General features: G+C 41.2%; 1 protein-coding gene across 2 annotated transcripts; it reads right to left on the bottom strand.

Moving 5' to 3' along the window:
- Nucleotides 1-75,591: 75,591 nt before the first annotated feature.
- On the bottom strand, nucleotides 75,592-139,279 carry VAPA (VAMP associated protein A). 2 transcript variants are annotated; one of them, XM_037805515.1, is made up of 7 exons: nucleotides 138,971-139,279; nucleotides 103,820-103,972; nucleotides 100,980-101,083; nucleotides 100,454-100,534; nucleotides 84,313-84,451; nucleotides 80,112-80,308; nucleotides 75,592-76,381 (listed from the first exon to the last, which is right to left on the bottom strand). In XM_037805515.1, the coding sequence occupies exons 1-7, from the start codon at nucleotides 139,047-139,049 to the stop codon at nucleotides 76,223-76,225; spliced, it is 912 nt and encodes a 303-aa protein (XP_037661443.1). In that variant the 5' UTR covers nucleotides 139,050-139,279; the 3' UTR covers nucleotides 75,592-76,222. The 2 variants fall into 2 exon arrangements, with proteins under 2 accessions (XP_037661443.1, XP_037661442.1); XM_037805514.1 differs by lacking the exon at nucleotides 84,313-84,451 and having other exon boundaries at nucleotides 80,112-80,285; nucleotides 138,971-139,272.
- Between the last annotated feature and the right edge of the window lie 4,900 nt (nucleotides 139,280-144,179).

Genomic DNA, 144,179 nt, shown 5'->3' with positions numbered 1-144,179 from the left:
CTTAATCCACAGCCCTCCAGCCGCACCTCAAGTACAAGCAGCGCATCCGGAAACCGCACCTCAGCCACAAACAGCGCATCGCCAACACCACCACCCCAACCTTTCCTACCCCCCTCTCGTTACTCCTCTCCCCTCCTCGACCTTATCCAAGCGGCCTTCACCTCAGTGAATTCCTCCAACCCCAATCTTACCTCCTCTTGTTGGCTTTGCCTCTCCACTTCCTCCCCCCTGTATGAGCCAGTCGCCTCCAACCTCTCTTTTTCAGAAAACACAGAGGACAGCCCTTCGGAATGCAATTGGAATACCTCTGCCGTCCCCTTAACCTTTCATTCAGTCTCCTTTACAGGAAAGTGCATCCGCCCTCGCTCGAGTAACTCTCCCAGCCTCACAGCTTGTGCCAACTACTCCTCTCCCAGCAGCTCTGCCAAGTTTCTTATTCCCCACAACTCCTCCCAATGGCTCTGCTCCTCTACAGGACTTACCCCCTGCCTTAATGTACAAACCCTCAAGACAACTAATGAAACTTGCCTCCTAATTGTCCTCATCCCTAGGGTCTTATACCACAGCGAGGAAGACTTCTTCCTCCGCCTGGAAAGAACTGCAGATCCTGCCCTTCTACAAAAGCGAGAGCCCATCACCGCCCTCACAATTGCCTCCCTCCTAGGTCTTGCGGGCGCTGGCACCGGAATCGCTGCATTAGCCAGTCAAAGCTCCGCCCTAACTCACCTCCGGGCGGCTGTTGACGAGGACATTCGTCACCTACAAGACGCTATTTCCCATCTTAAAAATTCTGTCAATTCCCTCTCTGAGGTAGTGCTCCAAAACCGCCGAGGTCTCGACCTTCTCCTCCTCAAAGAAGGAGGCCTCTGCGCCGCCCTAGGAGAAGAGTGTTGTGTTTATGCCAATTCCACAGGTCTCGCCGAAGACAGCCTAAAAAAGGTCCGAGAGGGACTGGAACAACGTAGAAGAGACCGTGAAGCCACCAGTTATTGGTCCCACATCTTTGCCCCCCTCCTCCCTTACCTCCTCCCTCTCCTCGGCCCCTTACTAATGATCATTCTAGCTCTCACTTTAGGACCCTGTATTATCCGTAGAATTGTTCAACTTGTAAGGAAACAAACAGATGCTATTTTTTCCTCGTTCGTGCAAATCCAGTACCAGCGACTCGCCACCTCTGACGCTCCCTACTCCGAGATGACAACCAACCCTCCGCAACCTCACCGCCACCGGTCAACCCGCCGACCGCGAGGCCCTTCTCAATTGCCTGAACCTCATACCAACCTCGAGCTCCAGCTTCTCTGAACCTTCAACTTTAAACCTCCCACCTTCGCCCATCCCGCTAGCAGCAAGGCCCCTGTCGAGCGCCCGGGCGCCACACCAACGCTGAGCTCCAGCCTCGCTGAGCCACCGTCAACCCTTTTTCCCCTCCCCAACCTTCCCCTTCCCTCATCCCTTAGCGGACCTCTCCGGTAAGCTTCTTCCTTTAATTTGAAAAAAAGGGGGAAATGCGGGACACTGATTACGTGCTTTGACTTGGCGGGCCTGGGCTGGGGGACCTGATCAGCCCCTGGGGAGGGTGGTGGGCACGGGCGACAGCGCCCTCCACAGCCCCCCGGGCCTGGGAAAGTGAGGCCGGAGGCAGGCCCCATTTCCTCACCCAAAATACTACTGTTGGGAGAGGCTTGCCGGAGGGAACCGCCTTTTCCCCACCCCCTTATCTCGCCTGGACACTCCCCGTTGCCAGAGCAACTCCCCCACCGCCAGTGCGCATGCACAGTCACCGGAACTACTCCCGCCCCTTGTCTATCAACCTCCGCGCCCTCTCTGAACCAATCCAAACCTTTGACCTCTACAGTTACCCCGCCCCCTAAGCGCCCAATATAAGCTGGTGTTCTCCCCTAATAAAGCTCTCTTGGTTTCATCATCCCTCAAAGAACCGTGTCCCGTCTGCTCCTTCTCGCCGCCCTCCTTGCACGCCTCCGCCGGGGACTAGGGCCCAGTCCCCCGCCTCGCCCTCGCCTCCGGGAAAGAGCCCCCGCCGCCGGTACCCTCTGAGCAACGCCGAGAGCCGAGGGTTCAGCAACCGGCCGCCCCCCCCCCCTCAGACAGATAAACGACGACTGCACAGCATCACTCACCCACATACACACACACAGCACCACATGCTCCCCTCTTCACAGCACTTCACATCGTCTTGAGATGACTTACTCACTTGTCTTGACAGCTTCCTGAGGGCAAGGGTCATGTCTGCCTTATTCACCGCCATACCTCCTACATCTAGCTCCTTCCTGGTACATCCTGGGTGCTCATTAAATACTGCAGAATAAATGGTTGGTAGTCTGTATTCACATACCAAGCATTCTTTTCTGAAACATACAAATACTTTTCAAGTTAAACTTTTCAAGAAGCCAAGTATGGTCTTAATTCTTACTCTGACATTTATCTCTGTGCTTATGGAAAAAAAAAAAAAAACACTAATAACTACATCTGAGTATCACAAGAGCTCTGTGAATTATGCAGGACAAGCACTATTACCTCTACTTTATAAAGATGAGGAAACGGAATTGAGAGACAAAATGTGAGGAAGAAGGAACCATGTTTAATCCCCAGCTGCCATAGGGAGGCAGGTATAGCAGCTGATGGAGAACTAATGTTCTCACCTGCTGGCCCCATCGGAACTCTGGGAGAAAAGGTGGTATCCAGAAGATTAAGTAAGAGGAGTCCGGGGCTTGTCTCATTACTAGCTTTGATAGGGATGGTCTTCTATTTTACCTCGAGCCCTTTTACTAGGTATGCTCTGGGTTGCCAGGAAGCCAAACAAAATGGAGATCAGTTGAATTTAAAATATTTTGATGCCCTTATTTTTTCTAGTTCAATGAATCAAAAACATGTAGCTTTGGCTACAAACAGACAGTTTAGGATTAGAGGTTCTTTTCCCTGGGTAGCTGGATTTTTCTTTTAAATGACATTGGTCCCATTCATGGTTGAGTAAACAATGAATAATTGATTAGTAAATTAGTACTGAACTTGCTTCATTTCTAGGACCTGGGAGAAACCATAATTGCTTACCAACCACACCACATCACATCCTCCAAGCCTGGGGCACCACGGAGTGTTAACCAAGACAACCAGCTGTGGGGATGGCGCACTCCAGCTGCAAGAGCAAATCAATGGTGTTTGCATGAATCCACCAGGCAGCCCAGGGGCTCCCAGACCTGATAGACACTGGCTGGGGTAGCCTCTGACCCTACTCATGAGGCAAATCACTCCAAGTAGCACTTGTTTCAGGAGGTTAAACTGAAACACCATGTGTGTGATGAAGGAAACTTGTCCCAAGGCATCTGCTAAGTTCTACCACCATGAGAAACTTATCTTACTCTTCCAGGTTTCAACCTGCCAAACCCACTTGGCCAGAAGACCACACAGTTTACATTTCCTTATAGTTTAAGAAACTCAACGCAAAGGAAGTAAGTGAAACTATGATGATTGAGAGAAACACCACCCTACTAACTACCTGAGGATACCACCACCCCCGGGTCCCACTTGCTTGCTCCTACAGTCCTCTGCATAAACAACACAACACTGAGCATGTTGTTTTATAAACTACAAGTCACTATTTTGGCCTCCCCAACTAGACTCTAAATTTCTTAGTGCAGAGGATATGTCTTAGCTGTTTTCCTACCCCTAGCACCAGCCCCTAGTACAGAACCTTGTACATTATCTTGTGTTCAATGACCTGTGTCCATATCCTATGTACATATAAATGTCCTGCATTCAGTAAATATTTAATGAACTCAACTCAGGATGGCTATGCCCAGAGCTGAGAACATGGTTTAATGGGAAACCTAGAAAACCAAACCCTTTGAAAACACATCTTTATCCATTATTTAACTGTGGGGTTTCTATTCACATGTTTTGGGTTTTCCAAAGTCTTTCTTCTTCCTCTTCCTACTTATCACATCATTGTCCTGTACCCCCAGTGGTACGCAGTGGCTTTGGAGGTTGCTGGTTAGTGCACTGGTGCCCAGAACAGACCTACCCTTTCTGAGCTCAGTGGCAGGGAGAAGCCAGATAAAGGATCTCAAGTTCAGCAGCTGAGGTGGAACCTCCCTGTTTTATTTCCCTTCCCACGAGAAAACGGTTGATTTCACAGCGCAAGTGCATGCATCCACTGCTGATATTTATTCAGACTCAGATGTATTCGGCCCAGGAGCAAGCATCAGCCCTGGGGAGTGGGAGAACAGGGTATTTAGCTCCCGTTATCCACCTGATCCTGTCTTTCCCTGCTCACAAGTACTTTTTAGGCAAAACCGCAGCCAAAATAGAGCTGAGACGATTGGAGCTTCACTTTGCGTCTTTACCCATCAATTATTTGTTCTTTAACAAAAGTTTTTTTTAGTACCAGCCATGCTCAGTGCCACTGGGATACAAAGTAAGAAATAAAATGTGGATCCTCCCCAAGGTGCCTACAAGCCAAACCTGCATAAAGGAAATTGTTAAAAATCACAAGATTGATATAAGAGAATATTCTTAAATGAAGGGCGAGGAGAGACCTTTGAGAAAGATCTCTATAGAAAGGGTGGCAAAAGGAAGAGACTGAGAAGAAGCAGTGGGAATGACGGAAGGAAAACGAAAACACCATTGACAGAGCCAGCCGAGGTCTGGCTTCATTTATTCATTCAACAGCAGGGCAGGCATTGTACTAGACACTGGGAGCCAAAGTGGACAAAGAAGGGCCCTGCGTTCAGAGGAGGGGGCATCCACCAAAAGCCTGAGAGCAGGTGCCTGAAAACAGACCCCGGGCTGGTTGGGAAGCTCCACAGAAGAATAACTCAGTTTGTGGGAAAAGGGAGTTGACTAGCCCGGATCAGACATCTCATACTGGTTGGCAAAACCCTGCCAGTCATCGGGTTGTTTGTACTGGCCTACTTCGAGATTGCCCGCCGTAATTTTGATTACCTTAATCATTCAGTAAAGCAGTTAACCCTATCTTGGCCAAAGCCTAGGCTGTGTTTGATAAGCACCCAATTCAGAAATTTGTTACCCACGACTCTAAGGTATGGATCAAAACAAATAAAATTCTCAGCAGCCTCCAACCCCCTTCTATTACTCCCACCACTGCCAATCCCCACTCAAAAAAGTTCAGCCCTTCCATCCAAATAAAAAGCACATGCCTCGACTCACAACACACACTACCCATGCTAAGTATTTCGTCTGCTATTACCCGATCGTGGATCTTAAAGCCAATCCACGTCCTGAGAGCCAGTGGCTTGCCTCCAATTGCTGTACTCCTCTCACCTCTGAAATGCAGTCAGCTCCGTCCAGGAGTGGGTTTTCTGCCTCGGTGCCAGCAGTTCAATTAAAAGCCAAAGAGGGAATGAACCCAACGAAATGTACAAAGACAGAGCCAGAACAAGCACAAGCGTTCAAGGGAGAGAAAGTAGAACAAGCAATCTCTGTAAAACTTCACTGGATGATTTCGTACTTTTCATTCCTCAACCACGAATGCGATTTACAAAGTTGCCGCTAGTTCCTAAACCATGGTTAAATATGACTGTCTGTCTGATTGTATAAAAGTGTAGCTTATGAGGGGTGACAATGTGATTGAAAGCCATATGGACCGCACTCCGCTTTGTCCAGTGTATGGATGGATGAATAGAAAAATGGGGGCAAAAAGAAAAAAAAGGCACACAGTGTTCTTTTTTACTTTAATTGTTCTTTTTCATTTTAATTTTTATTCTTATTATTTTGTGTGTGTGGTAATGAAAATGTTCAAAAATTAATTTTGGTGATGAACGCACAACTATATAATGGTACTGTGAACAACTGAATGTACGCTTTGTATGTCTGCATGGCATGTGAATATATCTCAATAAAATTGAATTAAAAAAAAACATATGCCTATCTATCCTGCTTAACCCTCTTCAGTGGAAACAACTGGAACCTTCTTCCCTCCGGGTTTCAAATGTTTAAAATATGTCCCATGTTTCCATTCTCATACAGAAATTCTTGGTAGAGTTTTCTTCACTTTATCTCATGTTAAAATGTAAAGATTAAAAGAAAAGAAAAACTCATTGATGACTAAATAGTTCTAGCAACGCAAAGAGATGAGGATGAGTCTAGCGGGTGGGTTTAGACTCAAGGTTTGCTGGTACTATCCCAGGGTGAAATTATGTCTCACGCACAAAGTTGAACCCCAGCAGGTCACTGGCCCCCGGAAGTTTCTAGCAGAGCACACGGTGAATCATTTCCCAGCCATTCTGCAACCGACGACTCACTGGCCCGGATTCCTGGAGGCAAATGAACAAAGACCTGTTCTTTCGCATGTTTTCGTTGGACGTCCCAGTGTCTCAGAAAAAGGACAAGTATCTACTAGTAGATTAACACAGAGGAAAAGCCAGTATTGGGGAGGAGGGAAAAAAAAAAAAACCTAGAGAGGCTGCATAACTGAAGTTCGGGCTCACCAATCCCCAGCCACCAAGTGCCTCCTGCTGCTTTCCACAGAGAAGAGGGGGGACGGGGTGCACCCCGACACCTCCCCGCCCTCGGGAGTAGCACAGAGCCCGGGTGATTTGCTCCCTCGCTCTGCCCAGGAGAGCTGAACCACCCTCCAATCCTGCACAGTCAGGCTCCTTAATTTCCAGCGTTGCTCAACCCAGTCGAGCCTGTTTAGCTATTTCTTTACTGAAACCGCCTCTTTGAAGCAAGCCTCGTTTTGTGCTCAGTGACATGAAAGAGACACTGATGCCGATTATCAAAGGCGAGCCCTCCCTACCGCCAAGCAGCTCATGCCCAGGGGCTGTAACCGGATCGCAGCCTCTGACCGCTACTTCCTCCCACTGCAGAGGGCGCCGGGTGAGGACGCACATCTTTTCCCCCACCAATTTCATATCAGATATTCGCCTGAGTGGGGGGAAGGAATTACTGCATGAAGCCGCTAGGGCACACTCAGGCGAGCATACTCCACGGAGCTAAACCCCATGGGCACCGGGAAAGCTGACCTCCCGGGGCTCCCAGGCCCATCTGCGGAATCTTCCCAGCAGCGGCGCGCCCCCTTCTGCACCGCCCGACCTGCCCTGGGAGCCCACCCTCCGGCCATGGGGGACATTTCCTCAGAGCAAATATCCTGCGCTGCCTCTTCTGAGCCAGTTATTTCCCGTTCTAGAGATGCAAGGTATAAAATGCCAACAATAGGAAGGCTAAATAAAGTTCACGCATTTATAATGCCAGAGCATGTGACCATTAAAAATTACACATAGAAGAATATTTCATGATGGGCAAAAATATGCATCATATATCGCTAAAGGAAAAATTTGATTATAAAACAGCTTGGCCGAAGGACTTCAGTTTTGTAAAAATAAAGTTATTTTTAACTTTCTAAAAAATATTTTTTCAAACTTACAGGACAGTTACAAAATAATAGAAACCCATACAGGGAACTTCAATCTACCCTCCCCCCCTCCAGATCCACCAATTTTAACATTTTGCCACATTTGACATATCATTATATTTATCTATCTACCATCTGTCTTTCTATCTGTCTGTCAAACCATTGTATGAACACCTGAATTTAGGTTGTAAGCATCATACTTTCTGAACATTTAATAGCTCCATGTACATTTCCTAAGAACAAGAATATTCACTTATGTGCAGTTAGCAAGTTCAAGAAATTTAACATCAACATAAAGCTTACAGTCCATGTTCCAGTTTTTTCATATGCCCCAATATTTTCCTTTTGAGGCTTTTCTACTCCCTTGCTAGATCCCGTCCAGGATTATGTATTGCATTTGATTGAGACTCTTTCTTTAGTTGCTACTTCTTTTTTTTTTAATTTTGGGAACATAGATACAACATAAACTTTCCCATCTCAACCACTCCCAAGCACACCATTAAATGGGATTAATCACATTTATGATATTGTGGTAACCTCATCACCTTTCATTACTAAAGCTTTCCATCTCCCCAAACAGAAACCCTACACCCATTATGCACTAAGTCCCCATCCCACCTGCCACCACCCCTGTAAAATTGCTGTCTCTATGAGCTTTCACATTCTGCAATGTTTTCTTTGTTGTTATCACGAGGCTTAAATTTAACATCCTAAATCTATAAGAATCTCATTTGCTTTGATGCCAACTTAGCTTCAATAGTATACACAATCTATGTTTCTACACCCTTTTGTCCCCCCCCACTTTTATGCACTTCTTGTCACAAATTACATATTTATACATTATGAGTCTAAAACCACTAATATCATATTACATTTTATGCATTTGCCTTTTAGATCCTATAGGAAGTAAACACTGGAGTTTCAAATCAAAAAATGCAATAGGACTGGCATTTATAACCACCCATGTCAATACCCTCAACAGAGACCCTTATTTCTTCATGTGGCTTTGATCTATTTCTATTGTCCTTTCCTCGCCACCTAAAGAATTCTCTTCAGCATCTCTGATAGGGCTGATCTAGTGGTGATGAGCTCCTTCAGCTTTTGTTTATCTGCGAATGTTTTAATCTCCCCCTCATTTTTGAAAAACAGTTTTTTCAGATACAGAGTTCTTTTTGGCCCTTTTTTGCTTTCATCACTCTAAATATGTCATCCCACTGCTTTCATGTCTCCATGGGCTCCAATGAGAAATTGGTACTTAATCATTTGGGGGATCCCTTTTGCATGACATGTTGCTTCTCTCTTGCAGCTTTCAGAATTCTCTATCTTTGGCATTCAGTAGTTTGAGTATAAACTGCCATGGTGTGGGTCTACTTGGGTTTGTCCTGTTTGGGAGTTTGTTGAGCATCTTGGATGTGTTTATTCATGTCTTTCATTAAATTTGAGGAATTTCAACCATTATTTCTTTGAATATTCTTTCTGCCCCTTTCTCTCTTTCTTCTGTTTCTGGGATTCCCACAATGCATATATTGGTGCACTTGATGGTGTCCCACAGGTTCCTCAGGCTCTGTAGACTTTTCTCCATGCTTTCTTCTTTCTGTTCCTCAGACCAAATGATTACAATTTTCTTATCTTTGAGTTCACTGACTCTTTTCTTCTGCCAGCTTCAGTCTGCTGTTGAACCCTTCTAGGAAATTTTAATTTCTGTTACTGTGTGTTCTAGTTTGCTTAATGCTGCCAGAATGCAAAACACCAGAGATGAATTGGCTTCTATAAAAGGGGGTTTATTTGGTTACACAGTTACAGTCTTAAGGCCATAAAGTGTCCAAGGTAACACATCAGCAATCGGGTACCTTCACTGGAGGATGGCCAATGGTGTCCGGAAAACCTCTGTTAGCTGGGAAGGCACGTGGCTGGCGTCTGCTCCAAATTTCTGGTTTCAAAATGGCTTTCTCCCAAGATGTTCCTCTCTAGGGTGCAGTTTCTCAAAAATGTCACTCTTCATTGCACTTGGGATATTTGTCCTCTCTCAGCTTCTCCGGAGCAAGAGTCTGCTTTCAGCGGCCATCTTCAAACTGTCTCTCATCTGCAGCTCCTGTGCTTTCTTCAAAGTGTCCCTCTGGGCTGTAGCAGCTTGCTCCTTCTGTCTGATCTTATATAGTGCTCCAGTAAACTAATCAAGGCCCATGCTGAATGGGCGGGGCCACACCTCCATGGAAATTATCCAATCAGAGTCATCACCCACAGTTGGGTGGGGCGCATCTCCATGGAAACTCTCAAAGAATTGCAATCTAATTAACACTAATAGGTCTGCCCACACAAGATTACATCAAAGATAATGGCATTTGGGGGGACATAATACATTCAAACTGGCACACTGTGGTCTTCAGCTTGCTTTAGTTCCTTTTCATATTTTTCACCTCTCTTTTGACATTCTTTTTGTGTTCACCCATCATTTTCCTGATTTCCTTTAGCTCTTTGAGCATATTTAGAACTTTTTTTTAAATCTTTGTCTGGTATGTCCCAGGTCTGATTGTCCTCACTGATGGTTTCTAATGTTTTACTCTTCTCCTTTGCCTGAGCCATCGCTTCCTGTTTCTTTGGATATTTTGCAACTTTTTGTCAAAACTTGGACATTTTGATATTTTAATGTATTTTTGCTGGAAATTAGATTCTGAGTCACCTTTCTGTAAGCTTGTATCCAGCTAGTGTTATGACAGAGCTTTCCATGAAAGCCAGGAGCTAACCAAAAAAAGAAGAAGAAGCAGAGAAAACACCTTTCCCAGTCTTTGCATATTGACCTACGTGAGTTCTCTACTTCAGGGTTTATCCATATAGTGAAATTAGAAAATAGCTCCAGGCATCCTTGATCTTTTCTGTGCATGCCTCTTGTCTCAGGCATGTGTGTGTGTGGCCCTAGGAATTCCCCCATTTACATAGTTCTGAATGCCCCCTCTTCCCTGGGAAACCATCTCTTCCTTGTCCAGGACCCTATGTCCCACAGCAGCCAGCCCTGGCCCCAGGCAGCCACTTAACTGCTGTCCCACACAATTCCATAGGAGAACCCCGGGAGCTGCCTTCTACTTGCAGGGCAAGTTCTGAAATAGTGAGGCCCTCCTGCTACCACCAGACAGAGTGGGTCAGACACACATGCTCCCCATGTGTGCACAAGGGCTACTCTGCTCCCTCCGGAACCAGAACCAGGGGTCCATACTGGGAGTGTAAGCCACCTTCACCCCAAGCCTTCCAAAAGGGGTACAGGAAGATGCAGGAAGGGCCAGCCAGGGCACTGTGAGCTCCTACTGCTTTCCTCTCTAGGCTGCAGTTCCTCAAAAATGTCATTTTCAGTTGCTCGCAGAGGCGTTTGTCCTCTCTTAGCTTCTCCAGAGCAAAAGCCTGCTTTCAACGGCCGTCTTCAAACTGTCTCTCATCTGTAGCTACTCTCTCAGTTTCTGTGCATTCTTCAAAGTGTCCCTCTTGGCTGTAGCAAGCTTGCTCCTTCTGCCTGAGCTTATATAGTGCTCCAGTAATTTAATTCAGACCCACCCTGAATGGATGGGGCAACACCTCCATGGAAATTATCCAACCAAAGGTCTTGTCCACAGTTGATTGAATTACATCTCCATGGAAACACCCAAAGGATTCCAAAATCTAATCAACACTAATATGTCTGCCCACACAAGATTGCATCAAAGATAATGGCATTTGGGGGGGGACATAATACATCGAACTGATGTATACATTATCTCATTTTTCCACCAAAAGCACATTTCCTTAAGTTATAAAAGTTTAGGATTTGAGTGACTAATGCATAGTAAAGAAAAGAAACTGCCCTTTTAAAGAAACTGTCCATCTGTGTAGATAGGTCATAGCCATGTCCAATGGGATTGTTTTCAATTATTCTGTATGTTTTCTTTAAAACAAAAAATAAAGGGGCCCATAACAGGCAAACTTCTTTACACCAGCTAATTACACCTGCTTGCTCACTCACCTCTGGCAACAGCGGCAAGAGACAGAAATCTCAAATCGGTTGTGAAAGTAGGCTGCCGAAATTGCCCTTGTCTATTTCAGACTCATGCTCTATCGGCTTCTCTATGGGGATTGTGTGAACTGTGCACCTCTGAAGGGAAACGGACAATGATGATTCACTGCACAAACGTGAGTTGCTGGTTCTGATATTATCTGTGTGATGTATGGAACCAGCCCTGACGCTCCTCTCACAGCCTGAATCTGCCTTTTATGTGGCAGCTGAGCTTCAACTTGCAGTAGAGGGAATAAAAATGCCTCCAAGGTCTCCGTGAAGATAAGTGGGTTGTGGAATCATCTTTGAACTTGAGGATCATTCAAGAACTCCGTCTAATAAGAAGGACGCAGGCTGAGAGAAACTGGGAGGAGCTTTAGAGCAAAGATGGTTAATAAAGAGATAAGAGTATCTCAAGATTATCTGAGCCACTGAAGTCATCTTAGATGGGGAAAGGATGAAAAATAAACTACTTTTTGGAAGGTATGACAATCAGAAATCTACTGGGATTTCTTGCAGTCCAGAAACACAGACCTAAACTCTAATGTACAAATACACACAGATACACACACACAAGCATGCACACCGAATATACATATATATAAAAATATATGCATGCATGTATATGTATATATGGAGATGTATACATATATAAATATTTATACACACTACATATGTAATGAATATGTGATGAATGTATGATGTGTATATATAATGTGTGTGAATATATACACAGATGTTATGTATGTATGTATGTACCTATATGTGTATATATATCCCCTCTCACGATGTATGTATACATGCATATACATGTATGTGTAATATATATACACACATTCTGTGTGCATAGATGTACATATATAGAGATATATATACATCCCTTAGCATATCCACAGCCCTGGTTGCTCACACTGTTTTCCTAACTCAGCAACTGGTTGGAAAGGTTTTCTGTTGGTTTTGAGTGCCCCTGGGCTGCACGGCCTGAAATGTATCAGCAGGTGCTTGTCAATAAGGCCTGCCTGGCCGCTGGGGCCCTGGGCGGTCTAATTTTCCCATGTGGGCACTAATAGATTGACAGCAGTGGGAGTGAAGGCCGCAAAACCCCCCTTTCTCCCCCAAACTAAGCTAATATTTAGTCTCAGTGTCTGTTGAGCAACTGTGGACACAGAAGAATAGTCAAAGTCTAGAACTGCAGCCAAACAAAGGGAAGGGAACCAAGTCTGTTTCCCTTTTGCCTAAGCTTTAAACATGGCTCTTTGCCTTCCTCAGTCCTTCCCGACATGACCCCACACACAGGGCATCTGCCTTTGATGTCCTGGAGCTTGAATCTTTCCTGGGCCACGTTGTCTCCCCAAATAGGCCCACCGGTGCCACATCTGCTCCCAGCTTTCCTGGGGCCCAGGTAGCATGGTCAGGCGGTGCTACCCTGAGGGGTTCTGGCCCAAGCAAAGGCCCTTGTGCAGCCCAGGGCTCAGCACCCCGTTGTCCCTAAACTCCCAGCTTAGAGCACGAGTGTCTAGTTGGGGGGCTGGGTGAAGGACCCCCTCCTGACCACCAGGCCTACCTGCTCTCAGCCCCCATCTGCCCCCACCCAGAGGCCCCATGGGGGACGTCCACTGCCCTCTGCTGCCCCCTGGTGGCCGGGAGCACAGGCCCTGGGGGGGTCCGAGGGGCCTTCCAAGTGGGGAGGGGGGCGCTGAGCTGCTGCCCGGCCCACCTGAGCCAGCACTGGCCACTCTAACCAATTCCAAGTATTTGTGCTCCTTTTAGACATCAGCATCCTTGAATGTGAGGCTGTCACACGACTAGCCAGTCCAACTCAGCAAAAGGATCGCTTTCCTTTGATTTTTTTTTTTTTCCTCATTAAGTTCAGTGTAATGAAGAGGAAAAAACACAAAACTGCAAAGCAAGAGAACCAAGCTCTAGTCCCAGCCTCTCCCCATCTCTCTAATAACCCAGGCTAGCTAACTTAGCTCCTCAGTAAAATAGAGGTGATAAAACCTCTTTTAGCTGGTCACAGGTTGAATCTGAGAAATGAGCAGTGGTGTTTGGGGACACGCTGGGAAAAATTAAAGCCCTCCCCAAATAGGGTTACCAGATAATATACAAGATGCCCTTTAAATTGGGATTCAGATAAATGAGTAATTTTTTAGTATAAGTATGTCTTAAATGTTGCATGGGACATATTTACACTAAAAAAATTTGTCATTGATTATGTGAAATTCCAATTTAACTGACAGTCTGGTTTTGGGATGGGGGATGGTGGTGTTTGGTTTTTCTTTTGTGTTTTGGTTTTGGTTCTGGTTTAGTAAATCTGAAACCCTGTCCCCAAAGGTCAGACATCCCTCTCCTAGCAGGACAAGCACTCCAACACACTCCCAGGAGCACAATCACGTGCACCGACACATAACACACACTTTTTAAGTAGAAGGAATAAAAAGTGAATTCGGAACTCCCCATGGGAGGCTGCCTGCAGGTTCTTGGATTCCCACTGCCCTTTGGACAGCAGGTGGGGGCTGTGGTCCCCTGTCCCTCCTGCTGCTCCTGCAGGTCACATCAGGACAAGGGCTCAGCCAGCCTGGGGAATGGCCTCTTATCTGATCCCAGTTAATATTTTTCTCCAAGTCAGAGATGGAAAACACTTTTAAGGCCCCCACCTCTCCTGCACATCTGTTATTCATTTTCTTTGGTCCTGATTTTGTTTTAATCTTTTATAAGAGTTCAGTCTTGCATTTGACTCTGATTTCGGGTGTAAGCCCTAGGGCATTCTGGAGTTGGTATTCCTCTAGACAGCAAAGATAACACTCACATTTGCTCTCAAGGCCATTGGACATTCGCCGTCTCATTTCATCTTCATACACTGGGAGATGGCATGGCGCAGAGCAGCAGAGAGCTCACCCTTGCGATACGCAGAAAACAGTACTCACCTTGGGAGTTTTTTTAAATCCTGATGCCCAGGCCAGACCCCAGACCGATTGAATCAGAGTTTCTGGGGGTGGGCCCCTGACTCCAGCATTTGTAAAGCCCCCAGGTACGTCAATGTGCACATAGGACTGAGAATGCCAGTGCGGGGCAGCAGGTTTCAAACATGGACCGACCACATCAGCATCACTGGGGATCTTGTTTGAAATGCATATTCCCAGGCCCCACCTCCAGCCTGCTGAATCAGAAACTCTGGCACGTGATTCTGATGCACACTCAAGTTTGAGAATCACTGCTACAGGGGCAGAAACACAGGCTTTGGAAACCAATTCTAACTAACCCCAGTCCTATTACCCTTAACTCTCCAAAGTCAACTTTCTGATGTGTAAGATGGAGGTGATAATATCTATATCACACATAGAGTTGTGCTAGAGATGAAATGAATTGAGGGGTGTGCTAGTTTGGATGTATTATGTCTCCCAAAATGCCATGTTCTTTAATGCAGTCTTGTGAGGGCAGACGTATTAGTGTTGATTGGGTTGGAATCCTTTGATTGAGTGTTTCCATGGAGATTTGACTCAATCCATTGTGCAAGAAATGTTTAACTGTATTATTTCCATGGAGATATGGGCCCCGCCCATTCAGGGTAGGTCTTGATTTAATTACTGTAGTCCTATAAAAGAGCACACAAACAGAAGGACCTCAGAGCAGCTGCAGCTTAGAGACATTTTGGAGAACACCATTTTAAAACACAACCTGGGAGCAAGCAGATGCCAGCCACATGCCTTCCCAGCTAACAGAGTTTTTCCAGATGCCATCAGCGTTCTTCAGTGAAGGTACCCTACTGTTGATGCCTTTGTTTGGACACTTTTATGGCCTTAAGACTGTAACTTTGTACCCAAATAAACCCCCCTTATAAAAGCCAATCCATTTATGGTATTCTGCATAAGAGCAGCATTAGCAAACTGGAACAAGGTATGTAGCTCCAGTTCAGAGAGGAAATCAAACAGATTGGATGAACCGAAAGAAGTCTTGCCTCATATAAAGAATATGACCCATTCACATGTACAGCATCATTTGTAACATTTCTTAAAATGCTAACTTTAAAGTGCCTTGCTACGTAAAGTCAAACTCCATTCATTTCTCTCCTCCCACTTTAACACCGTGAAAGCTACTTAGAACAATATCTAAACTTAAGAACCTTGATAAATCATAGCACCTTGCCTACAAATTGTCATGACCTCACCTCTTTTCTAATGTAGGCAACTGCCCCCAAAGTGTTATGGCATCACTGGTGCCCCTAAGTCTGTCTCTGCCTGCTGCCTCCCCCCCCCCCCAAAATTGTACAGAACTGTGCAAACAGGGCAAAATAGACAGCACCCTGGATCTCCCCAGAATATTCTTTTCTTCTCCCTGACCCAAACCTAGAGCTCTCCCTTCTTTCCCCCAACTCCTACTCCTCATAACCTGTAGGGTTTGCACAGGTGTGTTCACACCTTAACATGGCAATCATCAATGTGTGCTTTTCCCAGCATTTTCAACCAGTGGAATGAAAAGCTGCATTCCCATTAAAATAACTTCAGATGTGTGTCAGAAGCACATGGGGGCTGTGTTTGGGGGCATAGAAATACCCTGCAGAGTTGCCACCAGCCTTGCCTGAGGTCCAGCCAGCAACCTGTGAAGGAAATCCTTGGGTATAACAGAACTCACTTTCCTTCCGTAATTCTCCTCCCACTGCCCCTCACCCAAATTAACCTCACGTCCCTCATGGAAGATTTGGGGTCCTGATCATAAAAGCTAAATAAGTCTCAGGGGCAAGCATGTCAAACTGGGGGGAAGAAGGGAAGAAGAAGTAGGCAGAGAAACAACTAAATAGGAAGCCAGGAAAGTCCCACTTGCAAGCCTAAGAGGAGTTGAATTCAAAGTTACAATCAATAGTGAGCCAGTGGAAAGTATTGGGTATCCCAGCATCTCACAGTCGAGACTCACAGTTTATTCTGGCTGTGTTCTATCTACACCATTTGAAGTTAAGGAACTAAGTTTGAAGAAGACCATAAAGGAGAAATTGCATTTGGAGGCAGGATGTGATTAGAAAATGGATAAGAAATTTAAATAAAAGAAGGAAAGAGATTCAGATAAAAATTAGCCAAGTGTCTGCACTGGTAATGAACAGATGCCAAGACAACTCTTCTGTCAGAGGAAAAGGGTGTGGGTGTATAGAGACGAATCCAAGGCTCCTTAGTGAGGAAGGCAGGACCCAACTAAGTTAAATACAAGGTTGATGGAGTTAGAGTTGGGATTAAATGGACTGTTTGCAAAGGAAATGTGCCTGTTCAAATTTCAGTATCCAAGGTGAGTAGAGAGCTGACACCTCCCAGGTAGAAAAGAAAAGAGAAGGGAGTAAACGATACTGGAGGTCATCAACTCAAAAACTTGAATCTATAATTAAGACATATTATAATGCATCACACAATGTCCTATCCAGATTGTCATTTAACACATTTTTTACAGTAATCATATATTTCAAAGAATGGAATAGAGTGGACCTAGAACCTGAAGAATGAAAAAAAAAAAAAAAAAAAGAACAGATCTAAAGAAGACATTGTTGCAAATGATGCTCTATGACAGTGGTCAAGAAGATAGGCTCAAAGCAATCCAAGGAATACATGATTATTGAGGCTAAATGTGCAAGATAATGAGAAAAGAAGTGTTTTAAGAAGTAATTCTGGGGAATATGGAATCTAGCTCTACAGTGAAACTGAATTAGCAAGGATTTGCTTGGATCAAGTATTCAGGCAGTTTTGCAAATCGCATGATCTCACCATACCATCTTCACCTGACTTAAGAGTATGGGGTGCTCTGTTAAATGTTGAATGGGGTGGAGGTGGGGTCATGCCAGAATATTACTCTCCAGGACAGTTCAGGATCTCTGAAGACAATAAGATAGCTCACTCACTGCTAAGGTGGGCCATTTAAGAGCCCACAGGGAAAGATAGGCATTTGAGGGGAGAAGAGAGAGCTGAGGGTCTATCCTAATGGTGGCAGGAACCTGAGGCCATTCTGATTTCCTATCCTAGAACCAGCCTGCATCCTAGGAAGTGAATATGAATATCAACAAGAGAAGGACTATTGCCAGCAGGAATTCTACCAGTATCCCAGACAGAATAGATTAGAAAGCCCAGCCAGGACCTTGTTCCAAACACATCCATCTGCTCTCTGACCCCTGTCCTCTCATGCCGAGCCAGAGACACTGCTCACTATTTCCACAGGTGTCTGGGCTCAGGACTGGGCCGAGACCTCCCTATCCTAGAAACTGACTGTGGCAAGGTCCCTATGGAGCAAAGCCGGAAGCCAACTGGACAGGCTCGCCTGTTACAGAAGGCAACTCAGCAGAGTGCCTGAGAGGACCGGGCTATAAACATAGGTCCCTGAGTTCAATCCCATTTCCACCACTTACTCATTGTGTGACCTTGAGCAAATTACTCAGCTTCTTTAAGCTTCTACTTCCTCATCTATAATATGAGATGACAACGATGATTATAAAACGTTCCTCTTAGGATTGCATCAAGGTGCTCTTTGGACAAGAGTAAGCAAAGATCTGTCCCACAACGGAGTGTCCAAACATTCAAAAGATGATGATGCAATAGGAGAGGTTAGAGGTCAAAAGTCAAGATGAATCAAATGTAGAGGTATCTAATTTAACAGTAAATGAAGAGACAGAGCTCCTAAAACTCAGAAATGTTTCTACTTCAGGTTAAACTGCTTATTTAGAATTAACAAAGCCCCTAAGGTTTGGAACACCACCAGGGGTATAGAATAGGACTCGAAAGGCTGCAAGAGCCCCGGCACTTTGCTTTGTTTTCATGATGCCACGCTCTGCTCCTTCTCTGGATTAATGAAGCCGCTATTTATTTCTTTTTAACTTGGATTAATTTTGTCATTTCCTTCCCTTAATTCAGCTAAGTACATATGGGTTAGGGCTGATCAGAGAAACATGGTTTTGCTTGAATTATGAACTAAATTATGTTTCCAACCATCAGAGCTTTGCCAGGAGTTGTAACTGGCCAAACTGCTCTTTTCTGGGCAGGAATTTTGCATACAAAGCAACACATGGATGTGTGGTTGTGGGAGAAGTAGAAGTCACCGTTTTCATTGAACAGCTGTCCCATTACACAACTATCTGTCACGATGGGTTGGTGATTGGGGGAGGAGAGAAGTCCAATGTCTAACTCTCCTGCCTACCCTGGCTGAGCTCAGAGGGCAGCACCAAACGAACATCTTGGATCAATATGACGATGGCCTCATCTACAAATCACCAATTTTTACAAATGAAACATTTGCAGAAATTACTTCATTCTCAGATGATGTTGGCTGAAGCAAGGACCTGCTTTAATGAGGAAAAGACAAAAATATCTTTTGTGTTGGGAAATCTTTCTCACACACACACACAAAGTGAAAAATTGCATATGCTTCAGGATATGAAAAGAATAACAAATGGCACTAGAGACAGGTCTTATCTGTTTCATCCACCTTCAGCTTTTCTTCCCAGCTTCTCAGACAAAAGGATCTCTGTGTCAGAAGAAAGAGAGCAAGAATGAGACATGATGATGAAATGACATATTTCAATCATATCTAAACTCTGTTGTTAGAGAGAGTAAATTATACATTCTTCCTTTATTGGTTCAGGAGCCAAACAAATGGTCATCTCAGTGGCTGCCTGAAATGAATGACCCAGATAGCAAAATCGTTGCATTTCTTCCTTCACTAGTGATCTTTTATAACTGGCTGAAAATGTATTAAGCATTGAGACAATGTCCTTTCACACAAGAAAATAAGCAATGGCCTTTTCATGAAATGTGAAGAAGTACATTCATATTTTGTACATGTATGCACTTACGTGTTTTATATATACCTCCGTAGATTGAACACACATTCAACTAACTGCTACTTATTATAGCCTGAGGAATTGCCTACAATTCAAAGAAAAAGAAGATCCTTTCTTTCTAATCTTTGCCTCTAGCCCATAGCAAGAACATTTCATTTAAATCAATCAGGAATGTTAAAATTATAAAACCAATATTGTGTTTACTCTTTGCTTGATGTCCTCATAAAGCTATCACTCTTTACATGACATTCTCAACAATTGTTTTTGAATAGACATTATATAATCTCTAGCCCACAAGGAAAAGTATCTACGTATTGATCATTAGCCATTGTGTACACACACACACACAGTGTTTCACACATATTTTACACACCTCTTATTTGCTAGTAATTTAAGAAAGCTAGCATTCGTAACTTACTCAGTTCCCATCACTTATTTGATGAGCAATTAAAGGCTTTAAGACAGGGGCCTATCTACTTCAGTCAATTAAGGGAAAGTCATTTTGAGAACAACATGCTATCAGATCTCTTTAGTGATTGATGCATCTTGGCCAGAATTTGCCTTCCTTTCTGTATACCGTGTTTGCAAGGAGCTTGTCCAGTTAAAAGAAGCTTGAACACACTCATGTTTACATCTCCTCTCCTCGCCATTGAAGATTTCTTCAAGGAGTCTTGCAGGGAACTGGTTCAGCTGGGCTAAGAGTAACTTAAATATCTATGGGGAAGGTCATGAACCTGCCCTGGGCTTGTCTTCCCCTCTTAGACCAGGGACCCCACATCCTTCCCATTGTTAGCTCTTCTCCCAGCAGCCCTCCTGCCTCACAGTGTCCCCTCTCCTCTCCACACTAGCCCTGCAGTCCCATCCCCCTTGGTAACCCTAATCCACTTCATGGATCCTCAAGGGAGGCAGCCGCTTTAGCAGAACTTCCCCACTCTTGTTCCTATTTGTCATGACATGACAGGCACATAAAATAGAAAAGGGACATTAAATGTCTGCAGAGTAGTCTTCCTTTTCCCTTCTCACTCTTTCCCTTCCTCCCTGCCCCTTCTCTATTACTTCCATGGCTGGCTAGACTATTTCCGTATTGGTCTAGGCTACTTTCAAACCATTTCTGGTATATTGCATTTTGTCAGCTTTAGCAAAGTAAAACATCATCTGAAAATTTTTACCCATGACATTATATTTCAAAAAGCATACTAACACTGTGGCAGATTGGGATATGTGCCCTAAAAAAAACCATGTTCTCAACCTTAATCCCATTCCTGTGGGTGTGAATGCTGTGTAAATAGAGCCTTTTGAAGATGTTATTTTTAGTTAAGGTGTGGCCAACCAAAAGAGGGCAGGTCTTAGTCCTGTGTCTGGAGACTTTATAAACAGAAAACCACATACTTTAATGTAATATCTGCCTCCTGATTGACCCCTGGCCAGAAGCTGGGGGAAGAGCCAGAAGCCGGGGGTCAACAGAACTCAGAAGAGAAAGGAGAGGAGACAACAGTGTGACAGGAAAGCCCAGGAACCCAAGGACTGCCAGCCGACCAAAACACTACCAGTCCCAGGAGGAAGCAGGCCTGCCAGACCCTGAAACCATGAGCCAAAAATTCCTTGTTAAGTCAACCAGGATGTGGTATGTGTCTTAGCAGCCTAGAAACTATGATTCTTACAAATTGAATCCAAGCTAGTATTGTAAATTTAATTTTTAAAAAGTAATTAATTATCTTCAAAAGTTTTAACAAAAATGTGAAAGGGGTGGGTTGAGATAGAAATCTGACTTCATTTGGGTCAATAACACTGTAACTCATGAAATGCACGAGTGTCCTGCAGGACCCTGGAAAAGGACGTAAGTGTGGAAATGATGGGGTTGTTGGGGAATATATTTAAGAGAAGATTTTCAAACCCTTCCAATTATAACCTGAGGGTGCCAACGTATCTGCCCAGGTTACTCACCAAAGACATCCCAATAAACACTCTATCTTTATCTACAACCTTATAAATACTAACACATAAATATGTATGTTGTCACTCTGAACATATGAGATAGGTGAAGTGGGTGTAATTAGTCCCATTTTAAATAGGGCCACACTGAAACATCTAGAGGCTAAATGACTTGCCCAGAACTAGACGTTTAGCAGGAAGCAACATGGGAGGCAAGATTGAACTAGGTCTCCTGCCTCAGTTGACTTCCATTGCGTATCTGCCTCTGAATCATTCATAACATTTGTAGGAAGCACCTGAGTGATCCAGTCAAAGAAGGAAGAGAAAGACAACTCAGTTATTTTAAAGAAGTGGGGCTGATGCAGATATGTACCATGTACATAGTTGGGAAGGAAGATACCAGATGGGTAAATAAGTAGGTAAGCAGGTAGGTAATTAGGTATGTAGGTAAGTAGATGGGTAAGTATGTAGGTAGGTAGGTAGGTAAGTAGGTAGCTAGGTAGGTATTTATGGAGGAAGGGAGGGATGTAAATAGATAAGTATATAGGGAGGGAGGGAGGGAGGGAGATGGGTAAGTAGGAAAGTATGTAGGTAGGTAAGTAGTTTGGTGGATAGGTAAGTAAGTAGATAGGTATGTAGGTAGGTTGGTAGGTGGGTAAGCAGGTAGATAGGTAGATAAGTAGGTATGTAGGTAGGTAGATAGGTAAGTAGGTAGGTAAATAGGTATGTAGGTAGGTAGATTGGTAAGTAGGTAGGTAAGCAGGTAGATAGGAAGTAGGTAGGTAGGTAAGTAGGTAGCTAGGTAGGTATTTATGGAGGAAGGGAGGGATGTAAATAGATAAGTATATAGGGAGGGAGGGAGGGAGGGAGATGGGTAAGTAGGAAAGTATGTAGGTAGGTAAGTAGTTTGGTGGATAGGTAAGTAAGTAGATAGGTATGTAGGTAGGTTGGTAGGTGGGTAAGCAGGTAGATAGGTAGATAAGTAGGTATGTAGGTAGGTAGATAGGTAAGTAGGTAGGTAAATAGGTATGTAGGTAGGTAGATTGGTAAGTAGGTAGGTAAGCAGGTAGATAGGAAGTAGGTAGGTAGGTAAGTAGGTATGTAAGTGTTCTAGTTTGCTAATGCTGCCAGAATGCAAAACACCAGAAATGGATTGGCTTTTATAAAAGGGGGTTTATTTGGTTACACAGTTACAGCCTTAAGGCCATAAAGTGTCCAAGGTAACCCATCAGCAATCGGGTACCTTCACTGGAGGATGGCCAATGGTGTCCGGAAAACCTCTGTTAGCTGGGAAGGCACGTGGCTGGCGTCTGCTCCAAAGTTCTGGTTTCAAAATGGCTTTCTCCCAGGACATTCCTCTCTAGGCTGCAGTTCCTCAAAAATATCACACTCAGTTGCTCTTGTGGCATTTGTCCTCTCTTAGCTTCTCCAGAGCAAAAGTCTGCTTTCAATGGCCCTCTTCAAACTGTCTCTCACCTGCAGCTACTCTCTCAGCTTCTGTGAATTCTTCAAAGTGTCCCTCTTGGCTGTAGCAAGCTTGCTCCTTCTGTCTGAGCTTGTATAGTGCGGAATGGGTAGGGCCACACTTTCATGGAAATTATCCGATTAGAGTCATCACCCACAGTTGGGTGGGGCACATGTCCATGGAAACACTCAAAGGATTCCAATCTACTCAGCACTAAAATGTCTGCCCCACAAGATTGCATCAAAGAACATGGGTTTTTCTGGGGGACATAACACATTCAAACAGGCACAGTAAGTAGTTAGACAGGTTAGTAGGTAGGGAAGTAGATAGATAAGTAGATGGGTAAGTAAATAGGTAGGTAGGTAAGTAGGTAGATAGGTAGAAAGTAAGTATAGAAAAAAAACATGCACATATAACCATAAACATTTGAGATCACTTAGAAAATTAACCACAATACAGAAAAATAAAAATAAAAACGGAATCAAAATCAATTGAAAGGAGCAAGCAAACAGATGCCCCCAGGCCCCAGGATCTGACAGATGTTACAATCAGGGGCAAAATTCGTTCCTGAGTTCCCTGTGAACCTGTGGGGCATACCTGTCACTGTCAGGTCAGTCAGTGGCAAGCTAATTTGGAGAAACAATCTCTTCCTGGCCCTGTGGGCCTCATAAAAAGGACTTTGGGTACTATGATGGATAAAATCCTCCACTGGGCTTTTGTAAAATAGCCAGGTTTGTTCTTCAAAAGTACATTTCTAGGGGTACCGCCCTCCATAAAAGCTGAGGACACGACAGCCAACCTTAATTCAGTGGCAGCTTTTCTGTGGGCATGTGGCTTTCTGATGCTCTAACTCAGAGCTCGGTGTATGTGGTCCAGTGCCCTGCTTGGTGCCTTTTAACCTTGAATGCCCAGTGCAAGGTGAAGCTCTCAGTTACAGACACCTGTCACCCTGCGAGCATCCCAGTTAGGAGCTGCAGACATCCCTGAATCAGACAACCAGGAGTTAGGAAACCAGGCAGAAAAGGAAACGTGAAAATAAAGGCAGCAAACAGCAGGGGCTATAAATGGAAGACTCTAGATAAGGTTTATGTTTTTAAATTCTATGTGAAATAATGCAAACATATCCCACATGCTTCTTCAAGGCTTTGGTTCTTAAATCCATTTGGAAGTGTCTACATTAACACTACACTTAACTTCTGTATGTTTGTTCAGTGGATTCATTTTCTAAAGTCTCTCACTTTTGACTCTTTGGCATTATTCTATTGTCTATTTGACATTATTCTCTTCAACCTGTTCCCTTCCTTCAGCTGCCACCTGCCAGCTCATTCTTATACTTCTTCATTTAGGAGAAATAAATTTCTCTTCCAATCTCAGCTTCAATCCAAACCAGCAAGTGTATTCTCTGAAAGAATAAGTGAGGAAATAAGATGTGAATTGACTTGTGCTTGAATAAATGTATGTTCAATTCAACAAATATTTATTGAGTTCTGTGTATGTTGGCAATTGTGCTGGATGCTGAGCTTTCAAAGATGAATAAGTCATGCCCCCTCCCCGTCCATGAGCTCATAACTTAACAGAGAAGAGTGCATTGTCGCATGTAATCCTTTGCAGGAAATCAAGCTCTTTAGCAAATACATTAGTGCATTCCATGCTATGAGTGCTGCAAGAGAGGAATGAGTGGGGTGCCCTGGTTGGAGAGGGTTCATCCTGATGTGGGGATGGATAAATTCTCAGAGGAACAGTTGATTGCCTATTCAATATCCATTCCATCACCCCAGTTCCTTGCTCACAAAAGCCTGATTTTCTTAGGGTATCCATCCGTAAGAGAAGGAATGCCCAGGGATAAATCCTGACCAGTCAAAGCCAACCCTGGTAATTCCATTCCTCTTCCAGGAGATTGGTTCAGGCATGGACAGGTGTTGAGATGGAGGCCAAGAACAGGTGAGAGGAAGTCTGCCAAGGGACTCATAGGAAAGCTGTCCTTGTTCTTAAAAAGAAAGACACATTCTCCCTCCGGATCTTGTTGTCTGGATGCGATCACTGGAACTGTTGACCCTGCTTGGATTGTGAGGGGTACTTGCCCAGGAGGCTCAGGCAGTTGGTTGCCCGATGTTTGTGTGTGCAGACGTGTAAGTGTTCCTTCCTGGGTCGTGCAGGCGGTTTCCTACAAAATGGTGAGTTTCTTCAAAATGTGGACTGGGTCTGACAAGACATTTTTTTCTCTCCCCTAGAGCTTAACAAGGTGACTGACACACAGAGGACACCACTTGAATGTCTTCAAATAAATCAATGCACAGAAATTCTGCTTCTAACACTTGTTTATCAAAACTGCATATTGGTGCATAATGAATAGTTTTACTAAAATTGTACAAACATAGTGTTTCCAGTATATGTAATGTTTTCTGTTTTGTTATTTTTTCAAAATACAACCCCAGATTAATCTAGACCTGCATTTTCCCATATGGTAGCTCCTTGACATGTGTGGCTATTTAAATTTAAATTAACTCAAATTAAATAGTATTAGAGATTCCATTCCTCAGTCACACCAGCCACATTTCAAATGTTCAGTAGCCACTTCTGGTATTGCACCACACGGATAGAGAACGTTTCCATCTTGGAAAGTTCCATTGGACAACACTGAATGACAGCATGCACCTCCCACCTTTGAATCCAGCCCAGATCTGGGCACACAGTGGGTGCTCCATAAATGTTTGTTGGGTGAATGAATGAATGAATGAATGAAAGAATTCCATCAATCATTGCAAATATTTCTGGAACAGCCAAGAAAAAATCTGATGAGCCCTATCCGATCAATGGAAGCAATAGAATCAACTGGATATTTTGGCATATGACAAAGCCAATGCCCCAGTGGTCTCTGAGGATGTGGAGCTATCTAGAAGGACCCACATGACTTCAAAAAGGACCCCCAGACTCCCTAAGACAAGTGCACACCCGGACACAGCGCCGAGCCCGAAGCAGAGCCAAGCAGCCTGGACTGAGCCGCTAGCACTTGACGGGCTCCACGGGACAGGACTGTGGCTCATAATATTCTTTTTTAATTCACTTCCATGGGCTGATCTTCCTAAAGGGAGCTGAGCCAATGTAGTTTTCAGAGCTCATGTCCGATCTCCCCGTTCTCTTAAATTTCATGAAGAAATCTCACTACAGCATAGAGATTTGAGATGATTCTCCAAGTCCCAGTTGATTTGGATGCCTTTTCTAGCCCTGGTGCAGGAGATCACATGTGGGCATCCAGACAGACAGACCTGGGCTCGAAAGCCAGCTTGACCCTTTGTAGCTTTGCAACCACAACCCTGCATGTTTTCATCTTTACAGTGGGGATTTAAAGAAAAAAAAAAAAAAAAAAAACTCCTACCTCCCTAACCTCCCTAGATTCTTTAAGAATTTGATAAATCAGTGTGGGTGATCGCACAGAGCTGATGCCCTACAGGCAGCAGTGGGATAAACAGCAAAATCAGCCCAGGGTGGCGCACACATGTGCCCAGCAAGTGGGGTGGCTTCCTCCCTTCCCCTGCCCTGGCTCGGGGTCTGTTGACTTGAACCAGGTCCTCTTGACAGGCCTTAGGTGGGGCCCTGACCTACCCCCTTGTTATTGTTGGCAGTAGTGGTGGTGGGGTTTTTCCTGAATGATAGATTATGGGCTTCAATGCAAAGGCCACCAATCTAGAAGAAAACACTGATTGATAAGAAATCAGCCCTAAACCCACTAGTCCGCCCAAAGACCAGGAGACAAGTGACATGTGTCTCCTCCCCGTGCCAAGTTCACGCCTCCCCCACCTTCCCTCAGGACAGGGGTGAAGGCCACTTAAAGGTGCCAGGTGACAAAGCAGGTCCCCCCCACATACACACCCACTGTGGGGCTGGGCCAGGAAGGTGGGTGCCTGGGGAGGGCTTGCCCCAACCCAGGATGGGGACGTGCCCCTGGGGCTGGGGGAGGATGGCGTGGCGTGGGCGGGTTTGGACAGCTCATGTCACCTGTTTGAGACATGGTGTGCAAGTGAGAGTGCAGAGCAGTGGGGAGAAAGAGGAGAGAAGCAAGGAATGTGCTAGAGAGAGAGCAGAGATCCAGCATGCCAGGCCACGTAAGAAGGTGGGCAACCCGGGCGGGATCTGCCAGGTGAGCGTTTTCCAAGAAGTAGGGAACTGCTTGCAAGAGGGAGCTGGGATGGTGGGCAGGAGGAGAGGGAATAGAAGCCTCTCAAGCCCCAGGTGCTAGCCAAGGGCAGAAATGGGATTTGTTCAAGACGCCTGTGGAGGGCAAGGCGGCCACAGGGGCGCAGGTGACCCAGGTGTGCAGCTTTCACCTGGAGCCGTGCACCCACTCCTGGGAAATGAGCCAAACATCCACACCCAGACCAAGAGAAAGAGAGGCGTAAGAGAAGCAGAGATGAGCCAGGACACAAGCAAGCGTGACTCAGTTTCCCAGCAGCATCAGGCAAAATTGATGACACAGCACATGGTAATTGACATCTGGGCACCTACAGCCTGAACCCTAAGACCTACCCCTGCCAAAGCGGGGGTGGTCGGGAAAGAACCGCCCACCCAGCCCCAGTTTTGCACTTGGGACCCCCACCCTGCCCCAGCTAGCCCAGAGCCTGACCTGGGTGGTGTTATAAAATGGGTTAGGGCACTGCCCTCTTCGTGGAATCTTTGGGGTCCCAGCTCTGCCCCTCTGGCCAGGCTCCCCACCCAGGGCCTCAGGTGCCTCCCCTGTGAGATGAGAATAAGAACATGCCCCCACCCGCCCTGGGATTTCTGGAAGGATTAAAGGAGGGCACCCTATTTGGAAGGGGCTGGGGGCAGTGCAAGCCCCCAGGAATGGCAGCAGTTGTTTGCTATCATTGCCAGTTCTCCCCATGGCCCTCCAGCCTCAGGGGACCCCGACTCTGGATTTGATCCTGTATGTAATGCAGAGGACATGAAGCTGCTCCCAGCCATGGGTCTTGGATGGTCCATGCAGCACTGGGTGACTCTGTAACTGGCATCTCGGACAGTGGTCCCTTGGGATCCCCCAGTAGCCCCATAGCCCAGTCACCCCACTCTGCCCAGCCGGCTTGTCTCCTTCCCCACTATACCTACAGACAAGAAGGCTATGGGGGCTGCATGCCCCCAATGACCTATCTCACTTCTCTTCTCTCTGAGATGCCTCCTTCTTCCCCCCAGGACCCCACCCCATAGGATTACTAAACCCCGCTCCCAAACTGGCCATGTGTGTTCATAAGGCTATGCATGTCAAATGCAGATGAATTTATTAGGGCAAATTTAGAACAGGGAGACTACTTAATTCCTTGTTTCTCTCCCATACCCGCTCAAGGGGCTTCCGATTTAAAATGAGGGTCCATGCTTATAAAAATGGCCATTAACACGGAGTTCCTTTTTATCTCCTAATAATACATTACAATGCCTCTGCCTCTCTCCGGGGTAATTTGGGAACCCGAGGAAATTGCATTCGCTCTCAAGAAATGCCACCCAAGCCCTGGGACCAGCGTTCACTCACCCAGGACCCTGTCACTTGTCACAAAACATAGCAATGCTACCCAGACATAACGACATCCCCATGCACCCTACTAGTGTGTTTGTATAGAGATACATTCTAGAAAATCGTATTTATATTGTTCCTTTGTTCTCAGTTGTGTCTTCACACTGGTCCTCCCTGTTTGAACCTCTGCACAATCCAAGCTTTTTATGAGTTTATAATCTTGGATGGCATCACCCTTTTGTGCTTTTGTCTTAATTGTCTTATGTGCTCATCTTTGGGTCTCTACCAGTCAACAAGTCAAAAATGCATCTTAAATATTTTGTTATCTTAAATAGATTAAATCCTCAGAAATGTCTTAAGTCGTCTTAAAGATATTTAAGATGAGTAAGCTTTTCAACATTTTTATCATCAGCCACACCCTCTCCCGATGTTAGTGCCACAGTCAATTGGAGTGCATTTGCATAATGTGGGGCAAGCTTTAAAGAAACAGAAATAATCATTCATTCGTGGAAAGTTCTTAATTTTTCCTTTACATACTTAACTTATCGACCAGTGCTTAACTTAATCGAGCCCGAGTGTTTTCCCAGGCTTTGAATAATCTCTCAGAACACAGCCAGTTTCAAGCGCTCCTGGGATGTGTCAGAGGTAAAGACAGCTGGGCTTTAAATTAGCCATAGGAAAACTTTATCATACTTGGAGCAAATGATGTTGACTGCTAAGTCTTGGAACACAGCATCCATTTTGTGGATCTCTTCCCAGAGGTCAGAGACGAAAACTGTACCATGCCACTGCCTTTTAAGATCTAGCCATGGTAGAAGTTCTTGGTTTCTTTTTCTGCAGACTTTCCCGTCCCACATGGGATGAGAAGAATTGCAAGCGTTCCTCAGCTCCCCTAGGCTGAGCAAAGATAGTGTCACATTTCAAAACCAGTGACTGTTGTCATTCTAACCAGGAAAGAGTAGATTACCTTAACTATTTGTGTATCCGTCCACAAGCATTTAGAGAGAAGTTACTGTGTACCAAACACTGTGCTAGATCCCAGTATATGTATTTAGTCAAATAAAATCTGTTCCTACTCTAGAAGAAGACTATGAACAAATGACTGCAGCACAACGCAGGTGGAAGGTAAACAGAGGCGAGAGTGACCAACGCCATCCGGTGAGTTGGTGACAGTTTCTAAGACCAGGCACCATTTGAGAAGGACTTAGAGAATAGTCAGCCCCCAACAGAAAAGAAAGGGCAGGTGGCATTCTGGACAGCAAATGTTCATCGCCAGTGTAGAGAATGTAGAGGCAGGACACAATCCAGTTCCATTTTGGATGTGAGTACAAGATGTCTGCAGGAAATGGTGGTGGAAACATCTAGCAAGAAGTTTGGAGCTCAGGAAAGAGGGGCAAGCAAGAAGCTTAGATTCAAGACCCCCCATGGTTCTGAAGCCACAGTATGACGGCTGTCAACCAGGGGGTATTTATGAAATAAGAGAAAAATACCAAAGAGAGGGAAACACCAATGTTTTTGGAGCAGACAGAAGAAATGGAGGTGACTCAAAGCAGTAATTGTAGAGTGTCTTGGTTTGCCAGGAATGCTATAATGTAACCATACTCTGGGTGGCTTAAACAACAGGAGTTTTTGTATCACAGTTTGGGAGGCTAGAAGTTCAAAATCAAGGTGTTGGTAGTTTCATGCTCCAAAGTGTGTGGGGTTCTGCTGGTGGCTTCAGCCATAACTTGGTGGCTGTCCCTTTCCCAGCCATCTCCTACTGACCGCGTCTGTGCCAGTTTGGATGTATTGTGGTCCCCCAGAAGCCGTTATCTTTGATGCAGTCTTGTAGAGGCAGGCATATTAGTGTTGATTAGGTTGGAACCTTTGGATTAGATAATTTCCATGGAGGTGTGACCCTGCCCATTCAGCGTGGGCCTTGATTAGTTTACTAGAGCCCTAAGTAAGAGCACAAACAGAAGGAACTCGGTGCTACAGCTTACAGAGACATTTTGGAGAATGCAACTTAGGAGCAAGCAGATGCCTAGAGAGGAACGTCCTGGGAGAAAGCTATTTTGAAACCAGAACTTTGGAGCAGACGCCAGCCACATGCCTTCCCAGCTAACAGAGGTTTTCCGGACGCCATTGGCCATCCTCCAGTGAAGGTACCCTATCATTAATTCCTTACCTTGGATGCTTTATGGCCTTAAGACTATAACTTTGTAACTAAATAAAACCCCTTTTAAAAGCCAATCCGTTTCTGGTATTTTGCATAATGGCAGCATTAGCAAACTGGAACAGTGTCTACATTTTCCTCTGCTTGGAAGGAGTCCAGTCATATTGCTTTAGGACCCACCTTGATTCAGCTTGGCCTTGCCTGAATTAATGAGATCTTTGAAGATCCTATTTACAAATAAGTTCACATCCACAGGACTAGGGATTCGGACTTGGCTATGTCTTAGTGGAAGCGTGATTCAATCCATAACACAGATGCAGGAGTAATTCTCTTTTCTGAAAAATGTTATAGGCAAATGTAGACACCTCCAGCCCTTCTAGAAACATTCAAGAAGTCTCACCAACAGAGCCAAGAACAAAAACTCCTTTCACTGCATTCCTTTGCCACCAAGAGCCTGAAGTTTTAGTACTTTTCAAGGTAGAAAGTACGAATATCCTTTATTTTATCCTTTGTTTTATGTTCATGCCAATCCTTCAACTTTTTTTCTTTTTATTGTAAGATTTTTATAAACAGACTGAAAATCACTTGTGGAATAAGAAAATTTATAAATAAATAAAAATTAAAATGCAAAATATTACTTGCTGTAATGTCTACATTATTTTATTTACTAAACAAAAACAACCTATTTTTTACAATGAAGTAGGTTTGCAACATTTTTGTATTTTAAGCATTTTTTTTCACCACCAACCACATCCTCTCCCAGCATCAATGACCCAGGGAAGGAAAAACATCCAAACGCAGCTGATGCTACTCTCAAGGTCACTGTTCTTCGCTCTGAGGTTACTGTCCTCTTTGTCCAAGCACCAGAGATGGTGATGATGGAGGAAATGTTCCAGGGGATGGGCTGACCCAGGCTAGAGTGGCACCAAGTTGGCCACTGCTCGCTCTTCATTCTGCTCCACCACCTGCAGGTGGTCTTGGTGACCTGTCATGGCAGAGAAGCAGCAAGACCCTGGAATCGCAGTGATGTGGGCAATGTGGCAGGGGAAGGAGAAAGGGCAGGACCCTCGGAGAAGGGGAAGTAGAGCCACAGGACGGCTCAGAGCCCAAGAATCATAGAACAAACAGGGAGTCCGGCCTCAGGACCCTTGCCCTCTGGTCATGTCTACCCATACAACCATAAGGCCCACATAACAACAGTTGGGCCCAGGCCACCTACTGCAGGAAACCCCATCTTTACCAAGCTCCCTCCCGAAGGGCTTCCAGGATCCCATGAACCCAGGCTTGTCCCTTGACCCTACAGGCAGCCAGATCACCTCCTGCCACATGGCAAGGGCTTGCCCAAGCAAGTGCATGCGCCCCAAGCATGGACCCAACAAGCAAGGGCCCTTGCCTCAGTTTCCCCAACACTTAGATCAGGCTGTAACTTCTACAAAATGTATCAAGGCCTTGGAGAATTACCCAACAGAAAATAAGAACTTGAAAGGCGAACACCAGCCTGATCTGCACACAGGCCCAGCCTCTCTCAAATCCTCACTTGCCAGTTATCACCTGATGTGTCCTGAAGCAGTTATCAACAGCTTCCCTTTTTGCTCTCTGAGAATCCCAGTTTAGGAAGCTGGAGTTTATGGTCTACCCACCTGTGCCAGTTTGAATCTATTATGTCCCCCAAAACATCATTATCTTTGATACAATCTTGTGTGGGCAGATGTATTAATGTTGATTAGACTGTAATTCTTTGAGGGTTTCCATGGAGATGTGACCCACCCAACTGTAGGTAATAACTATGATTAGATAATTTCCATGGAGGTGTGGCCCCGCCCATTCAGTGTGGGAATTGATTAGTTTACCAGAACATTATATAAGCTCAGACAGAAGGAGCAAGCTTGCTACAGCCAAGAGGGATACTTTGAAAATTGCACAGGAGCTGAGAGAGGAGCTGCAGATGAGAGACATTTTGGAGATGGCCTTTGAAAACAGACTTGTGCTCTGGAGAAGCTAAAAGAGGACAAACACCCCAAGAGCAACTAACAGTGACATGTTTGAGGAGCTGCAACCTAGAAACAAGCAGATGCCTATAGAGGAACGTCCTGGGAAAAAGCCATTTTGAAACCAGAACTCTGGAGCAGTTGCCAGCCACGTGCCTTCCCAGCTAACAGAGGTTTTCCGGATGCCATTGGCCATCCTCCAGTGAAGGTATCCAATTGTTGACACATTATCTTGGACACTTTATGGACTTAAGACTGTAACTTTGTAACCAAATAAAACCCCTTTATAAAAGCCAATCCATTTCTGGCGTTTTACGAAAAGGCAGCATTAGCAAACCGGAACACCACCCCTCACCTCAATTAGCAGGGCTTTGCCCATGATGCCTCTGGTGTCCCTACCTCCCTAAAGATCAGCAAGGGGAAAAGTATTTACCCCATTCCAAAGCAGCTTAACAGCACAATAATACACAAAATGCAATTCTGTCCCTCTCTCCTACCTGATTGGTAAATTCCAACAGTTCCTTTCTGAAAAACTGGGTTATAAATGCACATTTTTTTTCCTTCCCTTAGTAGGGCTCTGGAAACATCTGATCCTTTGCAAATCAGAATAGCCACTTGCCACCCCTGGGCAGAGTCCCAAGCCAGTAGCAAAGAGACCCAGTCTCACCAGCTCTGCTTAGACCTTGGGCAAGAGAGAAAGGAGCCACCCAGGACCTCCCCTCCAGAATCTAGGCCATTCAATGTCAGCTGGCAGAGGGCATTGCCCAGCTCCGTGAGCCTCATCATCACACTTTGAGGACCAACCCATGGGGCTGGGGCCCCACTGCCCAAGGCAGTGTGGGAGCCCAGGTGTCCAGGGGCAGGCCACAGGTGCCACTTGGTTCTGAGCCAGACCCGACACTGATTAACTTGGTCACAAACAAAACCCAAACAGAATACAAGGATGGAGGTTTTCACTGCTAAAGGCTGTGGGGAGCTTCCTGATGAACCCCAAAAGGCCCTTTAAAAAGGAGTCATTTTTCCCAAAGACGTAAATTGCAAAGAATAATCCAAATTTCCATGTAGAAAAACAAAAAAACTCTTGGCAGTTTAAACATACAGTCCCTCCTACACACCAGATTCTTGTTCCCATACACTGAGGTTCTGTTTCTGAGCCCCAGTCCCACCCTAGGCCTTCCGACGCTCCATTCTGTTGACTATGGTTCATTCATCAGCCAACCAGGACAAGGACATGCTCAGATGAGGAGCCAAGGCTGATGTTCAAGATGCTGATGAGATGATGCTTATCTCAAAAAACATGGCATGCACCTGGAATAATTTGGTGTGAACCGAATCTAGGGCCTTTAGAATCAGAAAAAGTGGACTGAGTTCTTGGGTTTTGTGACTGATTTATCACGTGACTGTAGGCCTCTGTCTCCTGGAGCATTTTAAAGGCAGGTCTGGAAGGCATTTGGTACTGAGTTGTGTTGTTTTCATGCAGGTTCCTTTGCCAAAGAAGATTCCATTTGCAGAGATGTGTCCTTATGTCCCCCTTTATACTACCCCACCCATGCACACCTCAGCAAAGCAGATCACTTGCCTTTGTAAATGTCCACTGTCGTGACCCTGAAGGGACCCACTGACCCCAAACAAAGCCATCTCTGGTCAGTGATTTGCAATTTGCACCATAAAAAACTAATGTCGGCAGAAGACACTGGCCTGAGGAGCTCAACAGACCAGGGGGGAGGGTCCGGGGACATAGTCAAAGCTATGCAATAAAGAAAAAGTGCCGGGGACAAATCTGGGAGGAAACGTGCAAATATTAGAGTGGTGGGATTATAGATAACAGTTTCAAAGTGGTCTTTGCAGTTCTCATGTTGCTTCCACAATAAAATCAGAAGTGAAGGAAAAAAAGAACTCTCCAGACTTCAGTTGGATGGCTTGAATTATAGCCCTGTTTTCACTGCTGTGATTTTGTGGATAAGTTCCTGACCTTCTTGGAGCCTGGGATTCCTTCTCTGCAAACTGGACCTGTGGCACACACTGTTGTTTTTGACCCACCATCCTCCATAACCCTTCTCTAGGAAGATAATCCCAAATTTGTTTTGGGGAATAAATTCTCTCAGCTTCTGGCCCCAAATTCACCCTCTGCACTGAGCAGTCTTGGAAGGACTCCGCCCCTAAAGAGGCCCTGCCTTACAGAGGAGGTGGGGAGCTGACTCAAGGAGGCCAGGGAGACCCCCTCCCAGATCTCGGAACCTGAAACACACAGCCCCAAGAGTGGAGAGTGTTTGGGATGGAATCATGTCCCCGCCAATAGACATGTTCAAATCTTAATCTGTGTTCCTGGGAGTGTGAACCCATTTGGTGTAAACGGGGCCTTCTGAAGATGTTATTATTAGTTAAGGTGTGGCCCAGTTGGATCAGGGTGGGTGTTAATCTGTATGACTCAAGGCCTTATAAAGAGAAGAAATTCAGACACAGAAGTCAGTGAAAGAAAGACACAGGAAGAAGCCAGAAGTCAGTTAAAACCTGAAGAGCAGACACAAGGAGAGGACACCGCTATGTGACAGGAAGCAAAGCTGTGAGCCAAGGAACCCCAAGGATTGCAGCAAGCCAGCACCAGAAAGCTACAGTCTTCTGGGAGAGCGTGTGGCCTCACCAACACCTTGATTTTGGATTTCTTGCTTTCCAAACCTTGAGCCAATAAACTCCTGTTGTTTAAACCAAACCATTGTGCAGTGTTTGTCATAGCAGCTCTGGCAAATTGAGGCAGACACTATGAGCTGGTTCACCTCAGCCTGGTTCCTTAGCTGTTCCTCCAGTTACATAAGCCCCTTTATATCCTCCCGATAAATTTGTTTTTTGCTTAAATTAGCCAAAATCAGTTTCTGTTGCTTGTAACCAAAGAACTCTGATTACCTTGCATTTAATAATTGCCCTGGCTACTTCACAGATTGTTCTCAGAATCACATAGACCATAGGTGTGAAAGCATTTTACTAACCCCAAAGCTCTATACACATTTTGGCATTTTTACTGCAGAGAGTCAAACCCTATATGACACAAATCTTGGATGCTGTGAAATTTCCATTGCGTTGGTCTAATGGAATTTTGAATAAGTTGTGCCAAGGAATCTCCTCCTCTAAAGGAGAACAAAGGCGTAATTTTCTGCCCTTGGCCAATCTGCACACTGTTCTCCACTTGGCGCCGGCCACACCTGCCAGAACCACAATCCGAGGGGAATCTCACTCTGAGCAGGGGAGGGCTGCAGGCAACACGAGCAAGATTTATGGTGAATGGATTAGTGCGGATAAATCCTCTCTGCCCTCGGAGATCAACTAAATAAACAGGGAGAAAACATAATCTCAGAGTAAGCTTTACAGCCTGAAGGACTAGCAATAGTGGAATGATGGGGTTGCTGTAATTGCCTTCGTCCAGGTGCTTTTTGAACTGCTCAGCAGTTTTGATGCTGATAATTGAGCCTGCTGTTCTCTTGGTTTTCCTTTGTGGCTCTTTCCAGCCATGGTATATGTGCCCAGAATGCGAGGTTTGTTCTTTCAAAAGACAGGGCTTATGGTTGGAGTTCGGGGTGGGCCGAGAGTCTGCTTAACCAGCTGACAGCCTCTGAAATATAATTTCAAAATTTAAGCACTTGTCCCAATGGTTTCTGCTGCACAGCATCAAGAGGACTTTTAAATCTTGAGCAAAATGTTGCCTTGATGTGGACAGAAATGATGATTTCAATGACCCACCCTTGCCCATTTATTAGAAGCCATCCTTGTGTAGGAGAGATTTGCAGAAAGGGCACTGTGTTCCTCTGTTTGATGCATAGCATGTGCAAGGCACTGGTTGGGATACAACAGATTTTTGTAGGGTGTTGACTTTTTGATCAGAGCCTAATGGATCATAGTGTTTAGAAATGTTGAGATTGAGGTGAGGAAGAGGAAGCTTTTCAACTGAGAGGAAACTTGGGTACAAGGGTGGGGCCATTGCAAACATAAGGTTCAGTTTAAGTGGGGGGACTTGGACAAAGTCACAGTTAAGGGATAAAAGCCTAGTTTTGAGACCCCATCTGTCTCATGCATCCACAAACCAGAGAGAGATCAACTGCTACTTCATTCTTGAGGGCCTGACGCGTGTAGAGCTGCAAAGTCTATGGAGGACTGGGGCCCATCAGAGATGAACTCTGGTATCCAGAAGAAGCAGGGCTCATGGGATTTGCAAGCCAGGCCCCCAGCCCATGCTCTTTTCTCTCCTGCACAGGCAGGACCTTTCCCAGCCCCAGCCTCTGGGTTATCTCTGGGAGTGCACAAGAGCAGTACCCCATTCTCCCCAGGCCAGACTTTCAGCCTCACCCACTGCACCCTACTTTCCTGCTCAAGCCCTCGCTATATACCCTCAAGGATGTGAGAGGGGGACCCACCCTGGCACTGCTGACATTTCCCCTACAGAATATCTATGTCTGCACCCAGGGCACGGTCTCCAGATACCCTCAAAGTCACCAACTCCTAGGGTGCCAGGGCAGGGCAGGGAACTCACAGAAATGAGGAGAGCCACCATCTCAAGACCCTGTGGCCCACATCTCACAAAATCTGTCATGGAAAGAGCTCCCACAGCTTCTGGTCCCAAATGCACCCTCCCTAAGGGACCCAGTCCAGTCCAGAGAGAAGATGGGAACAGATACCATCCCTTCCTTTATCCTCATCTCTCCTCCCCCCTCCCTAGACCCAGCTTCCCAAAACAAAATACAGAGTTGCCTCCTTCAGCCAAACACACAAGAACCGAGAACATACAGTGAGCAGTGCCCAGAGAGCTCAGTGCACCGTTAGTCTACAAATAGCCAATTTTTAAATTCCAGTTCAAGCAATCAAGCTATAAATATATATAAAAATATATATGTGCGTATAATAAAAGAAAATCATTTATATAAAAGGATAACTAATGGACAGCATCATGATAAATTTCAAAATTATAGTACATGTTAGGAATTGAATTGCATGCCCCAAAAAGACATCTCCAAATCCTAACCCCCAGTTCCACTGATGTTTGGAAATAGGATCTTTGAAGATGTTATTCATTGGGTTGAGGTCCAACTGGAGTATGCTGTGTCCTAATCCAATAGACATCATGACTACTGAAGAGGGAATTGGACCACACAGACGAGATGGATGGGAGCGCACGTCATGGCCGAGGAGTGAAGTCCAAGGATGGCCAGCAAACCACGAGAAGCTGGGAAGAGGCAAGCAAGGACACTCCCCCACGGATTTGGACTTCCAGCCTCCAGGACTGCAAGACAATGAATGTCTGTTTCTTTAAGTCACCCAATCTGTGGGACTTTATAATGGCAGCCCTAAGAAACCAAGACATTGCCCGCTCATGAGAAACCAATCATGGTAGAATGCCTTCAAGGAAAAGTAGATTTCAGGGCTTAAAGACAGAGGAGCAAAAGTCTCATTTATGCATGTTTGTGCAGCTCCCAATTCTTCCCCTATCACAGCACTTCTGGCACAAAATTGTTAATTGTTTATTCCTCTATATCCTCCATTAAACCTAAAGATCCATAGAGGAAGGTCCTGTGTAGTTTTTGCTCAATACTGTAACCTAGAGGTCTTTCAGAGTGCCTGGCCCATAGTGTAACAAAGTAAATAAAATTGTAATCACCCAAATTCCTTTTCATTGAAAGTGCCATGTAACGGAGAAATGTGAGTAGGTAAAAGGGGCAGACAAGGAAAGGAACAGATACGCACATTAGTTGGGTTAGAATGATGGAAAATGCCCAATGAGGCACCCTCATTTAGAAAAGAGTTATGACAGATTCAGTCTATAATCTCTTCAGCAAAAATGTAGCATAGAGGAAAGCCCAGGATTTCAAGTCTGAAGATCTGGGTTCAAGTCCGCCACCTACTTGTTCTAGTATAATGGGAAATTCACCTAATCTCTCTGGTGCTTTCACTGCTTCACCTGCAAATGGGCAAGGATAACAATATCAAGTTAGTTTTCTTGATGGTTAAGAGGATCACAAAAGATCAGAAGGTGAAACTTCTTTGTCAACTGACAGGCACCTTGTAAATGTTGATACTCATATTCAAGCCTTTGACCCACCTGTTGACATAGAAATGTCACAAACAGCATCCTCCTTGCCCATCTCCAAATGAAGAGACTGAGACATAGGGCATCCAACTAGATTAGCTACATGTGTTGGTGCCAGATAAAGGCTTGGTCATCTGCTGGGTCCCAGGCTGTGCTGTTACTCCTGCTGGGGCTCCACGTGGTATGGGGGGGGGGGGGTCTACCTAGGGTCTTCAAAGAATACCTGGACTTCCCAGCTCTGGTAGACACCTGCAGCTTCCTGATGGTTCTTGGAAGTTTGAGATACAAACAACACTTGTACACATGGGCAGAGGCTGCAAGGCTGTGCCTTATCTGCCCTACCATCTACACTTTCACCTTTGAGTGGTGCTTGCTGGATCTCAAGAGTCTCCAAAATATTCCCGATTTTGAGCTGAAACAGACCTTGAAGATCATCTAGTTCAACCCTGTCATTATAAAAATGAGAAAACTGGTGCTAAAGAGGTGGTACGACTTACTGAATCTTCACAATCTGTTGGCCTTGAGAACTTCAAAGTAGACATGGTACTTAGCAATAAAAAAATAAGGATGAGGCATGAAATTCTAATTTATGAATTCTTTTGAGGACACAGATGGGAGGAGAATGTAAGAGTACTATTTATCAAATGCTGCTGCCCATGGCAACACAATAGTATCTCGACTAATGAGGACTTCAGAGAAGTTGTCCATTTAATCCAGCACGTGGGTCATGTCATGTTCTGTCTTTAGTCTTCAGGCACAATTTTCCTTTGATTTTGCCACAAGGCCAGATGGCAGGACATGGCTGCGTAAAGATTAAAATACATGTCTTACTCATTGCCAAAGAAATTGCGAACACCTCAAAACCCTGTCAGTAGGCCCTTCTCTACTCCCCCTGCCCCCATAAGTTATTGCAAAGATCATTCTGGTATGTTTAAAACACACTATCCCCAAGTGACAACAAAGCCTGGGACATCTGTCTCAGGCATAACTTCTGACCTTGAGCTAATGAGGTGGAGTACAAGGTCCATCAGAGATTGAAATTCAGTATTGGTATATTCAGTCCCCCAGTGAGGCCTCTAAAAATAAAGCTCGGACTGCAGAACAAGGACTCAGGAGGGAGGGAAGTGGGTTCTTGCAACTCTGCTCGGCCTCTGTGTTGGGTGGAGTCCACGATCACCCATATGGAGCTGGACATCGCTAGCCCATGCATTAAACCAACTGTCCCTCGGAGCATTTCAGTAAGTTGTGAGGAAATGGAACAACAAAAGGCTCCATGTGCAAAAGCAGGGACTAATAATATGACATCTGGATGCCTGATTCTCTCTCATCTGTGCTTCTTCCTTTGTGTTATTAACAACATTTTTATCCACATCCTCATAATTACCATTTTTACCAGCATTATCAGCATTGGATTTTCTTCTACCCAAGAGAACAGAGAATACTACAAAAAAAGCCTGTTGAGAATTTAAAGACTTAAAGACAACTTAAATTGAATTAAAATCACTGCACAACCAATAGCCCCCTACAGGTGCCACGTGTCGTGCTAGGTATGGGGTACACAAAGGTGAATGTGAAAGCTCATAGTCTCGGGCATGTTCCTTGCCCTCTCAGTAACTTGGTTATCTTGGGAGTGGATTGTGGCCAATGGAAATTAATACCTGTGTTGCATAGTCTAAAAGGATGAGGTGGTGGATATAGAAAACTTGGGTTCTCAATAAACATTAGCTGCTACCGTGCATCCCTGCTCTTGAGAACATCACAAACCAGAGGTCCTCTTCCCTAGGTTCTTTTGCAGCCTCCTCCCCGTGGATACACAGGGAAAGGGGCCATTGTACACAAGGTACCCTGGGGCAGCAAAGCTTTGCAGATCTCCTGAAGGATAGTCAGCATCAGTACAGGACCACACTAGAGGAAGTGATCCATTCTGGCATGGGCCTGCCATTCCAGATGTGCAAGGGGAGGTGAGAATGCCCAGGATTACGTCAGGAGGCAGGTTGGTCTTGCCTGACCTGAGCTGGTGATAGGTACTAGTGGATCCTCTGTGACCTATAAAGTGGGTTCTTGGTACTCTGCTTGGCCTCTGTGTTGGGTGGAGTCCATGATCACCCACATGGAGCTGGACGTCACTACCCCATGCATTAAACCAACTCTCCCTTGGATCATTAAGACCCCTAAGACCACAGTTTGGGGTCTTCCACTGGGTTCGTGAGACCCTTTCTCACTTTGTAACCAAACCTTGTCTTAGTCTCTGCAGCATTGTAACTTCCAGGTAACTGTTCAGAGCTGATTATCCATCTTAGATGATCACATGTGGAAGAGTTTTGTATCCTCTTACTTCATTTGTCTGGACAAGGAGACGTTACTCCCTAACAAACGGTCACTTACATAGAAACTCGAACCAATTTAATATATACCCGAGCCTGACACAAACAGGGCACTGGGTTTCATGCATCAAAGTCTGAGAAGTCACAAGTGCTACCCTCAAGAAAAGCCAAGCATAGCCAAATAATTACAATTGCGGGTAAATGTCATCAGAAAAATTTGAAAACAAAACTGGGAAAGACTTAGTGCAGTCTTAATGTAGACGTGAAGGACGGGGAAGCTTCTAGACATACACTCCTTAATCAATAATGGCTCAGTGAGAACCTGGGATTAGCAAGAGGCATAGCAGGACAGCATGCTTGCCTTCAAGGAGCTCATGGCTTCCTGGTGTTTTCTGGAAGGCAGCTTAGATGCTGGAGGAGACCCAGCAGAGAGTCCTATGGACTCTTCACATGTGTCTTTGTTTGTGGCAGAGATGAGCTTGAGAGGAGGACAGATGGGGAAAGCTGTGAGGACTGGAAAAGCTGGAAATAGTAAGGTAAGTTATGACTACATTGGTTTGTCCCTCAGATGAGAGCAACAGAAGTTGTGCCAGGATTTCATTTTTCATTCAAGCCCTCTGTGCTGGTTTGGATGAATTATGTCCCCAAAATGTCATGTTCTTTGATGCAATCTTGTGGGGGCAGATGTATTAGTGTTGATTAGGTTGGAACATTTTGACTGTTTCCATGGAGATGTGACTCAATCAACTGTAGGTGAGACCTTTGATTAGGGTGTGACCTGTTGATTGAATGTTTCCATGGAAATGTGGCCCCACCCATTCAGCGTGGGTCTTTGATTTAATCACTGGAGTCCTATATAAGCTGAGACAGAAGGAGCTCGCTGTTGCAGCCAAGAGAGACATTTTGAAGACAGCTGTTGAAAGCGGAAGCTGACATTTTGGAGAACGCCATTTTGAAACACAACCTGGGAGCAAGAAGATGCCAGCCACGTGCCTTCCCAGCTAACAGAGGTTTTCTGGATGCCAATGGCCTTTCTCCAGTGAAGGTATGCTCCATGTTTATGCCTTGGTTTGGACACTTTTATGGCTGTAGGACTGTAACTTTGTAACCAAATAAACCCCCTTTTATAAAAGCCAATCCATGTCTGGTATTTTGCATTAAGAGCAGCATTAGCAAACTGGAACAACACTCATTCATTAAATCCACCACAATTCCTGAGCACGTGGTGCATGCCTACCCTTGCATTAAGCCATGGATGTTCTTGCAGACAGGATCAGAGAAAGAGAACCTGGGTCTCTGATGCACACGTGATATCCCACTTCTGAACACAGATCTGTAAAGAAGAACTTTCTACCAACTCCAGTATCAGGTTCATCCCCAGACCAGAAATTCTCTTTAATTTATTGTTTAGCCCCGAGTTCAAAGCCACAAAGCCACCACAAAACATTTATCTAATTCTGCTTTTCAAACGTGCATCTTGAATGTATGGGAAGTAAATGCCTAAGCAGTTCCGACTTCTTGCAGTCCGGAGCCCCCGTCCTACAGAGCCCCTCACGCTGACAAAACAACCAGTTGTGGTTTCAGACCACATTTGTACAGACCATCATTTTCCCCTCTTTGATTTCTAGGTTCTGTTCTCATACACATGCCAGGCTTATGAAATTGTACAAAGCTCAGGAAGTAAATTCCTCTGTAAGAAAGTGATTTATAATATTACAGTTGTAGGCCGGATGCTGTCAGAATAAATCAAGTTCAATTTTTCTCCAGTTTCTGCTTCATCATTTGCTTCTCCCTTATTCCCTCTCCCTGCTTTCTCCAGTGCACCCCAACACAGTCACGGACACACACACATGTGTGTGTGCACACGGTGCCCACAGCTCCAGCTGACCCCATCAGTGTTCCAGTGCTGTGGTGTGAGTTCCTCTGGGGCCCATTTTTTCCCTTTATGGGGTCCCAGGCACTGGCAGGCCAGGCCCAGGGGTTGCACCCAGCTGGAAAGCCTTCCTCTAAATGTCAGCATCCAGCACGCTCCATGGCGAAAGTCTCTGGGTCCTTCTGTTGGCTGCTTGGCCAAGCTGACTGAAACCAGCAGACCCTTTCTGGAATTCTCCAGCTGTCAAAACAGTGGTGTGAATATTCAAGAAAGGCAGCTCATCAACAAGTATGGCGTATGGATTTCAAAGACAGAAGCGGGGCTAGGTGTCTAGTAGCCGTCCCACCAGCCGCCGCCACCCACAGCACTGCACCCCGCAACATCAATGACCATCCTAGTGGAGCCCCGATTTCTGTGTCTTTAAAATGAGGCTAAGTAGTGGATCAACAAGGAACAGCTATCTAGTTTGGTCTTAGCGTTCTCCGGCCATCAACTCTGCCTACCCATTTTGAACAGGAGGAAAACAGAATGTAAGTGGTTATTCCCCAGGTATTGTAGCTCCTGCCCCTTCATTTTTCCCAGCCTTGAGGAAGCATTTGCAGTTCTGGTGCGTGTGACCAACGCAGATGAAGCTTGAAGACGTCATGTTGAGTGAAGTAAGACAGATACAAGAGGACAAATATTGTGTGATCTCCTTATGTACCCCTGGAAGAAGCAAATTTCATAGAGACTGATGGCAGATTACAGGTTACCAAGAAGGAGGGAGGGGAGTTATTGCTCAGTAGGTGCAGAGTGTCTGTTCGGGGTGATGAAAGAGGGGAGTAATGGCGGTGGTAGCACAGTATTGTGGGTGTAGTTAATGCCACTGGGCTATACATTTGCAAATGGTTAAAATGGGAAAATTTGAGTTGTTATTTTGAGTTACTACAATAAAAAGTAGGAAGGCAGGAAGGCAGAATGAAAAAGAGAGAAAGGAAGGAAGGAAGGAGAGAGAAAAAAGGAAGGATGGAAGGAAGGAAGGAGAGAGAAAGGGAGAGAGAAAGAAAAAAAGGAAAGAAGGAAAGAAGGAAGGAAGGAAGGGAAAGATGGAAGGAAGAGAAAGGAAGGAAGGAAGGAAGGAAGGAAGGAAGGAAGGAAGGAAGGAAGGAAGGAAGGGAGAAAGAATGAAGGGAGGGAGGGAGGGAAGGAGAGAAAGAAAGAGTTTACATGGCTTTCAGGATGTCCCTAAACTAGACACCCTCGCCCTCACCAGGGAAACCAAGCACTGCCTCAGTTTCTCCTGCAAGAATCAAGAGCAGTGAACTCTACCCTAGGAGCGTTTGCCCAAAGTGTTTAAACAGACTATGTCCTGAACCCAAATCAGAAACTCGGAGTGCCTGGGTTTTAGAGTCTATCCTGTTTGTTCGATTTCTTGGAGACTGCTGGAATTTCTCTCCACAGTATCAGCCAGGAAGGAGGTGCTGGCACTCTGTTCTGCCAAAACATTTTGTCGATTATCTCCCCTCACTGGCTTTCCATGGCAAATCAGAGAAGTGTATTGAATTCTGTGCTTTGTGCTCCCTACCAACTTTTTGGTGTTCAACAAATGTTACGAATGTCCTTTGAATACCATCTGCTCCCAGCAAGTGAACCTCTCCTCAGGAGGAAATTGGACAATTTGGGTGATGCATTAACTCTTTCAGACAAAGTAACTTGCGGTTCCTCGGAAGGCAAGTTCATCGACAGATATCAAAGGCACATCAGGTGAAGTTGGGCAGCAGGCTTTGGGGTGCTGGGTGAGTGGAGTGTTTGAGGGCGTGCAATCCCACTTTGAACTGAACTAAATACCTCTTTCAAGATCACCCAGGAACTTGATTACTCCCAACCTACTTAACAAATCTCTCTTAAACCTCTTAAAAACACCGGAGATGTGTCCATTTGAAAATCATAAAATCTACAGTTGGAATAAGACCTTAGAGAGTCACCTATTTCAACATTCCTTCTGACACTAACAAATTGGGGGTGACGCAGTCTTCATTTGATACTCACTACCCTGGAAGAGCTTTGGGAAACTGTAAAGAAACAGTCTAATGCCCCTTTCTCACACCAAGTATCCCTTCAAATCCCCTACCCAATATGTGTCCCCGACTTCTCTCTCCCATTTCTCATGAGACATAATTTGGGGTGCCACATGGTCCTGCCTCTGTTTCTCTCAGATGGCTCTGTTTGAATCTGCCCCCTTTAAGGAGAGGGTCCCCTCCCTGAAAACTACCGTGCTCCCCCCGGGTGGTCTCACTAAGCCAGAATGAGGCAAGACTACCACTTCTCTCGTTCTAAATACTCTGCTTTTATTAACACAGTCACAGCTCATATTTCTGGCAAACACCACATACCAGCACTGAATATTAACTTTATTCTCCACCAGCCTTTAACCCGCTTTCCTCCTGCTCCTGCTATATCCCATCAGCCCCACCCCATACTTCGGCAATTAGTCTCTGGACCCAAGAGCTGGGCCTTTCATTTGACAGGTATTTTAATTTAAAAGTAGACGGCTCAGCTACAAATCACAGTTAGGGTGCACCCATCCAAGACCTTTCAAAGTTGCCTCTGAAACAACCACCCCCCCCCCCCCAAAAAAAAAAGTAAAATCCAGCAGGAGAACAAGAACTGTCAAGTTGAAATGAAGGCCAGGCCATATTTCATTTAGACAATTACTGCCCTATTAATTTCAGTCAATTATTAATTCGAGGCCCTCTGTATCCAGGCAGCCTGAAAGAACGGAGGCATCTATCACAGCCGCTGCTCCGGTGACAATGACAAGGAGCCATTCTCTGGCTTCAGCTCCCTGGAGCACAATTGGGAGCCAGGGTGGAGTGGAAAGGGACCCCTGGCGTGCACCACTGCAGCTCACGGACCCTTGTCACGCTGAGGTTGGCCAAGAGCCAAGCACATAAATTATTATCCCCAGACAAACCAGCTCGCTCGGCAAGTCCACTGCTGGTGAGTGGCTCCCCCAACTGATTCCTCCACCAAAAAATTATAAAGTTGATCACTGGGTTTTCCTGCCACAAGTATAAAGAAGTCCTGAGCCTCTTTCCTTCCTCCTTCCCTTGACTTGATTTTCAGATGGCCATGGTAGGAAAAGAGGAAAAGGAAAGAGGGAGAAGAAGCATAAGAGAGAACAGGCGAGGCAAGGCAAATACGAATCCTGCAGCTCTTTTTAAAAATGCACAGAACTACACACACTCCAAAGTTTTGTAAGAAAGCAAACTTTTCAAAGGGGTAGTGTGCACTGCTCCGGGTTAGGAGAGGGAATGCCAGTTCCCTTTCCAATGAGCCCTAAGAGAAGTGGGCTGCCACTAGGACACAGAAGCCATCAGCCAGAAATCAAATTCCCTAAAAACAGTCCGTGAAATCAGGGGCTCGGGGCAACAGGAAAATCCCAGGGAGGCTTTAACCGACATGAACCCGACTTGCAGACATCCCAGGGCCGTCGAGTTTGCAAACACGCTGGTCCTGGTTCTTGGTCAGGTGAACAAAAGTCCTAGGCTGCTAACCAGGTGCTTTTATTTTTTTTTTATTCAGTTTTATTGAGATATATTCACACACCATACAATCATCCAAAGTGTACAATCAACTGCCCACCGCACTACCATATAGTTGTGCACTCATTACCCCAATCAATCTCCTGAACATTTTCCTTGCACCAGAAAAAGTGAAAATAAGAATAAAAAATAAAAGTAAAAAAGAACACCCAAATCACACCCCCACCCTATTTTTCATTTACTTTGTCCCCATTTTTCTACTCATCCATCCATACACTAGATAAAGGGAGTGCAATCCACAAGGTTTTCACAATCACACTGTCACCCCTTGTAAACTACATTGTTATACAATCGTCTTCAAGAATCAGGTCTACTGGGTTTGAATTTGATAGTTTCAGGTATTTACTTCTAGCTATTCCAATGCATAAAAACCTATATAGTGCATAAGAAGTGCCCACCAGAGTGACCTCTCGACTCCACCCGGAATCTCCCAGCCACTGAAACTTTATTTCACCTCATCTTGCATCCCCCTTCTGGCCAAGAAGATGCTCTCAATCCCACGATGTTGGATCCAGATCCACCCCCCTGGAGCCATATCCCACATTGCCAGGGAGAGTTACACCCCTGGGAGTCAGGTCCCACGCAGAGGAGATAACTGGGTGCTTTTAAATCGATGACCATGGATTGCTCTTTCTGATTACCCTCTTTTCTCTCCCTCTGTTCATGAATCATTTTTAATTACCAACCTCAGTGTCTTCCTTTGGACTCATTTTTTAGGTGGCTTTCAGTTAAAAGAAAAATTAAGTGCCCTTAGAAGTACGGTTTGGGCTCCACCCACCCCCCCCCCCCCACACACACACACACACAACATTTCCATCCCTTTGTTGTTGTTTGACTCAGATGTGGGAGGCTCCATAGCCAGAGGCCCCAGCCTGCTTACACACAGCTGGCAAATGAAAACAATATCAGGACATCTCCATTACACATCAGGCTTTTATACGGTGATGTTTCATATTTTACTGCAGTTTCCTTTGGAAATTCTCAAAGCGACTCCATCTGTTTCCTTTCATTGGGATTTTTATGTTCTTCCAGCCAAAAAGGAGAGGATAAAGTTCATTAATTCAGCACCGTAGTAACCACAACATCCATATAAATTTCATTTGGGTTGGTGCTTTTAAATATTGAGGTATTCGCAAACTTCATCTTCTCCGCCTTTCTTAGTTAAGAAGTGAAGATGGATAAAAATGGGCAAACCTCAGCAGTCTGACCCCAGGGGTCCTGCTGGCCATAAAGAACTTGTCACAGGCTTTCCTAGAGGATTGGGATGTTCCTGCCCGGCAACCAGGACCTGTCAGAGAGCTTTGAGACTATGCAATGTGGTGGCTCCTGCATGTGTGGTTGGCCAAGTCCCCAAGAACATAGGGACATTCCATTTCAAGAAGAAGTTAAAATTTACCTCTTTTCTCCCACAAATTATTTGAAAGCCTTTCAGGAATCCCCAACCCTCACCCTCATCCAGTTGTCTTGGGTAGACTCGTTGGGGTGAAAGCCGCCCTAGGGACAGACAGATTCCTCTCTTGTAGCAGTTTCTTCTGCCCAGAAGTCCCCTCCCTTCAACCTTCACAATGCCAATTCTCTCCCATCCTCGGTCCAAATTTCAGAGGATGCTCTTTGCCCCCACTCAGCTGATCACCATCGCCCACATGGGTGTTGTCCCTTGCATTGAGCCATCTCTTGAATTGTTGGCCAGCCCCTGAATGGGCTGTCCTTGGGCTAAGTGTCCTCCTTGGCTCCACCAAGAGGATATTTCTGGATTCCTGAGCCAATGGCTGGAGAAGCAAGGAGAAGGGGCAGAGCACACAGGTGATGGGTGAGGGCCAAGGGTGGGATTGGCCCCAGCAAGAAGGCAGCACTACCATTGTGTCATGCCTGTGCCTCCTCCTTTGCAGCTTTCCTGCAGCAGGAGCTTTCCTGGGGTAGGTGCACAGCAGGAGAAAGGGCTGTGTGCCTGGGGAGTCCCCATCCATCTCTAAGTCCACCAAAGTCAAGGAAACGACTCCTTCCTCAATGCCCAGTTTAAGAAAGAAAGATACAGGAGAACGCATATATTTTTTTTCTCCCTTGTGCTTTCCAAAAAGCCCTGTACTGAAGAGGAGATGAAGATTCAATAGCTTTGTAATTCTTACTTGAAAGTTAAAAATATAAATTTTGGAGACAGGAAGGCCTAGGTTCAAGTTTGTCTCTAACATCATCTGATCAACTTGCTTAACTTTCCGAAGTCTTGGTGTCATCTTTAAAATGGTGCTAATGATTCCTACCTCCGTGAAGTGTTGGGAAGTGACCTCCGTAAGTGAGGTAACACATAAAGTCATCTGTTACCAACTCTTGTTGGCAGTAACTCAATAACTGTTAGTTACTAATATCTTACTAGTACTCTTAATAATGACAATAATTCCACAACATTTATTTAGCACCTAATACATTATAGACTCTGTGCTTAATTCCAAGTATACAAACCTACTCAAGTCACAGCCCTTGCCCTCAGTAAAGCCACGATCTAACGCGAGGCAGATGTACATACTATTGACTATGTCATTCTATAAATGAGATGTCTTAAACTTAGACTGGCAGCCGTCATGAAGAAGGTGCGCAGAAGGTGCAGTGGTTTATTCTGCCTAGCAGAGGAGAGGAAAGCCACCATACAGATGACAATAAGCGGGACCCTGAAGGCGGAGAATAATATCACAAAGTAGAGAAATAAGGGAAGGGTATTTGAGCCTTGGAACAGCAGGAATAAATGCCCAAAGGCATTTATTGAGAAAATGATACAGTGGTGTGTACTCTTTATCTTGTTCCCAGATCCCAAGCACTAAATAAATCGTTCATTCATTTATTCAACAAATAGGTATTGAGTGCTAGACACTGAGTTACTACCATCTGGGAAAACAATGGTGAGCAAGACAGATGCTCTTTGATCTCCTAGAATTTCTATTCTGGAATTTCTATTCTGGAGCAGCGCTATTAATTGAACTTCTGAAAAGGATGGAAATGTTTCTTCTCTGTGTTGTCCAATACAGTAGCCAGTAGCTGCACGTGGCTATTGAGCACACAGAATGTGGCTATTATGACTGAGAAAGTAGACTTTTAATTGGATTTGATTTGATTTGATTTGAATTCATGTAGACTTAAACAGCTAGTGGCTGCCATATTGGACAGCATGGGTCTAGGGGGTAGAAAGACAATTAATTTCACAAGTAGTTACATGCCTTGTGCCAAGGGCTATGATGGGGGAAGGAAGGCATGGTCCAAGAGGACTTCATGAGGGAGTGATGTTAAAAGAGAGACCTGAAGGATGAGTGGGTATTTCCCAGGAAAGAGGGGCAACTCCAAATAGAAGATAAAAGCATGACAACCCGGAGGCAAAGAGAACATCACACGTTGAGGAGCCAAGGCTTGTCCTTTATGGGTCACATAGAGGCAGGGGCAGGGGATGAGATTAGCAGGAGGTGAGGGCCAGGCCATGAAAATCTACATATGCTAGCAAGTTTAGACTTCATCCTAAGTGCAATGGAAGCCACTGAATATTCTAATCAGGGCAGTGACTTGATAAAATGTGCATTGTTCAAAGGTAGCTCTAGTTGCAGGTGCACTAACCTGGGGGTCACAGTAGGCACGGGGAGAAGTGGACAGAGTTGAGGTGCATTTAAGAGACCAGATTCACAGGAAGTGGTGGTTGGTTAGATGTGGAAGTCAAGGATGACTCCCAGGTTTCCAGGTTGGGCCACTGGGTGGACAGAGGTGCCTCTCACTTGAAGTAGGGAATGAAAGGGGAAGAGTGGATTAAAGATGGAAGGTACAGAGCTCCATTCTGGCCACACTGAGTTTGAGGCATCTATAAGCAACCACATGACTCACAACCATTAGCAGTGGGGTGTGCATATCTGGAGCTGGGGGCGCTGGGAGGGAACAAGGAGGCTGGGTATTTAAAGCTGACTCTTTGGGGGTATGAATGATCCTTCAACCCGTGGGAAAACACACAAGTGATCAGTGGAGCATGGAGGTTGAGAAGGAAGGAGAAATCGGGCCTGCAATCTGTTTCCAGTACTGGCAAGGGTGAAGGGTTGACGCTGGGTTGAGTTTCTTTGACTTGCCCACCCATGGCCTTCAATGACAATATTTTGATTGATATTTTAAACCTTAAAAAAAAAGATAAAGATTGAGATAAAGATAAAAGATAAAGGATTACAAATGAATACTATAATAATTGGATGCCAACACATTGTACAAATTGTACAAGATTGTACAAATGGTATAAACTGAACAATCATACATCAACAAATTAGATGGCTGTTGAAATGGATAGTCATAGGAAGACATAAACTACAAAACCAATTCAAGAAGAAATAAACAATCTGAAGACAGCTATAACAAGTGAAGAGATTGAATCAGGAATCAAAAAACCTACCCACAAGCAATGAGATACCACCATACATATTAGTGGCTAAAATCCAAAACACTAACATCACTAGATGCTGGCCCAGATGTGCAGAAACAGGAGCTCTCATTCATTGCTGGTGAGAAGGCAAAATGGCTCAGCCCTTTGGAAGACAGTTCGGCAGTTTCTTGCAAAGCTCAACATACTCTTACCATACAACCCAGCAATTGCTCTTCTCGGTATTTACCCAAATGAGTTGAAAACTTATGTGCACACAAAAAACCTTTGCATGAATGTTTATACCAGCTTTATTCTAATTGCCAAAACTGGGAGGCCACCAAGACGTCCTTCAATAGATGTATGGATAAATGAACTATGGTGTATCCATACAAGCAATAAGAAGAATGGAGCTATCAAGCCACAGAAAGACATGGAGGAAACTTAAATGCATAAGTGAAAGGAGCCAGTCTGAAAAGGCTACATGGTGTATGATTCCTACCACAGGACATTCTGGAAAAGGCACAACAACAGAGACAGTATAAAGATTTGTAGTTGCCAGCAGTTTGAGGAGAGGGATCAGTAGGTGGAGCACGGGGCAATTTTAGGGCAGTGAAACACTTCTGCATGATTCTGTAATGGCGTGATGCTTTCATCAAAATTCATAGAACTATGCAACCCAAAGAGGGAACCCTAATGAAAACTATGGAATTCAGCTAATAATAATAATATGTTGATATTGATTCATAAATTGTATCAAATGATGACTCTAATGAAGATGGTAATAATAGGGGAATCTGGGTATATGAAGTGTGGGTATATATGGGAACTTTGTACTTCCTGCACATAAGACCATCATCATATGAAACAAGCAGCCAGGATCTAGGTGGGGCAGAAATAAAGAAAGCGTTGGGAGAGTGAGAAAGCACTTCCACATAGCGTGAAAGCTGATGCTGTAAATTCATATTGTCTCTTCATATATCTGCTCCTGCGATCTCAAAGCCGTTTTGCACGAATTTACTTCCTGCCCACTTAAAGGACAAGAGTTCATAAGAGGGAATTTCTTCAAAGTTGGGAGGAAGCTTTTGCCTCTGACTGTTTGCAATAACTTACGCATAGAAAAAAGCATACTTTTGCCTGTGGAGTGGAGGAAGGATGTTGTCACTTCTCTCAGCAGAGCCGGCTCAGAAACCGCACACATCAAAGCGATGGGTCGCTGGGGGATGGAGTCCACCCAAGTTTCCCCTCCGGGGTCGCAGGGCCTCTCTGCGGAGGAGCCTGGGCATGAAAAGGGGAAAGCAGATTGGCCCTGGGTGGGGGGTCCAAGGCCCACCCCCGTGTTGCAGAAGGTGGTGAGGGAAATAAGCACATTTGTCTTTCGTGCCTGAAATAAATGTCAACGCCACCCCACGTTCCTCCTACACACTTGGACGCCATGAAGGCAGCCCCCTGAGGAAGCGACACTGGGTTGGATCTGTGTAGACTTGGACAAAAGGCCTATGTTTGCACTACCGGGTTGTGTTTGCTCGGTAAAAAAATCCCAAGCGAGACTCAACAATCTGTCTGTCTGGGATCCTCCACCCTGCAGGTTCAGAGACCAATGGCTGGCACATTTCTTTATAAATAAAATGAATTGGAGGTGAAATCCAGGTTTATTTTTTCTTCCCTGATTTTAACAAACTATTTGGTAAGTAAAAAGTGGTAGAAATAATGCTTACGACAAAAGTATGTTTGAATACAATTCGCTAAACCAAAGAAATGATGTTGCCACTAGTTTATAAGAGTCTAGATGGAACAAACGAAACATTCCCACATCAAAGCTCTTTCTGTACAAAAAGTACAATTGGAAGGGCACCTGCTCTATGTGGGTGCAAGGGTATTCTCTGTCCGTCCCATAATTGTAATGCATTTTCACCAAAAGCCCCTCTTCTCTCCCACATCATTCCGTTCTATTCTTAGGGTGCCCCCCGAATATCTAATCAAATCCAGTCATTTTTGCCAGAACCCCAAAGCGGACCGAAGGGTGCAGGCTGGTGGCGATACCACCCAGCTCTTCTGAGCCCTGTTGTGGAACTTGTCAGCAGGCTCTAAGATCACGGACAGCTAACAAAATCCCATCCAGTTGCTTTAACGCTGGTATAGACGTGGCTCAGAATTATCTATGAACCAGCACATGACGTGAATCTTTGTCAAAGAAACGAAGCCGAAAGTATATTTTCCTAAGACTGAGACCGTGAAGAAGAGAAACTCTTTCAAACTCAGCTGTGTTTCCCAAGCAGCCCGGTGCCATGGAAAGCACCAGAATTGAAGTAAAAAGAGGGTTCTTCTCTTAAGTAAGAAGCCTAGTTCTACTCTTAAACTAGTGTAGAATTGTGGAAAACTCACGCCGCTCTATGCACCGCAATGGCCTCGTCTATGAAATAAGATATTAACAAGTTAAGTTTAAAGGAAAAAGTACATGCATTCAAAACTGTAACACATTATTCGAGTGTAATCGCTTCTCTCTTATTTACCTGGAGATAAATCCTCATCCATAGTATTTATCCAAGTAGAGGTTTCATAAGAAGAAGGAACCAGGGACAAGCTCATGAGTTTGAGGGTCATTATAAGTATCAATGTATATATACTATATTATATAGGATATTTAATGTACATATGGATGTACATGCACACTTGCGTCAGGCAATGTGCTAACTACGTATACACCAGCCACCTGTCATGGAGGCCATTCCATAGATGAAGAAGCCGATGCAGAGGGCCTACTGAACTTAGCCCAAATCATCCAGACTCTTGGCCCCCCAATCCACTCTGCTTCAGACCCCACAGCAGACTGGATTGTGGGTGAGGAGAGGGATCCTTCCCCCACAACCCAAGCCCTTGCCATGTAGGGAAGTCCTGGGGAGCTCCATACACCATCTCCATTTCCTCCCACTTCCCCACCACCCCAGCAGTGGGTGGGACCTGTAGAATCCTCTGATGACAGGAGTTAGTCTTTCACTCACCAAAGCACCCCTGATCAACAAGGGACCCTCACCGTCCCCCAACCCCTGCCAGGCTGAAGCCCACCTTCTTGCCTCTTTCCCCACCCACGAATATCCATCTCCCAGCTTTCTCCAAACAGACTTTCAGTTCCTCGATGGTGGAGTCCACGTCATCTAAACACAGCACTGGACACACAGCCGTAGCTCAATACATTCCGAGGAATGGATTGAACCTACTGATGGATTTCAGTTAAGTGATACCACCAGCAAAAGTGAAACGTGACTAGTGATATTTAATAATTACAACAGGAAGACTGGTGATTTGGGATCCCAGAAGTTTCATAAACTCTCAACAGATGCTCCCTTTGTACTGAACAACCTAGTTTGTTTTCTCATAAAGGCATCTGGGTATACATTCTGGACGGTTTTTCAAGGTATCCATTGCAGACTTGTTAGCAGGTGAATGAAATTCCTTGTGCGCAACCTCCCCCCACACACACCGTCTTATTTGCCTGTGAGGATGGTGTCCTGAGTCTCCCAAGGTTGGGGGGGACATGTGAGGCCCGGGTGGTCCCACTTTCCACACTCACAGCAGACTGAGAAGAGGACGGTGTCTGATTTTTGCTTCTTTCAGGCATGTAGAGTGTTTGAGAAGAGATAAAGCTCAGATATCTCAGCTCTTGAGTATTTGTAAACTCGAGGACAGCTTGAACGTTCAATTTCCTTACTCTCTAAGTTAACTAATTAACTGAAATGACTTCTTTGTGTGCCCTTCAAGTGCCAGAACCCAAGAACTGATCTATGTTATATCCCCCGCTCTTTGATGTACGTGAGTATCCTTACAAGTTCTACCCCCTTAAATAGTTTTTCTGAGACCCCAACAATGAAACGCAAAATATCTTTCAGGTCCATACAGCAGCTAATATAACCATAATTCCAGCCCAAGCCACTGGACGCCAGTAGTTTAAGCCACATTAAGCAGTGGGGCCTTCGAGGGTGACAATCCTCATGCGGCAGATTGGTTCCAAAGTGAGCCAACTTGCCACCCTTCTGCACTCACACCCTTTGCAATGTGGCCACATGGCTCTTCCCATCAAGAAGTGGAATCTCTTTCATGGAGCAGAAATGAAACTGGCCAACTCAGGGTCCAGGGATCATGAAACGCAATACAGCCTCCAGTTGGCCAGTCCCCAAATATGGGGATCTGGTCACGAGCAGCAGAGTGGACCATGGACACATGTGTGACCCCAGCCCAGATCAGAGGAACCTCCCAGCTGAGTCGACACTGTTCAGCAATGATCCATGCTTAGAGCTTTAGTCCTCTGTGCTTTGGAATGATTTGTAATGTGGCAAAAGGAAAAGTGCCGCCATCTGCTTCGACTGTGACTAACAAGCCAGGTATTTTAGTTTTTCTTGGGTACTTGAGCAGCAGAGGAAAACTAAAATACCTGGGCTCCACTGTCACATGGCAATACACCCTCCTGGCCTCACCTTCTCTTCCAGGTTCCATTGAATTTTGGCTTCCTGTTTCCTGTGCTTCCCATGGCCTATCTCTCTATCTGTCTGAGTTTCATTCTGCTTCCAAAGGACTCCAGTAACGGAACTCAGACCCATCCTGGGCCACACCTTAACTGAAGTCACCTCATCAAAAGGTCCTGCTTACAATGGGCTCACACCCACAGGGATGGATTCAGTTTAAGAACTTGTTTTTCTGGGGGAACGTAGAGCTCCAAACTACCACACCAGGAGTGGTTGATGTTGCCCAACCCTTCGTCAGTAACAACTTTTTCTCTCTGTTGTTTGGGGAGAGGATGTAACAGACAGAGAAGCAGAGTGCAGTGTGTGTGCATAAATGCCTAAAAAAAAGTAATAATAATAGAGGAAATACCACATTCACGCAGCCCTCAGAGAAAATTGCAGCTCTTTCAATTATTTGCTGCAAATTTGCTGAGTCAGTTTTCTCATCTATAAATAACACCCATCTCACAAGGTTGTGGTGAAGAGTAATAAGATAATAAAGATGCACTGATGCAGGCGTGATGGGTGTTACCCAACACCTACTCTCCAGCTGCCTTTTCCTGTTGACAAACGTGATGTCTTATCTCCCAGCCTCCTTTGTAGACAGGAGCTAGGAGTGACCATTTGACAGAGATCTGACCAATAAAATCTACATAGAAGTGTTGCTCCAGTCCTGAACGCCTCCCCCTTTTCCTGCTTTTTCCATGGACTTGGTGGGTGGAGTGGCAGCACCATCTTACCACCATAAGGGAAAGGCCAAGAGAATTCCTGGAATGTTGGCTCTGACATCGAGTCACTAACCAATGGCCCGCAATTGCTACCTTGAGATTTCTTGTTATGTATTAAAACAAATAAACTTTTTTTAAGCAATTGTTAACCCATTTTTGTCACTTGCAGCCAAGCATTCCTAATTGATAGAGGACTCATTAAGCTATTCAAATACCAAACTGAAAGGAAGCTTAATTGCTGGTCCTTGGTAGCACCTTATTTTTTTTCCAATCAAAAACTCATTTTAATAAACATTTATCATTGCTATCCAGTTATTTATTAATATGTTAACTTCCTATCTCTCCCCACTAGAATATAAGCTAAATGAGAGAAGGGAATTCTTACCTGTACTTCTTTCTTTGTGTCCCCAAGACCCAGAAACGAGCCTGACAAGTTATAGATTCCAAAACAATATTTGCTGAATGAATAACTTCAACCATTACCTCTGAAACCATTTACTAGTGCTAAAAACAAGCAGAAAATGATCTGATTTGCTTTTCTAAAAAAATCCAACTATATTTATCTTCTTGATCTTTGCTAGAGTAGCTTTCCATTGGTAGCAGTTCTAAGACTGGGATGCAGGAAGGAATATCAGGGTCTGAATAAAACAAATGGAACATTTACCAATTTCTCCTGCAATTTCTTCTTCAACCCACTGGTTGTTTAGGAGTGTGTTGTTTAATCTCCATATATTTGTGAAAGATCCGGTTCTTTGGTAGTTACTGATTTCCAGTTGCATTCCATTATGGTCAGAGAATGTACTGTGAATAATTTTAGTCTTTTTAAATTTATTAAGACTTGTTTTGTGCCCCAGCATATGATCTGTCCCGGAGTACATTCCATGGGCACTAGAGAAGATTGTAAATCCTGGTACTTTGGGATGTAATGATCTATATATGTCTATTAATTCTAATTTATTTATTATATTGTTCAGGTTCTCAATTTCCTTATTGGTCCTTTGTCTAGTTGTTCTATCTATAGAAGAGAGTGATGTATTTAAGTCTCCCGCTATTATGGTAGACAAGTATATTGCTCCCAATGTTTGTCTCATGTATTTTGGAGCTCCTTGACTGGGTGCATAAACATTTATGATTGCTATTTCTTCTTGGTGAATTGTCCCTTTTAATAATATATAGTGTCCTTCTTTGTCTTTTATGACATCTTTGCATTTAAAGTCTATTTTGTCCGATATTAGCATAGCTACCCCAGCTTTCTTTTGGTTGCATTTTGCATAGAATATTTTTTTCCATCCTTTCACTTTCAGTCTCTGTGTTGCAGGGTCTAAGATGAGTCTCTTGTAAACAGTATATTGATGGGTCATACTTTTTAATCCATTCTACCAGCCTATCTTTTAACTGGAGAGTTTAATCATTTCACATTCAAAGTTATTACTGTGAAGGGAGTTCTTGAACTAGTCTGGCCTCTTCCTCCCATCTCCTTTTTTTCTTTTTTTTTTTTTTTGCACCTACTTATTTTTGCCTTTATTCTTGAGCTAAGTTATACAACTATTGCACGAGTTTGAAGAGTGCAATCTGACTCAATAGGAAATGAATTTATAACGTGCTGAGAAAGGTAGTCTTTAAGCCCTGTGAACTACCGAGTCCAACCCACCTTCTGCTCAGAGCATAGCACCAAGTGTGCTCAACAGCCAATTTAGAGGATACATCAGCTGAGGACAATCAACATCTATCTCTGCTGACCTCCAATTCCATGATGGGAGCATACAACACAGACCCAGAATGTGGGTTGCAAACAACATATAGTTCTTTTCACCCTTCAATGAAAATCACATCCTAAAGCAGCTGGTGCTCACACAGCATGGGTACCCACAGCCCCGTCTTACCCTACCCAATGACCTTGATCGTGAGTCCAGAGCCTGCAGAGATCGCTTCCCAGGGGATCTCCTCCCAAGGGCAGGGCACTCAGTTCCCTAGAGTGTGGATGGAGCTGGAGTCATCCCCTGGGGTGTTCAGCCCTGAGCGTGTCAGGCCTCCGGCAGTGTAGGCTGAAGCTGGGAGATGGGGCAGGAGGAAGAGGACAGGACAAGGCCAAGGACTCAGGCCCACTCTCCAGGCAGTCACCTTCAGGCACGAATTCCGAAGAGTCTGAAAATTCTAAATACAACCCTGGCTTTCCAGATCAAAATGCAGGCACAGCCGTCAAAGGAAGAGTACATGCTAATCATTTTTAGAAGCTTATTATCTTCATGTATAACTTGTATATATTTAGATACATGGTATTGGGTCTCCATTTGCACTTATGCCCAGGGGCAGCCCTGGTCTGACAATACCAAATACTGGCAAGGATGCAGGGAAATGAGAGCCGACTGATAGTGCCGGCAGCCTTATGGATGGACAAGGTTCTTGGTAAAGCAACGTAGCAATGCCCAGTATGAGGCTGGAAATGTTCATGCATCATAACTCCCTTCTCTGAACAATTTCTTGTAAAGTTGCAGCATTTCTGAGTGTGAGCCCAGCATCAGGCTCTGCATTCAGTGCTTTACAAAATTCCATGTTAAAACCTTCTAACAACCCAGCAAAGCCCCAGTTTACAGATGAGAAAACCGAGGTTTAGAGAGGTTGGGAATCTCACTCGTGGTCATACCAAAAGTGCTAGATTTGGACCTAAGCCTCACTACTCCAAGACCTTTGTCCTTAACCACTGTGCCAAACCCCAGAATGGAAGATCAGTTGTGTAAAGACACAGAAATGAGAATCAGCACAGCTAAGAAAGGGAGACGATAAAGTCTAATATAGAAAATTTCCACTCAGGAATAAAATCGTTTAGATAGTGGGTTGCTTAATTATGGAAAGCCTTAGAAGGCAGAGAGAGGAAGTGAAATTTGATATCAGGAAATAGGGAATCAGTGAAAGTTTTTCATAAAGGGAGTGACATGGCTGAAGTGGAAATTTTAAAATATTAATTTTTCAACAAATGTTTACCAGATTGAATTTTATGGTAGGAGCAGAATTCAAATTGCTTTATCCATGAAAAAATTTTAACAAATGAAAATGATTTGACATTTTGAGTTTTAAAAATTATTAGCCAAAAGATACATTCTTCTCCTTTTCCAAAATTTACACCAATTATTCCAGTTTCTTGTCCTTTTGCATTAACTAGAACTTCCAAAATAGTGTTTTTATTAACTAGCAATAGTGGACAACACTGGTTGTTCCTGTCTTTAATTGAAATGGTTTTAGGATTTTATTATTCAGAATTACATTTATAATTAGGCATGAGTAGGTGAAAATAATAGTCATAAACAGAGGTCAGCAAACTCTGGTCCAAGGGCCGATTCTGCCATCTGTTTTTGTAAATAAAGCTTTGATGGAACACAGCCTTGCTTGTTCATTTACATATTGCCCAAGGCTGGCAATGCATATTGCCACAATGCAGTGTTGAATCATTGTGAAAGAGGCTGTAGGACCCATAAAACCTAAAATATTTACTATCTGGTCTTTTACAGGAAAAGTTTTCCAAAAACCCCTGGCCAAGAGAGATCATGCCATGGTAACAACCACCTCCAAAATCTCCATGGCTTAACACAACAAACATTTGGTTCTCACTCCCACAAATCCAGCTGAGGGTGTGAACAACCCTCCAGGCTTTCTGTACTCCATGAAGTGACACATGCAGACTGTTTCATTCCTGCAGCCTCCTGAGCCTCCATGGTGGAGGAAGAGGCACACAAAGTTCTCACATCCACTCTTCCATGCTTGGGACACAGAAAGGACACACACTTCCACTCAGTCTGTTATCTACCCCATAAAAGACTATGTTCTTTTAATCCACTATTGTGGGGGCAAACTTACTGTGGGTGGGATATTTTGATGAGGTTGTTTCCATGGAGATGTGACCCACCCATTCAAGGTGGGTCTTAATTAGTTTACTGGAGTCCCTAAGAGAGCGCAGGCAGAGAGAGGGAGATGACACTCATCCAGATGCTTGGAGAGGCAGACAGAAGGACATTTGTAGATACTAACCTAAGAGATGAAGCCCAAGGTTTGCTCAGGAGAAGCTAAGTGAGAACTCACAGATGCTTAAAGAGAAAGCCAATGGAATCAGAAGCTGAAAGCAATGCAACCCAGGAGCAAAGGACCAGCAAATGCCAGCCATGTGCCTTCCCAGCTGACAGAGGTGTTCCAGATGCCACCAGCCCTTCTTTAGTGAAGGTATCCTCTTGTTAATGCCTCAGTTTGTACACTTCTATGGACTTAACAACTGTAAATTTTTGAACCAATAAATCCCCATTGTAATCCATTTCTGGTATATTGCATTTTGGCAGCTTTAGCAAACAAAAACACAGTCCATTCACAAAAACTACTCCCAGGACTCCACCTGGATGGCTGCAAGGAGACTGGGAAGTATAATCTTCTGAGAGCATGGGAAGATCATGGTAAGTATTAATATCTACCAAACAGAGTTATTTTTTGGTGGTTAAAATTTCAGCATCTATTGATGTGTTCTTATGGGTTTTCTCCATAGGAAATATAATGTAAAAAATTATGTTCATAAAAAACTTTCTGAAAGGGAGTCACCCATGTGTTGCTGGAATATGGCCTACTTAGTCAGAGTGCATTATTCTTTGATAAAAGTTGCATGCTATTTATTAATATTTTATTTTTGAAACTATATTCATAAGTGAGATTAAGCAATTGAGTTGCTGATTTCCCTTTTTGTATGATCTTTATCATATTTTATGTTAGGGCAAGTCTCCATCCTGGTACAAATCAGAATCACTTGGGGAGTTTGGGGAGCTTTTTACAAAATGCTCATGTCCAGGCCCTACTCCAGACCAACAGAATCAGAATCTCTGGGGATAGAGCCCAAGCAGAATTATTTTTTAAAACTCCCTGACAATTGCAATTGTGGAGAAAGTACTAAAGTTACATTAACTTAAATCCACTGTGTAGGAAGATAAAATCATCTTAGGCTTCAAATTATTATACCATTTTTTCATGTGCAAAGTCTGGCATTAAAATAAAAATAACCAACCACACCAGAAAACTAGAAAAACATGAATGAAAACCAAGAAAACAACAAAATGGAAATTAACCATTTGGATATAGAGGCATATGGCACAAAATTTTAATAAATATCCTTAATATGTTGAAGGAGATAAAAAATAAGATTGAGAATTTTGTCAGAATACTGAAAGCTATTTTTTAAAAAGGAAATTCTAGAACTGAAAAATACAACAATCAAAATTAAGAAAACAGAGAATAGGTTTAACTGAAGATTAGGCATAGATGAAGAGAGAAACAGTAGAGTCAGAGGAAAATGAGAAGAAAATACCCAGTAATACAGCACAGAAAGGCAAAGGATTAAATATAAAAGAAACTGTAAGAGACATAGGAGGTACAATTAGAAGGTCTAACATACGAATAATGGGAGCCTCATTAGGAGAGAAAAAAGAATTTGGATACAAGCTGTTTTAGAAGAGATAATGTTGGAGAGTTTCCAAAATTGATGAAAGGCATCAAGTCACAAAGTCATGAAGTCTTACAAACCCCAACAGAATGAAAAACAAAGAAAAAACCCACACCTCATTGCATCACAGTAAAACTGCTGAAAACCAAAAACAAAGAGAACACCTTAAATAAGCGTGAGGAAAATAGACCAATTCTTTCAAAGGAACAACAAATAAACTGATTGCTGACTTCTTACAGAAACAATGGAATCTAAAGACAATGGAATGGTATTTTTTAAGGGGATGAAGGAAATTGACTGTAAACCTAGAACTGCACATCCAGCAAAAAAAAAAAAAAAAAAAAAATCTTCTAGAATTAATGTATAACAATGACATTTTCAGATTTTTTTTTTTTAAGGAAAATTTGTAGCAAAGGCAGGCTAGGAAGCATCAGACTGCTCAGGACAGTTTTCAACAACAGCGACAAAACCACACGGTAAGGAAAAGACTCTGCTCATGGACAAAAAGGTTTTCTCATTCTTTCTTTGCCTGGATTTGCAGGCAGGATGGATACTTTTGGTCAACTGTGAGGAGGTGGAAGGTTGACAGGAGAAAAAGCTTCAAGAGAAAGGGACTAGACTCCTGCAAATATAGGCATGTGTTAGCCAAAGTGTTTTTTGTTGTTGTTTCATTTTGTTTTGTTTGAAGTGTTTTAATAAGTGAAATAAAAGATGTTCAATGATATTTGTACCAGTGAGATGTGATATAAAAATTAGGAGTGCAGAAAATTTGACCACAAGCCACTTAAGCAAATCAAGTTGCTGGGCTTGTTTCAGGCCACATGAAATCCAGTAGTGGGCCAGTTGGCACTGGTTCAGCAGTCAAGAGGGCCAGGGCCAACAGATCTAAGCATCTCTTAGTCTTTACTTCATGTCATCAAATCCACCTTCCAATCTGGAAACAGGAAAGATAACCCAAGGAGGAAATGGTGGATGTGAAAATAGGAATGTATACTTCCCAGAAATTTCCAGCAGTCTTCTGCTTATTCAGAACAGTATCACATGCCCCAAATAAAAGAGGGGTTCTGTTAATCAAGAAGAAAGGGAACAAACCTGGGGCTTGTATGAGGCCCTAGGTTCATTCCCCAGCATCTCCACCAAAACAAACAAACAAACAAAAACAAAACAAAACAAAACAATAGAAGAAAGGGAAAATGGACATTGGATAGGCGAGGAGCAGTGTCTGCAGTTTAAGCCACACCAGCCAAACAAAATTAATTATTCTAACTTCATACGTAAAAACTCATTGAAATCCCTGCTTGCATTTCCAAAATAACTTTATCATAAGCAGTAAAAAGTCTCCTCAAAAATTATATCTTATTCTCTAAGGTCCATATGGTGTTTTTTTTGGTTGGTTTATTTGCTTTTTACAAATGCTTCCATGGTGAATTTATGGAACATTGTTTGGTCACCACAAAGATTGTTTTACTCTTTATGGCCAATTAAAAAAAAGCTGTTCTTTTAGAAGTAAAAGGACATCATTAGAAACGGTATGTTAAGGAGTAAACATACAACTATTCCTCCAAAACGTAAAATCAGATTTTTTTAACATTGAAAATGTCCTGAAGCTTTTTTCCTTTCCAATGAGGTGGGTGGACGGAATGTATTTATTCATCCTTAGAATAAACTACTTAATGAAGCTATTAGCCCCACCCAGCCCCTCGCTCCCCACACCCAGCCTAGGGAAACGCAGACATTCCCAGAGGCACCCCCAGGCCAGTGTTTGCTCTCTCTTCTAGTGCAAACAGCTTTTGGCAGAATGAGCCATAGCTGGAGATGGTGAGTAACTCATTCATTCCTGGTAGATCAGGTCAGGCAAGGAGAAAATGCCCCATTAGCTCTCAGAGGGAAACCCGCCACTTCTCCCCGCAGATGCTGACCTTCCGACTGGATTTCCTAACCGCCAAGCCTCGCCAGCCCCTGTCCACCTGCAGCCCACCCAAGGCCCTCTGGGGTGCAACAAGTGAGGGTTTTGTGGCCAGAGACCCGGCTCTGATCCCAGCTATAAGGGGGCATCTTGGCCAATACTAAACTCATGCATTTTAATAGCTCCCCCTTAAAGCACATTCCTTTGTGGCCCTCAGACTTACCACCCTGGGGCAGCAGAGGGCAGGAAAACGGGCCTGAAACCTGGAATTTGGATATTGGAGAGGTTGTTGCCATTTTCTTCAGCTTTTAAAAAGCCAAAGTTGGAGAACTCACATCAGTTCCATCCCCTGACCATCTTATGATTGACCAACCAAGGGCTGAGAAGTGGGGGTGGAGGGGGGGCTGGGGGGTCGGGCGTGGGAAGGAGGAAGGTGGTCAGGCATGCGACCACCCTTCAGAGGCCTCGGACACCAATGGGGACCCGGGACCCCTCGCCCCACTGCCACCCCAGCCTCCTGAGGCACAGGCACACGCTCCACTGGAGCAGAGCAAGGGAACGGGATGGACATAAAGAGACTAACTGAGCAATTATTGAAAACGAAAACCCAGCATTGCCTAAAGGGATTCCTTTCAAATATTGGATCAAGATTAAGTTTCAAACCAAGCAGAGGGAGAAGTGATTTTCCCCTCATGCTCTACCTAGTAGGTGGAGGACTGTGAGAAAAGGTTTCTTGATCCATAAAACAAAGAAACCACACTTTCTCAGCAACCTGAGCTATGACTTGATGGTCCTACACTATGCAGGTAATCTGCAGTACATAACTTTCTAGGGCTGTGCAACAAATCATCCCAAACTTAGTGGCTGAAAATAATGTGAATTTATTATCTCACAAGTCTGGGGGCCAAAATTCTGAAATGTGTCTCTCCAGGCTAAAAGCAAGGCATCAGCAGGGCGGTGTCCATTCTGGAGGCTTTCAGGGAGACTTTGTTTCCTTGCCTTTGCCAGCTTTGAGAGGCACCCCCCAACCCCCGCCTGCCTTGGCCCTGGGAGCCCCTTCCTCCATCTTCAAAGCCAGCAAGGATGTGCCAAGTCCTTCCATCAATGCCACCTCTCGTTCTCCCGCTTCTGCCTTTGAGCACCCCTGTGATGACATTGGTCCCACTTGAATAATCCAGGGTAATCTCCTCTTTTAAGGTCCACTGACTGGCAACCTTCATTCCATCTGCAGCCTAGATTCCCCCTTGCTATGCACCCTAACACAGACACTGGTTCCAGGGATTAGCATGTGAACATCTTTGGGGACCCACTGTTCTGCCCACCACACCTGGTAACGCTGTCTTCTCACCTGTGAAAGGGGGAGCTATGGGGCCATTGGGAGGACTCAGTGACATGAGTGTGCAAACTGACAGGCACAGAGTGGGTGTTTGATCAAGCTCGTTGGGGGCCTGCTCTAACTGGGCGTCCCCCTAGATCTCACCTGGCCCAGACTGGTTAGCCTTTTTGCCAGGTGCAATTCGGACATTCAATAAGAATGATACTAGCCAAGGGCAACAGCCCTCTTGGTCCTGAGCTTTCAGGTGGGGTGGGGTGGGGTGGGGTGTGTGTTAAGTAAGATCCTTTCCAAACAAGTATGCACGAGACCAGACACATACACACAACACCTGCCTGAGAGCAGAGAAAAGCAAAAGCTAAACTGAGCTACGAAAGGAAGTAAGTTCACAAGATTACTCTCATTCGAGTTCCAAAACAGCAAATTCAAAAACAATTACATTACTATATTTTTTTAAACAATAAAAAATTTAGGAGTTTTGGTTTTCAGATTATTGCTATTTTTAAACCCTGATTCAAACTTTGCTCTCTCCTTGGCAAGAGGTTCAACAATTTGTGGACTGGGCAGGCCATCTACATGTTAACCCGTATGTGTTTGTACACGCACGTCTGCATGTTGGGGGTGGGGGGGGGATGTACATGGAATCCAGAGTTTAACAATTTCAACATTATCAACAGTTGTTCCACATCTGAGTGTAGGACCAGATACAGATAACTACATAAAGCCTTATGTAGTTATAAAGCATTATAAAAATCAATGCTTGCAACAGTCACACAGATGAACGTTACTAATAAAATTAAAGGTAATACCGTATGAAATCTTTTCATCAGTGTTTATCCACACTATCGCCATAATTAACCCAATTTTATAATGGACAGACTTTATAGCTACTATCTGATATCTCCTAAAGGGAGATACATCTATCAGGATCAAGACAAAAGCTTCCTTCAGTCAGTAATTACAGTTTGAATAGAAAACATAATAGTCTGATTTTGTGTGAGCTGCGGATCTTTAAATAATTCCCGTATCAGTGGAGTTGGATAAACCAACCTGAGTTTTCCATGATCCAGTCAGTCTCAAGACATAAGTCCACACTGCCACCTGGTGGGAGGACCAAATTTTACAGCAATGCATTTTTAGAGGTCACCAGCCTTTAATTTACTATTTAAAAAGTAAATCATACGTGTTTTAGGTGCTTAGAGTTTAACTTCAGGAAAAAGAAAAGGTTTGGGGAGAAGGAAGTTGCAGGCGCCAGATTGAAACAAAACGCTCCTTGGCTGCCAGTTCTTCCCATGGCTTATTAGAAAAGTTCTCACCGGGTTCCTTGAGGGCACAACGCCCAATTCCATGACAAGGGCGCCCCCTGGGGTTGAGCGGTAGATTGGTCTATCGATACTTGAAGCACCCTCACTTCTCTTAAAGGTTCAGCAGTACCAATTGGCCAAAATAAAATCGGTAAGGCTTTGGAGGTTGGGGAAACCAAATAGTTAATAGTTAATCACCTAGTTTTAGAAAGCCTCAAAAAGCTCCAAGCAGAGGTGATACTTGAATCTAACAAATGCTTGTGGATCTCATTTCAAACATATCACAAGAGTTCAAATATGGAAGTTGAGATAGTAAGGAGAATTTCATAAGAAAAAGCGATTTAGTAAAATAGCCAACATTTCAAGGAGAGAAGAACGTCAAGCCACATGTTCAGTGTGATGGCGGAAATAGCAGACGTGAGCTTCCCACAGGCCCCCAAACCCTCTGCCGTCAGGGATGTTCCCAGGGGCCGGCCAGTGGCCCAGCCCTTCCTCGGTAGGACCAAAGTTTTGTGATTCCCCAAAATTAAACGAGATGATTCCTATTTTTAAACCAATAAAATTTACCTATCACCATAATTGCCAAATTTTGACCACCATCCAAAATAAGGCCACATGTATTTTCATACTGAGACTCTCAAGGCTCAAGCACGGAGTGGCTTCTCCTGGGGCCCCCTCCCTAAATACTTGAAAGACCCAGGCGGGTGCTGTTTGTTCCCTGGCGGGGCCTCAGTTGTCCTCATCTTGCACCTGTTGGCACCTCCTGGGAGAGCGGGTGGTGGGCGAGCCTACCCCCAGCCCCCACCCACTGCAACAGGCACAACTGCTGCGGCACTGCCTTTTCCTCGGTGCAGGCCTGTGCCCCCCACCCCATCTCCCAGGGACTCCTCAAAGGGTGAAGGAAGACGTTACTGTCCCTCAGAACTGCCATCTCCTCAGGAGCAACAAAATCCGTACTATGGCGGCCACTTTCCTCCAAGGCCTGCCCATGAGCTGCCCTCCTCAAGTTCCTTGCATTGCTTTCTAGGGGCCCAGGACACAGACAAGCCCTCTTAGGGCTGGTGGAATCCTCCAGCGTTCCTCCACCACCACCTCCCCTGCTAGGAAGAAACCAAGCTCCATGAAACCCCAGGCAAGGCTCCTCACCACCTGAGGTGGTAGGTCTAGACCCAGCGAGCAGAGGAAGTCCCTCCTCCCCCAAGGCCCACGGCTTGCTCTTTTCCAAATAACCACGTCTCAGAATGACCAGTAGTGGACACACCAATGTCTCTCCAGAAAAATCTCACTCGATCCCCTGTGGTCCCAGCAGTCACCAAGAGGCCAACTTTGGTTCATCTCTTAAAGTCGGGGTCTGAAAGAGCCCTAAGCCAAAATGAAGGGGAGTGCCCAGAGCCCCCAGTAGTCCTCTGCACTTTCTAGAAACTTCCTTTCTGTGCACCCAGAGAGGACTGGCGTTTGCTAGATCATTGGGGTAAAGGGGGCACAGATGCAAAGGAGTTGAGAATATTGGCTAAGGAGGGATCATAATAATGGACAGGAAAATCAAATCTGGATGAGGAAAACCTGTTTCTTACTGAGAAAAATGGAGGACTTTACGGAGACAATATTTAGATGGGGTCAAAAATTATGGCTACAAGGGTTATTTCCGAAACTAAGATGAAAGGACAGAAAGCTGTGATTGAAAGGCAGTACATCTGCCATCAAGATTTCAGGGAGTTGTGTCCATTTCTGGTATTGATACACACCAAGAAGCAGCTAGGAAAGGGGGTGGCAGCAGTGGTGTGGGGGCCTTTGGAGATGGAGGCCAAGAGCTAGAGTCTGTACCCACTGAAGTCACCGAGCAGCAAGAACAGGGGCGGAGAGGGACCCTGAAGGCAGGTGTGAAGACAGTAAATGAGTGGGAACAACGCGACTGAAATTAGCAGAGGGCAGCTAGGAAATGGCAGGTGCATCCTCTGGGGAGTGTAAGTTAGAAATGGTGGTAGCCGCTGCAAGGAGGAGGGAATGAAAATGCAGAAGGAAATCAGTCCCTCCTCCAAGCTCTGAAATAGAGGGCGTGAAGGAAGTGTCCATTTGAAAAGACAGCAGTTTAACAACAAAAAGGCCTGTTGAGACTGAGAAAGGAAGTGGGCTCAGATCTGGGCCCTGACAATGGAGCTTATGACTAGTGACTGGATTCTACACATCAGAGAGCCAAGGGACTTTTTTAGATTGGCTGTGGCAGGTGAAAGAAAGAAAAGCATAGGGTTGACTGCAGGATTGGGCCTTAACAACCAGGAGGTGTGGGTAGGAAGGGCTAGGAGGGAACAGGTTTGGGTGCAAGGGGAGACTCTTGGAGAGGACACCAGGCACTCAGTTTTGGAATATCTAGTTGAGATGTCAAACGGACATCCAAATAGTATCTAAGCCTGGAATTTAGGGGGAATGTCTGCACTGGAGATATAACTTTAGAAGTCATCAACATAGAAATCATATGACAAATCATAAGGCTCCCTCCAGACATAAGGATCACCAAGAGAGAAGTGTGTGCAGAATAAAGTAAGGGTCCCAAACCTGCACATTGGACGACCGTATTTTTGGTTTGTAATTTCAGATGTGCATCATCATTCTCCATGTCTATCCGTATGCTGCATGCACCAGGTCTCACAAGGCCAAACGAAGGTATCAGGAACAAGGAGGGTACACGGCATTTAAAATGTAAGTGTACATATAGGTATAATAAATGTACATGTATGAATGTGTGCACGTGTGCATAGGAACATGTATCCATCTACACTGTGAATGGCATGTGTAGGTACACATGCATATACAAATATGTGTGCATGAAATGTATACGTACATACATGTGCTTATATATACACTGAGCGTAAATGACAAAGCAAATAGGGTCATGTGAACAATAAGTGCATCGTTCTTATGGGAAATGGATGCCTTTTGCACCTTTTCTTGCAACAACCTCAAAAATTGTTTCCACATAAGTGAATTATTTCAAAAGAATTTTGTTAATTGGTTTACAAAAACATGTTGCTTTTTATACTATTAATGTGTATTTACACTAAATAAAAATGTTTGATACTCAGCTAGGCATTTAAAAAATGCTGTTAGTTATTTCTGGAGAGTGGGATACTGGAATTTTTCCCCTATTATATACTTTTCTATATTTTCCAAATTTTCTATAATCCACTGTTACCTTTACATTCAGGAAAAAAAAAAATCAAACCATAAAAAAAGTGCATCATGTTTATTAATACTCATACTTAGCTGCAAGAATAGCCTCCACCTTTAAAGTTTAATGTATTTTTATAGTTTCTAACTCACAATTGTCTTTGTGACATCCTCTTTGATATAAAGGACAGAGCAAAAAGGCAATTTTAACAGCTGCTTATTTTGTACCACAGATTATAGTAGGTTCTTTAAAATGTATTACACAGTCCTCACACAACCTTACAAAGCTAAGAGAAAGGTCAAAAATCAGATGACAGTATAGATGAGGAAGCTGAGACTTTGGAGAAATTAAGAGTGCAGGCAGAGCCAAAATTCGACTCCAAGTCTGTGTATCCTCCAAACCCTAGCTGTGTGGCATGCTGCCCTTCTACAGGTGCTCAAAGGCTGTTGCATATCGTCAGATAATGTCTTCGACAGCAGAACTGAAGTTAGTGACATCAACTAAAATGTCAAGTTCAATCCCCATTGTCTGATACATCATGTGAGCGTTTAACCCAAATCACCTACTCGCCCGGTGGTCCACTTCACATACACACAAGTAACTGCTAGCATTTGCTGACTGTCTGCTTTGGGTCAAGCCTGTTCTAAGAGCTGTACCTATTTGATCCCCTTCATGGCCAATGAAAAAGTTACGGTTATGATCCTATTTTTGGAGGAGCCGGGGCACAGGGAAATAAACTGCCCAAGGTAATATCTAACATGGTGGAGCCAGAATTATAACTTTTGCATCTCCAGTGAGACCCCAGGCTCATAATTTCTATATGCTTCCTCTCTAAATTACTTGGGCCTAACATTCAAAACAATAATGAAAATATAATTTACAGCTTTTAATCTAGGTTAATTGGTTGACAGGCCAGCTGAATTTCAAAATGCCTTAAATTCTGAAACAAAATTGCAGCCACATCCCAACTCCTAGCCACTAAAGCTGTGTAACAAGCTTTAGGTATGTTATTCCTTGACTTTATGATTTTCAAAAGCAAAAAGTTTTTAACTTATATTCCCAATACTTAGTAGGGTCGAGAGCAAAGCAAGCACCCATTTTGACTGAACTGAAGGCCTTGGAGCCCGTTTCACAGCATCAATCCCTCTCTTTTGAAGGGCAACACGGAGCAGCGATGGGCACAGCCTCGGGCCAAGACTTGGCTCCAAACAGTAAACTCAGACAAGCCCATTTCTCTGTTTTTCTCATCTTTGTAAAACACCAGAAGTTTCAAAGGTTGTTCTGAGAATGAGATGATGGATACAAAATACCTGATATACAACAGGCGCTCTATAAAAGTAGCTTTTACTGTTTCTCCAACTTTATCCCTATGTTTCAATCTACCATGGGTTGGATGTTCTGGGCCCAATCATCCCTCAACTGTTGATGTGTTTTTAAGTACTTTTTGCCTCCTAACAGTAGGATCCCCCTAGATCCCAATACTTGCAACTGAACTCTAACCTGGGATAACCTGACCTTACCTTCCACCTTCCCGCAACCCAGCCACACCTAGCACAGAGTAGGGACCCACTATTTAATACATGCAGAATCACCAAACCAGGAGTCACACATTTAAAGGAATACAGGGATCATGCAGCCAATAAATAAGCAAAACAAAGTATAAAGACAACGAAAAGTCCTGGATATTGTAGGTACAACTGCTACTCAGCGCCAGCAGATTGCTGCCACGTGAGATGGCAATTCCTGTTCCAAATCCTGAATTTTCATAACTAGGATTCCAGATGTTCGTGACACTTCATTTTCAAAACAAGCAAGAAAAACCACATCTCACACACACACACACACAGGCACAGGCACACATGCACACTAAGGTGCAGTCTGCAGCACACCAAGTGTGCCTGAGCAGCAACTTGTGCTCACATCCCGACACTTGTTTTCTGTTTTTGTATGCCGCCAAGGTACACAAAAGAATCCTAACAAACACTCTGCAACAAAACTGTCAAAAGCTTTGATTCTCAATTTTAAATTTGACTTCAAGTGAAATAATTCTAAATTCTCTAGGTTTAATTCAAAGTAATTAGACACACACCCTCATATACCCATTTCCTTATCATACTCTGGATGAAAGTAGCAATGAAAAAGGAAGTTTGCCCCTCCCAACTATATTAAAGCTTTTTATATCATTAGAAATTCTTATTGCTCAGGAATGTAAAACAGATTGCAATTACTTGCAATTAAAATCTTCTGCAATTTTTTTTTTTTTTTTTTTGAATTTGGTATTAAGAACTTCTCTCCAAGAAAAAACAATGTATACTTCTTTTTCCTCAGGGCTCTCAAGTGCCTATGTTACTTGAGAGCCCTTATTCTTTCTAGAACGACAAACAATATGAAGAATTTGGACCACCTAGTCAATTATCAAAAGGCAAACACTTGGTTTAAATAACCATTAAATTTTAAAGGACATTACAGAAAAGAATTCGAGGTCACTCTGTTCTCCAGCCTTGACAGGCACATAAACCATTTCCACAAATTCTTTAGCCTTCTTATGGTACATTAATACGTTTGTTTAGAAATATTCACAGTGGTATTGTTCAGAAGCTGAGACTGTTAATGCACAGTTTATTTCTTCTTTACTTCTTTGTGGGAATAGAAAAGCAAAAATAAAAAAAGTCTTTGAAAATTTTTAGACCAAAAGTTTTTGCAAAGAACAATTAGTACTTCCTTCAAAGGGAATGAAGCTTTTGTGAGGAAACAGTATTTGACTTGGACCAGCACACAAGCAGTTTCCTAGCACTGGAGATTACAACACGAGGGGGGTGGACCTGAGGGCCAGACTACCTGGATCCAAGTCCTGCCCCTGTAACCTAAGGGCTGTGTAAACCGGATCAAGTTGAACCTCTCTAAACCTGTCTTCCCCCCAACTACACCTCGCCGGAATTCTGGGAGGACTGAATGAGTTGACATAAAACTAACCCCCAGCACATAGTGATATGCACCTCGAAACCACCTGGAGAAACAGAAGACACAAAATACAGTGTTCGGGTGGGTGAAGACCATCATTTTGGGTATTTGGAAAGTGGTAACTCAAACTGAACACCATAAAAATCTTTTCTGAGGCATATCGTTTGTATTCTTGCAGACGTCTTGCCTTTCCTTACTGGTGTACTAGCAGTCCTCAATGTAACACAGGCAGCCTCCGCACTAGGCAATACCCAAAGGGGACTCTGCAACTTTCTTAAGACGAATCAACGAATTCTGAAAATGCAGTTTCCCTGTATACGACTTAGATCTTCCTGAGACCTATTTTGTATCTGGCTTCGGCATTTACAAGCCTATAAAGCAGTTGTTCTGGCTGAAGGTTAAAAAATCACCATGGCAGGTAAACGCCATGCCAGACCAATCAAGCCAGTATCTTTGGGGTACTGTTCAGCCTCAGTATTTTTGTAATTTTTAAGCTCCCCAGATAAGTCAATGTCCTGCTATCATTGAAAACAAACAAAACTGATCGTTATCTTAATAGTTCCTGTAACTTCTTCCAAGATGGTGTTAACAAACTGCATTTTAGGGCAAAACAAATGTGACAATAGGAAGGTAACCAGAAATAACTAAAAAGGGAATTACCTGGTGGCCCAGGGAATCAAGCTGGACATTATAAATAAAATGCTCATAACCTTAAGTGACTGCAAAAATAAAATATTTTTGCAGCCATTTAAATTATACTTGATTTTCAATAAACCATAAAAAAATTACTATATTAGGTTAAAAAAAATAGGACACAAAGCTGTATGTAATTTATGACAATGCTTAAAGAGCATTAATTAATATTAAAAGGAAACAAATCTAAATGTTCACAGCTATTGCTGCTGCTGGATAGCAGACCTAACCATTATTTCTCACTATTTATTTTCATACACAAGTATTTCTATCATCAGAAATGTGGGAAGGGGAACAAAATTTCCTTTTTCTTTCAGGACAATGTACGTTCAAATTCCTTTGCACCAACCCCCAAACAAGCAGGTCATGCCCACAACTTACCCAGAAGTGTGGCTTCCACCAACAGCACGCCATCAAGTGTGGGACTGACACATCAGCCATCCTCATTTCCTACTAAAAAGTACTTAATCTCTAGGTCATGAAGCAAGTATTTTTTGGAAAGGAAAATGAAGCTTCACCACATTTTTAAACAGTTTATTTATTCACGCAGTAGTTTAATTTCCCTTGAAAGCTAGAAAATAAAAGATCTTTTACCTTGTTTTTCCATACGGTAAAGCACTGATTGTTCCCCAACCCTCATAAAGGGCAATGTTTAAAAAATCTATGCACACACCAAAATCACTGAATAGGAATGTGCAGAGCTCTAGGAAAACTATTATTTGAATGTTTCTAAAGGGACAGAAGATCACAATTTGGGGATATACTCTATAAGAACTGTTTTCTTTTTTTTTCCTTCTTAATAAAACTTGCTTTTAAAGTGGTTTATTTTGAAAGATTATAATCCAAAAGTGATTCCCATACAATATAACAACTTCAGAAGCACTTCTGAACTAAGATGCTTGAAAGAGAAATTAAGAATGCGTTTTTCTTTGACCAGAATTTCTGAATTTGATACATTTTTTTAAAAGTGTCACCTCTTTAAAAGAAAAAAATAAATTAACATACCACACACCCAAAATAAAATTCTTAAATTTGTTTCTTGTAAATACAAGAATGGCAAAGTTAAGGTACATTAGTTCTAGAAAAGATGAAAGAAGGTAGTGCACTGAGCATCACGTAAGAACTTAAGGCCTTAGTTTCTTGACTGTAATTTTAGTATTATCAACAGTATACAACCCTCATGCTTATATACACAAGTAAGCAGGCAGGCAAAGCAAAAATCTCTAAATATGTAAGAAATGAAGACAATCTATACATTGTCAGTCAATTAATATGGTTGAACTCTGAAAGCAAGTGCTGGTAGTAAAATATTGTGATCACATTTAATACAGCAATTAAAGAGAAATTATGACTCTCCTGATCAGAGCATCTCCTGACATGTGAAGCAATTAAGCCCATTCACACTTCTATATTGCAGATACCCAGACTACAACCCATCTCAGAGCCAACAACTGCATAATGCATTTTGCAAAACACCTATCTAAAAATACACTATTTCACATCGATAAAATTACCAGCATGAGGACCATTTCTAGCTTAAACACTAAAACCAAACATATACACCAGACTATTAAATAAACAGTAGCCTTCTTTCATGATAGGAAAGTTCACATACCATCTTATGTTCCCGGTATCAGTCATTTGTCAAAATAAGACCAATTTTTTCTACAAAGCTGCCAGAAAAGACTCTGAGCTGGATGTGAGAGAGAAGATTTCCAGTTCCAATTCTGCCTGTGAGACTCTAGGCAAGTTTTCCTAATCCTCATAAGGCCTCAGATTCCTCAACTATAAAACAAAGGGACTGAAAAAAATGAATTCTAAGGGTCATTCCCATAAAACAGGATTTAAAAAGACAGTTATGAAACTTCAAGTTTGATATTTATCACCAATAACGTTGATTAAATAGAACTTTAAGCCAAGGAATTACTGACTCTGCATTTACATGGGACAAAAATGCAAGACCTACTTCTAGCAAGCTTTTCCAGTTATCAAACAGGGAAGGGACTCTTACAGTGAGAGTAAAACACACGACAATGAAAACGGTGCCTGCAGGGACATGCTAAGTGAATGTGTTTGTTGTTAATAATTTTTGGACACAGGCAACAGATTTTATAAAAAGATGCCATACAGCACAATGACACAATCATTTGACCTGACAAATTTTAAATGCACTTGAAAACTCAAAGGCAACCGGAACACTTGCGAACCTTTCACTCTTATCAACTATGTACAGATCTGGACCTGGCATACTTCACTGGACCTGGCATACTTCACTGCACCAAATCGAGTCCGAAAGCAACTCCCACTTGCAGGTGGAAGTTCATGTTACAAAACCAACACCTTTTTTCAATACTCAAAACTCACTTATATTAGGTTGTACCCAGCCAAAACACTGAACATTCTCTGGTTCCAAAATGTCCTATCCTAATGCAAATGAAATAAATGAAGGCATGAGACAAAATGCAGTGAAGAATCAGATCCTGCAATGCACATTTATACCGAAAATGTGTTTCACATGGTTAACAGGTAGATTTGCAAAGGATAAAGCCATTTTTCACACAGAAAAGTCACAAGGCTTGTGCAGTAATACCAAATTTCCATAATGGAAATTTATTTTGAGTATCACTGGGCAAGAAAAACACCTAGTTTTAACTATTTTTATTAATAATAATTATTAGGGCTGACTAAAGATATAAACAAAGGGGAATTAGTCTTCCTTAAGAATATACTAAAAGAACCTGGTAAGAATGGAGTGACTTAAATGCATGATGGTCACACGGCATGCACATTAACTGACAAAAATTACAACACTTTTATTCCCGTGGCATTCGCGTATTTCATATTCTTTTGAGGATAAACTGATTATGCTCCTCCAAAATACCAAAAGAAGTTTGAAATGTTACCAGTTCCTTTCTGAACAGGAAGAGAACTTTAGTACAAATACTGTAATTCCCAAAGGGGTTTCAGTGTGAGAGAAGATGTGTTATAAATTTCAAATCACGACACAGTGGATTCCCTGACACCCATCTAGTGACACGACAGACACAAACAAGTTATCGAGCAAGAATCTGTTAACAGTTTTATTTTTTTTTTAATGTTAAATACCATGGGACAGGATTGTAAGGATGAAAAACTCAGTCAACATTTGCCTCACAGGGGATAAGAAAAATTCTGCCATGATATTAGCAAAGGTAAAGGAGAAAATTTACAATGTAAGAGGCACCATTTCCCCACAGAATACCTCTTGGCATTTCCTGAATGAGTGGGATTAGCAATCTAAATAAATCATATTTCAAGAGGTAACAGCAACAGACAAAATTTAAAGGGATTATTAAAATAACATTTACAAGACTCTGAACAATTCTTGAACTCTTATTAAAACCACAAAGAAAGAACAATTTTTTTATTTATGAATTTCATAAAGGACTGAATGTGCAACTGACATCTGCTATTGGTGATCTGGGAATAAACAATCTGCCCAGTAGCCGAACAGTTTGTTTTATTGTGTTTTCTAACAGTAAGAGATCATTAAAGGCAAAGCCTATATGATGCTGTACACACAAAAAAAATGGTCACTGTGGGCCATTCTACCAATGAAATGGTAGGTAAACAAATCTTTTTCTGGTCAAGAGGGAAAAAAAAAAAAAAAAAAAAAAAAAGAAATAGCACTCTGCATGCTTCACTCTACAAGATGAATTTCCCTAGAAAGAATCCAATGAAAATGGCTGCAATTACAACGAGAAGTGAAGGAAGAGGACTGGTGACATTATCTCTGAAGGATGCAGTTGAGGTTGATCCAGGTTTATCCGAATGTGCTACCTTTCTGAGCCTTAAGCCTTCATCCTAGGAAAAAAATGCAGAACAAAGAGGCTTTAAACACAAATATCCATTTTCCAAGACTACCGAATCTTTGGTCAAAACTGGAGCTGAAAGAAAGCAGATGACCGGTTGGCTAGAGCTGGGGACAGGAGCAGGGATTACTGCTAGTGGCAAAAGGAAATTTTCTGGGGTGATGGGAGTGTCCTAAACCTGGATTGTAGTGGTGCTGCACAACTCTGAATATTTACTAACACTCACTAAATTGTGTACTTACATAGTATACTATGTAAATTTACACTTCAATAAAGTGGAATAAAAAAAAAAACTAAAGCTGAGAAGTATACTCCAAAAACCAAAAATTCAGATCTGGCTCTATTGCATAAAATGAAAAATCCTACTAAATTAATATAATTAAAGAAGAGTTCTGTGCATACACTTATTTCCAAAGTGGTGCACAGTGTTTTACATCAGTCATATCTGTCCAAGCCCAATCAGCCAAAGAGGACCAGGAATAAATCTGTAGTCTGGCAGACAGGTTTGCAATTAGGGAACCCAGGCAGCAGAAGGATAAGTCGGTTATCTGACCAATGGAAGAGACAGGGTGATTATAGGGTTTGGAGAGGGAGGAGATTAAGGGGGAAATTTAAAGAAAGTAGTATTTTACAGGCTCAAAGCAAAGGACCGTGCATAAAGGGTCCGGCCTACAAAGCAGATCCACCATCCTATTCCTCTGGAAACTACATATTAAGACAGATGTGGAACATTGTGTCTAGAAACCCCTTATGTGAAGCTCTGCACCTGGCCTGGGAATTGAGGTGGCTTCTTTCACATGAGGTCCCCCAGGCAAGAGTGGGCTGCTTCACTGACAAGAGTTTCACACAGCAAAGTTTCTAACAGTTTATGATCTAAAGAGACAAGGTTTCAAAGTAAGAAGTTGTTATGCCACTTCACCAGCAGCAGTGTGACCTTGGGAAAAACACTGGTAACTGTTAACTTTGCTTTATCTGGTCTGTTACCCCAGCCTGATGAATGGCAGGGCCAATTTTTACTTCTCCAGTCTGAGCTAATTTTTATCTTCTCACCCTGATTATTCTAGTGTGCTTATAAATAAACACTGACAAAAAGAACACATCTCACGGACTGTTTCATTTGCACTGTTGGATTTTCTGGTTGATTTGGCAAATTTTTATTGTCTTATGTTAATCAGTCATGTGTAAAGGGACTAATGGTTCTCAACCCCATGTACACATCATAAACACGTGGAGAACTTTTTAAAAAACATAAATGATTAAGAATGCAAAATGGTGCAGCCGCTGTGGAAAACAGTTTGGCAGTTCGTCAAAAAAGTTAAACAAAGAATTACCATATGACATGGCAATTTCACTCCTAGGCATATACCCAAAAGAACTGAAAGCAGGGACCTGAACAGGTATTTCTGTCCAGCAATGTTGAGAGCAGCCTTATTCACAATAGCCTAAGTGGAAATAGCCCAAGTGTCCATCAACAAATGAACTGAGAAAATGTGGTAAATCCATACAATGGAGTATTATTCAACCATAAAAAGGAATGAAGTTCTGATACATGCTACAAGATGGATGAATCTTGAAAATACTGAATGACGTAAGCCAGACACAAAAAGGACAACATCATATGATTCCACTTATATGAAATATCTAAAATACGCAAATTCTCAGAGACAGAAAATAGATTATCAGTTACCAGGGGCCACATGAAGGAAAAATAGTTATTGCTTAATGGGGGCAGAGTTTCTGTTTTGGGTGATGGAAACAGTTTTGGTAATGGATGGCGATGATGGTACCACAACTTTGTGAATGTAATTAATGCTACTGAATTGTGCACTTAAAAATGGTTAAAACAGTATATTTGGTATATAATATATAGGGTATCAAAACTAAAAATGGGAAAAAAAAAAAACCCCACATAAAATGTTTAGGTCCTACTCCCAGTGATTCTGATTCATTAGGTCTGGGGAGGGCCTGGTCAACTGTATTTTTCAAAAGCTCATGAGGTGATTCAGATGCACACAGTCTAGATTAAGAATCACAGGGCTAGAAGAATTTTAAAAAGGTTAGTGAGCAGACGTAAGTGAGAAAGTTAATCTGGCAACACATTATGTTGGGCCTTATGTATGAAATGTTAAAGAACCTGAAATTATTTCTATAAGCCTGTGGTCTTCGAAGTTCTTTGGTTTTGTTTTTTTCAATAGCAGAAAACTTTTCCAAATGAAATCTTAATTAGAACATCAGCATACAAAGGGTAGAGAGATTAGGAAGCAAGTCCTCCAGCTCCCTGTTTATTTTTCCTATTTTCCAGCCCTGTAACACCTATGCCATTTCCATCTTCTCCATCCCTCGCTTCCCTGCCAGGAGACACCCTGTGGCCTTTTGAATAAAGCTACTAAGCATCCTAAGCACATCTTTCACCAAAGAACAGAACCATGGAAGTCATGGCAGATTAAGTAAAAGTAACAGAGCAGCATCCCGGAAAATCCATGAGGTGTGGGTGTGGGTATGAAATGGAAATATTCTTTCCACTATCCAAACAGGTGCTGGCTGGGGGTAAGAAGACCCTTGCAGGGGATATTATGAAATATAAAGATTAGCTGCAAAATATATTTCAGCAAAGAAGATGAAAGCCCAAAAAGCAATTTAAAGCATTTTCTTCAGATCTTGACACAAATTAATTGCTTAACAGGCAATTACTTATCAAAGACAAATCATTAATAAATTCAACATATATTCAAATTAGTCCCCATTCTCCAGTCCAAACATTTATTCATTCAAATATTTGGGTGACCATTAGAGGCCATGTGCTATGAAAGTAAAGATTAATGAAACACTTCTTGCCAGAGGAAATTACTGCCCACTGGAGAGAGAAAAACCTCCAACAAAGGAACGGTAATATGTTACCAAGGAGACAACAGTCCAAAGCTACTTTTCTTTCCTTTTAGGGGGGAGAAGCTTCCAGAAAAGGCTCTGCTGAAAAGAACTGAGTACCAAAAGATGTGTGTGGTTGTGTGCATGCGCTGGTGGGTAGGGATAGAATTTCAGGGGCACTGCAATCAGAGGGAATAGCTTAACCTAAAGGGAAAGAGGGGTGACAAAACAGAGGCTACATCAAGGATGCTCTAGCCCAGCGTGACCAACAGAAATACGTGAGCCACATATGTAAACTTTAAAGTTTCTAACAGCCACTTTAAAAAGGTAAAAAGATACTAGTAAAATTCTTAAGAATATATTTTATTTAGTCCAATATATCCAAAATATTATTTCAATATGAAACTGTATAAAAAAGGAATTTTGCATTCTTTTTAAAACTAAGTCTTCAAACTCAGTGTGTATTTTACACCTCCAGCACACCTCAAACCAGACTATCCCTATTTCAGGTGCTTGATAAAGACAAATGACCATTGGCTACCAGGTGGGGCAGCAGAGACCCTGGCGCCTCAGTCCCCAGGCCCAGAATGGGAACAATGGGGACAAGCCGAGTGCCCGGCCAGACACAGGTAACCACCAAGTCTAACAAGGGTCACTCGACAGCAGTGAAAAGCCACAGGAAGATTTTTTAAAGAGGGTGGGGGTGGGGAGACAGGTCAGGACATAATCAAGTTGGGGAAAAGGAGAAAGAACTGACCAAGGATATATTTAAAAATTGATTAATCCAAAAGGATATTAGTATTCAAATATCCAATACATCCATTCAAGTCAACTCATTTTCAAAAAGTAGGACTTACTCTCAGGTGTCGATTTTCTTCTGATAGTTTCATCATTTCTCCCTGCAGTCTTTTACACTCTTCCATTAGTTTTCTCGTTTCAGTATCATTGAGTGAAACACTATGTGGTTTTGGCATGGGTCCATCTTGTTTAGATGCATTCAGTGGAACAGCTTTGCTAGGTTCCATATCATTCTGTATTGCAAAGATATTGGGAACTTTTAAGCTGACCAAATTTCCTTACAGGTTTAAAACAAAATTTCAACTCCATATCCTTCTCTTCCAAAAAAATTCTTTAAATAAAAAGCTTTCACAATTTTCCATTTCATTAATCAGGTTAAAACACATACACAAACTAAACATCATGGTCATCTGTGAACAAACCATTTTAAAAAGATTAAATCAATAAATGTAGCACGTAAATAAGTCAAAATAAGCAGCCCACAATCTCCTCTACTCCCGTAACTCTCTGCACTTACCTGCACCACAGCACTTATCACAGATTATAGTAATTTATCCTTGACGTTTTCCCCTACAGCACTCCCAAGGCTGGATGAGCAAGAGCCATCTCTAATAATCCTCTGTATTTACCCCTAAACCCAGGACTTCTGTCAACAGTAGTAATTCAATGATGTATGCAGAATGACTGATGTCTATCAAAACGCAAATATCAAGTTCTTTTTCAGTGCTCTGTAATTCAAATGAGGTTCTGGGGGTGGAGGGCAACACTGTCATCAATCCAATGAAACTGGGAGAGTACTTAAGGAAAAACATTTTTTAAAAAAAACCGAACATCTATTAACAGAAAAAAAATAAATAAATAACTGAATGATACAAACATTTAAGGGGGATAATGAATACAAGCATACACTGGCAAAAAAGGGAAGTTAAGCCTGTGATGTTAGACTTCAAACACAAAGGATTCTTTCAAATTTTTAATAATGCTGTTTGCTTTAACTCATGTGACTTAATATGGAATCACCAAAACACAGATACTTTTAAGCCCATGTACCCCCAAATTCATTTAAAGCTAGTGGCAAAGGCCTGGAAGTATCTAAGTATTTCTAGAGTCTGTGGTCTAAAATGCTTCAGTAGCTTTCATCACTTATGCCACCATGTGCCTTAAAAGTATCACTGCAATGTCTTCTTTTAAATTTTAATTAAAACCCATACTTGTTAAAAAAATTTAACTTTCAGATAAAGAGATATAAACTGCTAACATAGACATTTACAAACCCAGCGACATGGCACACCACAAGACCCATGAACAAGATTCCATTATAGGCCACACAACTACTACAGCATCCCAGTTGCCAAATTTACTCTAGGTGGAATTAAAGTTATCATGTTATAACAAGGTTCTAATGTACAGAACTCTACACATTTGACCTGTCAGCATTGGTTTTCTTCCACTTTTCTTCAGGGGCTTCACAGTTGTGAAAGGTTTTTGAAGAGCCTACTCCAACTTTCTTCTCTCTTACTAGCTTTCTTGTCCTTCAAAGTCATCTCCCCTACTCCCAAACAATCCCACCTCCATCTAGTATCAAAAATTTATTTCCAATCTATTTGTTCCACCAATATTCTTTCCTATTCTTTTCCTTAATAGTAATTGGAAGTCATTTCAAAATGATTTTTCAAGTGTGCTCAAATTCCATCCTAGTAAAAGTCCAACTTCTGAAAATGAGGGTGGCATGTGGCCTTCCTCTGGAAGAAGAATGCAACGGTTAAAAATATGGCAACTGAGGAAACTTTAGGTTTCGGTTAAGAATTGGGAAAAATTATTACACTTGTACCAGAAAGATGGCTAAAAAATTAAAAGGAGATATATATGAGGCCAACAGTAAAGAGAAAAAAAATTAAAATGAAGAATCATTGGCTTCTTCAACAACTGGCTTTTTATTTTTAAATAAATTCTTGAAATTCCAGAAAATTTTAAATTATGGGGGGTCATGGGGATTAGCCTCATTATCTCATCGTCCCAACACAACTATTATGTTATACATTAGCTTCCAATGTTTTCTCACAGGCACAATTTGCATAGCTGAAATCAGCATACATGTAAAACTTTTATCTTGCTTTGGTCACTTACATGCACATCTTTTCATTATCATTTTAAATGACGCAAGATGTTATTATATCTTCCATTCTGGGCCTTACCAAAATCACGTAAACATTTCACTCTTGTTAAGACATCCGATGGGCAGCTTCTAACTCTTTGGAATTACAAATGACATGTCAATGAATATCTGTTTTGTGGTAGAGGATTTTTTTTTTATTGAAATTTTTCTTAATGTTATATTGCTTTTACAACAAAAAGGAGAAGAAATGTCATAACCAATTTGTTGGAGAATAAACATTAGACAAGGATGCACAGTAGTTAATGAAGCTTAAACCACTTCCCAAGTGAGCTACGTAAATCACGAAACCAGTTACACCGAAGAGTTAAACCATATGCTGTTTAATTCCCCTACAAACCAGTCAACATACATAGCAGATGCAAAGAAATCTAATTTATTTGTGTATATTTAAAGTATAAGCATATAGAACCTAACTTAGTTGGGGATTAAAAGAAAAAAGGTGCCAAATCATTGGTGTAGTGACAGTCGGAAGAGCCTGGTGGGAAACACCAGGCAGGTGTGCCTGGAAGCCTACGCTCCCACTCAGGAGCTCCACTAGTGAGGTATGGCTCCGGGAACACAGCTTGATACTTCAGAGTTGCTTCAGACTGGTCCAGAAAGAGGAGACCGTTTGCTCTGAGAACCATGAAACAAGCAAACTAGAGGGATTCAACATGCTGTGACTCTTAGTAAACTGAACAGTAATGAATAGTAATGAAACTCAGTAATGAATACTAACATCATGTTAACATTCTGTTCAACACTGCAACTTAAAATAAGCCAAAAGGTCAGGGCAGGGATACCAATTAAGACAATGTCTTGAACATTCCCCACTCTAATTATATAATTTAGCCTCTCCCTCTATGAGTTGAATTTTCTTCTGTATTCCCTTTCAACACCCATCAGAATTTCAATTCCAAAATTCCAAATAAGCCCTACTGGAGATTTTAGAAAAAGGAGATTCTAGGGATTGGAAATAAAAGGGAAAAAGTAAAACATAAGGCAGAGCAGGTTTCTGCAATGAAGCCCTGGGAAGGAAAAGGACCTTAAAGAAGGTAGCTATGGCACTACAGACTGTGACTGTTATGAATCAGGGACAACAAAAGGCTAATGCCAAGAGCTATGGCCTGCACCTGTCAGAGGCAGAAATAAGACTTTAACCTACGAATTTTTTTTAAAATGGTATTTGAATAACATGGCTACTCAAAGATTTTTTCCAAAACTCCAAACAGCCACTTTTTCTCTAGGATCATGATTCCCAGAAGTAAATAACTCCAAATCAAAAAAGTGCTACACTTTTAGATAAAGGATCAGATGTTTTTAACCTTCATGTGTATATAATCCACTCTGGCAAATCAAAGTACAAGCAACCTTTTAAAACTGAAGTTCCCAGTAAGTAAGAAATGGTAAAGAGAATCATACAGCACACCAAAAATCACAGTTACCTTGATTAAAATGCTGTCATTTTACTTGCGTGAATGTAATAAATACACACAACACACACATGCACATATACATATGAAAACATGAATAAGTTTAATTAAGACCTAAGGTCTTTAGGGTTTTACCCACAAATTCTTCTACTCTGGGGCATTATAAAAACCTAACAATGACATATTTGTATTTGATGACAAAACACAGATTAGTGGTTTCATTTATCTTTTTATATACAAACACGAGTACTTGCCCGAAGAGCAGTGTTTGCCAGTTCACACCTTTACTGCTATGCCTGCTATCTGACTCAAGCTCCAACGGTGCCTAGTGGCTACATTAAAAAGTAATAAAATAGGAAACTCCCTTTTTAGAGTGTGCTCCTAAAAATCTCAGTGTCAGGAAAAATTACACAAACTTTAGAACAGTGTTCCCACTTCCGTTAGCCCTGCTCACTGTTGAGATTTTATCAAGCATTGAGTTTACTTTTCATAGTAGGAAAGTTTATGTGCATGATTTTTAAGTGGTGGTTCTACCGTCATTTGAGAAAGGCAGCTGAAAATTTCAAATTTATCTACTTCATATAATACTCACAATACCACTTATATGCTAGTATCAATGTTAACTTAATTAGTAACGCTAGCCAACTCCTGAATCTCTTAGCTCCCTATAACAAAGCTTCTGCTTCTCCTGTTTGAACACATTGAGTCCCCTGGGGTCATTCTTCATGTTAAAACTGGCAGATGCTGCAACTTTGTTGTTGATGCTGCTCAGGGAGGTGACAGCCGTGGCAGTCCCTGGTGAAGTTAGACCCTGAGGTGGCAGGGGAAACATATTCTCAGATTCGCACCAAACTCAGTTTGTTCCTGCATGATATCAGGAATGACTAACACAGAAAGCGTTAGGCTCTAAAGCACTCACATTGTACTCTATAAAAATGCACTATGCATAAGAAATAATACTAATAAATAATACCTATGTTTAGGCAAAAAGTACAAAAGTTTCTGAATTAGCTTTTCGTAACATTTCTCAAACAAAATGAACTATGATCAACTTTCATATGTTCAATTTATTAAATTATATACCTATTAAATGTCTGCTAACCTCATGATCTAAAAAGGATATCTTCAAGCTCCAACTTTAAGGCACTTAAATTTTTTAAATTAATACTTGCCAACATCAGAAGAACAAGCACTTTCATGTGTTCTTACCCTTGATAACACTTAACCTGCATACTGTTTTTAAGTTAAATGAAAATTTTTATCCCTTAATGTTCAAAACTATAATGATTTTAAGCCTTTCTTGTACTCAGCAGCACCCCTCTAATACACACATGTGCATGCACGCACACACACACCCATGCCAGAACAAATAAACAAATTTAGACTTAAATAACATTCTGATGTACCATTATCTCCACAGTTCTCTTCCTATCTCAACCTCCTTTAATATGGACAAAAATAAATATCATGAGAAAAGTTTGGAACAGAATGAACTAATACTTATTTATATCCAGGTAACTGTATACACCTAAGAGAACTCCATCATACCGAATAATGCAGTCTCCCAATCTGTTGTCTCTACAGAAAATAAAGTACATTTAATCATAAAATGTCCTTATTATACATAAGACTCCTGAAATTTCCTGTTCTTTACAGGCCTTCAGCCTATTGGTTACAGGCAATTACAGACAAATCAATATTTTTTCTAGAAAATGTGTCATCAGTAGATGTCAGGTACAAAAACAAAACGCAGTACATTTAAGAAATTTAGAAAACATCAAGTATAGTGAAAGCCTGAAAATAAACCAAAAATTTTTAGATATTAAACATTAGGAAATAAATAGGTTTATAACATCAAACATAGCCAGTTAATTAAAACCACAATCAATTTTAGAGAAAAAAACAAAACAATAACAAAAAAAACACTACCGCTAACTGTACAGGAGTTGACAACTAAACAGGGCTAACAATTCAGAGAACCCCAAGCAGGCAAGCCGCCACCTGAGCAACCTCTGCCTCTAGCTATCAGCAGCCCAGGGAGCATGCTGAACGGAGGACACGCTAAATGGCTCCCAGTCCAGGCACTGAAACTCACCTGAAGCCCTACTGGCCAGCAGTGAATCTGAAATCTACCTAGACCAAGACCTGCTGTTCCTTGGGACCAGGGGACTGTCCACCTCAATGTGCTTCAGGATGGTATGTCTTGATGCCTGTTGTCCAGAATCATCTTTAATAGTGCCTCTTTTTATTCTAAAATAAAAGGACTCCGTGTCTCACGGGTCACCCTAGCTATGACCCAAATTAGAGAAACCCCAAAAAGAAGCCTACACTATAATGACGATTCATAAATTAGAATTATTTTGCCATACACACAAAGACTTTTTCAGCTATAAAAACAGAAACATGGGCTCAACCAGCATACTTCTAAAGCTGGCTCCTTTCTTAACCTACAAGAAGACCACAAAATTTCTGTCATTTTCTGATTTATATATTCCATATCAAGGTTGAGTATCAATATCCTAAAAAGCATAAAGAAATCAATAAAATAACAACATACTCTTTTACCACTATTGTTAGAAATGGGTAAATGCCCAAGAACCAAGAGCACATTTTAAAAAATCAAAATCTTTCACAGGTGGGATACGTTTACGTAATATACTTAAATTAAGTGCCTGCCTACAATTGTTTGGAGATGGGGCAGGGATGATAGGGTGGGGTGGGGATGGTTAACACAAGACACACTAAAAAATAACATCGCAAGCTTAAGACCTACTGTCCATACCATTTTTGAGGAAAAAGCATCACCAACTCTGAAAGCTATTGTGGTATGCATCTGGCTTTAAATACTAACCAAATATTTCTCGGCTGACTACTGAAGATCATAAATTCTGCTCTTTAAAGCAAATGTGTAAGGGACCACTAACTGAAAACGGCCTTCTCTGTTGGTCCAAACACACAATAAGGCTGACTACAAAAGAAAATATACCATTCAAAGTCCCGTATTAAACCTTAAATCGTGACCAGCGACTTAGTTAAAACCCAAAACCGAATTTTGCTTAACATAATTCTTAACAACATGCTAATTCATAACCTGAAGGAAGAATAAAGGGTTAAAGATCTCAAGGAATTCACTAAACTACAACCACAGCTATAAACTAGACAAGTTTTGTACTCTGTATTTTTTAAAATATTCACTACCAATAGTTTTCATGAACATTTTTATTAATCTTGCAAATTTCAAAGTGTATTTTCCTTAAATAAAGAGGTGTCATCTTTAATCAACCTGTTTAAGTCAGGATCCAGCATCACATAGCATTTTATCAATTTATCTAATGTAAACTGACGAGCTACTGCTAGGCATTACACTATCTAATAGTGCCCTAATTTCCAAACACACAAGATTCATACTAAACTGAAGTGTAAGTAGAGAAAGGGAGTATTAAGTAACTTTATCTTCAAAACATAGAAAGAAACCAGTATGTCAAAGATACTATGATTTTTAAGCAGTTTTATCAACTTCATCTGTAAACTATACTGAACTGGAAATGGCAAGATATAATCATCAATATGGGCTTATTACCACGTGAATGAAGTGTTACAAATGACGTATTTTATGTGTTTTTATGCAGCTATAAAAGGTTTCATCCTTAACTGTTGTAATAAATAGGCAAAAACAAAAATTTGCTATATATTTTGTACTATTATAAAAGCTTCAGATTTGGTACTCTGAGGTTTCCTATCTTCCATAAAGCAATGAGATGCAACATTAAATTGATGACTTTACAGAAAGTCACATAACCAACTAAATCCAGATGGAACTGGTCTGTCCCAGGTTGCACTGAATTTAACATTTCTCAGAAATTAACATTTGTTGTAGAAATCTACAGGTTACTAGCACACACATATGAGTTTAAGGAGAAAGCGACAGTGTTTCCAAAAGTGTTATTTTACAGAACACCAGACATCCCATTAGCAGTTAATGGTGTTACATGAAATAGAAGAAATACAAGATCAAACACTTCTTTGCTAGAGGTCTTCTCAGAGCCTTTACTTCGCAAACCACAACATGATTCCTACTGGGAGTCATGGTGTCCTGGTATTTTCCCAAACATTTGACCACAGGACCCTTTCAAACCTAATACACTTTGGGAAATACTGCCTTATAAAAACACAGCTGAAGTTCAGTCCCTCTTCTTTTTAACATACACATTAATCTGTAAGTTACACACCTCTAAGCTATGTACAGTGCAGACATGATTTGCGCACATTTGAATTATATGTATTTGAAATTGTGACAAAAATACTAAAGTCAAATTTTACATGCAAAACTTCAACTGTGAATTCCAAATAAAATTATCCACCAAGAATCCTAACAAAGCTAGTGAGCTATGTGAGTCATAAACCAAAGTGATTGTCTTGCTACATGTTGACAGCCACTTCAGCTGACCCTTCGTCAGGATGAGTGTTGGATATAGTACGTTTTGAATTATCCAGCATCTTCAAGAACATATCCCAACCATAAAATGCAACCACTACCATGAAAAATAAAAGGATAAGCTTCATACTATGTGCAGCGGACATGACTTTACCAGTAACATATCATCTGAAGTGCCTTCAATGACAATCGGTCAAGAAAAACGATTGATCATGGTTTGAGAGGAAATCTGATCAAAGTAAAAATCACCTTACCCCAGTGCCCCACTGAGAGGGACCAGAGTTTCCTCAAGAAGTTTCCAGGTCTGGGCCTGGGAAAATCTTGCCGTATTAGACATCAAAAAGTTAGCAAAGACTACTAGGATCAAAAGGACCTGAAAGAGGATCTAAAACCCGAAAAGGCTCTGACTGACCAATTTGAGCCCAATAAGGATAATGACTGCAAGGAAGTGAAACGCAAATATGTCTAAATCCATGAGTTAGGAGGGAGGGAGGGGGAAGGGAGGGAGGGAGGTTGTAAATGTCAGAGGGATGCTTGTAAACCAACTCATTTTCATAAAACCTGTATTTAAAGGGAAAAACTCCGGCATTAAAAAAATCCCTCAGGCATTTACTGTGCCTTTACAAACAATGCCATGCCCTGTGCCCCCTCCCCCCACCCCCACCCCCACAGCTGCAACAACCAAAAATGTCTCCAGGCATTGCCAAATGTCCCCTAGGAGACAAAATCACCCCAGCTGAGAACCACTCATCCACACATTGCACATCCAGGGCTAACTTCACAAAACAACACAAACGGCCATTATCTACCTCATCACCACCTACTCCCCACCCCCAGGAAGCCTCTAGAGCCAACTTCCAATTACAGGAAATACCAAGGACAGAGGAAAAGTTAATGACACTGTAACAGTGTAATCAGCAAAATCTAGACGGTAGGAAAGTCAAAAGGACAAACCCAGTTCCTTTAATAAATAATTTGCAAGAGAAAAAAAAAAAAAAACAGAAGGAAGCTACACATTAAGAAGATAGCAACCAATAGCAATGGTATGGACTTTTTTGATCTTGATTCAAACAAACTGAAAAAAACAATTTTAATGGCATATGTAAAACAATCAGAAATCTGAATGCTGCCTAGATAGTGGATATTAATGAATTATTTATGAAATTTGAAAGGTGTAATAATAGTATTGTGGTTAAGCTCTTTTTTTCCTGAGGCCCTAATCTTTAGGAGAGATAAAATGAAGTAGGTACGGATGAAATTATATGTATTCATAACAGAATTATGGGATTTGTCTATGTAACATGGGATTTGTCTTTAAAAATCACTGGAATTGAGAAGTGGTAGGTGAGATGAAATGAGATAAACGACAAACTGATGAGTGTTAAACCTGATGACAGGCTTACAGGAGTTCACTGTACTCTTCCTATCTATTTTTCTAGGTGTCTAAATTTTTTCAAAATAAAGTTTTTTAAAAAAATTATCTTTAGCAGATATTCCCTATAATTCAATTGGTCAATAATAACTGCACCTCAAATCCAAATAGTTGAACTGATGGAAATATATTCTGCAGCTAGCTGATCGTGGCCTAGAATAAGACAATTTGCTGAGTACTTTGAAATTACTGAGCAGCTTCAGAGTGACTAACAATAATGGCTCTGCAAAGGTGCCGTGGGGCCTCCATTCACCACTTGTTCAAGCGCTAAAGCAGATCCAAAAGTGCTTTCTTGGGTTAGGAGGGGCCATACCGCCATGAAGTACACCTGCTGTTCTCTTCCAGGAGGGGCAAAACCATTAAGCTCAAGTGTCCCAGCCGAGGCATTTCCATCAGCTGCTGGTCTGGTTTCCAAAGCAGTGAAAGCTCCTCTTAATCAGCAAGTACACACACCTGGGTGCCAGTCCTCTGGAGACTATAATCTCAAACTGTCTGCTAGCCAGAGCATAACAAAGCCCACATGAAAGGCAGTCTGATTTAACTACGTCCAGTAAATGGCTGTGAAAAATGACACAGCATTCCAAGTGAGGAAACATACAGCTGTGTTCAGATAAAAAGTCACCCCTGACAACTGCTGTTATGGTTTCAGAGTTATGCAACCTATTAGCTTCCTGGCAGCCTAGGCAAAAGGGAAAGTAAAATCTAAATGGGAAGCATAAACATGCAATCTAACAGCTACTATGCAATAAGAACTTCTGCATTCTCATTTTCCCTGCTAGTATATGAAGTGAGGGCTTTTGTTTTTGGCAAAGACCTCAAAATCCTTAAAAAAAAAAGGGGGGAGGGCATAAAAAATTTAGTCAACACCTAATTTAGTCAACCCATTCAGGGACTTTTTCATTTCAGCTAATCCCAAAAGATCAACACAACAATCAAGCCATGCATTAATCCCAAGTTTACTTTTCAATAGGGCAAATGGCTTCCAGGTCAAGGCAAGGGCCATGTCAGACTATAATCAAATTATGACAAATAGTTCTATGTATCCTTATCATATATACTAAGTTACAAAAAAAAAAAAAAAACTTACCTCTCAAGTCCCTCCTACAAATCACAGAAAAAGGAATATTCAAATTTGCAGTTCAGAAAGGAAACAGAAAAAGTGACCACAACCCATTCTATATATTCATAGACTATTTTTAAACTACACACATATCCCTCAGCATCTCAAATTTTACTTGCCCCATACTAACCAGTAAGTTACCTAAAAATTATTTAGCGAAGAATAAAATCAGGCCACGGGCCTTGCCATGTGACAGAGGAGCCAGGATCACTGGCAGCCAATCTTTGGGAAGAAAGCATTGTCTTGATGATGCCTTGATTTGGACACTTTCCCAAACTCAAAACCAATGGAGAGAGAGAGAGAGAGAGCTAGCCACAGAAGCAAGAAGCTGAAATGAACAAACTTATAAGAGATGGGAGAGATCAGCAGGCACGAAGAGGCAAAGGAGCAAAGGCTTCAGAAACAAAGCACCATCTTGATGATACCTTGATCTGGACATTTTCATGGCCTCAAAACTAATGAACCTGTATAATGAACCTGTATGAGAGCCAGGAGACTCTGCCTTCTTGTTCATGATTTATCCTTACACATGGCAGTGCATCTGACACACAGTACTGGTCATTAGATAACTGATGCATTAATAAAACAGTCAACACTCAGGGAAGACGGTGGAGTAGAGAGCTGCAGTACTCAAGCCTCCTCCAAAAACAGCTAATGGACAGGAAAAAACTGTCTAAAATAACTGTTCTGGGACTCTGAAGGCCAGGGGAGCACTATACAGGATCCAGGGAAGAGTGGGACGAAGAGGCTGCACTACTGTAGTAAAGAACTGAAGAAAAGCTCTCAGCGGTGACTGCTGGCACCCAACTCCCACCTTCAAGGCTAGCCACCTCCATCCAATTCCGGGCTGGCTGCTGCAGACAAAGAGGGATGTGGAAGTCCTCTTACCAAGAACGTGGCAGGTGGGGGCCACAGCTGAATACTGACCACAGCTTTTGATCAGCAAATTGTAATCAATGGGATCCCAGCTTTGAGCCACAGTTTTAGCCCACTGTGGCCACTGTTTCAACTCCATCCCCAATAGGCGCAAAGGCGGCTGAAGTTCAAAGATGCAGGATTTTCTTAGGGCTGCAGGAAAAAGTTGGCTGAAGAGCACTATCTGCTGAGAAGTCCAGAGAGGTGCAGCTTCAGGGAGCTGTCAAAAAGGCTTTTGGGCATCTTCTCTTACCCTCTCCCCAGGCTCTTACGGAACTGCTATGTGCCCCCTTTGTGGATCCCTGGCTGGGAAATACTGACTTGGCCAAGTCCTCTCTGGGATGACCTTCCTCCCAGAATTTACCTTCAAAGCAAAAGCAGCTAGAGACAATGAAAGAGTAAAAATAGTTGTAATAAACATGCTATAAAGGCAAATCAAAAACAAACAGATCAAGATCCCCATACATGGAACAGAGGAAAGGAAGTTTTCCCCTGGGGATGAAACAATTGCACAAATAGTACAATCTTAAAAATTGAACCGCATACTCAGGGCGAGAATCAGCTAAAGAAGAGCTGAAAAAATAAGATCAATTAAACACGGAAAATTCTAAAAGTCTAGAATAAGTTGAACCAAGTGTCAGAGAACAGTCTTAACACAAAGCCAATCAACAATAAAACCATAAACAAGAGAAACTGACCTTCAGAGTAAACTAATGATAATCAGATGCCTAGACATCAGCAAAAAATTATGAACGATCCTAAGAAATAGGAAGATATGACCCAGTCAAGGGAACAAATTAAAACTTCGGAGGAGACACAGAATTTGCAACAACTATTCAAAGATGTTCAAACAAATCTCCTAAATCAATTCAAGGAGATGAAAGAAAATATGGATAAAGAGATAAAGGATAAAGAAGAATTTGAAACTATGAAAAGAAATAGAACTTACGGGAATGAAAGGCACAATCGAAGAGATTTTAGAACAAACTAGAGGCACAGAACAGCAGATTTGGCCAGAGAGAAGAAAGAATCAGCAAATTAGAAGGACAATTGAAATCTCACAGAAAGAACAGATAGAAAAAAGAATGGAAAAAATTAAACAGAGTATCAGGAAATCGAATGACAGGAAGATACATACAAACATATGCATCAGGGGTGTCCTAGAAAGAAAAGAGAAGGAAAGGGGGCAGAAAGAATATTTGAGCAAATGATGGCCCCAAATTTCCCAACTCTTATTGAAAGATATAAGACGTCCAAGAAAAGCTAAGTACTCCAACAGAATAAATCATAAAGGACTGACTCTGAGACACATACTAACTAGAATGTCAAATGCCAAGGATAATTAGAAAATTCCGAAAGCAGCAAAAGCAGTGTGATTCATCACCTACAAAGGAGACCCAGAAAGACCAAGAAGGATTTCTCAACAGAAACCATGGAGGTGAGAAGGCAGGGCTATGACTTATTTACAATTCTGAAAGAGAAGACTGCCAGAAAAGAATTCTTTATCTGGCAAACTGTCCTTCAAAGAGGAGGGAGAACTTAAAATAGTCACAAACAGCAACAGAGACAGTTTGTCAACAACAGAACTGCCCTATAAGAAATATTAAAGGGAGTTCTACAGGCTGAGAGGGAAAGACAAGAGCCAGAGGCTTGGGGGAGAGTATAAAAACGATTATCAATAATGGTAACTAAAGGGTAAAAAGACAAAAAATAAGATATGACATATAAAAACCAAAGGATTAAAGTGGTACTGCCTTTACAGTAATAACATTGAATGTTAACGGATTAAACTCCCCAATCAAAAGACACAGACTGTGAATGGATAAAAAAATATGATCCATCTATATGCTGTCTACAAGAGACTCACCTTAGATCAAAGACACAAATAGGGTGAAAGTGACAGGTTGGAAAAAGATATTCCCACAAAGAGAAACCAAAAAAAAGTTGGAGTAGTTATACTAATACTGAACAAAATAGACTTTAAATGCAAAACTGTTATAAGAGAGAAGAAGGACACTACGTATTTAAAAAGTGGGCAATGCACCAACAAGAAATAACAATCTTAAATATTTATATACCTAACCAGAGTGCCCCAAAATATATGAGGCAAACACTGGCAAAACTGAAGGGAAACACGCCTCTACATTAATAAAGATTTCAATATACCACTCATCAATAGATAAAACATCTAGAAAGAGGATCAATAAGGAAACAGAGAACTTGAATAATACGATAAACGAACTAAACCTAACAGACATATACAGAACAATGTACCCCCAAACACCAGGATATACAACTCTTCTCAAGTGATCATGGATCACTCTGCAGGACAGACCACATGGTTGGGTCAAAAAATAAGTCTCAATAAATTTAAAAAGACTGAGATTGTACAGAGCACTGTCTCTGACCAAAATGAAATGAAGCTTCCACAGGCAGAGAACCAGAAAATTCACAAATATATGGAGATTAAACAATACACTCTTAATCAATGAGTCAAAGTAGAAACTGCATCAGAAATCAGTTAAGTATCTTCAAGACGAATGAAAACAAGAACACAACATTATCAAAACATATGGGATGCAGCAAAGGCAGTGCTGACAGAAATTTATAGCCCCAAATGCCTACATTAAAAAACAACAGCTAAAATCAAAGGCCTAACCAACTGCACACCTGGAGGAACTAGAAAACAAACAGCAAATTAATCCCAAAGCAAGGAGGAGGAAAGAAATATCAAAAATTGGAGCAGAAATAAATGAAATTGAGAATAAAAAAATAATAGAGAGAACTAACAAAACCAAAAGTTGCTTCTTTGAAAAGATCAATAAAATTGACAAACCCTTAGACTGACAAAGAAAAAAACAAAAGATGCAAATAAATAAAATAAAAAATGAGAGGGGGGACATTAATACTGACCCCACAGACACGAAAAGGATCGTAAGAAGACACTATGAATAACTGTATGCCAACAAATCAGACAACTTAGATGAAACAGACAAATTCATAGAATCACACAAACAACATATACTGACTCTAGAAGAAATGGAAGACCTCAACAGACCAAATACAAGTAAAGAGACTGAATCAGTCATCAAAAATCTCCCAAACAAAGAAAAGCCCAGGACCAGATGGCTTCACAAGTGAATTCTACCAAACATTCCAAGAATTAATACCAATCCTGCTCAAACTCTTCCAAAATACTGAAGAGGAGGGAACACTACCTAACTCATTTTATGAAGCCATAATCACCCTAATACCAAAGCCAGATAAACATAATACAAGAAAATTACAGACCAATCTTCCTAGTGAATACAGATGCAAAAATCCTCAACAAAATACTTGCAAATCAAATACAACAGCACATTAAAAGAATTATACATCATGAGCAAGTGGATTTTATCCGAGGCATGCAAGGGTGGTTCAACACAAGAAAATCAATTACTGTAATACCCCACATTAATAAATTGAAGAAGAAAAAGCACATGATCATCTTGATGCAGAAAAGGCATCTGACAAAATCCAGTATCCTTTCTTGAGAAAAACACTTCGAAAGTTAAGAATAGAAGGAATATGAACAGACATTAATGAACAAACTTTGGGAGTTAAAAGCTGACAACACAGGTGACCAGGAGACAGAAAGAGGGCAGAGATCAGCCATTTGATGCTGAAGGACTACAGAATGTTTAGGATTGATTGCACAGATCCAGAAATAGATAGCATAATACTGTGTGATGGTAGCACGGTATTGTAAGTACACTGAACAAAGATGTCTGTGAGTAAAGCTGAAAGAGGTGGGATAGGAGAATGTATGACACCAGAGGTAAAGATAGATGATAAAGACTGGGACTGTATAACGTGGCAAAAACTGGAGTGGCCAATGACTGTTACTAAATATACAAATATAAAAATGTTTTGGCATGTGGGAAAGCAAATGAATGTCAACCATGTAGAAATTTGAAAAAGGGATGGTATTCAGGAAAAAACAAAATCAAAGCAAACTGGAGTCTATGGTCAACAGTAACAGTGTAATATACCTCCATTAAATGTAACAAAGGCAATACGCCAATGCTAAATGTATATGAGAAGGGGATATAGGGGAGTAATATGGGATTCTTGGTAGTGGTGTTATTTGCTGTCCTTAGTAGTATATTGTATTGTATGACATGTTATTTTTCTTTTTATCATTTTTTCCTATTGCTAAAAAAAAAAAAAAATTTTTTCTTGTAGTAATCAGTATGTTCAAATGCTGACTGTGGTGATAAATGTACAACTTTATGATGATACCATGAACAAGTGATTGTACACTGTGGATAAATGTATGGTATGTGAACATAACTCTATAAAATTGTAGGAAAATATATATATAGGAGTAAAAGTGTTGGAGAAAACATGGTGAGAGGGATGATGCCTCACCAATATGGACTAACTACAATGTGTAAACTCAGAATTGAATCTTAGAACATAGCCTAACGTGGACACAATAATTGTAATAGTCCCTAGATTGTAAGCTCTTACAGCAGTTAACTCTATCCCTGAATTGTAAGGCCTATCTCTAAACTTTGAGATGCTGATCCCCTAGCGTATAACCTGATTGGTCTCTGGAACAACGCATATCTCTGAGACACCTGAAACTCAGAGCTAGAGCTCAGTAGATATGAATGTCAGTATAGTGCATACAGCCACTGTCAAAAAAAAAAAAAAAAAAAAAAAAGCCAAAAAAGAGCCCAGACTTCAATTAGTGATATGAATGAAGCAGGTTTGGTTAAGACCAGGGCAAGCCAGGCCAAAGGATAAAGGTTGAAACTGACTGTGTTTTAAAACTTCAACTTCCATGTGAGACCAACGGAAGAGATGTTTATTTGGTACAGGATCTATATTTTCTAAACAATTTAACTTGTACAGTGTGTTCAAATACCATAATTACATAGAACTTTGACTAGGAAGTGAGACCTGGTAGGTTTGTATAGGTTAATGTGAAATAGTGACACATCCCAGAGTAATCTGGGCAAATAATAAAAAATATATTTACAGCCTCCCCCTCCCCAGCCCCAAGGATCTGGGGGAAGGTACGGATGTGTTGGACATCCTCACCTGGACTGGTGTTGATGTTGTCACAAACATTGGGACTGGCGGTTTGATGTGCTGAGCCCTCGAGCATGGGACTTGCCCTTATGAAGCTCATTACCACAAAGGAGAGTCTAAACTTGTATGTAATGGTGCCTAGAGTCTCCCCCTGAGTACCTCTTTGTTGCTCAGATGTGGCCCTCTCTCTAACTGAGCCATCTCGACAGGTGAACTCGCTGCCCTCCCCGCTACGTGGGACCCAACTCCCAGGCGTGTAAATCTCCCTGGCAACGCAGAGTATGACTCCCGGGGATGAATGTGGACCCGGCATCGTGGGACTGAGAGTATCTTCTTGACCAAAAGGGGGATACAGAATGAGACGAAATAGTTTCAGTGGCTGAGAGATTTCAAATGGAGTCGAGAGGTCACTCTGGTGGACATTCTTATGCACTATATAGATAACACCTCTTAGGCTTTAATGTATTGGAATAGCTAGAAGTAAATACCTGAAACTACCAAACTCCAACCCAGCAGTCTGGACTCCTGAAGACAATTATATAATAATGTAGATTACAAGGGGTGACAGTGTGATTGTGAAGACCTTGTGGATCACACCCCCTTTATCTAGTGTATGGATGAGTGGAGGAATGGGGATAAAAACTAAAGGACAAATGGGGTGGGATGGGGGGATGATTTGGGTGTTTTTTCTCACTTTTATTTTTTATTCTTGTTCTGGTTCTTTCTGATGTAAGGAAAATGTTCAGAGAAAGAATGTGGTGATGAACGCATAACTATGTTATCATACTGTGGACAGTGGATTGTATATCATGGATGATTGTATGGTGTGTGAATGTATTTCAATAAAACTGAATTTAATTAAAAAAATAAAAAAAAAAAAAATAGAAGGAAATTTCCTCAACATGATAAAAGGGCATATAGGAAAAACCCACAGCTAACATCATGCTCAATGGTAAAAGACTGAAAGCTTTAAGATCTGGAACAAGACAAGGATGTCCACTGTCGCCACTGTTATTCAACATTGTGTTAGAAGTTCTAGCTACAGCAGTTAGGCAAGAAAAATAAATAAAAGGCATCCAAATCAGAAAGAAGCAAAACTTTCACTATTTACAGACGACATGATCCTATATAGACAAAGTTCTTACAAATCTACAACAAAGCTACTTGAACTAATAAACAAGTTCAGCAAAGTGGCGAGATGGAAGATCAACAAACAAAAACCAGTAGTGTTTCTATACACTAGTAATAAGCAATCTGAGGAGGAAATGAATTTTAAAAATCCATTAAAAACAGCAACTAAAAGAGTCAAATATCTAGGAATAAATTTAACCAAGGATGTAAAGGACTTGGACACAGAAAACTATACAACATTGCTTAAAGAAATCAAAGAAGATCTAAATAAATGGAAGGACATGTCACATCAATGGACTGGAAGACTAAATGTCATTAAGACGTCAATTCTCAACGCAATCCCAATCAAAATTCCAACAGCCTACTTTGCAGAAATGGAAAAGCCAATTATCAAATTTCTTTGGAAGGGTAAGGGGCCCCAAATAGCCAAAAAAAACTCTTGAAAAAGAACAAAGTTGGAGAATTCACACTTCCTGACTTTAAGGCATATTACAAAGCTACAATGGTCAAAACAGCATGGTACTGGCATGAAGACATCTAGATATACTGATCAATGAAATCAGATTGAGAGTTCAGAAACAGACCCTCACATCTATGGACAACTGATATTCAACAAGGCTGCTAAGCCCATTAAACTGGGAAAGAATAGTCTCTTCAACAAATGGTGCTGGCAGAACTGGATATCCATATCCAAAGAATGAAAGAGGACCTTCATCTCACACCTTATAAAAATATTTACTCAAAATGGATCAAAGACCTAAATATAAGAACCAGGACCATAAAAGTCCTCATAGAAAATGTAGGAAAGCATCTTCAAGATCTTGTGGTAGGCAATGGTTTCTTACACCCAAAGCACAACCAACAAAAGAAGAAACAGATAAATAGGACCTCCACAAAATTAAAATTTTTTGTTCTTCAAAAAACTTTGTCAAGTAAGTGAAAAGGCAACCTACTCAATGCAAAAAAATATTTGGAAACCACATATCCAATAAGGGTTTAATATCCAGACTATATAAAGAAGTCCTACAAGTCAACAATAAAGACAAATAACCCAATTTAAAAATGGGTAAAAGACCTGAACAGACATTTTTCCAAAAAAGGAAATACAAATGGCTGAAAAAGCATATAAAAATATGATCAACATCACCAGTTATTAGGGAAATGCAAATCAAAACCACATCATTTCACATCTACCAGAATAGCCACTATTAAACAAACAGAAAAGTACAAGTGTTGGAGAGGATGTGGAGAAACACACTCATTCACTGCTGTTACGAAGTAAAATGGTATAGCCGCTGTGGAAGACAGTCTGGTGGTACCTTAAGAACCTAAGTAAAAGAATTACCATATGACTTGCAATGCCTCTACTAAGTATATACCTAAAAGATACAAGAGCAGGGACACAAACAGACATTTTGCACATGGCTGTTCATAGCAGCATTATTCAAAATTGCCAAAAGATGGAAACAACCCAAGTGCCCATCAACCAATGAATGGATAAACAAAACGTTACATGTACATATGATGGAATGCTATTCAGCTCTAAGAAGAAATGAAGTCCTGATGCATGTGACACCATGGATGAACCTTGAGGACATTATGTTAAGTGAAATAACCCAGACACAAAAGGACAAATATTGTATGATCTCATTGAGAGAAACTAATCATAATAAGCAAACTCACAGAGTTAGAATCTAGAATACAGGTTACCAAGAGATAGAAGGGAGGTAGAGAGAGGGGGGCTTAAGCTTAATTTGTGCAGAATTTCTAGTTAGGTTGATTGTACATGTTTGGAAACAGATAGTGGTGATAGTACTACACTGTTGTAAGATTAACAGCACTGGATTAGGTTGGTAAATGTGACTGAAAGGGTAAGTTTTGGGTCGTATTACTCGAAGGAAAATCAGAAGATTAAACATGGGACTGTGTAACACAGCGAACCCTGTTGCAGACAATGGACTGGGGTTAATAGTACAGGTATAAGAATGTTCTTTCATGAATTATGACAAATGTATGACACTATTACAACATGTTAATAATAGGGTGATGTATGTGAAAAATATATCTAATGTAAACTATGGACTATATAGTTAACAGTAATATTTTCATATTCTTTCATCATTTGTAACAAAGGTACCATGTTAATGCAAAGTATCAACAATGGGGGGTATATGGGAACATCATATTTTTTACACAACTTTTCTGTAAACCTACAATCTCTCTAATTAAAAATAAAATAAAATGAGCTGGATTATGACCAAAAACAAAATTGAGCAAAATAGCTGGGAATAGCCAAACCTAAAATAAACTGCTTTTCCGTGTAAATTAACTCCTTCATCCCCAAGATACCAAAAAGTCTGGCAGTGTTGTCTATTATTTAATATTAATTTATACACATGCCTCTTTCCAAAAGAAACTTGAAGTGGTTTAAGGAGTAAAACGTTGGCAGAATTAAATGATTCTTTTCCATCAGGCAGCTTGTACCTATTTTCCTTCTTCTTGGGAAAACAAATGTTATAAAATGAAAAGAGCATACCAATTTTTTTTAAATTTAAGTCAAACAAGCACTGAGTCTTAGAAAGTGGAATAGCCATAACAAACCCCCCCGAAAAAGGCCAAAATCACAATTAAAATTAATTTCAAAGTAACTGAGAGCTTAACAGCTTCCAATTTTCTTATGTTCTTACATTTTCCTACTTACCAACTTATCATTTTCATTGGGCATTTCAAATACACATCTCAATTTAGAATCCATTAATTCATCAGGTTTTGCCTCTTTCCACTAAAAGCAAACAAAACCAGATATGAGACATAGGAGTCGTAAGAACTGCAAACAGGTTTCCCCTCAAGAGACAACTAACGATCGGCAGCAGCTGCTTGGAGCTGGGGTGAGAAGGAGTCTATGACCCAGCCAGGACCTGCTGCATTCCGCACTGGTCACCCTGCCATCGTCACCACCTGGTAATGCCGCAGAACTTTTTATTGAAACCTGAGAAGAGCTACTATCATCTGTTAAAATCACACTAATATCTCTAGAGATAACAGCATATACTGCTTAGCAGCAGCATCCCTAAATTGCTTCCAAGAAATACTATTTCAAAATTCTTTCATTCTTGAAATTCAGATTTTAAACATTTTTTTAATTACACTTCTCTTTGAGGGCTAAACAAAACCAACAGTTTAAACAATATTCCCCAAAATACATTCTGTTCAAACTCTAGACTTACCACAGCTTCCATATCTGAAGTGTTTGGTGGAGCAAAAATTGTCTGTACCATGAATTTGTGTTTACTCTTCTCATTTGGATCATAGTCAAAAGGCTGCAGCATTACTAAATAAGAAGAAAGAACACATTACACTGTCTTCTGCATTTGTTTGCCTATCATTTCTATACCTCATTCACTAACATGAAAATTTAAAGACAACCAGGAAGGGTTCAAGAAACCAAACACTGGATTTACATAAAAAAAATCTAGAATCCGCTTTACAGAATACAATTATTCTTACATTGTCCATCTTTTTGACTTGCCAAGTCTTTAACAATCCACAAAATTAACAAATGGCTATTAAAAAATAAATATGAAACTATGGCACCTATATGAATGTTTTCAAGCAACAAATTATTTCTCTCTAAAATGAATTTTAAATCAACACCTAGTCAACTTGTACAGCTCTGACTCTAAGAAAACAGAGTATGTGGGTGGGGATGTGTATATAAATGTTTTAGATTATGGTCCCAATAATTTTTTTTCTAAGCATTTATGACTTTCAGTAGCCTATACAGGAGTTTTTAAAGGCTCAATGTGATTTTGAGTCATGCTAAATTTGTGCAATATAAATATAAGAGTTAAAAAATGAATGAACAATTATACAAAATACATGTATGTTATTGTGGAAAGTACTTCCCTGCTAATATTTAGATTCTTTCTAAAGTATATCTACTTCTATACATATATATATATATATGCACTTTATGCAGTTAAGTACATAAAAGACAATATGCAATTAAGCAAATATATCTATGAGGTATACTTGAGAGGTCCATTAATTAGTTTAAAAAATTGTCAAAGGGGGCTGAATATATATCAGCAGAACATGCATGAATTCAGATAAAGTACAATAAAAGTCAATGTACAACCTTCACTGAGCAATTACTGTAGGCTAATTACTATTAATTAAAAATTTGAAGATAAAAAGAAAACTTAATACATGGTTGTAACTTCATGATGGTTATATTCCAATTAAGGTTCCACACCATGTAACATGAGAAAGACAATAAAAAGCAATATACAAATATGTACAAATTAAAAAGCAAACCCCTAATATGGACTGCTAAAAGGAGAGAGAAACAAACAAACAAACAAACAAGAGTGTGTAGCACAGAGGGCTAACCAGGGAAGGCTGCTGGAGGAAGCATGTTTGAATAACTCTGTATCATGTATGAAAATGTACTACAGCAAAACTTGGAAGCTCTCAATTCTGATGCAGGAGAGGAATCTGAGGACATGCTGTGCAATTAAGGACTAGATTGTCTGTAGTTTATTAACAAGTCAGGTGCTCAATACAAGGAGTTTATGTGGGTGAAAGTGCTTTGAAACGTACAGTTTCTTAAGAAACTGTTAATACAGTAAAACTTCATCAACCCAGAACCCTCAAAGAGAAAGTCATTCTGACTAGTTTCATAGATTCCTACTGTTTGCACCAAAAACTGTTTTTAACCATGTAGACAGAAGGAATTCTATCTTCTTCCAATTTAATTAAAGGTCTAAGAATAGAGAGCAACATCCCAGCATGCATGCACTCATTCCTTTAACTCTTATTTCCCATGCATATTTCCCAGGAACTAAAGAATTGGACTAAGATATCAACTTCACAAATACGAAAGTATTCTTCCCAGGCCTCCTGACCTCAAGACTCAATAAAAACATCTTTCTAGGGCCACCCAGCTTCTGAGCTTCAGACTACAGCTGAAGAAGTTGTCACTATAGCTTGCCCTTCATCACTCTTGCAGTCAGCTTCCACTTCTAAATATTTTTGATGGGCCTGCTCTAGGCTCTCACTCTTTGCATAATTTGGTATTTTTAATCTGCTATGGACTTGAAAACCAGACAACCGATACAGAATTATTATAATACATTAGGAGTCTTATCAGGATCACCCATGCAGGTTTGTTTTTGTCTGTTTGTTTAATACACATGCCCAGGCCATGCACCTAGAGATTCTGGTCATGAAGAGGTCCAAGGATGGTGTGAGCCACAGTGGGAGGTAAGAACCACTGCTATAAAACAGGAGGAAATGATCTCTGCATGAGGCCTGCAGGAGGGGTTCTTCTCTGAGGAAGACACGCCGGCTACAACTCATGGACTCTGAAAACATACTCGCACACCTGCTTCCTATCTCTCAGCTCTACCTGGTAACAGTCAAGGAGCACTGTTTCCGGCTTTAAGGAAAGAAAGGAACAGATAACAGAGGGCACCCGCACAGACTCCACGGCAGGAGAGAGAAGACCTTACATGGCAGGGACCGAGCAGCTTCTTCAACCATAAGCAAATCCGCTCAAGTCTGCCAGGGCAGAACACTACCAGCTCTTGCAGTGAAAAGGAGAAAGACTCTTCTGATTGGTTGCAATAGGCAACAAAGAGGAACCATGTATGTTAAGCTAAAAAATGGGAAGAATGTAACATGTAACAAAAGCTAGAGGTTTGAATGATCAGTCACAAAAACAGTTTCATATTTCAAAAATAAATATAACTATAGAAAATGTGGTGGTGAGCTATAGAGATAATGAATAGATAAAAAAGTTTAAACTGACAAGAGCTACTTATTACTTATAAGTAATTACTAATAATTACTTATTAATTGCCCACACTTCCACAAGGATATAAGAAAAGGGTGAGAAATTTTCTGCAACAGTTTGTGTATGGTTAAGATAAGAAAAGGACATCATTAAAGGCAAAGCCAGAATAACTAAGAACTATTTCCTTCCCTCTAAATTAAATCCTATAAATTAAACAACCATAAAACACCCAAATTCCAAACTGAATAAATTCACGACATGGTTCATTACCTGAAACAGTCACAGTCGAGCCTGGATCAATAATTCCGCTGTTGGGCCTCACACAGTACCGACGAGGTGCTGTAGTCTTCACTTTGAAACATACTTTTCTATCGGATGGATTTCGCAACTTAAGATTTGTAGTGACTACATCTGTGAAGGGGCCTGTAAGGTTTAGAAATTAAAAAGAAAAAAATTTAACTGCATTCACAATTTTAAAAGCAAGAATTAAAATTGTATCTATCCCTATTTTATTTAAAGTATGTACTAAAGTCTTTATGAATAAATATATTAAATGGTTAACGTTTTTCTCCAGGTGGCGGACCTACAAACGAGTTTTATTTCCATCATCGTTCCTTACCATCCTTTACAAAATTTCTACAGTAAACATGTATGACTTCTATCTAAAAAAAAGGCCTTTTGAAAGTTTCAATAGATGAAATGAGTTAATTTTAATTTTATTCAAATAGTATGCTTCTTATCACATTACTTAATATATAAGGATTTTTCAGTGGTCTGCAAGCCGATTTTGTTTTACTAGGCCAAACGTAAAAATTTCTACATCTGAACACACTACCCCCAAAGACAACAGCGCTCTTGCTTCACCTGGATCAGGGCTGATTCATTCACTTAACTCATTCAAATATTTGTACACTGTGCCACATGCTCCAGATACATTTTTAAGCTTTGGTTCTGCACCCAAACATCAAATTGCAAAACAAAGAACCCAAAAAGCTGATCTAGTCCTACATGGATTAATTAAATCCTAAATCAGTATAAACTCATTTTTTTAAGAAGGAAAATAAGATTAGTCATTTTGTTCTTAGCTGAAGAAAAACCTAGAGAGATTTTGCAGATTAAGACAACAAAATGAATACCTGTTAATTTAGATGGGAAGATTAGCTTAAAGACATGTCCCAGTGGGAAGAAATAATCAAATTGCTTCCACAAACAATTTGCAATGGTACTAAAAATAATGTTAGTTTTAAGTTAAATTCAAAAAATAAATGAAAAGCTAGAAGGCTGGAAATCAAAGACTATTATAAAGGCAATCTTTAAAACATCTTTTATTTAAATCTTAAATAAGAATAAGCATATCTTTCAAAACTTTAAAAACATTATTATGGAAGCCCAGCTTGAGAAATTCTCTACTTGACTATCCCAAAGTTTCCCATTTTGCTGAATACTGGAAAACAAGCTGAGACAAAGACTTGGAGGGGAAAAATAATAGAGCCAAATGAAAAGAGGCCTTCAGAAAAGGGCAGGAGATGCAAACAAACGGATCTGCCTAACGCAGCTACTGGAGGAAAAGAAATGACTGATTTGTCTAAAAGCAGACTTCACAAAAGCAAGGCCATTAAAAGGAACTTATTTCAACAGTTAAGAAGTGAAATGATTTTATCCCATGCTTAAAAATCCTGAGTTGTAAAATTATTTTCTAAGAAATAAAGATTTGGAACTGGGATGAAAGGAGAAAGAAATGAGAGTAAATTAGACAAAAGTATGTAAAGACAGACAATCCGTTAGAGAAAAGAAAGCTTCTTAATGTAAAATAATTTAAAACAACAGACATACAAAGTTTTTTGGAAAAAAAAAATGTATAGTTTACAGAGCACCATCTTTGAACAGCTTGTTTTAATTATATGGTCAAGTTAATAATTCAATTTGTAGATTATCTTAAATACTTTGCTGGTTTTCTTCAATCTGATTAACAACCCAACATACAATGGACATCTGAGTCCAAAGGAAAAAATTCAAATCTGTCCATTTGGCTACATGAATCCACAAAATGGGTGGCTTGGAAAAGCATTTTAAACTACTGATAAAACAGATTCCATTTCTTAACATTCTCCAAGACCACATATTATAGAAAATTGAGAATATGCAGGTTTTTGTACAACTATCTTAATTAGGATTTTAACATTAGCAGCAAGCATAGATTAAAACAAAATTCCAATTTCTTCGTAGTAACATCACAAAAGCAACATTTCACAAAATTTTTATTTTGAACAATCCTATATTTTCAAAACTATGTAATTTTTTTTAATTCTTCCCCCAATTTTAGAGGAAAGCACCAATTATTCAAATAAGGTAAAATAAAATATTGTTTCTGTTAAAAACTGATTACCAAAAAAATGTCCACAGTGTCAATTTTCATCAACAAACTCCACAATAATTGTATGAATTCAGAAGAGTACTTAAATTTTATATTGTCTGAAAGGGTTAAAAAAATCTTGAATAATAGACTGGTCTTTCTAGACATAAAAATACAAACTACCTGAAAATGAAGATAGAGGTCAAAAGAAAACAGCCCACTAATTAAAATAAAATTCTTTACTGGACACGGTAACCTTACAAATAAAATGTAACATTACCTATAAGAAAGGCACCTAACAAGTGAATTTGAGATTTTCTGCTCCATGTGTCCCTCCAACCAAGCCTCAATAAGGGCTGCTCCCAGCAGACTGTTCAGAATCTGAGCCCATTTTCCTGGTTAAAATGGAAAATTAGGAAGTACTGATGACCATTAGCATAAGATTAACCGTATTTAACAGCTAAACGGTCTTGGGAAGAAACATCTTGTCCACTTTTGTGGGTTTCTGTGACCCTTTCAGAATGTGATGAGAGCTACATCCTACTGCAGAAAAACACAGAGGAAAACATATTAACAAAAATTTTACATTTGATTTTGTGGGGGGTGGAGGGGGAGGTGCATTTGTACGGTGGACACCCCACCCCCCTGAAGTCTGCTGGTTAAAAAGAGCTGATGAAACCTGCTTATACAGATTCTCAACAACAGAGGAAAAGAAAAGTTATGTAGCTTAGTGAAAGTGCTACGAAACACAATCCTAAGTCTCTTAGAGGTATCTGAAGTTATTGGAAAAGCCCTTTATGGGATGTTTTTGTTTTGACGTTATGACTGGATGGTGCTGGGGGGGTGGGGTGCCGTAACAGACCAATACACCCCGATGCTGCCAAATTTCCAAATAACTCTTCAGAATTCTTATTTGTGAAAAAAATCTCTTTATAATTATCTGAGCCTTTAACCTAGCTTCGTCTTATACTTGAACACAGTAATGTATACTTTTAATATACACTGAATTTTCCAGGAATGCTTTTATTGTGTAAAACAAACTTGAATAGGTGAATTCACCCTTTAAAAAATTATTCAGAAAATCATTCTACCAACAACACTGGCACTCACAGCACTTCAATCTCCAATATAATAAACCTGGATCACTCCACAGACATTTGTAAAGTACAACATTCCCAGAAAATATTCTTATTTGAACTTTACTTCAAAATGTTAAAAACTGTCAACACTATTCAGGTAATTCTTGTCTTACTTCTCTTAAATTGAAACGTATTTGTTTTAAGTAGGTACAATCAGCTGTCTACTTCACTTCATAATGTGTTCTAGTGTAGATGTGCCCAAACATTTACATACTGAAATGCATATTTCATTGTTAAATGTTTTTATTTTTCCTTTATGTTATAGTTAGGATATTAATTATGTATGCTGGCAGGTAATTTTATACATAAATTTCAGTTCAGGATAGTAAAGGAACCTTACAAAATATAAAATATTAAAACAGGGCACCGAGTGGAATAGCGTTAAGAACCACCGCACTAGAACCACCCCTCTCCTGCCTAGCTAATCAGTTCCCATTTAAACCAGGTTAGTGGTTAACTTCACGCGGGATGGAGGCAGTAACTGGGAGAGGGCACAAAGCTTCTAGGCTGCTGGTATAGTTCTATTTCTTGTCCTGAGTGAGTAAATTACTAATTCTTTGAATAGAACCCATTTTTCCTTATACAAAGCAATAAAAGTTGAAATTGAAAAAAAAACACTGATCCTTGATGTAACCTAAAAAACGGAAATAAAACAATGAAAAGTAGTTTTAATGAGAAAGTGAACAGTTGAAGTAATTTCTGTAGGAAGCAAGTACTCATGTCTTATGGATCTTTAAAACTTAATCCCTATAAATGCATAAAATCTTGTCATTTGCCAAAACAATTATTAAAATCTCAATTTAAATTTATCTGATAATCTAAGCAAAATATGAAAGCAGCATAATAAAGAACTTGGCTGGTCTTTGTCACTGTTCCCAGGAGATAACCTCTGCATCTTTGGTTTTTCCTGATAGGAGTATCTGCTTTCCAGGGTGGGGCCAGCCAACAGGTAATTTTCAGGGGGAAGGGGATGGGGGCCGGCCATGCTACAGAGGCCCACTACCAAGTCATACCACATCAGCCAGATATCCCTACAGGTGGGAGGCTGGAGGGTGGAGGCCAAGTTTGATCACGTGGGCGCTAATTCCATCAATCATGCCTGCAGAATGAGACCCTAAAAAGAACTGGAGAAGATGGCAGACTGGTGAGCTTTATGTTTTAGTTACTCCTCCAGGAAAGTAGGTAGAAAGCCAGGAACTGCGTGGACTGGACACCACAGAGCAATCTGTCTTTGGGCATACTTCATACAACACTCATGAAAATGTCGAACTGCTGAGATCAGCGAAATCTGTAAGTTTTTGCGGCCAGGGGACCCGCGCCCCTCCCTGCCAGGATCAGTCCCGTGGGAGGAGGGGCTGTCAGCTCCGGGAAGGAGAAGGGAGAACTGCAGTGGCAGCCCTTATCGGAAACTCATTCTACTGATCCAAACTCCAACCATAGATAGACTGAGACCAGACACCAGAGAATCTGAGAGCAGCCAGCCCAGCAGAGAGGAGACAGGCATAGAAAAAAAAAACAACACGAAAAACTCCAAAATAAAAGCAGAGGATTTTTGGAGTTCTGGTGAACACAGAAAGGGGAAGGGCGGACCTCAGGCCTTGAGGCGCATATGCAAATCCCGAAGAAAAGCTGATCTCTCTACCCTGTGGACCTTTCCTTAATGGCCCTGGTTGCTTTGTCTATTAGCATTTCAATAACCCATTAGATCTCTGAGGAGGGCCCTTTTTTTTTTTTTTTTTAATCCTTTTTTCTTTTTCTAAAACAATTACTCTAAGAAGCCCAATACAGAAAGCTTCAAAGACTTACTATTTGGGCAGGTCAAGTCAAGATCAGAAATAGGAGAGCTCTGAGACAAAACGCAATAATCCAGTGGCTGAGAAAATTCACTAAACACCACAACTTCCCAATAAAAGGGGGGTGTCCGCTCACAGCCACCATCCTGGTGGACAGGAAACACTCCTGCCCATCGCCAGCCCCATAGCCCAGAGCTGCCCCAGACAACCCAGTGTGACGGAAGTGCTTCAAATAACAGGCACACACCACAAAACTGGGCGTGGACATTAGCCTTCCCTGCAACCTCAGCTGACTGTCCCAGAGTTGGGAAGGTGGAGCAGTGTGAATTAACAAAGCCCCACTCAGCCATCATTTGAGCAGACTGGGAGCCTCCCTACACAGCCCAGCAGCCCAGAACTGCCCTGGGGGGACGGCACTCACCTGTGACATAGCACAGTCATCCCTCAACAGAGGACCCGGGGTGCACAGCCTGGAAGAGGGGCCCACTTGCAAGTCTCAGGAGCCATACGCCAATACCAAGGACTTGTGGGTCAGTGGCAGAGACAAACTGTGGCAGGACTGAACTGAAGGATTAGACTATTGCAGCAGCTTTAAAACTCTAGGATCACCAGGGAGATTTGATTGTTAGGGCCACCCCCCCTCCCCGACTGCCCAGAAACACGCCCCACATACAGGGCAGGCAACACCAACTACACACGCAAACAACATAAATACACAAATCATAAATGCTCAGCGAACTCCAAATAGAATAAATCCAAATAAACCCACTCCGAGACATATACTGATCACACTGTCAAACACAGAAGAGAAGGAGCAAGTTCTGAAAGCAGCAAGAGAAAAGCAATTCACCACATACAAAGGAAACAGCATAAGACTAAGTAGTGACTACTCAGCAGCCACCATGGAGGCAATAAGGCAGTGGCACGATATATTTAAAATTCTGAGTGAGAAAAATTTCCAGCCAAAAATACTTTATCCAGCAAAGCTCTCCTTCAAATTTGAGGGAGAGCTTAAATTTTTCACAGACAAACAAATGCTGAGAGAATTTGCTAACAAGAGACCTGCCCTACTGGAGATACTAAAGGGAGCCCTACAGACAGAGAAACAAAGACAGGACAGAGAGACTTGGAAAAGGTTCAGTACTAAAGAGATTCGGTATGGGTACAATAAAGGATATTAATAGAGAGAGGGAAAAATATGGCAAACATAAACCAAAGGATAAGATGGCCGATTCAAGAAATGCCTTCAGAGTTATAACGTTGAATGTAAATGGATTAAACTCCCCAATTAAAAGATATAGATTCGCAGAATGGATCAAAAAAAATGAACCATCAATATGTTGCATACAAGAGACTCATCTTAGACACAGGGACACAAAGAAACTGAAAGTGAAAGGATGGAAAAAAATATTTCATGCAAGCTACAGCCAAAAGAAAGCAGGTGTAGCAATATTAATCTCAGATAAAATAGACTTCAAATGCAGGGGTGTTTTGAGAGACAAAGAAGGCCACTACGTACTAATAAAAGGGGCAATTCAGCAAGAAGAAATAGCAATCGTAAATGTCTATGCACCCAATCAAGGTGCCACAAAATACATGAGAGAAACACTGGCAAAACTAAAGGAAGCAATTGATGTTTCCACAATAATTGTGGGAGACTTCAACACATCACTCTCTCCTATAGATAGATCAACCAGACAGAAGACCAATAAGGAAACTGAAAACCTAAACAATCTGATAAATGAATTAGATTTAACAGACATATACAGAACATTACATCCCAAATCACCAGGCTACACATACTTTTCTAGTGCTCACGGAACTTTCTCCAGAATAGATCATATGCTGGGACATAAAACAAGCCTCAATAAATTTAAAAAGATTGAAATTATTCAAAGCACATTCTCTGACCACAATGGAATACAATTAGAAGTCAATAACCATCAGAGACTTAGAAAATTCACAAATACCTGGAGGTTAAACAACACACTCCTAAACAATCAGTGGGTTAAAGAAGAAATAGCAAGAGAAATTGCTAAATATATAGAGACAAATGAAAATGAGAACACAACATACCAAAATCTATGGGATGCAGCAAAAGCAGTGCTAAGGGGGAAATTTATAGCACTAAACGCATATATTAAAAAGGAAGAAAGAGCCAAAATCAAAGAACTAATGGATCAACTGAAGAAGCAAGAAAGTGAACAGCAAACCAATCCTAAACCAAGTAGAAGAAAAGAAATAAAAAGGATTAAAACAGAAATAAATGACATAGAGAACAAAAAAACAATAGAGAGGATAAATATCACCAAAAGTTGGTTCTTTGAGAAGATCAACAAGATTGACAAGCCCCTAGCTAGACTGACAAAATCAAAAAGAGAGAAGACCCATATAAACAAAATAATGAATGAAAAAGGTGACATAACTGCAGATCCTGAAGAAATTAAAAAAATCATAAGAGGATATTATGAACAACTGTACGGCAACAAACTGGACAATGTAGAAGAAATGGACAATTTCCTGGAAACATATGAACAACCTAGACTGACCAGAGAAGAAATAGAAGACCTCAACCAACCCATCACAAGCAAAGAGATCCAATCAGTCATCAAAAATCTTCCCACAAATAAATGCCCAGGGCCAGATGGCTTCACAGGGGAATTCTACCAAACTTTCCAGAAAGAACTGACACCAATCTTACTCAAACTCTTTCAAATCATTGAAGAAAAGGGAACACTACCTAACTCATTTTATGAAGCTAACATCAATCTAATACCAAAATCAGGCAAAGATGCTACAAAAAAGGAAAACTACCGGCCAATCTCCCTAATGAATATAGATGCAAAAATCCTCAACAAAATACTTGCAAATTGAATCCAAAGACACATTAAAAAAATCATACACCATGACCAAGTGGGGTTCATTCGAGGCATGCAAGGATGGTTCAACATAAGAAAAACAATCAATGTATTACAACACATTAAAAACTCGAAAGGGAAAAATCAATTGATCATCTCAATAGATGCTGAAAAAGCATTTGACAAAATCCAACATCCCTTTTTGATAAAAACACTTCAAAAGGTAGGAATTAAAGGAAACTTCCTCAACATGATAAAGAGCATATATGAAAAACCCACAGCCAGCATAGTACTCAATGGTGAGAGACTGAAAGCCTTCCCTCTAAGATCAGGAACAAGACAAGGATGCCCGCTGTCACCACTGTTATTCAACATTGTGCTGGAAGTGCTAGCCAGGGCAATCCGGCAAGACAAAGAAATAAAAGGCATCCAAATTGGAAAAGAAGAAGTAAAACTGTCATTGTTTGCAGATGATATGATCTTATATCTAGAAAACCCTGAGAAATCGACGATACAGCTACTAGAGCTAATAAACAAATTTAGCAAAGTAGCGGGATACAAGGTTAATGCACGTAAGTCAGTAATGTTTCTATATGCTAGAAATGAACAAACTGAAGAGACACTCAAGAAAAAGATACCATTTTCAATAGCAACTAAAAAAATCAAGTACCTAGGAATAAACTTAACCAAAGATGTAAAAGACCTATACAAAGAAAACTACATAACTCTACTAAAAGAAATAGAAGGGGACCTTAAAAGATGGAAAAATATTCCATGTTCATGGATAGGAAGGCTAAATGTCATTAAGATGTCAATTCTACCCAAACTCATCTACAGATTCAATGCAATCCCAATCAAAATTCCAACAACCTACTTTGCAGACTTGGAAAAGCTAGTTATCAAATTTATTTGGAAAGGGAAGATGCCTCGAATTGCCAAAGACACTCTAAAAAAGTAAAACGAAGTGGGAGGACTTACACTCCCTGACTTTGAAGCTTATTATAAAGCCACAGTTGCCAAAACAGCATGGTACTGGCACAAAGATAGACATATAGATCAATGGAATCGAATTGAGAATTCAGAGATAGACCCTCAGATCTATGGCCGACTGATCTTTGATAAGGCCCCCAAAGTCACTGAACTGAGCCATAATGGTCTTTTCAACAAATGGGGCTGGGAGAGTTGGATATCCATATCCAAAAGAATGAAAGAGGACCCCTACCTCACCCCCTACACAAAAATTAACTCAAAATGGACCAAAGATCTCAATATAAAACAAAGTACCAGATTTAGGTGATGAATGTACAACTATGTAATGGTACTGTAAAGAATCGAAAGTACGATTTGTTTTGTATGACTGCGTGGTATGTGAATATATCTCAATAAAATGATGATTAAAAATATATATATATAAATGAAAAAAAAAAAAAGAGAGTACCATAAAACTCCTAGAAGATAATGTAGGAAAACATCTTCAAGACCTTGTATTAGGCAGCCACTTCCTAGACTTTACACCCAAACCACAAGCAACAAAAGAGAAAATAGATAAATGGGAACTCCTCAAGCTTAGAAGTTTCTGCACCTCAAAGGAATTTCTCAAAAAGGTAAAGAGGCAGCCAATTCAATGGGAAAAAATTTTTGGAAACCTTGTATCTGACAAAAGACTGATATCTTGCATATACAAAGAAATCCTACAACTCAATGACAATAGTACAGACAGCCCAATTATAAAATGGGCAAAAGATATGAAAAGACAGTTCTCTGAAGAGGAAATACAAATGGCCAAGAAACACATGAAAAAATGTTCAGCTTCACTAGCTATTAGAGAGATGCAAATTAAAACCACAATGAGATACCATCTAACACCGGTTAGAATGGCTGCCATTAAACAAACAGGAAACTACAAATGCTGGAGGGGATGTGGAGAAATTGGAACTCTTATTCATTGTTGGTGGGACTGTATAATGGTTCAGCCACTCTGGAAGTCAGTCTGGCAGTTCCTTAGAAAACTAGATATAGAGTTACCATTCGATCCAGCGATTGCACTTCTCGGTATATACCCGGAAGATCGGAAAGCAATGACACGAACAGATATCTGCATGCCAATGTTCATAGCAGCATTATTCACAATTGCCAAGAGATGGAAACAACCCAAATGTCCTTCAACAGATGAGTGGATAAATAAAATGTGGTATATACACACGATGGAATACTACGCGGCAGTAAGAAGGAACGATCTCGTGAAACATATGACAACATGGATGAACCTTGAAGACATAATGCTGAGCGAAATAAGCCAGGCACAAAAAGAGAAATATTATATGCTACCACTAATGTGAACTTTGAAAAATGTAAAACAAATGGTTTATAATGTAGAATGTAGGGGAACTAGCAGTAGAGAGCAATTAAGAAAGGGGGAACGATAATCCAAGAAGAACAGATAAGCTATTTAACGTTCTGGGGATGCCCAGGGATGACTATGGTCCGTTAAATTCTGATGGATATAGTAGGAACAAGTTCACAGAAATGTTGCTATATTATGTAACTTTCTTGGGGTAAAGTAGGAACATGTTGGAAGTTAAGCAGTTATCTTAGGTTAGTTGTCTTTTTCTTACTCCCTTGTTATGGTCTCTTTGAAATGTTCTTTTATTGTATGTTTGTTTTCTTTTTAACTTTTTTTTTCACACAGTTGATTTAAAAAAGAAGGGAAAGTTAAAAAAAAAAAGAAAGAAAGAAAAACAAGGAAAAAAAAAAGATGTAGTGCCCCCTTGAGGAGCCTGTGGAGAGTGCAGGGGTATTCGCCTAACCCACCTCCATGGTTGCTAACATGACCACAGACATAGGGGACTGGTGGTTTGATGGGTTGAGCCCTCTACCATAAGTTTTACCCTTGGGAAGACGGTTGCTGCAAAGGAGAGGCTAGGCCTCCCTGTATTTGTGCCTAAGAGTCTCCTCCTGAATGCCTCTTTGTTGCTCAGATGTGGCCCTCTCTCTCTGGCTAAGCCAACATGAAAGGTGAAATCACTGCCCTCCCCCCTACGTGGGATCAGACACCCAGGGGAGTGAATCTCCCTGGCAACGTGGAATATGACTCCCGGGGAGGAATGCAGACCCGGCATCGTGGGACGGAGAACATCTTCTTAACCAAAAGGGGGATGTGAAAGGAAATGAAATAAGCTTCAGTGGCAGAGAGATTCCAAAAGGAGCCGAGAGGTCACTCTGGTGGGCACTCTTACGCACACTTTAGACAACCCTTTTTAGGTTCTAAAGAATTGGGGTAGCTGGTGGTGGATACCTGAAACTATCAAACTACAACCCAGAACCCATGAATCTCGAAGACAGTTGTATAAAAATGTAGCTTATGAGGGGTGACAATGGGATTGGGAAAGCCATAAGGACCACACTCCACTTTGTCTAGTTTATGGATGGATGAGTAGAAAAATAGGGGAAGGAAACAAACAGACAAAGGTACCCAGTGTTCTTTTTTACTTCAATTGCTCTTTTTCACTCTAATTATTATTCTTGTTATTTTTGTGTATGTGCTAATGAAGGTGTCAGGGATTGATTTAGGTGATGAATGTACAACTATGTAATGGTACTGTAAACAATTGAAAGTAAGATTTGTTTTGTATGACTGCGTGGTATGTGAATATATCTCAATAAAATAATGATTAAAAAAAAAAAAAAAAAAAAGAACTGGACACTGTAGCTCCAGAGAGTTTCTCTGGTCGGCAATAAACATCTGGTGATGTGTTCTGACTCCACAGGGAGACCACATGGAAGCTCTGCATTTGAGAACTCGCCCCATCCATCGCTTCCTTTGGCTTCTTATTGTTTTTTGCTGTGAGTTGTTCTAGCAAATTATCTAACCTGAGGAGGTGGTAGAAACCTCCAAATTTGTGGCCAGTAGGCGAGAAATGCAATGTTCTGGGAACCCCTGAACCTACGGCTGGTGTAGGAGTGAGGGCAATCTCACAGAGGATGGCCCTGAACCTGTAGGGTCCAACCCAAGTCCCAGAATGGCACTGTAGTTGCTGTATTACCTCAAGGCACTAATGTCTACAAGCACTGTCAGGCACTGATACACACTTCATGTTAGAGATGACATTTCACTATTTATACATAATAATATCTCGTTAAAGAAAAAAAAGGAAATTCTACGCAGGCAGGTTATATTTACTTGAACTCTTTTATTGAAAAAAAAAGTATCTACACAAAAGATGGAGGCAACCCAAGTGTCCATCAACCTATGAATGGATAAGCAAACTGTGGTATATACATACAATGGATTATTCAGCTGTAAGAAGAAATGAAGTCCTGATGCTTGTGACAAGGATGAACCTTGAGGATATTATGTTGGGTGAAATAAGCCAGACACAAAGGACAAATACTGTACGATCTCACTGATATGAACTAATTACAATGAGCAAACTCATGGAATTAATATCTAGAATACAGGTTATCAGGGGATAGAATAAGGGTGGAGAAAGGGGAGCTGATGCTTAATTTGTTCAGAATTTTTAATAAGGTGGACTGTACATGTTTGGAAATGGGTAGAGGTGATGGTAACCCAGTACTGTGAGTGTAATGAACAGTGCTAAATTGTGTGAGATTGGGGATGAAAGGGGAAGTTTAGGGCATGTATGTCATTAAAGGGAAAGCTAGAGGATGAATCATGGGCCTGTATTAACACAGTGAAACCTGCTGTGGATGATGAATGTGCTTAATAGAACAAACATAAGAATGTTCATCCATGAACTAGAACAAACATACATCACTACCACAAAATGTTAATAGTAGGGTAGTTTATGGGGGAAAAATACACCTAATGGAAACTATGAACTATAGTTAGCAGTAAAATTTTAATATTCTTCCATCAATTGTAACAAAGGTCCCACACCAAGGCTAAGTGTCAATAATAGGGGAGTTTTAGGGTTATGGGGTTTTCTTTTTCGAGCAAAGATAATGTCCTAAAATTGATTGTGGTGATGAATGCACAACTCTGTGATTATCCTGAGAGCCAGTGACTGTACACTTTGGATAGATTGTATGGTGTGTGAATAAAGCTGCTTTAAAAAAAAAACAAAAACAAAAACACAAAATCCCAAAAGTAAAAAAGCAAGTATCTTCCTTTAATCTCCTTTCTAAATGGCCACAACACTGCCTGCCACTGAATTAATTATCCTACTAATTCCACTACAAGTGTCATTGCCAATAAACAAAAATCCCATTTTCAGCCGCAAATTCTTACCATCAGACAGAATCTAATGTATACAAATGTGTCTTCTGTGTAAAAAAAGTTTAGGCTTAAGTCTGAAAAATCTTTGAACCTGATTTCAAAATGTTTGAAAAGGTAGGACAGCTAACCCAGAAGGCAGACTGGCCTGCGCTCCTCTGACTAAAAATATTTTTCCAGCATGAAAGGTCCTTTACATTTAGGCTATATATCTAAAATTTTAGCATTCATCAGTGATTTCCTTTTCCATAGTGGGGACTTGATTCTCCGACTCCCCCACTCTTAAAAGCTAAAAACATTAAGCTAAAAACAGCTAAAAGTAGAAGCACTCTGATTAAACAATCCCCAAAATGGTTACAATGCCTTCATAGGTTATGTGAATTACTGATGATAAAGCTTTCTTGAAATGCCAAGCTGAGTTCAATTGCAAAGAAAATCAATGTTAACTTAATATACAACAATAATGTACAACAGAGAGTATTTCAGAAACAGAAAAGTCCCCAGAGATACAGCTTTGAGAATAAACAGGCAAACCTTAGAAAACTAGGTTATCAAGTTGCTCTACAATCCAGCAATATCACTTCTTGGCTTATACCCCAGAAGATCTGAAAGCAGTGACATGAACAGATATTTGCACACCAATGTTCATAGCGTTATTATTCACAATTGCCAAGAGATGGAAACAATCCAAATATCCTTCAACAGGTGAGTGGATAAACCAAATGTTGTACATACACACCATGGAATACTACATAAGAAGTAACGAAGTCATGAAGCATATAACAACATGGATGAACCTTTAGCTGAGTGAAATAAGCCAGTCACAAAAAGAGATATTGTACGTTACCACTAATGTGAACTCTATGAAAAATGTAAAATGTCTTCTACTGTAGACTGTAGGGGACCTAGAGAGAGAAACTAGTGAAGGGGGAATGATAAATAAGAACGGATAAGATATTGAGGGTAATCTTAATGATATGGCAATGTTCAGGAATGACTATGGTTTGTTAATTTTCTTGGGGTATGGTAGCAACATGTTGGAAGCAATGTAGTCATTTTAGGTTGGTTGTTTTTCTTATTCCTTTGTTTTATTTGAAATTTTTTTTTTAATTTTTTGATAAAGTTAAAAAAAAAAGAATAAAGAGGCAAAGCAGAAAGGTGAGGGGTGAGAAATGTACATGAACATGAATTCATAAAGTCTGTGGCACCCATATTTAGGCTAGCCACCCATGATCTGAGGCCTGTTGGGAAACAATTCTCCACAGATCTTTAGCATTTCTACACTTCTTAGGAGCAGGGGCCATGGCTGCTTTTATTTCCTTCTTGTCAGGATGTATTAAATAGTGAACAGCCTTGGAAGACCAGGTCTCCCTTCCGAGGGGAGGGCAGGTTTGTTATGTCCAGTACAATAAAGATTAGGTCTCCTCCAGAACAAAGGTCAGGCGGAATTCCCTGCAAGTACCCTAAGCTCAGGGCTCCTCAGTCAACCTGTGCAGCAACCATCTGCAACCCTTTGCATCATCCCCCATGGAAAACCAACACAAATCTGAAGCTCATGCTGTCTCCAAAGTCCTCTGTCTCTAATCCAAGAGTCTCCTGTCTTCTGCCAGCATCCTCAAAATTGTGGCAGGCTAAATTGTCAGACTCTCCCACAGTTCTTGACAAGGTCTCAGTTCTTGGCTGTGGTTTACAGGTTGCATGACCTCTGGATGATTAAAGCATGAACTGCAATGACTGAAGGATAAATATTTGAGAAAAAACATGGCTGACCATATAATTCACATGGCCTCTATCTATACCTCTCTCCTGGCACTTCTTTCTATCTTTCATTATTTATGTACATGTCCTATCTTACCCAACTAGACTATAAGCTCCTTGAGAAGAAACACTTCATTCATCCCTGAATGACCTGGAATAATTAGCATAAGCCTTAGGTCATCCTAGCTGCTAAATACATATCACCAAAGTAATGATGAATGGTGACATGGATTCTTCATGATCAATGTGCAACAACCAACAACGAAAATGTCAGAAGAAAGGTATGTTTTGTTTTAAACGCTATGACTGTAGGTCTTTAACAATCATTATTCCAACTACTACATGCTGACTCCTTCATCCTACTTCCCCTCCTACTGCAGCAGAAAAGGTGAAAAGCCTAATGAGGAAGACTGGATGCTCAGCTCAACTGCCTAAATAACGCAGCATGGCAGTACAGGTGATGACTACAATAAGTTCCCAAAGGTTTAGCAAGATCAACAAACGTACCATTAATCAGCTTCCCATGTGAAATTTAAATAATACTGCAATTAAATATATACTCTATAGTGTACAGAATATCTACTAGAAATTTCTACAGTAAAAGTAGCAATGGCAGCAGTAGTAATAGTAAAAACAGCAGTAACAAGTTTTTACACAGCTAGTGCATACTGGGCAGCTAGTACATACTGGGCACTCACCATGTAACAAGAGCTTTGCATGAATCATGTCATTTAATCCTCGTAACACTCCATGAAATAGATACTTTTATTATTTATTATTCCCCTTTTTACAGATGAGTCAACTCAAACACAGAGAAGTAGAACACCTGTCCAAGGTTATACAGCTAGAAAGCAATCGCCATGAGAAGTCAAACCAGGCCAATCTGACTGACTAGAGCCTGAACTTTCGTAAGTTCTATATGTGTTTTATGCAAATTATCTAACTATACTTCCTGATTCCTAAGCATTCCAGGTAGACTTCTACGACATTAATATCTGAAATTGCAGCCAAATCAGTAATACATAAAAAAGATTCTAAAATGATTATTTTATTTCCTTGGTTCCATAGGTCAACACTGACCATTTCCTGAAATAAGTACCAAACACTGAGAAAATATTATTTCCAATGGTTGACATCCAGAAAAGCCCTAAAATATCTGTATTACAAATTTTTAAGAATGATGTGAACTTTATTTACCTTTTCTATACATTTTTGCAAACACAGATAGATCCATGCCTGGCATAGTAAGTACAGAATAAATATTGTACAAAACTTGCTATACAACTGGAGAATTATTTTCTGGCAAAAGAAAATGAGTCTTAGTCCTATTCAAGCAAATTCAGTTATTAAAAGTACTAAAAATATTTCTACCATAAGGACATTTCATTCAATGTAAAAAAGTCAAAACAATTATTCTCTTCATTCCTTTGGAAGCTTTTTGTGGGGAAGGGGGAATGTTACTTATATTGTAGGACTTTTCTTAAAAAGCATAATGTAGTGTGCTGAATTAGAAGCTCCGAGTTGAAACCATTAGCTAGGTGACTGACCTTGGGCAAATCACTTAACCCCTCTAGGCCAGTCTCACCTCCCTCATTTTAGAATTTAGTAGACTAAATTATCTCTAAAGCTCCTCTCAGCTCTAAAATTTTGTGACATGATTGATTTTAGTTACTTATTGCTTAACTAAGGATCATCATCTCCTTTATGATAAAGATTGTAAATAATTCGCTCCTAAACTATCACAGCCTCTTGGACACTTTGCATATAGTTATCTTAAACAGCTTAGGAGTGATTTTTATGGCATTGTGAAACACAGGCTGCTCTGTCTGGCCTCGACAATTCTGGTGACACAATCACGAAAACAAGAGGAAGAGAATAAACAACAGATTATTTTTACAGAGCAGTGGAGCATTTTGATTTGTAACATTTTCATATAAATTATGTGTCTTTCCATTATGCAACCTTCCAAAGAAAAATAATATGTAAAGACACAGAAAAAATTATTTCAAAATGACTGTCTATGTTCAAGATTGAATATTAAATGTTCATGCTACTTGATGTAATGTTTTTATTAAAGCAGAAATGGGTGCAAATATTTTTAGATCACTTCTGAAGTATGGTTCATATCTAAAGAGTTTAGATTAAGTCTTAGAATCTAAATAGGTAGGGTAAGAGTAAATAAAAGAGAATTGACATTTTGGGAGAACCTGAATTAAATGATTTTAGCATCACTTATAGATCTAAAGCTCTTGTTAGATTAGAGCAAAATACTGAAATGTGAGATCACAATAATCTTCTAAAAAATACTGAAAAGAAACATACAGTTATACTCAGAAAACACCTAAAAACAATGCCATCATGTAACAGCAGCTATTTTCAGGAGGTAGGATTGAGTTATTTTTATTTGCTTTACATTCCTCCATACTTTTAAAATTTTCTACATTGAAATGATGATTTTACAATCAGAAGGGCCATTTAAACACATACTCATATGTTTAATTTGGTCATAAAAACTTTTATTTGCAAAGATCTGGGGAACAGGGAGTGAGGGCTAAAAAGATTGAGAAAAACATCTAAACATCTTCTGGGAATTTTGTTGTTATTGAAGTTTTCAATGGGGAACAGGACTCAGAAAACAAGACCAAGAGATTCTTCTTCCCATACAGGTTTTATAAAAGAGTAAGTAAAATTTTTTCACAGGGAAAACAAACTAAACTGGAAACACACATCATGACTTGAAGGCACCCAATACCCTTATAAGGATGGCAGTCACTCCAATTCTGTCAGATTATCCCAAGTACCAAAATAAAAGCAAAAAGTATGTAAAAAGATATACAGCTACAAAATAAAAGGCTGTCAAAACTTGGGCCCATAAAAAACTTATCAAATTAAAGTCCTTTCACATTAACAATCTCTTAAATTCACATCTCAATTTTTTAAAAGCAGTAATTGAATCCAATCTCATACACATTATTAAACTCTCATTCATTTAAATCTGAACTGTGAAAAAGTACCAAGTGCTACTAACAAGGGTAGCAACAGAGAACATCCCAAACACCAGAGCAGATAGGTAAACTGTGGTCTACTAGTGGCACTTACTGTACGGTCATCAAAAATGAATCTATGTGAATGTCTCTTTTATAAAAACATAAGACACGTGTCTAGATTATTTCTATAAAATGAAATGCATCATAGAATCATAAAGTTGAAAGCATTTTCAGAAACTAAGAAATCCAAACTTGTAGAAGCAAAGAAGTTTTTTATTATGAAGAACAGAATCATACTCTTGATCTACTCTCACAGGTATCAAACTTAATAACTAAATGACTTTTAAGTAATTTTCTCTTCCTATAAAAAGCAAGGCACACTCATTATAGAAATTTTGGAAAATACAGAAAAGTGAGAATATATAAACAAAAGACCCCCTAATCCCAAAGCAGAGCTAATAACTGCTAACATTATTTTCTGTCCAGTATTTTTTTCTCTGCATGTATTTCCATTAACAGGCTCATACTTATGCAACTTGACAATGGAGGGAATAAGGTTGTCATTTTCAACCAACTTATCTTTCAAGGACAACCAGACATGATCTACACCTGATGTGACACACGATACCATCTATGAAGTACTTTTACCAAAAATATTGAAACCTAAATCTAATCAAGCCCTTGTAACTCCTAATTTATGGGAAAATAGCACATCAGACCTATCTAGAATATGGGACATTCTACTGGACACCTGACCCGGTCTTTTCAATAAGTCAATGGCATGATTTAAAGAAAAAAAAGAGACGGGCACAGTTCAAGATTAAGAAAACTCAGACACATGATAACCAAATGCAATGCAGAGATTAAACAAACCAAATAAACAACAGGCATACAACTGAGAAATTTCAAAAGACTAAATATTACATGATATTAAAAGAACTATTTTTGGTTTTAAGTAACAACAGTATCATAATTACGAAAAGAAAATCCCTGATTTCTTGATAGATATACAAGCTCAAATATTTAGGGATGAAATGTTAAGATATCCAGGATTTATTTTAAAATATTGCAGGAAGGAAACAAAAAGAAAAGCAAATACAGCACGATGTTAAAATCATTAAATTTAAGTATATGAAAGTATTAAACTTAGGTATATAGAGGTTCGTTATGTTTTTAGAATGTTTGCAAGTTTTCATAAGTAAAAAGCTTAAAACTTTTTATCGAGTAATACGTCACGTTTTAGTTACAATGAACCTAGCAAACACTTGCAAATAGAAAGCCCACACTTAGATTTAATTTTCTTTCAAACCAACTTTTTTATGGAGGAAGGAAAGGAAGGTCCATCATCATCTCCTATCTCCTCTGAAAGGTAAGATTTCATTGAATGGTCAGTCAAGGTAAGGTACAAAAGCAACAAGAAAAAGACAAGTCAGGAAGTGCCTATGAGAAATTGAAAAGGGTTCCTGCTAATGGGCAGGTTAACTAAGGAAGGCCTTACTTAAAAAAAATTTTAAAGGTAACTAGTACAATATATGAACAACAACAAAATTACCCATACTAATAATCACAACATACCAAACTCTGAAAAACTTAATCATGTTTTCCCAATTCCTTATCTCTATTATGTTCACTTCATAAGATAAATTGCATTTTCTTTTTTTACATCATATAATCACAAAACTTTAGGACCAGAAAACCACCCAAGAACCCACCTAGTCCTACCTCTGACTTTATATATGAAAAAGGTGAAAAATGAAACAATTTACACATATGGTTAGTCAGCTCTTTCAAAAATACCTCATAATGGCCCTTTTCTGGAACTATAAAACTTTGAAAACACCACTAGATGGCAAGGCAGATGAAAAACCCAACTGAGAACAGCTCCAAGACTAAAAACATGGGAACTACAAGAGAAATCATGAGTCTTATTATCCAATCAACATTTATTGGGCAATCAGTCTATGCCAGATCTTGTTACTATGGATACAAAGATAAAAGAACCAGGCATATCCTCAAGTAATTAGTGGTGTAGTTCGGAAGAGATAAATACTATATAATGTGGTAGGTGCTGTCATTACAGGTAAGCACAAACTTCAACAGTGGCCAAGGTGGACTGAGTGCATAAAAGACCTTAGAAGAGGAAGTGACTCTGGAAATGAAGATTGCCTCACAGATATGAGGGAAACACAATATTCCAAGCAAAGCATGTGCAGAAGTCTTGCAACAGCTTGGAGTGTTTGATAAATGGCTTCATACAGCCAAAACTATGGACAGAAGAGAAATGGTAGGAACTGAGGCTGGGCAGACAGGCAGTGGACTTGGAACTTTCAAGTACATACTGGGAAAACATTACGGGCTCTTTAACCAAAGAAGCAACAACATCAAATTTGCATTTTTCAAAGGGTAGTTCCAACAACAAATGTGTAGGATAGGTTGAAGAGAGCTGACACTAAAGAAAAGATGACCAGTTTGATGACTAGTAGAGAAAAGATAATTAAAAAGAAATTATCCCAAGTCCAGCCTGCTCCTTGAGTAGCACTCCCATATAACCAAAGGCCTACCTGACACCACTTCAGTATCCTGAAAGGACCTAAACATAACTAAGGAACTCAATGCCTCTAACATACCTGATGAGATCATGATCTTCCTCCTACTCCTCCAGATAAAACATACCATATCTGGTCCTCATCCAGCCACGGAGTTCCTTAGCTCAGGGAATAGTGCCACCATTCCTCCAGCTATATAAGCCAGGACCGTCCACAACATCACTACTTCTCTCTCAAGGCACGTATCTAAATAGGCCATGGGAGGCCCATTGATTTAATTGATTTTACTTTCTATCTTTTCACCATTTCCAACACCATCACACTCAATCCAAGTCTTCATCTCTTGCCTGGACTACTGCAGCTGCCTAACTGATCTTTCTCCCCTCTACTATTACTTCACATTACTACAAGAATTATACTTTTTTAAATGGAAATATGATGTCACTTCATTTCCTCTACCTTTACCATTCCCTCATGTAAAATCCCTTAGTGGCTTAGGATAAAAGTAAAACTCATACCTTGACCTACTAAAACAGCACCACACACACATCCTGGCTATTTCCACCCGTGCCATGCTAACCTCTTCCATTTTTCACGTTCCCTCCTGCCACAGGATCTTGGTGAGCACTGTTCCTACTGTGCTTTCCTTTCTTCATCTAGATAACTTCCCTTCTTGCTGGCAATCTTAGCTCACTGACAGCCTTCCATGACCAGATCAAAGCCTCTTGTTTTACATTCTGATCATCTCTAACACTTCATTCTTCTGATTAAGATTAGAGTCTACCTCTCCCATTAGAACTGCCCCATGAAAGCAGGGGCTGTACTTTATTCACAGTTCCAGGCCCCACACTTACTCACCATATAAGACATTTAGTAGACACTCAAGTTTAGTTGTATAATTGAATGAATAAAAAGTAGATGAATTTAGAAGTGGGGATGCATTAGAGAAGATACATTCAAGAGCTATCTCTAGAAGGTAGAAACACAGATTTCAGTTACTAGATGTGCAGAATTTCTGGCATGAGTTATCCTGATGCCACTAAAAAATACACTTAAAATGTGGGAAGAGGAGGGTGAAAAACCAGTTTGGGATATGTTGAGTTGAGATGCCTGAGGAACCTTCAAATCCCAATAATCAGTAAGTAACATGTATCCTAGAACTGACCGGGAAATCTGAATTAAAACACAGATTTGGATGTGTGTATCAATGTGTACAAAGAACAAGGAAGAGAAAGAGAACCCCTTGAGGACATTATGTTGAGCAAAATAAGCCAGAAACAAAAGGACAAACATTGAATGGTCTCACTAACATGAACTAACTATAATGAGCAAACCCAGAATTAAAAGTTAAGGGCACAGGTTATCAGGAGAGAGAAAGAGGGCAGAAATTGGACAACCAATGCTTAAGGAATACAAAATGTTTCCTTAACTGACTGTAAAGGTTCGGAAATGGATAGCACAACACTGTGTGATGATAGCAGAACACTGTAAGTGTAAGAAACAAAGCTGAGCGCAGGTATGGTTGAAAGAAGGCGGCTAGAGCTGTGTATGTCACCAGAAGGAAAGCCAGAGGATAAAAACTGGACAGTATACTTAGTGAAACCTAGAGTGGACAATGTTGGTGGTTAATTAGTTAAATTTAAGAAGTCTTACATGAACTAGGACAAATGTACATCACTATTACAAAGTGTTAAAAATAGGGTGCTATATGAGAAAAAATACAATTAATGTAAAGTCTATAGTTAACAGTAATATTTGCATTAACTGTAACAAAGACAATATACCAAAGCTAAATGTCAATAACAAGGGAATATAAGGGGTATGGGATTTTTTCTTTGGAAGAAATGAGAATGTTCTCATATTGACTGTAGTGGTGACTGCATAACTATGTGATTATACCAAGAGTCACTGATTGTACCCTTAGAATGGACTGTATATTGTATGAATAAAAATTAAGAAAATAAAGATTAAAAAACTGATAAGGAACGTTCACAGAGTGAGACAAAAAAGAAGCCAAATCAGAACCTCACAAACATTAGCATTTAAGAAAAGGGCCACAAATGAGATAATAAAGGAAGGAAAGAAAATAAGATAATGGTGTCACAGAAGTCAAGAATACTGATTTCTAAAAAGAACTGTCAATAATGACAACTACCAAAGAGTAAAGGAGGTCAAGTGAAAGGTGGAAATGATCGATGCAGTTGACAATCATTGGAAACCTTAGCAAGAGCAGATACTTAATAGGTAAATGAGGACAGAAACAGGACTATAGTGGACTGAGGAATGAATACAACGTGAAAAAATGAAGAGATGGTGAATGTGGGCTACTTTTCAAAGAAACCAGAATGCAAAGAAAATGAAGGACATGGTGGGGCTTATGCTAGGAGTTGAGAGTCAAAGAGTATTTTATTTGCTTGTTTGTTTTTAAAATGAAAGCCTTTGGTATAGTTATCCCCTAAATGGAAGATGCAAGTGGTTGATGACATAGAGGAAAAACATCTGATGGAACATGGTCTGAGTCACAAAGGACTAAACCTGGACCAGCAAAAATGGATGAACAATCCAAAAAGGAAATCAAGAAAACAATTCCACTTAAAATAGCATCTACAGGAATAAAATACATAAGAATAAAAGTACTTAGGTTTGTAAAGGGTTTGTACATGCAAAACTACCAAATATTGCCAAAAGAAATTAAAGAAAATCTAGATAAAAGGAAAAGCATTCCACATTCAAGAACAGGAAATTAATATTACTAAGATGCCAATACAACCCAAAGCAATTTACAGATTCAATGCAATCTCAATCAAAAACCCAACAGCCTTCTTTGCAAAAATGGAAACGCTAAACATCAAGTTCATATGGAAGGGTAAGGGGCCAGAATAGTCAAAACCATCTTGAAAAAAGAATAAAGCTGAAAGACTCACACGGCCCAATTCCAAAACCTATTACAAGGCTACAGAAATCAAAACAGCATGGTACTGACACAAGGACAGACATATAGACCAATGAAATAGAATTAAGCATTTAGAAATAAACTCACACATCTGTGTCCAACTGATTTCTGACAAGGCAGACACCACTCACCTTGCTGGTGCTGGGATCCACGTGCAAAAAAATCGAAGTGGATCCTTACCTCACACCATGTACAAAAATTAACTCAAAACAATCAACAACCTAAATATCAAGAGCTAAAACTATAAAACACTTGGAAGAAAACACAGAGAAATAGCTTCATGACCCTGAACTGGATTCTCACAACAAATTCTCGGATATGACACCAAAGCATGAGCAACAAAAGAAAAAAAAGATTAAATGGGACTTCAAAATTAAAAACTTTTGTGCATCAAACGGCATTATCAAGAAAGCAAAAAGACAACCCACAGAATGAGAAATGGAAATCAAAACCATAATGAGGATACCATTTCACATCCAAAAGATTGTCTACTATTAAAAAATGGAAAAGAAAACAAGTTTTGGCAAGCACGTGGAGAAACAGAAATCCTCATATGCTGTTGGTGGGAATGTAAAAATGGTGCAGCCTCTGTGGAAGACGGTTCAGCAGTTCCTCAGAAAGTTAAATACAGAATTACCCTATGGACTGGCAATCTCATTTCTAGGTATATACCCAAAAGAACTGAAAGCAGGGACTTCTTGAACAGATATCTGTACATCAAGATCGAAAGCGGCATTAGTCACCATAACAAAAAGGTGGAAGCCACCCAAGTTTCTATCAACAGATGAATGGATAACAAAATGTGGCATATACATACAGTGGAATAGTATTCAGCAGTAAAAAGGAATTAAGTTCTGATACATGCTACACGGTGAGGGAAATAAGGATAGGAAAAAAGGATAGGTATTGTATGATTCCACTTATATGAAATACCTAGCATATCCAAATTCACAGAGACAGAAAATAGAGTACTGATTGGAGGAGGGGAGGGAAACTGGGGAATTACTGCTTAACCACTGCAGTTTTTGTTTGGGATGATGGAAAACTTTTGGTAATGGACCATGGTGATGGTAGCACACATTGTGAATGTAATTATTACCATAGGATTGTATATTTGAAAGCGGTCAAAATGAGAAATGTTATGTTGTACATGTTTCCACTAATAACAACTAAAATTTAAAAAAAAAAAATTTAATAGGGTAACTAACCTTGGAGAGTGGAAGGTTTTTTTCCTTTCTCAAGAAAGAAATACAGATGTTTTCAGATAAACAGGTATTAGTAAAAGAGAATATAGCACATCATGGAAGGATCTGAATGCCAATACTAAGAACATTAGATTTTTATCCTGTGGGCAATCTACTGAAGATTTTTATGTAATGTAGTAATAAGATGACATTTATGTGTTGGGAAAAAATTACCCCAGGCATTTGGTGTAACCACTGTGAAACAGACAGAGCTGAAATGAAACACCTAAAACTTTGCTGAACAGCCAGCAAAAATAGAAATGTTCTATATCGTCTTTGTGCTTCTTAGTACTGCTATTCAAAGAAGCTCTGGCTGACAATAACACCACAGATTAATAGTCCAAGAGCTTAAACTTTTTTAGTGATTTGTTATTGTTCTGAACTGCCTTCAACAGAAATGATTGGTCTATTTTCCTCTCTAAAGAAAAAGGATATATTCAGGAACTTAATGTAAGCATTTTGTAAACTTCTTTCCCAAATTTTCCTCCAAAACTGCTAACATACAGGAAAAATTAAATGCTGTATAATATAACAGAAAAAATTTTAGAACAGAAAAATGCTAATGGCAAAAAAAGTTTTCTTTCACATACAATACCAAATTTCAAATTTGAATTTGAGGTCAAATTACTGCCAAAGTTTTAACAGGAGAATTTTAAAGAATCTACCTCTTTTTCTTTACTAACGTAATAACAGATTTGCTTTAGAAATTATTACGTTATTGTAAGAGCAGTTTCATAAATTAACAATGGTTTCAAACAACATAATAAGATTTTTGGAAAAAACACTAAGCAAAACTGGTAAACCCTTCTCCACATTTGTGCAACATACTGATAGTTCATATCAAGATGATGGGTTAAGCCTCTAACAGAAAAACTCACCACCCAATCTCAGAATGATTAAGGTAAATGAGTCACTCCTCAAGAAACCACCTTAGAGAAATACAGTTAAAATCATTTAAATAAACCAACTAGAAGGTGACAAAGAATTCTGTAAAACTATCTTTTAATGAACCTTCACTTAAACTAAAAAATTACAGGTGATTTAGGACAAGTCAGAGAAAAGTGCCTTTTAAATCATCAGACTAAACACAGACTGCTGATTCTAAATGAGTCTCCTCACTTATTGCTCAACTGTGCAGCTGAATAAACAGAGAAGTTTCCATCAAAGCAAACCATTTCCTTTTAGCTAAAAGAATAATATTACGAATAAATGAATCAAAAGACATCAAATGTCACTTCCTAGTACATTCTATCCCTCCATTCTCCAATCTTCCCCATTACCCCCACATTAAGCTGAGGCCCATAACAAACTATTGGACATTAAAGTATATGCCACAGAGCTTCCATTTGACCAAGATGGTGGCGTTAGATGCACCAAGATACTGTTCCCCACAGAATCATTGAACAACTAGCAAAAATTGAGAAGCCATTTTCCTCAAAACTCCAGAAAACAGTTAAGAAGTTAGAGTAACACGGCAATTGCTGGACCAAGAAATTGCAGTTTTTTTTAAAAATGTGAGAAGCTCACTGCACCATTGCCGGCCCCTCCCCTCACTCCCTTCCTGGTGCACTGTGGGGCCAGCCTGTGTTCTCACTGTGGGTCCCTGGCTCTGCTCCAGGGCGGAACAGGATAACCCCTATGTGCCTACTGGAGTGCCTGCATGCTGGCACCAGTCAACTGGGGAGCAACCTGAAAAAGCAAACCAGAAAACCTGGCTCTGGCTTGACCTCTGAGAACCTGCACTTCAGGAAGAAGCAGCTTGGGGACAGCTAAAGCAGTATAAGAGACAATTAAACTGAAGCAGCCTGGGACAAAGATTACCTGCTTCAAATAACACAATAGAGCACCCAGGAGGATGAAAAATCCATTTAAGAGAGAGTGAAGGGAGCAATTCAATTCCTGTAAATGAGGAAATTCCTAAGGTCAAGACTAAGCACAGGCCCAGGACAAGAAATAGGCCCAGAAAAGACAGAGAGAACCCTATACTATACATTCACCTCAAGCTGATCTTGATAAAAGAGCTAAAATCTGAAGGAGCACACAGCCAACTGAGCACCAATTTGCAAAGACTATAAAAGGTATTTTTTGCTGTAGTTTGTCTGTTTTGTTAGCATCTGGCACTCCAGAAAATCCTATCACTAGCTGGATTCAAACTTAAGGACCAGAAAGCTTAGAGACTAAATACCACAGATAATAAAGTATAAAATGTAGAGTATGGAACAAAAGATTACAAGACAAAAGAAACAGGAAATGATGTCTCATGCAGAGGAAAAAGGTAAAAATACAGAAACCATCAATGAAGGAGACCAGTCTTTGGACAAACCCAACCAAATATGCTGAAGGATTTAAAGGAAAACTCCAGGGAAAGAACTAAAGAATGTCAGGAAAATAATGAATGAACAGCATGAGAATCTCAATAAATATATGAAAATTTTTAAAGACAGCAAACAGAAAAAGGTGAAGTTGAAGACCACAAAAACTGAAATGAAAAATTCCATACAGGGTTGCAAAACCAGACTGGAGCTGGCAGAAGAAAGAATCCATGAACCTGAGGACAAAACAACTGAAATGATTCAGGCAGAGGAGTGGAAAGAAAAAAGAATGAAAAAGTGAACACAGCCTAAGAGACCTTTGGAGCAACATGAAGCATCCAGATACATGCAATAAGTAATCCCAAAAGGAGAAAAAAGAGAAAGGGACAGAAAGAATATTCAAAGAAATAACAGCAGAAAACTTCCTAAGTTTAACAAAACACATGAATATGCACATTCAAGAAGTAAAAAGAACCCCAAACAGGATAAACTCCAACACAACCATGCCCAGACACAATAGCACTGTCAGATGCAACGACAGGGAGTTCTGAAAGCTGCAAGAGAAAAGCAACATATTATGGACAAGAAAGTACCAATAAGATTAAATGCTATTTCTCATCAGAAACCATGGAGGCAAGAAGGCACTGGGGACTAAATATTTTTAAATGCTGAAAGAAAACAATTGTCAACCAAGGATTTTGTAACCAATGAAACTCTTTCAAAAATGAGGGGGAGATTAGCACATTCCCAGATAAACAAAAGCTGAGGGTATTTGTCACCAGGAGACCTGTCCTACAAACATTGCTAAAGGGAGTTCCCCAGACTGAAAAGGACACAAAACAGTGAATCCAACTGGCTTAAGAAATAACGGCCTCCAATAAAGGGAAATATGGGCAATTTTAAATGTCAGTACCACCATATAGTATTTTTTTGATATTTAACTCCACTTTTTACATCTTACATGTTCTAAAATCCAAATGCACAAAAATAATGATGAATCTAAGGTTTTGGACAAACAATGTATAAAGATATAATTTGGAAAAGTACACCAAAAAGGTGGAGGGAAGGAGGGGTATGGAAACCACATATATGTATACTATTAAAGTTAAGTAGGTATCAAATCAAACATGATTGTTATAGATTAGGATGTCAAATTAAAGCCCAATGGTAATCACAAAGAAAACATAAGAAAAGTAATGCAGAAATAAATGAGAAGGGACTCTGTAAGAAAGGAATAAGTTTCATTTTCACATAGAGACAGCATGGAATAAGGGAAATGGAGGCAAAACCAGTTTAAACAAGCCCCAGACAAAGAGAAGAGAGAATCTGCCTGATGTAAAGAGATATGAGGTAGTATCAGAGGCGGGAACTCACAGCAAAAAAAATAAAAATTTGGGGGGGGATTGGCTAATCAGTTCAAAATCTCAATAATGAGCTAGCTGGCTCTCTGGGATTGGCTAATCAGTTCAAAATCTCAATAATGAGCTAGTTGGCTCTCTGGGATTGGCTGTACAAACTAAAATCTCAAAAGATGAATTAGTTAGTGTTCTCAAATAGGCTGTAACCTCTGTAGTACCCAGTCAATGAGGAAACAGGGGAGGGACTTGCGAATTAGGAGTAGGAGATTTAAAGATCGCCATTCTCTTCCTCTGGCGCGCCAGCCTTGCATGTGTTTGGCTGGACACCCCATCTTGCAAGACCGTAAATAAATTCTTTTCTCCTCCAGAACCAAGAGAGCGTTTATTCCCTTACAGGTACCGCTTTATTTCCGACAGACTCAAAATGGCATAAACTACAAAAAATCAAATAGACATTAAAGTAGGTATTAACAGAAGAACTGAGGGACAAAAAAAGGTATAGGTCTTACAAAGACCTAACAGCAAAATTGCAGAAGAAAGTCCTGCATTATCAGTACTTACTTTAAATGTAAATGGATTAAACGTCCAGTCAAAAAAACAGAAGGGACAAAAAAGCATGAACCAACTACAGGCTGTCTGTTTACAAGAGACACCTTAAATATATATACCCAAGTAGACTGAAAGTACAAGGTTGGAAAAAAATATTCCATGCAAAGAGTAACAAAAAGAGAGCTGGGGAAGCTAATAGATAAAATAGACTTTATGTCAAAAACTGTTGGGAGGGACAAAGTAGGTCACTACATACTGATAAAGGGGTCAATTCCAGAAGACATAACAATTATAAATGCAGAGCCCCAAAATATGTAAAGCAAATAGTGACAGATCTGAAAGGAGAAACAGATGATCCTATATTAATAGTAGAAGGCTTCAATACACCACCTGGATAGAACATCTAGACAGATATCAATAAGGATATAAAAGACATGAACTTGAATGCTACTTTAAACCAACTAGCCCTATCAGACACACATAGAAGCCCTCACTTAAGAGCAGCTGCATACATTCTTCTCTAGTGCACATAGGACCACATATTAAGTCAAAAAAACAAATCTCAATTTAAAATATTGAAATCACACAATGTATATTCTCTGACCTCAACGGAATGAAGTTAGAAATCAGTAACAGAGAGAAAGCTATAAAATTCATGAAAATGTAGAAATTAAACAACCACTCTTAAGCATGGATCAAAGAAGAAATCACAAGGGAAATTAGGAATATCTTCAGGCGAAACTTACACAATGTAGCAAAGGCAGTGCTGAGAGGGAAATTTACAGCACAAAATACTTACATTAGAAAAATCCCAAATGAGAGACCTAACCTCACAACAGAAGGAACTAGAAAAAGAGCAATCTAAACCCAAAGCAAGCAGAAAGAAGGAAATAACAAAAGTCAGAGCCACAGATAAAAGAATGAAGGGGACACTACTACTGACATCACAGAAATATGAAGAATTATAAGATACTATAAACAAGTACATGCCAACAAATTAGACAAACTAAATGAAATAAACAAATTCCTAGAAGCACATAAACCACGCAAACTGACTCAAGAAGATACAGAAGATCTCAACAGACCAATAACAAGTAAACAGATTGAATCAGTAATCAAAAACCTCCCAACAAAGAAGAGTCCAGGACCAGATGGCTTCACTGCTAAGTTTTATCAAACATTCCAAGAAGTATTAATACCAGTCCTACTCAAACTTTTCCAAAAAAATTGTGGAGGAAACACTTCCTAACTCATTCTATGAGGCCAACATCACCCTAATACCAAAACAAACAAAGATACTACAAGGGAGTGAAAATTACAGACCAACGTCCCCTATAAATACAGATGCAAAAACCTTCAACAAAATACTAGCAAACCAAATTCAACAGCACACTGAAAGAATTATAACGATGATCAAGTGGAATTTATCCCAGGTATGCAAGGATGATTCAATACAAGAAAATCAATTAATGTAATACAGCATATTAAATAGAACAAGGGAGAAAAAAAGAAAACACATGATCATCTCAATTGATGGAGAAAAGGCATTTGACAAAATCCAGTACCCCTTCCTGATAAGACTACTTAGAAAATCAGAAGTTAAAAGGAAACTTCCTCAATATGATAAAGGGAAAAAAAAAAAAAAAAAACACACAGTTAACATCAAACTCAATGGTGAAAGACCAAAAGCATTCCCTCCAAGATCAGGAACAAGACAAGGATGCCCACTGTCACCACTGCTATTCAACATTGTCCTGGAAGTTCTAGCCCAACAATTAGGCAAGAAAAAGAAATAAAAGGGATCCAAATTGGAAAGGAAGAAATAAAATTTCTCTATTTGCAGATGACATGATCCTATATACAGTAAATCCTGAATAATCCACAACACAGCTACTAGAGCTAATAAAGGAATTCAGCAAAGTGGGAGGGTATGAGATCAACACACAAAAATCAGTAGTATTTCTATACACTAGTAATGAACAAGCCAAAGAGGAAATCAAGGAAGCAATTACATTTACAACAGCAACTAAATAAATTTAACAAAGGATATACAGAACTTATAAACAGAAAACTGCAAAACATTGCCAAAAGAAATCCAAGACCTAAATAAATGAAAGGACAAGACTAAATACTGAATCTACAACTTACAGACTCAATGCAATCCCAGTCAGAATTCCAACAGCCTTCTTTGCAGAAATGGAAAAGCCAATCATCAAATTTATATGGAAAGTTAAGAGGTCCCAAATAGCCAACAACACCCTGAAAAAGAAGAATGAAGTTGGAGAACTCATACTCCCCAATTTTAAAACTTATAACCAAGCTACAGTATTCAAGACACCATGGTACTGGCACAACGACAATATATACAAACCAATGGAATTAAACTGAGAGTTCAGAAATAAATCCTCACATCTACGGCCATTTGATTTTTGACAAGGGTACCATGTCCATTCAATGGGATAAGAACAGCCTCTTCAACAATGGCACTGGGAAAACCAGATATCCATATGCAAAAGAATAAAAGTGGACTCCTACACCATGGCATATACAAACCTAACTCAAAATGAATCAAAGACTTAAGAACAAAAACTCTAAAACTCCTAGAAGAAAACAGAGAGAAGCATCATCAGGGCCTTGTGTTGGGCAATGGTTTCCTAGCCTTTACACCAAAAACCAATCAACAAAAGAAAAAATAGATAAATAAGACTTCATCAAAATTAAAAACTTGGTGCAAAGCACTTCATCATGATGGTAAAAACAAAACCACAGAATGGGAGAAACATATACCTGATAAAGGCTTAAGATCCAGAATATATAAAGAAATCCTACAACTCAACAAAAAGACAAAGAACCCATTTTAAAAATGGGCAAAAGACTTGAATGGACATTTCTCTAAAGAAGTTATACCAACAGACAACAACATGAAAAGATGTTAATCACTGGCTATTAGGTATATACAAATGAAAACCACTATAAGATACCATTTCACACCCACTGGAATGGCTACCATTTAAAAAAAAAAAATAGCCAAGTGTTGGAGAGGATGTGGAAAAATAGGAACTCTCATTCATTGACGGTGGGAATGTAAAATGGTGCAGTCATTGTGGTAAACAGGTTGGCAGTTCCTCAGAAAGCTAAGTATAGAATTATCATATGACCTGGCAATCCCTCTTCTAGGTACATACCCAAAAGAACAGAAAGCAGGGACTAAAACAGATGTTCACAGAAGCATTATTCACAATTGCCAGAAGATAGAAGCAACACAAGTGTCCATCAACTGATGAATGAATAAATAAAATGTGGTATATTCCTACAATGGAATGTTATTCAGCCACAGAAAGGAATGAAGTTCAGATGCACACAACATGGATGAAACTTTAAGACATCGTGTTGCATGAAATAAGCCAGACATAAAAGGACTTAAATACTATATGAGCTCACTGATAAGAGATAATTAGAAGCAGCAATTTCAGAGTCAGAAACTAGAATGTAAGTTACCAGGGACCAGGGTGGGAGTAGGGAATGTAGAGTTAAGGCTTAATTCGTACAGTTTCTGTTTGGTGTGAACCATTTTGATAATGAATGGTAATGATGGTAACACAAGGTGAATGTAATTAGCACCAATGAATAAAATATTTGAATGTGGTTAAAAAGAGAAATTTTAGGGTACATATGTCACTATAATAAAAATTTAAAGAAACTAAAACAGAAGACTGTACAACACAGTGAAGCCTTATTACAAATATTATATAATTATAATGTATTTCATCAATTTAACAAAGGTGCCATGATAATGCAAAGAATTCATAATCAGGAAAACTGTGTGCATGAAGAGGGGTATATGAGAACTCTATTTTCTGCATGATTTTCCTGTAAACCTACAACTTGTCTAATAAAAAGAAAAAAGGAGGAAAAAAAGAGAGTGCCAAGCATTCTCTTATATTAGAGTTTACTCAACCATTCCCTTTGCCCTCTCTCTCCCACCCCTTACCCCCCACCCCCAATAGCTAGCCTATTCCTTTAAGGCTTCCTAAAAAAATGGGAAGAAGTAGAGGAAAAGGGGCCTTCTTTCCTCATAGATGTTTGTGCCTCTGCTGGAGCATCTTTCTGCCTTGTCTGTCTTCCTGACTAGTCTTGGAAGTTCTTCAGGGGCAAAAACAAAACCTAACACATTCTACTGTTTTTTAATTGTATACTTTCCCCTTTAAACTATGAACTAACTCTAGGAATCTTCTCTACCTTGCTTAGCACTGACTCCCTAAATCTAAACTGATAACTGTTGAATGAATTACTCATTGTTGAATGTCATTAATCAAATGTAGTCACCTCATAGGGTTTTGAGTTCTTGTTTTTTAACCTATTTCTCCACCATTATTAGTATTCTACTATGGCAACAGTACCTCTGTAGGAAGAAACCTTCACACTGTGAACATTTCCTGGCCTAAAACTGGTTTTAAAAGCTACTGAGTCCTGAACACACTGGTTATCCAATAGAGGAACCTTCCTCTGCAAATTCAGGCTGTCAAAAGATGAAAACAACATACTTCAACTCCAGAAAGAACATAATTAATAGTTTACATTAGAATTCCTTCAGCTTATGAACATGGATATATGAGTTAGATAATTTCTAGATTCCTCAGAGGCATTTTTTTTTCCAGGTAAAACTATAGAAAATCATGCACTCACTGCACCTCAAAATACTTCTTAGAGTTGTCTTAAAACCAAATCCTTACCTAACAAGCAGCTCACTTACAATGCCATTCAAAGAAATTTGCAAAGTAGAGGAGGTATGCAATACTCTCATAATTCCAGAATGAAATATAAAAGAACTTCCTAAAACTATTTAAAATTTTCCTGTGGAAAATTATTTTTTTTTCTTTTGGATACGACCTTATACAACAACTTTTTCTTTTACCGCTGGAACTGCTAAACATCTTACAAAAATTGTTCTCATCATAGCTACTGACATTGAAATACTTGATAATGACTTCCAAAAGGGGGTTCACTTTACACTAAAGATAAAAAGAAACCTGCTTCCTATTTCAGATCTTCACAATCTTTCAGTATTCCTTAAAGATAAAAAAAAAAAAAAAAAAAATTCCACAACTGTTCACTTTAACTCTCTTCTCTAAACTACCCTCCATCTACATATTGAAATGCAAACGGGCCAAACAGCCCCTGGATTCCTCAAGGACGACTAAATTAGACTAGCAAATTTATCACAGACAGATAAACGAAGTTTCAGAGCTGACTGAGCCCTTATCAGCCTCTTCACGGTCTGTTGGGAAACCGCAAACCCAAAGGCAAAAGTCACAAACGCTGAAGATTCCGCAGAAGAGCTAAGCTAAAGGGCTAAGAGCAGACACACACGAGGTCTGCCCTACACGGATGGTTAAGTTGAAATGTCACATCAGAACAGAAAGCCCTATTACCGTTAAGGTCCCACTGTCAACCCTCAAGGTGACGCACAGCCTTTCCCCCGCACTTCTCCAACATAACCAGGTAAGGGATCACCAGAAGAGCCCAATGCTCCTTACACTGAACAGCCGAGTTACTAACTCAGTAGAGACAAGAAGCAACACCCTCTCCGGGCCGAGGGCCGGCTCTGCCCAGTTCCCCCCAGGTTGCAAACGGCAGCAGGAGACAGAGGGACCATGCTCGCCCGGCCCGGATAGCTGCGGCATCGATCCCGAGCCTCCCTCCAGGAGGACGCAAAGCCACGGCTGCAGCTGGCGCCGCCTCAGACGCCCTTTCAACCCCGGGCCGGAGAGCGCGGCTCTCAGGTCGCTGCCCGCCCGAGGCTCGGACGGCCCTGGGGGAGGGGGAGACGCCCCAGGGCGAAAGGTGCACCCCAAACCCCAAGGAGTAAACGGGGCAGAAGGGAGCACCCGGGTCGGGCAGAGAAGCATATCCCAGGGGGAAGGGGTACCCCAGGTCGGGCCAGGAAAAGCATATCCCGAAGCGGCCCGGCCGGGAGGAGCACCCAGGTTGGGCCAAGGGGAGCACTCAGGGCTGGGCGGGAGGAGCACCCCAAGGTGCCCAGCGGGCCTCAAGATGGCGGCGGCGCCGGAGCAAGAGCAGGGCCGGGAACCGGAGCAGCAGCAAGAGGAGGCCCGGCCCGTCCGCCCGCCCCTGGCCGGCGCGCGCACCGAGCAGCCAGGGCGGGGAGAAGAACGCCGAGCCAGAGGCGGCGAGCGCGCCCGAGCTGGAGGCCCGCGCGTGGGGGAGGGGACGCCGCATCCGTCAGGCCAACACCCCGCGCGCCCGCCGCCCCCAGAACCCCGCGCCAAGCCCCCACGGGGAGACGGCCCCCCACTCCACCGCGCGCTACCCACCTTTGAATTTGAGGTCGGTAGGCGGGTCGAGGACCAGGATCTGCTCGTGCTTCGCCATGGTCCCGGAGGCGGACGCCATCGGAGACAGCGCAGAGCGGGGGCGCGCCCGCGGCGGCGACGGCGGTTTGCCGGCGGGGGCGGGGACGGCACCGGCTCGGACGCGCTCTACGCTGGGCCGGCTCCGGCTTCGGGTTTGCCTCTGCCTGCCGCCCTGGCGCTGCTGGGCCGGCCGCCGGACGGGTCAGCAGCTCCGGGATCGCAACTGACTCAACCCCACACCAGCCGCCGCGGCCGCGCGCACTGCAATCCCAGCGCCCCACGTGACGGTCGGCGTGCCGACGTGCGCGCCCCCGCTGCCGGCCGCTCGACGCTCGCCCCGCCCCCAGGCCTGCCCAGCGCGGCCAGGTCTTGGTGCGCCTGCGCGCTCTGGGCCTCGCTGCCGTCCCAGCCCCGCGCCAGCTGTCAAGGGAACGGGCGTGGCCATGAGCGGTGCTAAACTTTGTGGGAGGGACACGGGGCGCGCTGCCAGACAGGAGGAGCAATGCTCTGTCGCGTTAACTCCCATTACGAAACAAGGACCCTGCTATGGCCGCGCATCACCATCTTCCAAGTGGGAATGCCTGGTGGAAGGAAGGAGGAGTCAGGAGGCGCCCGTGTACTACAGTTCCCAGCAAGCCCCGCGCAGGATGGTCCGCGGGCGAGAAGGAGCAAGGTCTGTTGGAGGCGAATGGGTGGAGCGCGCTGACCCTTGTTGGGCCTCCGGGGGAGCTCTCGTCAGCACCAAAAAAGAAAAGCAAGCGCTTTTGGAGGCTGATTAGAAATAGGAATTCTACCCTGTGGAAAACTGGCCAGGGTTTATCAGTTTGCCTTCTAAATCCATCCATCCCTGCACGGTAGACCTCGATTCTCTGCCGTATTACCAACCAGCCTCTCCAACTCTCTGAATTCCCATCAGAAATAGCGAAATCACACGAGGGAAACGCTCCCAGCACCTCGTTGGGGAAATCTGACTAGGGCCACACGTCAAGTGAGAAATAAAAGTCAAAACTACAGCGCTGCTCCTCCTCGGTTGCAATGAATGATAGATCCAAACCAGAAGCAGGCGTCACGTTCACGTGCCAGAAACGAATTCCGTCTGCATCACCCACGGTCGCCTGTAGTAAACTGAACCAAAGGAGGAAAATGCCAGCTGCAAAGTTGCTGACACATCTTGAACCGATTGCCGGGGTGGTCGGGAACAGGAACGTCAAGTGAAACAAATGAAAAATAAATAAACCTTTATAGTGCAACCTGGATTTAAATTCCTAGGAAGCTCCACAAAGCAAAGGACATATTAAGGCTACTGCAATAAAGGAACAGCTCGGTTGTCTAGAAAATAAATGAGACGAATGGAGCAGTGCTCTAGACACTGCTTCGCGTGCAATGCAGGTTATGAGGGACGCCCCAGGAACAGCTCTCGGGAATAGCTGACCTAGCACTCACAGGAGACGGCCCCTTAGCACGATCGTTATCTTCAGCCAGGAAGAAGATTCTGGGAGGTTGGGATGGCTTAAGTAGTTTGAGAAACATCTTCTAAATTAAGCTTCCCTTTGATTTCTTTGTATTCACAAAATGTATTTTGAAATTTCAATTATCATTAAAGGAAGGTGCCAGAAGTAGTGTGTGTTTATCAAAAGGGGACTTAAGGTTAAAAAAAAAAAAAAAAAAGGCAGGGGGTGGGGAGGTTGAAGGTGACAAACTCGACGGGATGATGTCGCACACTTGTTTAGTTGTGAACTGACTCCAATTCCTTGCCTGTCTCAGAACCTCTGGTAGGTTGGCAAGTTAGCCAAGGGAATGGGAGCCTTGGCTGAACTGACCCCTACCCCCTCCACAGCTGGATGGAATCTCTCTTCCCAGAAAGCCTTTGGGAATCCCCAACGTGCACACAGCTAACTAGCAGGTATAGCATGCTGAGGACATTCCCAGTCGCTCCCCTGTGGGACTGTGAGTTCCCATCCACCAAGTGTAACTGGCTGTACCCCGATTCCTAGTCTGTATCATTAAGAAACCTCTGTCCATTCAAGTCACACACACACACACCCCCTTGGAATCCACTGTTTTCCTCTTCTCGTTATTGCTTCCACATCATTTAGGCATAGTCTTAAAGTATACACAAATCTGATATTCTAACAATACATGAAACATCTTGGGAATAATCCCTCATGACTATTTCAGGGCATTGCATTAGTAATGACTCAGAGCCCTCTGAGAATTGTCTACCTACCCCTCATCAAATGGTGCACTGTTTAAGTGGCTTATTCTTTGAGATTTATTAACACCTTTCTTCTAGCAGTTCAAATAACTATGCAAACATCATTATAGGCTACCCCAACAACCTTGCAAAAGTTGGCAAGGGTTAATTTGGTTGTCAAATATGGAGATGAAACTACAGGTGAGAGCTTCTCAAGCCAGTGCTAGAGTCAAACTGGGGGGGGAAAGTTACCCAATTTTCCCTCATTTGCATTTCTGCTCTTCCCAAAGCCACAAAAAAGTGACAATGCTAAGTGATTAAGACGAGTTTAAAATGCAATTGACTTATCTGTTAGCATTTAAGCTAGGAACTATGACAACTGAGACCTCAGGTTTGTTCTGTTTGCTTTGTTCAGATTAATTCATGTACTACATAAAGTTATCTTAAGGTATTAGCAAAAATATATATACTTCTAAGCCTACATCTGTAGGAACCTATTTTTCATTTGTCTCGGCGGTACGAAGTCCTCGAATGTTACTTTGACATATTTGCATCACCAGTAGTGTTCACCTTTGGACAGACTATCTGTTATGGGCTTGGCAAGGATCCACAAAAAGTTTCCAATACAGATACTAACAAAGTATAACTATTTCCATATGTTAAACATATTACACACTACTATAGATGTGCTCTATAATTTTGAATTTGTTTATGATCAATTCCCTGAGTAATTCAATTCCATAAACATTGAAATGGGCATGTTTCAATAGACACTGAGGTAGTAAAGAGTATCGAGCAAGAGTGCAGGATTTGGAGCTGAACTGCTGGGTCCAAATCCTCTTTCCCACTTTGTGATCTTTGCAACTTACTTCACCTCCCTGTGCCTGTTCTACAGCTGTACAATGGGGATAATAATAACACCTGACCTGCATCACAGGTCAAAGGATAAATGAGGATAATGTTGTGAGGATAGATGAGTTAACCCACACAATGAGCTGAAAGCAGTGCCTGCTTCGGGCAGTGATAACCTTATTAATGTGAAATGCTAACTCACTCCTCTGTGCCTAGCACCGTGCAGAGGGGCTGGTGATGTGTCACAATTGACATGACCCTGCCCTTAAAAGCTTGCACTCAAGCAGGAGAGACAAACATGAAATAACTAACATTGCAATTATTTTATCTAAATTATGGTAAGCATTAGGGCCAAGACGTCTGAGTAAGTAGGCCTGGGGTTGGAAAGAGATCCTTAAGGAAGTGACAAGGCTGTGTTCTGAAGGATGACTGGGTATGCCAGGCTAAGGGAACGGCATAAGCATGGCACATTCTAACTAATCAAAAAAAACAGTCCCATGTGCTACAGTGACTAAAGCTGGCAGTGAGCAGTAGACGACGAGGCTGGAACAGCCAGGTTATCTTGATTTTTTAAGTCGTATTAAGGATTTGGGTTTTTATCATAAGAAAACAGGAAACCAACAAAGTGTTTGAACTATGGAGTAAAATGATGAGATTTTCAAAAGATCTCTTGGCTACAGGGTGGCCGTTGGGTTAGAGGGAGTAAGAGGGGACGTGAGAAGAGCAGTTGGGACTATTACTGTAGTTCAGATGGCAGGATGGTATTGCAGAGGGTAGATGCACTGGAAATGGATGGATATGGGAAATATTTAGGGAGTAGAATCAATAGGGTTCAGATACAGATGGATGTAGGGGGTGGTAAGGGAAAATAAGATATCGAGGCTGCTTTCCCTTCTTCGGGCTCATGCAGGTGGATAGGTGGACGGATGATGGTTCCATTCCCAGAGAGAGAGAACCATGAAAGAGGACCAGATTTTGTGGTTGGGGAGCAGGGAAGGGAAGCTCACAAGGCCAGTTTGAGGCAAGATGCCTTGGAAACAGACATTCATGGGAAATAATGAGTAATCAATGGGATAGTCTCATTGGATTTCAGAGGAAAGATCTCAGGGCTGAAAAATACATCGAGTCCTAAGCATACATGGTAATTGAAGTCATGGTAATGAATGAGATCACCTAATACAGATAAAGAAGCAAAGAGGGCCTTGTACTGTCTTGGAGAGCTGCAACTTTTAAGTATCTTCTGAGTAGAACACGATAGCTCAGGCAGGAGGAGAGGAAGGAGGGAGGAAGGAAGGAGGAAGCCTGGGAGGGTGTGGGGTACACTGTACCCTGATTCAGCTACCCTCTTTCCAACATCCTTCAGGGATACCTTCCTGTATTGCAGATGCCAACTCTTTTGCTGCTAGGATTCTGTTCATGAAATAGGACCTACCAGTTAGATACACTGAGGTGACACTTGGAAATTAGAAGTGGGACAGAGGACATCTGTCTGCTGTTTCTGACTGTCTTTGTGCTGAGGCAAGAGCATGGAGACATGAGGTTTTCTGCAGCAGTGATCCAGGATCCATTTCCAGCTTCCTGGATATAAAGAGGCAATTATTTGTTGCAAGGTCAGCAGAAGCAGTGACGCCAGAAGCAATGGCCCTCCTTGAGTCCAGCTTCCTGATCCCTGGATCAGAGGTCATTTCTGGGGTGCCAAGTCACCAGCCTGCTCCTCCAGCTCTTCCAACAGTGTTTGTAAACACCTAATCTAATCCCCTTTGTTATGAAGCTTCCTGCTTATAATATTAGCATTGCACAGAGAGTGAGGTGTCGGGGAAGCCAAGACTGTATCAAGAAGTTGTCAGTGGTGCAGAAATCTGCTGAGCTGTCCTGTAGGGCAAGGACTGCAAAACCTTCACCTGGTACAGGGGTGGGGTGGAGGGTGGAGGTGAAGGAGGAATAAAGCAGAGTCATTGCCCACAAAGAGCTCTTTCTAAAAGAGACAAACATGATATGGAGTGATCACTAGCTGAAATATGTGCAAAGTTAGGAAGCATTACAGGGATGCCATGCTTACGTTCAGGAGGATATGTTGTTTAAATGTAGCGTATTTGTCAGACTTATGTGAGAAATACAGATTCC

The sequence above is a fragment of the Choloepus didactylus genome, chromosome 16 (assembly GCF_015220235.1).
Source record: "Choloepus didactylus isolate mChoDid1 chromosome 16, mChoDid1.pri, whole genome shotgun sequence".
NCBI lineage: Eukaryota > Metazoa > Chordata > Mammalia > Pilosa > Megalonychidae > Choloepus > Choloepus didactylus.
This window is presented reverse-complemented; position numbering and strand designations above follow the sequence as displayed.

Bases quoted from the DNA above. Each gene is read 5' to 3' on its own strand.
- VAPA (XM_037805515.1), bottom strand. From the start codon at position 139,049: ATGGCGTCCGCCTCCGGGACCATGGCGAAGCACGAGCAGATCCTGGTC. The intron at 101,084-103,819 runs GTAATGAACCAT...CTTCTTATTTAG, and splicing joins CTCGACTGTGACTGTTTCAG to TAATGCTGCAGCCTTTTGAC. The intron at 100,535-100,979 runs GTAAGTCTAGAG...GTTTGCTTTTAG, and splicing joins CTTCAGATATGGAAGCTGTG to TGGAAAGAGGCAAAACCTGA.